General features: G+C 39.7%; 4 protein-coding genes and 1 long non-coding RNA gene across 11 annotated transcripts in view; all 5 read left to right on the top strand.

The window, feature by feature from the left end:
- Window positions 1–38,060: 38,060 nt before the first annotated feature.
- LOC128412977 (uncharacterized) lies at window positions 38,061–44,755 on the top strand. The gene is made up of 4 exons (XR_008330213.1): window positions 38,061–38,436; window positions 41,888–41,999; window positions 42,899–43,065; window positions 44,248–44,755. It is a non-coding gene; the product is annotated as an uncharacterized LOC128412977 (long non-coding RNA).
- A 5,909-nt stretch (window positions 44,756–50,664) lies between these two features.
- C4H21orf62 (chromosome 4 C21orf62 homolog) lies at window positions 50,665–60,108 on the top strand. 3 transcript variants are annotated; one of them, XR_008330212.1, is made up of 4 exons: window positions 50,665–51,042; window positions 54,494–54,605; window positions 55,505–55,671; window positions 56,854–57,361. XR_008330212.1 is itself a non-coding variant. In XM_053386607.1 (4 exons), the coding sequence occupies exon 4, from the start codon at window positions 58,354–58,356 to the stop codon at window positions 59,017–59,019; it is 666 nt and encodes a 221-aa protein (XP_053242582.1). In that variant the 5' UTR covers window positions 50,667–51,042; window positions 54,494–54,605; window positions 55,505–55,671; window positions 58,290–58,353; the 3' UTR covers window positions 59,020–60,108. The 3 variants fall into 3 exon arrangements, 2 of the variants coding, with proteins under 2 accessions (XP_053242582.1, XP_053242583.1); XM_053386607.1 differs by lacking the exon at window positions 56,854–57,361 and adding an exon at window positions 58,290–60,108 and having other exon boundaries at window positions 50,667–51,042; XM_053386608.1 differs by lacking the exons at window positions 50,665–51,042; window positions 54,494–54,605; window positions 55,505–55,671; window positions 56,854–57,361 and adding exons at window positions 57,401–57,911; window positions 58,290–60,108.
- Window positions 60,109–65,455: 5,347 nt separating this feature from the next.
- Window positions 65,456–93,049, top strand: PAXBP1 (PAX3 and PAX7 binding protein 1). 2 transcript variants are annotated; one of them, XM_053386606.1, is made up of 18 exons: window positions 65,456–66,095; window positions 69,504–69,629; window positions 71,234–71,410; window positions 72,366–72,587; window positions 73,507–73,610; window positions 74,433–74,653; window positions 75,819–76,008; window positions 80,168–80,291; window positions 81,603–81,702; window positions 82,135–82,250; window positions 84,202–84,401; window positions 85,035–85,179; window positions 85,286–85,407; window positions 86,988–87,064; window positions 87,169–87,235; window positions 89,755–89,901; window positions 91,102–91,256; window positions 92,025–93,049. In XM_053386606.1, the coding sequence occupies exons 1-18, from the start codon at window positions 65,612–65,614 to the stop codon at window positions 92,140–92,142; spliced, it is 2,895 nt and encodes a 964-aa protein (XP_053242581.1). In that variant the 5' UTR covers window positions 65,456–65,611; the 3' UTR covers window positions 92,143–93,049. The 2 variants fall into 2 exon arrangements, with proteins under 2 accessions (XP_053242581.1, XP_053242580.1); XM_053386605.1 differs by having other exon boundaries at window positions 65,457–66,095; window positions 69,501–69,629.
- A 1,528-nt stretch (window positions 93,050–94,577) lies between these two features.
- Window positions 94,578–142,094, top strand: SYNJ1 (synaptojanin 1). Its single transcript, XM_053385241.1, has 31 exons — window positions 94,578–94,690; window positions 98,811–98,956; window positions 104,314–104,400; window positions 105,207–105,474; window positions 107,213–107,438; window positions 108,466–108,549; window positions 109,552–109,613; window positions 110,068–110,164; window positions 110,539–110,708; window positions 111,627–111,708; window positions 112,183–112,335; window positions 115,068–115,233; window positions 119,913–120,104; window positions 120,205–120,289; window positions 121,208–121,348; window positions 122,209–122,401; window positions 123,131–123,289; window positions 124,041–124,197; window positions 124,769–124,886; window positions 124,987–125,202; window positions 125,933–126,011; window positions 127,243–127,408; window positions 127,628–127,840; window positions 128,747–128,884; window positions 129,492–129,530; window positions 130,304–130,348; window positions 131,071–131,106; window positions 131,196–131,248; window positions 131,602–131,737; window positions 132,760–132,980; window positions 139,215–142,094. The coding sequence occupies exons 1-31, from the start codon at window positions 94,599–94,601 to the stop codon at window positions 140,034–140,036; spliced, it is 4,842 nt and encodes a 1,613-aa protein (XP_053241216.1). The 5' UTR covers window positions 94,578–94,598; the 3' UTR covers window positions 140,037–142,094.
- A 1,632-nt stretch (window positions 142,095–143,726) lies between these two features.
- CFAP298 (cilia and flagella associated protein 298) overlaps window positions 143,727–144,179 on the top strand; it is an 8,509-nt gene continuing 8,056 nt past the window's right edge. For 2 of the 4 annotated variants that reach the window (XM_053386601.1, XM_053386599.1), the window contains exon 1: window positions 144,045–144,179. This exon is cut by the window's right edge and continues 325 nt beyond it. The gene's annotated coding sequence lies outside the window, so the exon portion shown is untranslated. Of the gene's footprint in view, window positions 143,854–144,044 lie in introns of those variants that run through there. The other 2 variants (XM_053386600.1, XM_053386598.1) reach the window with 2 other exon arrangements.

Raw genomic sequence — 144,179 nt, 5'->3', positions numbered from 1 at the left:
AGAATAGTGTTCTTGTGCTCACGTCCTGCTTGAAGGTTTCCCACAGATATCTTGGTAGCCCCTGTGAGAACAAGATGTTGAACTAGATGGGCCATTGGTCTGATCCAGCATGCTCATGTTCTTATGGAGGGCTGCTGGATATCCATGGCTGACCTAAGCCTTAGCACTGGAAACAGAACCACAACATGTTGAGTCATGGCACACATTAGACCTGAACATGTTCACCATTGAAGCTGCTACTATACTTTGCAGAGTATGGTGAATAAGAAGACTGCTAGCTATATTCCAGGTTGCTTTTGAAAGTCTACTACTGTAAATATAAAATCTATGCATTTCTGTCATTATTAGTGTCAATCTGGAGAGACTGATCTTTATGGTGACATACTGGGGCGTCAATTGCTAACAACACAGCTCTGCATCCAGTATATAAAAGTGAAGGTCATGACCCTATAATGGTCAAGCAGCCTATTAGTTTAGCAACATGAAAATCAGTATCAGTTGGATGCTTGAATTTATTACATAGGAAGTTCCTAACTTGAAAATTTACCAGCTGTCAGACATCCTCCACCCTTTTTTTTTAAAAAAAAAGGTAATCTGCACTTGAGAAATGAGCTGCTTGCTCTTTAAATGCTGGTGTGACCTCTACCAAGAGAGTAGTCTGTGCACTGTGGTAAATGGTTCATACCTGTAGGTTCAAGGGTGCCAAAGATGCAATTCAAGTCAAAATTCAGTGATGGTTCCATTAAATTATGATTTGTCAGTCCTACAAGGACACCTTTGTCAAATTTGGGGACTGTCTTAAGAGGGAATGAACTTTCTCTTGGTTTTCCCTACAACTGTTAGTTTATGATATACTGTAATAATTTCTAGTTTCTCTCTCTTTTTTTTAAATGACCCAAAATCTTGCTGTGTTTAGTCCCCTGAGAATATTGGGTCGAGGTTTTTGATCCCTGTTGCTCATTGATTTGAGGGCTGATGTAGTGCAAGGGGTCCTTATTAGTGGCGTCTGTCACTGCTGTAATGTTTTTGTTATTTTTCCTCATTTGTTCGCTCTGACATCATGTCATTACAGAATGGTGCTGTTCAGGCCCTGCCTTGGCTGTTCGTTAGCGTGTGTTTAATGAGCAGCTTAATTGAGCTGTCTAGTAGGCCACCTGTCACCCTCCGGACTTATTAACATACTAATGGCCTGACATTGTATTCTCTGACAGGCAACAGGGTTTACTGATTTGATGTCTGGACATGGGGGTTTTATACTGGAATGAGAGAGGATATTGGGAAGGAGGTTTAAAAACACAAATTAACTCTTTGGTATCTCTGTATTTATGGCTGCCCGGGGGGAAAAAGTTCAACGCCGAGCTGGGAGAAGGGAAGCAGGTCTTGTCAGCAAAGTCCCGCTTCAGCCCTGCAATTTTGACGCATTTCTTCAGAAGGAAATATGCTTAGGGTACGAAGAGCAGGCTGTGCTTCTATTACAGTATTATGGTGGGTTGCTACTTCAAAGGGGGAACCTTCTAAAGCACAGAGGAAAGTTTTGTGACTAGTCTTTTCTCTACTGTGGCTAAACAAATGAAAGGCAAGAAATTTCTAGTTAAGGGATTTAAGTGCATGACATTGTCCCACTTGTTGAATCCAGATGAGGACATTCATAGTCAGCGAGCCTGGTGCCAAATTGTAAAGGTTCAAAGGAATGGCTTAAGTGCATGCAAGTTTAATCAAAATACTTGTTTTGTTTTTTTGTTTTTGTTTTTCCCCCCCTAACAGCAAGAGGTAGACCTTCTGTCATAGGCAGATAACACCACCAGATGGAGTGGCTTAAAGTCCAAAGCTACAATAACTGCATACCATACACATTTACTTTACAAAAAGACACAGGGGCATGTGGTTTCCCGTCTTTTCTTTCCTCCCCCTCCCCTTCAAATCAGAGACTTGATGGGAGATCTTATTTTGCACAGAAGCTTTCTTAAAAGGCTGAGCCAACTTCAGCTAATGCTTAAAAAAAAAAACCTTTAAAAATCAGCATAAAGAAAACCAGTCATCAGGAGGACAAGAAACTTCGTGCAATCCCTGAGGCGCTTGCTGTGGCTGGCAGCCTAGTCAGCAAAGGGATCAGCCAACAGACTATACAAAAATAAGAGACCTATCAGCTGTAGCATTCCAGGGCTTGGTGTTTTGAGATGCACCTGCTAGGCATCTCATGTAGGTCTCTTCTCATGTTTCTCTCCAGAACTGGAATAGACAGTGATGCAGTTACAGGAACAGTATTCAAGCCCAATGCCTAAAGCGAATCCAGTGTAAGGTAGAGGTTCATTCTTTGTAATTTTGAACTGATTTAGGAGGAAGGGCAGAGATGGAAAACCTGTGGCTCTCCAGATGTTGTTGTCCTCCAGGTGACAACTAGCATGGTAAATGATCATGGATTATGGGCGTTGGAGCCCTACAACTTTTGAGGGGTGGGTTCAGAGGTTTCCCACCCTTGATGTATACCGAGTCAGACTATAACTCAGTATTTTCTACTCTGAATGCCAGTGGTTCCCCAGGGTTTTAGGCAAGAGGCACTCCCAGCCCTATCTGAAAGCACCAGGGATTGAACCTAGGACCATGTGCTCCTACAAAGCATCTATTCTACCCACAAGAACCAAACTAAATGTGACATCAATCATGTGGGTTGATCTTGAATATGTAAGTTTATTTCATCACAGCGCCCCCAATCCAGATTGGGACCTTGGAACAGAGGAGCTTTTAAGGTTACCAGATTTTTTTCAATGAATCCGGGGACACTTTTCAACTTCCTACTAAATAGATGGATTTTGTCAGGGGACTGATTTGTAAAACCAGGGACTGTCCCCGGGAAACGGGGACATCTGGTAACCTTACTTTAGCCCATTGCCACTACTGTAAATTTCAGTACCTATAGTATATTGTTGGAATTCAAGCCCTTCTTATGAGAAGCTGGCAGCAGTCCCAGGCACCCGACTTGAGTTCCCTGTTGACCTCCCTGGCTGCATTCCCCAGCAGACGCAGGCAAGGTCTCGATCGGCGATTCTTCTCAAACGTGAGAAGAACACACCCCTCTTTCCTGCCTTCCCCAGGCAGGGGAAAGAGATAGACAGAAACGTATTTACATGCTTTTATTTCTGCCTTTGCAGTGTTACAAAAAACATGACTGCTCTCTTCAAATTCCAGCAGTGTTGTGACTAAAACTTCCTGTACATCCTGTACAGCTCATATTACACTCTGAGGTAATTCCGGTGCTGTGCACTGTGAAATGACTGCCCCTCTGTTCCCACAGCAGTCCCAACATTCCCATCATGTTTACTTTTCATTTGTTGCCACTTTCGGGAGTCAAGGAAACACAATGTTATGATCTCACCAATCTTCTTGCATTACTAGGCATTATTAGGAAAAAAGGGTGGAGATGTGTCATCTTCTAACTGACGACAGTGCTGGTTCTTGATTTAACCCAACTTGGTCTGCTTTCAGGGGTGTACTGAATCAGGACTTGGGCACAAGGTTAAGCACTGTTTAAGCAATCAAAATCCATTGGGACAGTCAAATCAGTATGATTTCACGGGGAGGAGAGGCCATATGAACAGGCTTTGAATCAGCAACATAAATTAACATCTATTTGAATATGTAACTCAGATGTCCAGGTTTTCTATTGGTTAATGTATAGCAGGTAGAAGTGATCTGAGAGTGGCTTGTTTTTTTAGCTTAGATGAGATTGAAACATGGATAAGAATACAGAAACACATTTTATTGACTGGAAAATGTAGAGATTTCTGAGCACAACTCCTTCCACAGAATCCAATTTAGTTTGGTTTTGTATGACAAATGCACACTTACTGTTGCAGGGAACTTAGATACCATCAGCCAGGAAAGCAGTTTTGTTGCCAGCATATCACATTTTCCCAGCACCAAAAGTGTGATTTTTAATTGCTGGGGGAAAAGAATTTCTCTTCATCAGACTCACAGGGAGTCCACATCATATATTTAAAGCACACCCAATGCACATTTAAAGCACCTGTCTTCTCCACAAAGAATCCTGGGAACTGTAGTTTTCCCCTCACAAAGCTACAGTTCACAGCACCATAGGGGGACCTATGTACTTTAAATGCCGTCCGCCATTTAAATATGTGCTTTAAATATGTAGTGTGAATCTGTAGAATGCAGAAGCAGGTGCCTCTTGTCGGTGCTTCTCCATAGCATTGCAAGGACCAGAGATCAATAGCAGAGCATCTCCTTTGCATGAAGAAAGTCCCAGGTTGTATTCCAGGTTTCTCCAGGTAGGGCTGGAAGTTTCCCCAATCATAAATCCCATAGAGCTGCTGCTGGTCAGTGTAGACAATACTAAGCTAGATGGACCAATGGTCTGATTCAGTATGAGACAGTTTCCTATACACATGAAGGGATGAGAAAATCCCCTGTTCCATACACCTATGAAATATAGGTGGTCAATCCAGATACACCTGAGTAGAGACTTGAGAGGCTGGTGGCAAGTGGAGGAGCAGGAGACAAAGAAGAGGAGACAATAGATGTGACAAAATCACAACATGGGACACTTCATTGTTTTTGCTGCAACAGACGAACTCAACTTTCTCTTGGGGTTCTGTGTAACTATTATAAGTAAGTCTTCTTAATCTGTAATATATCTTGAGCAATAGGAATATGCCTTGTGGTACTCTGACCCTGCAGATTTATCCAAGAGGCACTGTATTCTGCTTGTTACATCCCATGCAAAGCAGAAATTCCTTCACTTTTCATGGTAATATCTGGCTTTGCTCTGTAAACAGTTTCAGGAAATATGGACTTGGGACTCTGGTGCTGAAATTACAGCGAGTACTCAGCTCAGCTCTCATTATGTCAACTTCTCCATGTTAACTTTAACATGATTAATAATAAGAACATTAAACACAAATGAAGCGATTGGAGAGCCTTGGAAAGCCATCGAGTCCGAGCTCTGCAGTAACACAAGATTCTCCACACCAAAGTATTCTTAAGTGATTAAGTGAGTAGGGATCATAGACTTCCAAGCAAATGTGTTTAGAACTGTAGTGGTCTGTTTTATTTTCACACAATATCTGCCACTTGTAAATTATTATTCTGAACAGAGGGAACAGCCTGTGGGTTCTGTAACCAATTAGGTTTCCCCACTCCACTAACTAAGGTAAAAAACACATGAGTTTCCCTCTTATCCCCTATCTCTTATTACCAATTTTCCTTCACCACTTTCCCATTTTTGCTGTACAAGGATCTGTTAAAGGTCTCCTCTGTAAGCTTAAGTCTGTGTTGCAAGTTGATGTGGCACCATACCAAGTAGGAGGTGTTGGCTCGTATGCAGGATTTCAAAGCAGTTTTTGTAGTAAGTTACAATGCTTATCAGGGAATAGTCCATGGGAACATATGGCTTCTGATTAAAATGCATAACTTGGAGGGTGGAAATGAATGCATAATGACAGTACTTACACATAGCCTTTTGCATAAGTAGCTGGGGTGCAGTAGTGTAGTTCAGCATTTTCATGAAAGTACCAAGGATTTCATACAGGAAAAGTAAAAGGAAATGCATTCATTCAGAGTATTTAATGGTATTTATTTATTTATTTATTTATTTATTTACTTACACACCCTTCACGCTAAGGTCCCAGGACAAGTTACAGCAATCAAAACACAATATTAAAAACAGTTTAAAACAATTCACAAACACAGAAAGAAGGTGGATTTCAAGTGTCGAAGGCCAGCATAAAGAGGTGTGTCTTCAGCATTTGCTGAAATATGTATAATTAAGGTGCCAGGCACACCTCTATGGGGAAGGAATTCCACAACTTAGGGGCTGCCACAGACAATGCCCTCTCCTGTGTCATCACCACCACCTCTGAGCTTCTGAGGGTGGTGGAACAACCAAGAGGGATCCCTCTGATGATCTTAGCACCTGAGAGGGTCTGCAGGTGAGGTCTTTTCAGGTATGTATGTTAGTATTTATTTGTTTGTTTGTTTGTTTCCTTTGTATAGGCCTTTCTGCCAAGGCACCCAGGGTAGTTTACAATTTTAAAATACGGAAAAAAGTACATGATGTAAAATATAGAGCAGCAAAATCCTCTCAAGTTGACTCTTTGGGGTCTCTTTAGAGTTTGATGGGATGAGCTCCCTGGCGTGGGTTTGCAGGTTTATGCCTTCCCTCAGGAGACATGGGGGAAGTGCGGCAGTGTCTGCCCCAACAGTTGTCTCTTTGATGGCTCTGTTAGGAGCTGATGACATGTGCTCCTTGGTGGGGGCATCCTAGCTTCTGCCTTCCTTCGGGGCACAGGGGTTTTAAGCAGCCCCAGGGTATGTGTGGGCAGGGCTGCCCCCAACAATTCTCTCAGGCCCCTGATCATTCTGTCAGGAGTGGATGGTGTGTGGGCTCCCTGGTCTGGGCCTCCTAAACAGGGAAAGGGCAATTGTTCTGCTGAGCTGTGCCAGCCCAAGAAACGTTGTCACCTGAGGTGAAGGACCAGGTGTCCCTCTCCTGGCAATTGGCAACTGATTCTTACTTCAGCACTGACAATGTGGCAGCTTTCACCACATCTGAGAGAAGCAGGCTTCCTAAGGGTGTGTAAAGTAGACCAGGTTTCACACACAGCTCCGTTCTCCCTGCCCGAGGCACCTGTTTCATTCTGCCTAGTGGTAGGGCTAGCTCTATTTTTGAAATAACTTTTACAAAGTTTATGTGTACGCAAACATGAATTCGGTGGGACCATGCTGAAACTATGTTTCTTGGGGGGAAATATAGGGGCATAGTAACATGGAAAAAAATGAAAATAATAAGTATAGCACAGGTCTACTGGAAGGGAGGATGGAAAAGCAATAAGGAATTGACTGAAACAAATTATTCCTGGAGTAATTTGATATCAACCATAATATAAAAAGAAGGTATGTTAGGTTATGCATAATTTTAAAAGTAGCTTACAGTGGTACCTCAGGTTAAGAACTTAATTCATTCCGGAGATCTGTTCTTAAACTGAAACTGTTATTAACCTGAGGTACCACTTTAGCTAATGGGGCCTCCCGCTGCTGCCGCACGGTTTCTGTTCTAATTCTGAAGCAAAGTTCTTAACCCGAGGTACTACTTCCGGGTTAGCGGAGACTGTAACCTGAAGTGTCTGTAACCCGAGGTACCACTGTATTAACAACATGAATGCGCAAAATTAGCTGGGAAGCGACATGCACAGCACCCATGCATGGATGTAGTTCCTGAGCCAGCAGTGGAAGTGAACATGAAAGCCTGCTCTTTGCTGGATCAAGCAAGACAGTTAGTAACCATCTTCCAAATCTTGCCAGATAAATCTGTGCATTGAAGCAGTACTTTTGGCAACCTTCTCCCTATATATGAAGGACAATATTGCTTGTCAGATATGTAGGGTCATCAGTAACCCAACAGTTTGGCACCGTCCGATGGCAATTAGCATCAGTATGTGCTAAGCAGTCTGTACAGGTGATTTGATCCAAAACAGAACAATATATGCTTGCCTAGAAAACATGAAGAACTAAGCACTGGATCAGTGCAATGTTGCCTGTGGAAAGGAGGCTAAACTCTCCCAGGGCTTTGTTGCTTCGAAAGTAAGTTCCTGCACCTCACTTTGTGTGTGCATATCTACATAAATAATAAACCAGAGTAGAATTTCTCCACAGCTGTTCACAACTCATTTCTTATTTTTATGAAGATTCTAATATCTGTCATTATTGTAAGTGCACAACACTGCACATTACCTCAATGGTTCAAGGAAGATTTCATGAGAATGCCAATTTAGGAAATCCAGAACCAGAAAAGCAAGTCTTCAAACATTGTTATTTTAATATATTTTATTTTTGAAATAATGTAGGTTTTAAGTGAATCTTTGAATAGCTGGGGGTTGAAAATGCTGGTGCTATGCTTTAATTTTCGTTTGGCGCACTAAACCCTAGTGCCTGTAAGGTTTTTCATATCATACAAATTTCTTTCTACCCAGAGATAAGTGTCATTGAGTACAATGGAGCTTATTCTTTGGTAAGTGTGTATAGAATTGAAATTTTAGTACCATTCCTTCACTTCCAAATTAACATTTGCCCATTGTGAATGCAGAATTGTAGGTCTGTCAGCAGTGCCATGGTTAATTGTCGCCAAAGCCTTATGTTTAAAGTAGGCATAAATCCTCTGCATAGTCACATGATAAATAAAACCATATGAATACATGCAAAGGTAGATTAAAAAGTCTAGCAAAAAAAAACTAAGGCTTGGGGGGAAACTCACAGAAATTAACATTATTATAGGCATCTGGCTTCCCAAAAAGAGAGAGAGAGAAATAAGATAAGGCCATAAGCTCTTAATAAGACAAGAAATTATAATCAGCAAGGAGATTAAGAAAACATCAAATTAAACATTTTACATAAATATCTCTGCTTTTATCATAAATTAGTTAAGTACTCCTGTGAAACTAGCCCTTACCTCAGTAGACTACACGTAGCACCTTACCAAACTGTTAACTCTTTGGGGATGGTAGTCAATCACGTATCAGCAAATTCAAGTTGCACAATTATAAATGACTGTGAGGTCTTGTGCAACAAACCCACTTCCTCAAAAAGATCAGAATTTTTGTGATAAGGAAAGAGATGGGAAAATGCACTGGAAATTTTGACACATGTTGAAATGCCCTCTAACCACTCCACAAACAAATCAGAATGAATGATTATTAAATAGCTAGTGTTGACTAAGGTAAAGGACCCCTGACTCTGGGGTTGCGGTGCTCATGTTGCTTTATAGGCTGAGGGAGCCGGCGTTTGTCCGCAGACAGTTTTTCCAGGTCATGTGGCCAGCATAGCTAAGCTGATTCTGGCGCAACGGAGCACCGAAACCAGAGCAGCGCACGGAAATGCCGTTTACCTTCCCACCCAAGTGGTACCTATTTATCTATTTGCACTTTTGGGTGTGCTTTTGAACTGCTAGGTTGGAAGGAGCTGGGACTAAGCAATGTCACGGAGATTCGAACTGCCGACCTTCTGATTGGCAGCCCAGGAGGTTTAGTAGTTTAGACCACAGCACCACCAGCGTCCCTTTAGTGTTGACTAATCTCCCTGCAAACAAATCAGGTAGAATGTTCAATAAACAGGTCACCTGGAAGCACCCACAGAAAATCTAGAGATCTTGATTCCACAGAACCAATTTATTACACTGTTATCCCTTGGGGTTCCTCCAGACAACCTGTTTATTTAGCATTTGTCCTGATTTGCTTGCACAAAGCTTATGCAGTGGATAGGTTGTATATGGTCTTTACTGATCATTCGTTTTTATTTTTATAAAGGGTGGTTATAAAACAATCAGCATCCATCCTAGTCTGCTTGCAGAGTGTTCATCATGGTCAGTGTGTCCTATTTTGCTGCTTGAGGTGTCAGAGGAAGTGCTGCCCTGCTACTGCAGCCAGTGCTGCAAAACCTGTTGCCACCATTAATAATTCATCTCACACTTTTCAATGCATCCACCTGTTACTTTGCACGCCACAGAAGTTCAGTGTTGTTGTTTTCTATGTGGATTTGTTGAGCTAGGCAACTGGATGCTGTAATTCACTTTAGCTGAGCAAACCTGAGGTTCTGGTGTGCATTTGAATCCCTTCTGCAAAACAGTGATGGTCTGGAGGCACCCTTGGTTCATGGAGAGCCACTTGTTTTTTGAAGCAGGTCCGCACAACTTATGAGGAAGCAGGCCAAACACATGGCAGTTCATCAGAGGCTCCTTTCTCCTCATTCTTCTGCCTGCCTGAGAGGGCAAGAAGGTAGTCAAGCAACTGCCAGGCTACCATTATTGGTGGGTTGGCTGAATTTTGCTTGGTGAGTCACAAGCTGGGCAGTCCAGATGAGGAAGCGCAATGGGGGGGGGGGGAGAACAAGAATGTAAATAAGGTAATTTAACAAAGATATTCCTCAGGCACTTAATGTCTAGTTAGCCCCTCTAAATATAGGGAAATTTTCTCAGCTAGGTAGGTAAGTTAAGAAAGACCAAACTATTTCTGATGGTGTTCCATCACAGGTTGAGGTCAATACTGAAAATAATATAAGTTTTTAATGGACACAAAAGTAATTCAGAGATGAACATTTAGAAACCCAGAGTCTATGAATAGTAGACATCTCATTATTTCCCATTATGATTAATAAGTACTGGATGAAGAAGAAGTGTATTTCATGAAGAAGGTGATTAAGTGAGCCGAGCATGCTTTTTGGAACTAATTAATCCCGCCTCTCTGATTTAGATCTTACATGGGATAATCCCTACACGTTTATGTGATTTTCTTTATGACCACAACTTTTAGGACTTGTTCCATTTTTGTATGAAAGCATGTAGATCCCATACACCACTTAGATAATATTAATTTTGGGGGCACCATTTATGACTCAAGGGCAACAATAGTAACTGACTTCTGGTATCCTTCCATTTATTTTGATTGTAGCTGATCACAAGTTGTATCAGCATGTTTGCCTTCTGCAGAGCCATGAACACTATGTCCCCTATTTTTAATGTATGAGGGTTGTTGTTGTTTTTTAAGGCCTACAGCCTGGTGGAGCGGCCTGCAGTCAGAAGGCCCGTCCTGAATATCTTTCACACGAGAGGAAGGTGCTGTCAACACCTTCTCCTGCCCAATGGTGAAAGACATGCAAGAGAAGAGGCATTCAAGGGAAAGAATGGCAACTCATGGCACCATATGGCTGGGAGCACCACTGACTTGCAGTATGTGAATCCAACCTGCATGTATTTAGAAGCTAATGATGGCTGAAATCCCAGTAGGAAAATTAGGGTTTTTGTTTTTGTGTTTTGCTTTTTGCAGCCTTGCACATATTGGCCCCAGCCTCCGTCCCTTGTTGTGTGTGCCTTTGGGGTCTAAATGTTATTAGGCTGGAACAAAAAACTTCAGGTAGCCTCTCCCTCCTTCACAATGACAGCAGTTAGAAAAGCTAGGCTCCTGCTGGGAGGGACAAGGCCCCCTGTGAAGGGAAATCGCCAAGGTCAATGGTGGGGAAGGATGCAGGCATCTGCAGACAAGCACTCCCAGCCACCCACCCCCATTCGACACTCATGGTCATTGTTGCTTTCCACTGACCAGCTGCCTACGATCCCTGGACCAAAAACAAAATGGGTAACACAGCCCCCATTCAATGGAGATTAAATGCCTGAAATGAGCCACACCTCTGAACAATTGCTTTCTGGAAAGAGGAACAGCATTCAATAGCCACCGAGCCCCATTGATCAGGGTTATAAAAGAGGTGAAGGCCTGCATGAAAAAGGTTTCACACCGCCCCTTAAACTAGCTCAGATTCTCCGCCATCTCCCTCCTTTCCCATTTTGACTGCCCATTTTGCCCACATTGTAATCAAGTATCTCTATCATCGCTGCCCAAGATTCAAGTATTGACTTCATATATATACATATAGATCTATAATCACCCAATACTGCAAAGCAACTTATTCCTCACTGATCACATTAGCACCATTATCTGTGAAACTTTACTACTTAAAAAATTAGTTACTATCATTCACACTGTGCAATCAGCTGTTAAATCCTCATTTATGTTAATTTGAATTTGAATGTACCACTCAGTGAAATGTTGGATTGCCATGTTTACAAATATACTACAGGTATTCAGGAATGTAGATGATACAAAACATGCTGTTTAATCTATTTGTGATGCAGTTTTAAATAAATTAAGCCTATTTATCTGTTACTTAGCAATTCTGGGCACATACTATTTCTTTTCTGCTTGTTACCACCCCGTCAGCCAAGATGTAAATTTGATATCTTTTATTTTTAAAGTTTTTAATAACTGGTAATCCTAAAGATAGGATTTAAATTGATGGATGCACAACACAGGTATAATTTAGATGAAATATTTTTTTCTAATCCATGGAGATTTTTCCCCGCCTAATCCGAGCAGTTGAACGGAAACAACTTCCTTAGTTTGGTAGCAACAGTTCTATTTTGGATATCTGTAATATTAACATTAAATGTATTTCTTTGCACAAAGTTATTGAAAACAGAATGACAGCTAGGCATGTTCAGACAAAACTTTCACTCCACCCGCAACTAAAATGATCTAGGGACTTCTGAAAGTCTGGATAATTTAAGAAGTTCAAATAATTTGCAAGCCAGTCATAAAACTCATTACGACACCCCATGAGAAATTAGGAAAGAAATTACTAAACACTATCCCGATCACCATGTGGCGTAATGGTGCTAATGTAATGTCACTCACAAGGGGATGCACCCATGGTTAGCTCCCCCTGGCCTCCTCCCTGTACACATTCATGTGAAATAGTCAATGCATATACACGAACCAGGTGCCCATAGGCTCCCTGTGCATGACTGGAGCCCCCTGAACAGCCAGGGTCCCTGATCAAGCGTCTTGAGCTTATTACATGCTTTTTGTGGGTATTTCAACTCACACATTTGGCCTAACACTAGTGGCGCGAGTGCTATTACACTCAGATCCTGCTTGTCAACTTCCCACAGGCATCAGATTGGCCCCTGTGAGAACAAGATGCTGGTCTAGGTAGAAATAGGCCTGTCCAATCCAGCAGAACTCTTTTTTTATTCTTATGTTTGTAGTATTTTATTATTCCAGTTAAAAGGATCTCTGGGAGAAGGTAACACAAAAGACATTTGCCAGGAATGTTACAGAGCCACTGTAAGTCGGAATAGACAGTTCTAATTCCAGGTTTAGCTCAAAAATATACACATAAGACCAGCATGTAGTGTGTGCAGGTGTCATGACTCTTGCAAGGTATGCACTAGAGGAATCTAGTTTCTATTATATGCTTTTAGTGCATTTAGAGCTAGGTTCACATTGCTTTCTCTTTGCTGTTTATTCAGGCTAGTTTTACATTGCTTTTATGCTGATTTGGATACTGTTTTATATTAGGTTTTTGAGTTTTCATGTCATTTGCATATTTAGATTGTTTTATTGATTGGATTGGATTTGCTTTTGTAAACTGCCCAGAGACCTTTGGAAAATGGATGGCCTAGAGATGGGATAAAAATAAATAAATAATCTGTAAAGAGCCTTGGGGAAAAGACTGGGCCTAATAGGTTGATGCATAGCTGCCAACATTTCCCATTTTTAAAGGAAAATTCCCTTATTCCGAATAGGATTCCTCCCAAGAAAAGGGAAAAGTTGACAGCTATGGGTTGATGTTCCCTGAATTAAAAAAAACAACAACCCAAAACAGCAGACCAATGACTGGAAGTCTCTCTCCCCTCCCTTTGGAAAGCAATACCTTTTAACTATTGGGAAGGGAAGAGAAATGACATTGCAGTTTGAAAAGAGAGACCAAGTTAGACAGAAAGCTGGGTTGTTGTTGTTTTAGCTGAAGCAGTCAGGCAGAGGAGTGGGACTGCAGGGTCACAGGGAATTTCTTTCCTTGAGAATCCAATGCAGGATTCCTAGATTTGCAGCTTGCTGTAACAGCTATAATTACTGTATTTTTTGCTCTATAAGACTCACTTTTTCCCTCCTAAAAAGTAAGGGGAAATGTGTGTGCGTCTTATGGAGCAAATGCAGGCTGCACAGCTATCCCAGAAGCCAGAAGAGCAAGCTGCTTTCACTGCACAGCGATCCCTCTTGCTGTTCTGGCTTCTGAGATTCAGAATATTTTTTTCCTTGTTTTCCTTCTCCAAAAACTAGGTGTGTCTTGTGGTCTGGTGCGTCTTATAGAGCGAAAAATACGGTACATAAAAGCTACTTCCCTTCTAACAGTAGTTATTAACTATAAAGCGAACAATATATGGGTGGAATATTACAGTATACAAAAAGAGCTAAGTGAAAGAGATAAAAAAGAACATAAGTAGAGCTTGTTGGATGAGGGCCGTGGCTCATCTAGTCTAGCTTCCTGTTCTCACAGTAGCTAACCAGATGCCTATGGGAAGCCTGGAAAGAGGACCTGAGCATTTCCCCCATTTGTGACTCCCATCAACTGACATTCTGAGGCATACTGCCTCCAACAGTGGAGGCACAACATAAATAAATTCTTAGTGGTAAAATTGCATGGGAGGGCAGTATGGTAAAATGGAAAAATGGGTGTTATAAGTAGAGGGTTGGATCCAGACAAAGAGAGCAATCCCAAATTAAGGTCTGCTGGGATAATGAGAGTTCAGAATAGGCAGGACTTTGGCTAAGCCAGAACCCAGTCCCCTATCCCAACTCAGCCAGAGATATACCAGTGTAAATCCCCCATTTGGGCTCATCTGAAACCAGCTCAGCTAGGGCAGGTCCTAAAAAAGAAGAAAAAAAGAAGCTGTTTTGTGTTTGTTTGTTTGTGTGTGTGATGGTGGTGGGGTGAAGCAGAGGGAGACTTGCCCCATTCCAAACTCCTATCAGCTTGATCACATGACCTAGTAACCCAATAGATTGACAAAAAGGGTGGTTTAAGCTGAACACTATTTTAAAGACTTGGGTTTCCCCTCTGCACTCTAGAAATGAGTTTGGCATAAATTACACCAGCACAATTTACTCTGGAATAAATTACACTGGCTTCCTATTGTTTGTTTTTCTCTGTCTGGATCCAGCACCAAACCCTATAAAATTACTGAGTGAAAATGATATATTTATTTAGCAATGTCAAGAGGATGAGCCTAAAGAGTTAAGATGGTTACCCATCTCTAGTTTGTACTGTTGCATTTTAACAGAGCTCTCAGACTTTGGAATAATGATTGTTGATCACTCATAAAATCCCTAGATGAAAAAATGTTAGTTTCTGCATAGCTATCCTTCTAGCAAGCTAACTGGTATCATACAAGATAAGTCCAAGATGACTTTACTAGGCACATTTTAGTAGCATTAATTTGATCTGGCTATTCTCAGTGACTACTTCCCATTAAGAAATCTGTTGTTAAATACAAAGGATAAATTGCACTCACCTTTTGTTTGGTAGATCATTAAAATACTTCTATTTTTATTTTTTTTGGATGCTTTTTCTTACTGTCCTGCATAATATGCCCTTTTTGTTAAACTAGTAGATAATATAAATTTATAGTTATTTAACTATACACTTTTGAAACTGCAGGCTAAAAAAAATTATCATGAACAAAATGGCTTTTTCCCTGCAGTTTTCTAAGTGCTCCAATTCTATGAAGTTGTAATCCATAGGGACTCAATCATAGCAGTTCTCAGCTAGGGGATTCTTTTCCTAGTTCACACACCTTGAGACAAAGAGTATATTTAAGATGAAGGAAGGGATGAAATGGCTTGTAGGGGTTTTTTGTGCAAGATGTGGAGCAAATTTATTCCAGAGAGTGTCTGAAATAGGCTTCAGAAACTGGATAGAGTGTCTTCTTGAAGAAAAGACCTCTAAGTAAACTCCAGCACCATTCAAAAGATTTGCTCTGACACTTAACAAGTGGTGCGGGAAGAAAGAAAAATCTGTTGTCAGGTTTGGGGTGTTTATCAGCTACCCTCAAGACACTTGACCTGATGCCGTGGACCCCCTAATCCGCTGATCTGCATGCTGCAAGTCCTGCGAGATTCAGGTCCACAACTGCTGATGAAATTGACTGGGGCACTTGTCCTAATACACTGATCCCTCAGTACATTGTGTGCCACTCACCTACTCCCGCCTCTTCCCCCCTTCCCTCCCAGACAACTCCTCCTAAATTTAATTCTGCTCACAAATTGTGAAATAAGTTGTTTGGGCTGGATTTGCAGAGTGAATTGTCCCCCTAATGAAACAGTCTGTTCATTATACAGTTGTAGAAGGAAGATTTAGCGCTCCCATACCCCACGACTCACACAGGTTAACATTTTTAGACTGACGGTTGACAAAAGAATGAATAGCCCTATGCTGTCAAATCAGGCTTACAAACAGCTTGGCATACAAACAGTTACTGCTTGTGTGCATGTGGATTTAGGGACCCCCGGTCTCTTAATGCCAAAGATTTGTAAGTACAAATGGGTTAGCCTTCAAATTGTTTACAAAGGGAATAAAATGCCAAAAAAATGAGTTTGTTTTAGGCCAATTCCTTCCACTTGTCACCAAAGAACAGCCTTAAAAATGGGGAGAGTTGTGTGGCATGGCGGCATACAACATCTTAGTCACCTGAGGAACGTACTCAATTCTTCCTTTTGTGAAATCAATCAGTCTTTGCCTTTTCCCTTCAAATGCCACAGAAACACTAATAAAAACCATTCTAAAGTCAGAGAAAACAGCCTTTAAAATTAAATTTAAAATCTGAGCGCCTGAGCTATTTTGAGCACCAACTCAAGAAAACAGTAACAATGCTGCAAATTGTATTCCCATGTCACAAGTTGCAGAGGTATGAGAACATATCACATTAATATTTTTTGAGTGTATAAACTAGAGTTAAATGTGTTTATTTTTGAATACTGTATACAATAGGCTGGATACATAAAATTATTGAATCAAGTAGAAATTAGAAGGTATTGCACTATCAGTAAAAGTCCAGAAGCCTGTATGACCCAATGGGTAAAACGTTAGACTTCATGCACTTTCAAACATGGCGCTTTTAAAGGGCATTTGAATAGGGCTGGATGCTTTGGAGGGGGTATAAATGTTTCCCTCATAAAACCTTAATTGTGAGGATGTTTACCTTTCCCTCATCCTTTTTACTACTGCTCTCTGTTATTCCCACCCGCTTTGAATAGCTGATTTCTTCTTTCTGAATTAGTTACATTATACAGTATTAACTATCTCAGCCTTGGGCCAGTCCTGCCATTAGGCAGACTAAAGCAGGTGCCTCACGTAGCAGATACTGAGATGAGGAATGGCTGCCCCTGGCTATTCTTCAGCCATTTTCATTTTGCTGAGCCAGCATCCCAGCAGCATCAAAACTTGTGCTCATAGCCAGTGTTGAGGGAAGGTTTTTGTGAGGATGTATGCTCCCATGAACCCTCTGGTGGAAATACAGGATGCAAATTTAATAATAAAGAAATAAACTACACTTGGCCCTTCTCTTAACAGCCATGAAAAACATCTAGCATGTAAGTCTAAGGGGTAGCCAGAAAGGTGACTTATACAGGGCCGTATTTACCTGGGGGTGCAAGGTTAATTCTGGGGGGTGCCAAATGTATTCAGGGCGGCACCAAATATATACCTACTGTATACTGGTCCCTCTCAATTGGCGGCAATGAAAAGCAAAAAAAAGCGAAAGTCCCTGCCCCCCCCCCGTTGCTCTGTTACTCCGTAGCGTCAAATATTCCCAACGAGTCAGGAAACAAAAGCAGTTATTTCCGCTGTGTCGTCGTTACAGGTGAGTGATTTTCCTTCCCCAAAAAAGTTCAACAACTTTGAGTTCACCCCCCCCCCTAAAAATTTTGGGCCTGGACTTATACCGCCACGAGACCCTCCTCTCCTGTTTCTCCACAGGCAAAGTAATTGCCGCTGAGACAGTACATGTTCTCTGTGTTGACCCTGATCTTGAAGCACAGGAGAGCCATCTCACATCAAACGACTCCCCAGACCCCTGCTCAGTGAAGTGTCTGAGAAAGTCTGAGAATACCTGCATTTGAAATGGAAGATGGCATAGTCAAATAACGATGTAAAGTGTATTAGTATGAGAGAATGGGAAATATGAGCTTTTATTCAGCCACAGTAGACAGTTCAGTGGTAGGTTTCGAAATTCAAACGTAAGAGCAAGCAGCACTTCATCCCCAAGTTGAAAGATAATTGAGCAATTAGTGGCTTGAGGTCAATAATGCCAGTGCTAGATGCTTTTGAGATAATCAATTCAGCCATGCATAAAAGATACAAAGGTAGAAACAGAAAATAGCATTGTGCAAGCATTTTGATATAATGAACACCAGTGAAATCATTATCTCTTTACCTACTCTAAATGTAATTGTACAAACATACACTTTGATTAACTTTAGAATTTTGCAATGAGTTCAGTCTCGTGCCTGATCTGAGTTACATTAAACTTTTGGACACCTGACCATGAATTTGTTTTTTTTGCCCTGAGGATGTACATAAGTAAATTTAAGCTAGTGAAAACTCATTAGTTAAAGTGCTCAGTACAGTTTAGTTGGTACCCATGGATGATAGAGTACAACATCAAATTCCAAACTTGGTATAATTCTGCTTTTCCTGAGTTTGACTTTTGATCATATGCTCTGCTATGGTTCAAGGGCATGTATATGTATGACAGTCCTCCAGCACTGTATGAGAACAAGCTGCCCCATAGCTAGAGAAGCAGAAGTGTGAATGAACTTAACACACTTTAAACACATAACCACATGTTCCTGTAGCTTATCACATTGCATAGCCAAACAAAGATGCAATAACTGCATCAGACCTGCTCAAGACTCCATCCCATTATATTGTGCGCATCTTTTTACTATCTGGTTGTCTGTTGTAATGTGCTGCTACTCCAAACCACACAATGGCCATGAGCACAGTACAAAGAAAGCTATAAAAAAGAGTGAATTGGCCACAAGCACAGACCTAATTCTGACCCTGTATCTGAGATATACTAATTCAAACTGCAGGTGAGAGTTCCTGAATGCTTCACCTGTTCAGTTTTCCCTTGAATAGAGCACAATGCGTTCAGGGCGTGGCATCATGCTCTTTGCTCATAAAAGATCCCCTTTACATAGTTTCCTAGACATGGGAAAATTGATGTTTGAATAAACTCATCCCAATTCTAATATATAAAAAATAAATTAAAAAATTGTCCAGTAGCAACTTAGAGACCAACTAAGTATGTTATTGGTATAAGCTTTTGTGTGCATGCACACAGGTTTACAGTTTTTTTTATTTTATATATATATATTTCGACTGCATCAGACCAACACGGCTACATACCTGAATCTAGTCCCAATCCTAAATATCCTTACTTAGATGTAAGCCTCAGTGAGTTTATGGGACTTCCTTCCAGGTAAAATATGCTTAGGATCTAGCCTATCATATGCATCCTGCAATATAATTCAAATTCAGTCATTAAAAGGAACAATTTAGTGGTGTTAGAATCAGGGCAATTCATTGTTCATCAATTATGGGACGACTTGCCAACACGATGGCACTTCATTCCCTCAAATTAAAACACTAAAGGAACATTTTAAAGAAACCATATGGCTCTACTTCAAAAGTAGTTAGCTGGCAAATTGAGCACATTGATTAGTCCTTGTTATCTATGAAACACATGAATAAGTACATCAAATGAACTTGTTTTTCTCTCCACAAATTAAGTGTAATGGATAGAGTCAGCTTTAATTGCCACCAGAAAAGAGAAATTCTTCCTGCCAGAGTCCTTGTTTGTGGCAGGGGAGAAAACGCCAGAATGGATGGCTCCTCACGTGGACCGGATGTGAGAGAAAGAGACACTCCGGGCTTCTTTTTTCCTTAACCCAGCAAAGCAAACAGGGAGTTAATTATATCACTGTGACCAAACAGAAATAGAGCTTTGTAAACAGTTGTTAAAATCCCAGCTGAAAGGCAAAAGCTTTCAACCTGGAAGGGCACGCTCCAAAGCCTGCAACAGAAAAGGCCACTGCTCAACATTACAAAGTCCCATTTGAGGGGCTGGCAGGGAGGAACATTCTCCAGAAGTATGTGGGCTTTTTACCCACCTGGATAAGTATTTAATTTGTGAAATAGAAGTATACATATTCCTTCCTCCTGCTCACTGTCACATTGGAGGAGCAATTCTGATTAACCACGTGTAAAAGTAGGGCTAGCACAAGACATCTTGCTGGTAAAGTGGAGAACATCCCAACTCGAATCCAAGTATGGAAGCTGTCCAAGCTGGCAGTTGAATCTTACTTATTTTATGTATTATATTTCCATCCCACTTTGCCTCTACGAAGCTCAAGCTGGCAAACGTCATCCTACCCCTTGCCATTTTATCATTACAACAACCCTGCAAGGTCAGCTGGGCTGAGAATTAGTAGCGGGCTCAGGTCATCCAGTGAGCTTCATGGCTGAATGGGGACTTGAAGTCACTGGTCTGAGGTCCTGGCCCAACATTCTAGCCACTGCACCAAACTAGCTCACAACACCGAATTTGAAGTTGAGAGCTTTAGCAGTGGTGACAGTACAGAATCCTTCACTACACCTGAGGGCAGCAGACTAGCTTAAGTGGTGCAGGACAAATCACATGGCGCAAACAGCTCTGCCTGGCACCCCCTGCCCTCTAGTACATGGGTAGGCAAATAAGGCCCGGGGGCTGGATCCGGCCTAATCGCCTTCTAAATCTGGCCCACAGATGGTCGGGGAATCAGCATGTTTTTACATGAGTAGAATGTGTTCTTTTATTTAAAATGCATCTCTGGGTTATTTGTGGGGCATAGGAATTTGTTCATTCCCCCCCCAAAAAAATGTAGTCTGGCCCCCCACAAGGTCTGAGGGACAGTGGACCAGCCCCCTGCTGAAAAAGTTTGCTGACTCCTGCTCTAGTATCTACCCCATGAAGCAGCTGTCTCACTCTGTCTAATGGTAGGGGTGGTCCTGTGGGATGGATAAATCATTATAAAAATAAAATAAAGATTAACGTGCATGAGTACAGAAGAGAAGTACAGGCCATAGGGTCTGTATCTGAAGAAGTGTGCATGCACACGAAAGCTCATACCAAGAACTAACTTAGTTGGTCTTTAAGGTGCTACTGGAAGGAAAAAATTTTTTTGTTTAGGCCATAGGGTCCTTAAGGATAGTTAGTCATATGGTGTAACATCTCCATTGATATAAACACAGGGTTTTAAAACAACAAGAACTTGAAACCTTATGAATGATAGGATAGGAAGTCAATACTTTTTTATTTACTATACTTGCTTGTTCTTTTTATTTTTTTGAAGTCTCAAAGTGACTTAACAGCAACATAAAATACAAACAAATAAAATCAATTAAAATCAAAAGAATGTTCAAAACAAAAATCTCCTTAAAGTCCTCATCCAACAATACGCCACACAAATAGATGAGCATGACAGTAGAGGCTAAAATCATATGCAAATATCTATGATGAAATATTTGTAACACTGCATGCAATAGTATTGTTCTTGTTCTGAAATCACAGCAAGCCTTCTTGTGTGATATTTGATCTCTCGCTGATTTCACTAAGGTTGTCTAGCACTTTGTGTGAAAGTACAGTTTTGTCTTATTTTCAGAACGTGCAAGCATCATATTTTCCATAGTGACTTCCCTGACTTGCGCAGCAATTAATTGCTTCCTCTTGAAGCTTTAAATAAGAGATAGCTTCAAATCAAGGATGGCATCTATTAAATTTAATTAAGTTCCCATGCTGCTTACATGGCAAAAGGAGCATGGCTAAAGGGCAGGTGCTAATTGAGAGCAGATTCTGTGTTGCAGATGAGTGAGTTTCTCTGCTAAATGTATTTTTTTAAAAAAACAAATACGTGGTTTGTTTCAGAACACTTCATTCCTTCCCATGACACATTTTTTTTTTATTTCAATGGATAAGAGTATGACAGTATTTTTTTACTTCCTCTCACCCAGGAAACCTGACACAGTGCAGTCCCTTCACTACTATATTGCCATAACATCTCCACCGTTGACTTGGCTACATCACCAACCAACTAATTTTAGAAGAATTTGGGAACACCACGTTTGCCATTGCTGATCATCAAGCTGGAAGATAAAATGTGAATAAAAGCTACAAAATGCATCTGTATGGAAGTTGTGTCCTGTAATTATGTTGTAATAGCCCACACTGGAATCTTTCTCTTTTAGCCTTCAGTTACCTACAGTGGGTTGTCTCCAATGAAGTTTTACTCACAGCAGACTCATTGGTATTAATGGGCATGTCTAACTTATGTCCATTGATTTCAAAGGGTCTACTCTGAGGAAAACTTGGGTCTCTGCAGCCTAGTGTATTTGCTTGAGCCAATGATGATGAAACTCAGAGAGTATAATAAACTGTGATGGCCTGCAGTGTTTGAGTACACCCAGTGCACCTTGCATGCTATTCATTGAAGGCTAGATCAGCACTGAATATGAAAATAGTCATTTATTTGCTGCAGCAACATAACCATGCTTCAGGGTTTTTAAAGTATTGGACACAATCCATTGGAAGGGCCATCTTCACATCATGGGAGTAACATCATGGGAGGGGTGTTTCTAGGACTAAGCTGAAACTATGGACTCCCTTGGTTTTTTTGCTATAAGGTGCTGCGTGTTTTTAAAGTAAATTTGTTATATTTACAATTTGAAATGTGGTTTAATATATCTGATCATATTTTTTGTTTGCTATGTTATTATGAAATTGTTTTTGTAGTGTTTTGTTTGAAATGCACCCAGCTGTTTCTTTGTTTAAAGCTGCTTTCAGCATGACTTTTGTGTGTGGAAAAGTGGCCTACCCTCTTTTAGTGCCAGCTTGAACAATGAATATACTAACAAAAGGGTGCAGTCAACAGTCACAATAAGAGATGCTTTACATATTGATAATTATTCAAAATTTATTTAGATGTTCCTTTCAGAACCTGCACAATTCATCTCTAGATGTCTAGCAATATTATTAGAATGCGTACAAATTAGGACAAAAGTATTACTATATATATTAATTTGAGAAAGTATGATAAAACTATGCAGTTTGAATACATAGACAGTTCCAGACCTTAAAATAAAATTAAAAGCTTAAGGATGTGAATAATAATATTTTGCTGATTGATTCATCAGAATGTTTGTATCAAGATGAGCCATCAAGAAAATAACTAAACTTTGTCTTGATTAGACAAAGGTCTTAACACCAAGAAGGGCTGATTAAAGGAATGGCTACTTAACAGCAACCAATGAATCAAATGTCCATTTTTCAACAGGGAAAGGTTCTTAACCACTGACTGTTATTCAATGCATGAAACCATATGAACGCAGTTTCACTTCATTAGTCTTTACCACATTTCGCTGGAAATGTGACTAATCCTCTTTAAATGACCAACATCAGAGTCTTTCATTTGACACAGGCAAGACACATACAAGAGATGCCTCTTCGCTTCTAATTACCTGCTGGCAGAAACAACAAAAAGGTGTATCCAGAACAAATGGTTCACTACTCTAGTTAATGTTGCTGTTGACACACACACACACACACACACACACACACACACACAGAGAGAGAGAGAGAGAGAGAGAGAGAGAGAGAGAGAGAGAGAGAGGGAGATATGCAGCCTATTATAAAAAACACTGCCTCCGAAGAGGTACAGTTTATTTAAAGCATTTGCCGTATATCCCATCTTTTATTAATGGTTTTGAGATTTAAAAACAAAACAACAACAATACATACATACATACAACACAGCAAGCTGATATAAGTTCTGTTAAGGGTCATAGGGTAGGATTCCACTAATAAGTCCTTAACAGCAGAATCCCAGACAAGGACTTCTGCTGATGCAATGAGACCGCACCCCTTCTGCACCGCCCCCCAACTGGATCAGAAGGTGGGACCAGGAGAACCCTTGAAACAATGCATAGAGGAAGAAGAGGGCAGATCATTTTATCAGGGAAGCAGAAATGTAGTTCAGATATAATAAATTCCTTCTTTAGGGGTAATCCTTCTTATCAGCAGTCAGGTACCATAGCTTCCTCTTTTGTGAAATGCGACAAATATAGTTTGTCACATGAAAAATTTCCAACCACATCCAAAAAGGAAAACATCTGATTGTACTATGTGGTGTCCAAGGCTGAATACACACTATACATTTAAAACACACCTGGGAACTGTAGGGTCCTAGGAATTGTAGCTCTGGAGGAAGACACATTTTCCAGGATTCTGGGGGTTGGAGGGGGGGTGGAATGTGTCTTAACTGTATGGTGTGTACACAGCCTTAGACCTCCTCACTTCAGCTTCCCACCACCAACAACCTTATGCATAAAGTTAAGAGAGCGCCAGCAACAGCCTCAAATAAGAAGCTGCATCCAGAACAGGAAATTCTGACAGCCCTGACATGTACAAAAGACTTTGGGTCCTGGCTTTTGTTCGGATTCTTCTCCCTGCCCCCCAATGTTACAGTGACAAATATAGCTGAGGAGAAGCAGTAATGGAAAACCTCAGGTGAATCCATGATTCCGTAACACAAAGTCTTAGAAACCCAAACGACTTCGTTTTGAATTCCTGATTGCATACTGTGTTTCGATCCGAGTGCCTAAGACTCTTCATGATAATCAATCATACATGTGTTTGACAACAAGATAAAGGGAACCAATGGCTAATGTGCCAAGGTTCCATAGAAAAATAACCAAACGTCAATCACAAGAGTAGCTGGCAGCAGGGAGGTTGGCCTTCCTACCATATGCCTTTTTTCTTGCATTAGATCCTCTGTGGCATTTGTGCAGTGTCAGTACTTGTTGATTCCTTCCATTACCTGGTTTTAATTAACCCTCTAAAGTCCCTTTGTGTGACTGGTGATGTCAGCTGTGGCTCTGAATAGAAGCTACCCCTGTCAATAATTTTCGGAACAAGCTCCTTCTGAATGGGCCCAATGAGCCAGGAGGCTGTTTCCTCTTTAATCCCACATTTAATAGCACGAGCTGAAGACAATAGGCAGCTTCTTCAGCCTCTTTAAGCTTGATTCCATTTGACATATCCAGCCCTCTTTTGTCAGCCTCACAAGGATATTCCACCTCAGTGTACTCCACATAAGATTCACTTCACAAGTGTCATTGAGATGAAACAGTCAGAACGCTGGGATCTGCAACTCTAGGCCTCAGCCTCCATGACCAAGGCTGACACTCCTCTCACATCCCTTTGTGGCTATATACCTTCAGTGAATAAACCCATTTTATTTTCTGGAGTACTTGTACAGCTATAGTCATCAAAGCAGCACAAACGAATACCGCTGTATAACACCCCCCCTTATATTCCTATACAGACACGTTTGCATCAAAAGAATAAAGGATTATAGATTTTGCCATGGCAACAAGCTATTATAAATTCTAATGTAGTACTGGAATGGAAAAGGCATTTATATCTCATACTTAAATTTTCAAAAGGGCAAAGCTTTGCATTTTCCCACACTTTTTTTGTAATTGCGCATTGCATGTTGTGCTGTTTCATTTTCATCTTGCATGGCTGATTCTTACAGAGCTCTTAAAAATTATATAAATGCAACTGCTGCTTGATGCAGCATTTCATCCTGACAAAATCCAGAACATTTATTCTGAAGCCCTACATATATTATTTAAAGAAATTCACATTTTTCTCAAGGTGGCAGAGGAATGGCATATGCTTTTGTTTTGGTTAGGTTGGCCTTATTGTGAAAAATCCTGAGAAAGGGAGAAGTTACCTGGGATGATTTCAACTGTTGATCTTATATATCAGGCATCTGTGGCACTTCAGACGCTGATGATCTCCAAATCTGATTAGCCCCAGTCAGCATGGGCAATGGTCAGCAATGATGGGACCTGTAGTCCAACAACATCCAGAGAGCCACAGGTTCCCCATCCCTGTTATATATATCTATGAATATCACCTTCATTCTTACATTTTTGGTTTTTTACCGGCTTGTACGATTCTCAGAATTGCAACTAAATCGCAGCAATCGATAAATGAGCAACATCTTTGTTCATGGACTCAGCAGTGTTCTGTCCAGTTCTACCAACAGAAGGTAACACTTGATAAAAATGGGAACGCACTATTTGGGCATCCTTTGCTCCTGTGCTGAACAACACAGGTGTAAACAGAAGCAGATTTAGGGCAGCGCAACCAGTTCTGCCACACTTGGGGACGCTGCAATGATGACATAATGAATGGAGTAGAACAGAAGGCGAGAGGCAGGAGGGACTGACAGATTTTGGCTATGTTTATTTGTTGTTAGCTATCCAATTTTAAATTTTATCTACAATGCTGTTTCACTATTTGGATGAATATTTCAATCTTTTTTTTTAAACCCATATAGGTAAAAAGATGTTTCAGCACAAATTACGAAGACTGATAAAAATATGTTGATTAAACAGCAGCAACAGGAAAATTAATAGTGTCACTATGCATAAGGAGATGGGTGGTGACAATATCACCCACCTGACACACTGCAGGTGTCAAAACCATACCTGTTTTTGAAAAATGAATGAGTATCACTAACATGATCTAAAACTCTGGAGATAGGGTTTTTTTTAGTCCAGTTCACAAAAACCATGGAGAAAATGCAAGAGAAGGATGATGATGCCCTGGAAAAGGTGAGCTCCTCAAACTGCTGCATGAAAATTCATTGATATCTTTGTACACACCTCTTTTAAACAACACATTTATGCAAGCAATCTCTCTTAATGCATTTTATATGTTATTTCCATTAATATATGCATTTTAAGGTGCATTTTCCCCAATATACACCTTTTTGTACACATTCATTTGGGTAGAAAACTGTGTTGCAAAATTCAGAGAACTGTGGTGTTCCCCCCCCCCAAAGTACAGCTGTCTTGGTTTGCATATTATTTTGAGAAATGTGAATTAAGTAGGATAACATTACAATGAAACTGCTCATCCCTAGTTGGAGTTTCCCTTGAAAAACTGTGCATAGGTAAATTGCAGGTGATGTCTGGGTGTTTCTCCCCCACCCATTTTCTTGATGATTAATAATAATCTGTTAACAGACAAATAAAAAGAGATCAACAAAACAAATATACATACAAAAATGTATGTCACTATATATGTATAAATATTTGAACATGCGTATCTGAGTAAAGCCATCAGTGCAAACACACCAATCAATTTATGAAATGGTTTCCAAGAGAGTGTTTGAATAACTATTGTTTTGTGTCTCCTTGTACCAATACAACAATTACTCAATTTTTCAATAAATAAGAAGGCTGTCTGCCTTCACTTAGTTAATTTTATGTTAGTTAATTTTACCATCTGAGCTATTTCCCATTTTCTAAGGTGATTCTTTCCAGTTATAAGATATGGCTATTAGTAAATGTATTGTCAGTTGTGTATCTGCTGGTAAAGTCAGATTGACACTACCAGTTGTAGGTAATTTCAAACCATTCTGGCTAACCTCAGATATGACAGTGAGAGATTCATTATCAGACTTCCAGCATTTTTTAAAAGGCAAAATGCAGCCACTGGGGACTCTGATTCAGATCAGGCCCATAGTGTGCCGAGCAAATAGTTAACCCTTTCCCTGGTCACAGTTTTTCCAATACCTATTAATAAATATAAAATAAATCGCAGCAGCTATATATAAGTGTAGAATATTACAGAAAGGGTTGCAAGGTTGCAAAGAAAATGAGGTAGTGTAATCTGATCTAGTGTTGAATTTAGAGTAGTAAAAAACTAAGGAAAAATATACCACCTGCAGATTCCATTCTTCCACCTGAATTATATTCACTCTTTACTGAGACTTTTATTTTTTTATTTTTTTATAAAATATTTATTTTAAATGGTTTTGTTTGACATGTATAAATCATTACATTTCTCAACAGAATTTGTGGGAAAGTCAGCTTGGTTCTACTCTAATCTGCATTTTAATATATTTATCCAAGAAGGGTGGTAGAATTAAGTAGTCCATTCACCACCCTCAACTGATGTGATGTATGTGGATATTGTACAGTGGTACCTCGGGTTAAGTACTTAATTCATTCTGGAGGTCCGTTCTTAACCTGAAACTGTTCTTAACCTGAAGCACCACTTTAGCTAATGGGGCCTCCTGCTGCTGCCGCGCCACTGGAGCATGATTTCTGTTCTCATCCTGAAGCAAAGTTCTTAACCTGAGGTACTATTTCTGGGTTAGCGGAGTCTGTAACCTGAAGCGTATGTAACCTGAAGCGTATGTAACCCGAGGTACTACTGTACTTGGATGTCTGCGCCCAAGTTCAAAAGATGTCGTGTACAACTCCTGCAAAACAAATTTCAAGTCAATCTTATCTTGATTCCTTCTTCCTTTCATATGTTGGTCATGACTTGTAACTTTGTTTATGTTATTATATCTGAACACACACACATTCATTTCAGTATCTAAATAATGGTGCACACCATTGAGATGCAAGCAAGCACTGATTGGACATATGCTTGGATGCATACTAGAAGTACAATTGTGTGTCAGCAGTTGGAACACTGATGAGTATTTGTATGTTAATTGATATCTGACTGTAAAAATTAGATGCACACCTTCATGAAGTTGTAACCCTATCAAAGGAGTGTTAATTGTGGATTGTATTACCCTTGGAATTATATGTTCCTCCATTTTTACTACCTAGAAGGCAAGTTGGCTACTTTTGTCACTCTCATACGCACATTTCTAAGCCACTAATGAAGAACCTGTGGCCCTACAGATGTTGCCGGACTCCATCTCCCAACAGCCCTAGCCAGCATGACCAATGCTGAGGGGTGATCAGCTGCACTCCAGCGACATCGAAAGGCCACAGCTTCTATACCTCTTGCCCAAAGCCGTTTCCAGAGGGGAAGCCATGTTGGTCTGTTACAACATAAACCTTAAAAGAGTAACAAGATTATTTTGGAATAAGCTTCCATGAAGCCTTACATTGGAATTGGTTAATCTTTATAGTTCCACACAGGGGTGCCTACTTGAATAAAACATTGGGGGGACCATTACTCCATGCAAGAGAAATGGAAGTTCTTTGAAGGTTTACAAATCATCTTTCTTTTCTTTTTCTTTTACAAATCCTCAAATGTCACTCACAACATTTTTATACTTCATTATAATTTTTTTTGGTTCTTTTCTTAAGTCAATTAATACATGTTTAAAAATGAAAATTGTGTGTGTGTGTGTGTGTATGTGTGTGTGTTATACACACAGTTTATCCCACTAGTCCACGGGTGTCAAACACAAGGCCCGCGGGCCGAATCCGGCCCGCCAGACCTCGTCATGTGGCCCGTGTAGCCATGTAGCCGTGTAGCCCCAGCCCGCTATTAGAAGCCCAGTCGCTTCCCACCCGCCCATCGAACAGGCTGCCAACGCGACGGCGCATGCGCGCGACGAATCCTCCCGCTAACTCCAATATCATAAAGGAGATCGCTTACCCTAGCGGCCTTTTTTGAACATGCGCGACGTCGGGCGTGCAACGCGCATGCGCAGTCGGGGAAGGATTGGGGGGAAAGCCCCGCCACCGCCGCCTCTGCGCTTGCGCGCTTAAGTGAGCTTCCAGGGAAAGGAGGCGGAGGTCGCGTGCGCGCCGCCTTCCCCACGCGTGCGTAATAGCTGGCAACCTGTCAGCGCCCGGCCCGTGGCGCCCGTTTGCCGTTGCTGTGGCAGCCGAGGGGCCCTGCGGGAGGCCCTGGCTGCGAGGTCTGCCGAAGGGACGGAGCCTTCCAGGAACACGAGCGGCAGCTCGGCCGCTTTCTCCTCATCGTCGCCTTCCCCCTCCCCGCCGCAGCCACTCACGCTGCTGGTGATGCAGCCCTGCGGCGGGGACGGGGAGGTGGTGGGCGCCTTGCTGCAGCCCCAGGTGGTGCGGCAGCTGCAGCCACCATCGCAGGGGGCCTCGGAGGCACCCTCAGGCTTCATGGTCTTCTACGAGCTGGGCCCGGCGGCGGGGGGCGACGCAGACGGCGATGGAGGCGACAGTGCCGGCAGCCCCGGCGGAGGCCTGGAGGATCTGGACGACGAGGAGGAGGGCGGCGCCCAGTTGGGGGAGGAGGAGGAGGCGGCGGCTGCAAGAGCTGCACCTACAAAGGCTGCAGCGAGACCACCACGCAAGTGGCCAAGCAGCACAAGCCCTGGATGTGCAAGAGGCACCGCAACAAGATGTGCAAGGACAAGTACAAGCGCAAGAAGAGCGACCAGGCCTTGGGGGGTGGTGGAAGTGGCGGAGGCGGAGCTGATGCAGAGGGAAGGCAATTTCAGGAGAGATGGGAAAGTGATAATAGAGTGGACACATAGTCCTACAGATACAACCAGCCCTTTGAGGGTGACCAAACTGCTGATGCGGCCCCCGAAGAATTTGAGTTTGACACCCCTGCACTACTCTCTAAAAGTACAGCTGGAGAAAGAGAGAGACTTCACTTTACTGAAAATGCTGATATGACTTGACCATAATGGAAAGTTTTTCTTGAAAATCTCTCATGGCTTCTAACATTATTCAACTTAGAAATAAATAATGTTAATGTGATACTCCATTTTAAGCAGGTGGATGTCAAACAGGCACCTTTTCCTATTTTAATACATTGTTATTCTTATTCTTATTCTTTCTGGACAAGACTTTAGCACAGCTCAGTTTATTCTGAGGGGAATCTTTGTTGCACCAGCAGTAACAGCACCCAGATTTTCAAGGTTGCAATCATTCAAGAAATGCAACTTTAATATTATTCAATAGGGAATTATCTATATAAAAAAAATGGGGGAAGTAGTGGGAGCTATACAGATTTATATTTAGGTGATATCATCATTATTATTGCTGTTGCTAACTTTTTCAACACAACATGTAACATGTTTCAATACATCATAAACCAAGCAGATTTAAAAACAACACACATCTTCCATAAACTACGCTAACTAAACCTTTAGTTGTAAAAGAAAGCCTGAATGCTTCATTTTCTCCTCTGTTCCTTTCCATCCAGAAGTCAAGTACTTTCAAAACCTTTTTCAACCCACTTTCCTTTGTAAGAGCACTTTCTCTAGCTCAAATTTAATTTTCTGAAATGTAGCATAACCTAACCTGCATTTTCTTCAGTATAAAGAAGCACATTAGAATTTATTTATTTGTTTTGTTCTGTTACAATTTGATGGTGGGTACCATCCTGATTCAGGCATGAAATTAACAGCGGTTGACAAAAGATTTTCCTAATATTATTTCCAAAACAGCATCTTCCCATCTTATCATATTTACTCAGTGCCTTGTTGGGTACATGAAAAATGTGTACATTCTATTTCTTGTCATTAAGTGTACGTATTTACCACTGGTTTTTAAGGGGGGGGGAATCTAAAGAATATATAGATTAACTTTCTACTTTTTTCCTGAAATTTAACAAAGGGATGCTACAGACAAATTTCTTTTAAGTTGCAATTCTAGATGGGCATACCTGGGAGTAAGCTCCCTTGAACAAAGTGGGACTTACTTCTGAGTAAATTTGCATAGCTGTCTTACTAAAGCAAGGGAAGTCAAATAGTGCCACCTGTAGATATTATGTTGTCATTACAGCCATTTTTCTAATCGTCAGACAATTAATAGTTTAACTACTCTGGCACCTCAGTGCCATAGTTATGCATGGCAGGGATCAGAGGTGCCATTCACCATAGAGCTGTTCTAATTTTCTGCCTACTCCTCCTTGGTGCACTAAATTCACCCTACAATCCCACCAACATAAACAATAGATCCTCCAATTCATACTTCAGGGAAATAGCTTGAGCACCACGTCTTCCTATTAGCCTGTGGACTTGTCTACATTTGAGCATTATTTAGGTGTTAAACCATTCCCCCCCATTCAGATTTAGCCAGAGTAGACTACACCCACACGTATTTGAATTTGTAGCAACTATGAGTAGCAACTTTGGTATTTCCAGTACATACTAGTAGGGAAAGGTGAAGGTAAAGGACCCCTGGACAGTTAAAGGTAAAGGTAAAGGGACCCCTGACCATTAGGCCCAGTCGTGGCCAACTCTGGGGTTGCGGCGCTCATCTCGCTTTACTGGCCAAGGGTGCCGGCGTATAGCTTCCGGGTCGTGTGGCCAGCATGACTAAGCTGCTTCTGGCGAACCAGAGCAGCACACAGAAACACTGTTTACCTTCCCGCCGGAGCGGTATCTATTTATCTACTTGCACTTTGATGTGCTTTCGAACTGCTAGGTTGGCAGGAGCAGGGACCGAGCAACAGGAGCTCACCCTGTCACGGGGATTCAAACCGCCGACCTTCTGATTGGCAAGTCCTAGGCTCTGTGGTTTAACCCACAGCACCACCTGCATCCCCTGAACAGTTAAGTCCAGTCAAATTTGACTAGGGGGTGTGGTGCTCATCTCCACTTTCAGGCCGAGAGAGCTGGCATTTGTCCACAGACAACTTTTCTGGGTCTTGTGGCCAGCGTGACTAAACCGCTTCTGGCACAAAAGGACACTATGACAAGTGCCAGATCCGTTTACCTTCCCGCCTCAGCGGTACCTATTTATCTACTTGTGCTGCTATGCTTTCGAACTGCTAGGTTGGCAGGAGCTGGGACAGAGCAATGGGAGCTCACCCCATTGTGCTGATACCACATACTAGTAGGTCCCGACAGGGCATGCACACAGAAAGTTGTGTGTGCACCTTGTTTATATGTGTGTGTGTGTGTGTGTGTGTGTGTGTGTGTGTGTGTATAAATCCCTGCCCAAGAAGTGTGCAAAAGTACCCAGTTGGGCAATTTTAAATTTGCTTGTGTGGTTTTCTGGCTTTGTGAAAATCTGAGAGATCAAAAGAGGGGTGTGCTCCTGTCATGCCCTTACTAGCTCACTGGAAAAATAAATGAAAGCAATTATAAATTCCTAACACACACATTTCAGATTGTTCTTCAATATACATGGGGTGGAAGTTTTTTTAAAAAGTTTTTAAAGTTTGCTTATGCAGTTTTCTGGTTTGGTGCAAAGCTGAGGGTTCAAAAGTATCCTCCATTCAGCGGTACATTTGAAATACCATATTTTTTGCACCATAACACTCACTTTTTTCCTCCTAGAAAGTAAGGGGAAATGTCTGTGCGTGTTATGGAGGGAATGCCTACGGGTGGCATGCCTACGGATTTTCCTCCTCTAAAAACTATGTGCGTGTTATGGTCGGGTGCATGTTATAGAGTGAAAAATACGGTAGTTAGAAGCATGTTGGAAAAGAAATGAAAGCTTTCAGGAAGTAGTGGGCATGGAAATGGTAGTAGCAGAAAGTGACAATTAATTCACCCATCCCCAAACACTGAAACAAACAGTCTGCAACCTCAAGTGCAGTGGTTTATGCAGTGGGCAAAGTTTATCAGATTATCTACATAATGGGTAAACCCAAATTTACAGGGGGAAGGCATTGTGATGGCTGGTGCTTGAGGGTTATGTTATGTGGACTGGGCAAATTAAATGGGAACACAAACGGTACACATAACATTCATTTAAAGGCTTATCTACATTGGAGTTTACTGTATATCTATGGTAATGCCTATATTGGCCCTCTACTTTAGGTCTAAAGTTAGTTTGCTTTAGGCATCTGGTTAAAGACACCACTGTAAAATCACACATTTGATCAGGGTCTAAGGCTGCAAGGCTACTCCTACTTACCTGAGAGTAAGCCCCATTTAATTCAATATAATTAGGCATGGCTAGGATTTGGCAGTAATTGCTGCAATTGATAGTGATTCATAGATTGGGAGTTTATGTATTATAACTTGCTGGGGGGCTAATAATATTATCAAATTTGGTTTAGCCCTATTGTCACACCATTGTGATTGCTGTCTATTATAAAAATTCAAGTTAAATACACATACCACATTTGTAAAAAGGGTATACGTAATACTGCATCGTGTTGACAATTTGTACAAACAGCACAATGTCATAGAAACTGCACTATAACCTAAACTTTGTCTTAAACGCTACTGGAGTCTCACAACTGATCAATGATATGCCTTATTCAACAAACACAAATGAATTAATTCTCCCTATTGTCTCCATCTGGTCAAATAAATCTTTGTCCCCAGGGTGTCCCTAAACCCCAGGGACCTTCTCCTGAATGACAGAGGTGGAACATATCTACAGTTGCTCAATGGCATCTGTTAGGTGCCTTTAACATCTGGTGCTACTCTTCTGTTTGAACCTGTGGCGTGACCCATCTAATATGTGCTAGGCACTGTACAAAAATAGAAAGAGCCAGTCATTGCCCAGTGATTCACAATTTATTTACTTAAAACAGTATATATCACCTTTATTTCACATATTGATTTCAAGAGGATTTGATAGGAAACACTTTCTCTTTGAATGTTCTAGCATACTTCTATTTCAAGCCAACCTGCAAAGTATATCACAAATATACTAGTAGTTGTGTCATTGATTTATTTAGCAACTTAATTGCATTCCCACGCTATAATAGAGTATCTACAGGTGACCAAAGCAACTATCTAGTCTACAAAAGTGTGACTTAACTGTATTGTTTGTTATGTTTTGTCTGGAGGATACAGTTCACATGGGCTTACTGTCAAATGTGGGTATAGGCTTCAGCCCTCAAAAGAATCTCCTTGGTATCATGGAAAACAATAACATAAGGAAATATGAAATAACATTTCCTGTGACATAGCACACAAATTTCAGTGCAATCCTATCCATCTCTACTCAGAAGTAAAAAACCCCCTCACTGAGTTTAATAGGACATAATCCCAGGTTTGTGTGCATAAGTCTGAAGCTTTAGTTACTTCTACTTTTACTGTACAACACAGCATGTCTGGTATTTCTTGTAATTTAATTATATACTCATACTAGCATACATAGTAAACTACAGTCATTGCATCACAAGGAGCTCTGAGCTACACCTTTGGAACCAATATGTGAAGGAGATTTTGAGAGAAATTCTGCCACCTTGTGGAACCCCAAGCCAGCTGGCATTAATATCTCACAAGTATCACTCACATACTCTTTCCCCTCTTTTTTCATAGGGTTCCTTCCAATTTCTGCTTTTCTCCCAAAATCTCTTTCGTGGCTTGGTTCCAAACTTGTAGCTCAGAACTCCACGTGATATAATGATTGTAACTTACTCTTCATTTATGATAGTAAGATGGTATGTTTGTCTCATTACACTACTTTGAGGTTTTCCATCCCTGCACACCTCAGAATGACTGGCCTAAGCCATTTTATATTGTGACAGTCATTTGAACTATGTAACCTACCCCACATTCTGTCCATTCCTTTATTACAATTGTTGAAAAGGTGGTGAGAGCCTGCTTGTCTGCCTGCCTTCTCCTGAACAAATCTGCTGGTGTGGCTGAGAGAGACATTATTAGAAAACTGAGAGGGGAAGGTAATGTTTTTCTAATTGAGAAATCAGTGTTGTCCATAATACATTATTATATTTGATTTGATTTTTCTAAAGTATTTTCAGTTGAAGGATACAAGTGAAGAAACCATTCCTGGATTTGAGATGGATTACGCCACTGTATGGATTAAGCAGTGATTGTATACAGTAAATGAAGATCTCTGTACCTAGAAAGGGATTAGAGAAAAATATAAATATTCCGTTTTCTTTTTCCTCTCTGCTCACTTTGCATATTTGGCAGCTTGTTCTGTAGGGCCAGTGTTAACTGGTTCTGCAGGATCATTCAATCATTTTCTTATTGTACGTGGATTCTTTCACACTAAATTGTTTTTCAAAGCATGGGAAAACTTCACAGTAAAACTACAAAAGAAACCCAACCTAGCAGTATGATGTATGCCAGGATGCCATGCCAAATGAAATCTAGAAACCATTACTTAAAGCATTTAAGTTCCGGACATTCTGTTTTTTTAAAAAGTCCTTAAGAAAAACAGACGAGCCTGTTCCTGCTCTACCCAGTAGCAAAATCTGCAGCATAATTTTAAATATGTATACTCAGAAGTAATGCCTTTTATTTCTGTGGAACACATAATAAGGGTGCATAGGATTTAACTTTTCTAGCCTGATATTTCCACCAAAATTGGTTTTGTGGGAATGGGCATTCCTCTTAGATATTGTAGCTTAATTGAGGTCTGTATAGAGCAACACCATTATCTGTGTGGTCTAAGGACATGTGGCATAACTATCTTTAGAAAAGGCTGGATGACCTACAAATCTCATGCACACTGCCTGGAATCCCATGATGAACTAAATGAGGGATATAAATGCACTAAATAAATGAAAGAATAGCAGGATTCTCCATGTTAAGATGAAAAAGAATTGACTGCTTGATGTTAAACATGAACACAAATATACCAATGTACAGTACTGGAAACCTGCTGGAATGGAGAAAAGCGGAGGTGCAATTAGTCCCAGATAGATAGGGGGAAGCATATTTATTTTACCTATTAAGAACATTTATGTCCCCAGCCTTCTTTCATGCCTATTGTGAGCATCTTCGGACCATATTCCCTTTCGGTGGGCATTTTGGAAAGTAAAATCTCCTGTTCTCCCATGAAATGAATGGGAGCAGCTGTACAAAAGTAGGGCAAGTTTCATTCATTTTAGTTGGCCTTGCCCAAAAGAATGTTCCACTGGATTGTACTGATGATCTTTTTATACCTTCTGGGCACTTCAGCCTTGATAATACCTTTTATATTATTAATTTTAAAGCTTCTGAAAGTTGAACAGCGCTTTTTCTTTATTGTTCCTGCCTATTGCTTGCTGTCTTGCATTTGTATTGTGCCATCTACTTCCTCTCCAGATATATTACGGATCTCTTCCCAATGTGTAAAATGTTTAGTTCAGTAATAACACATGCATATGAAAATGTGGTCCACGGATTGTATGTATGTATGTATGTAATTTTCTAATCTATTTCACTTAATCATAACAATACTGAGCCACTAGATGGCATATTTCCACCTATAACAAATGCAATTAATACACTTTTTCTTCTCTAACCTTCTTATCTTCTCATCTTCTTATCCCTATAATGTAGTTAATTTACTTTGGTTAGTTTGGAGGCTTCCGAGTTTCCTGAACACTTAATCTTATAGGTAACATTGAGACTAGGTGGGATGAGACTCACAACTGAAATATAGCAGATTTGGGAATCTACAGACCAGTTGGGTTGATGTTGGTAAACTTCTAAACAGGTTGGCCCAAGTAGGCAAAATTATAGAACAGATTTTTAAGTGATTTTTATCTGTGAGCATCTAGAAAAGAACGTTGTGATTTCTAGGATCCAGCATGAGTTTATCAACAATGCATCATGCTAGGCCAGCTGTATCTCTTTTTTGATAGATATTAGTGCGGTAGATCACTTTGATTTCAGAAAAAAGGCATTTGACAAGGTATCCCATGATCTGCTTGTTGACAAGATGGTAAAATGTGGTATAAAAATACTCAGGTCGGTCCACAGATGGTTGAGCAACCATACCCAACAAAGACTCATTAATTGGTTCTGTATCAAACTGGAAGGAGATCTCAAGTGCCACAGAGTTTTCCATGTGATGTTCAACACTTTAATGTTCTGCACTTTAATTTGGTTTCATGAGAAATAATACCAACTAATTCCTCAGCTCCCCCCCCCCAACCTTCAGGTACGGTAATTCCAGTTACATGAGGAGAGAGAGCAGGGGTATGCTCATTGGCGCCACCCCCTAGATGGTGGTCTTCATGGCCCTTCCCTTCAGTCCCCATTTGAGCTGAATGCCTGTATCTGACAGCCTATTCTGCTCAGACTGGCTTCTCATGCAATTTGGAACCCTAATCTCCACAGCATGAGTCCCACAAGTAAGGAAACAAACCTTGTGGGCATTATCCAACCAAGTAGTTCCTTAGCTGTGCAACAGAACTTCCCCTCCCTCTCCTTGTGCCCCTTCCCAAACTATGTTCCTAGATTTCCCTCAACCCCCAGAGCAGGTTGGGGAGGGTGTAAGGGCTGCACAGGAAGGGGAAGGAAGAGGGGGGAGAAGTTCCACTGCACAGACAGAAATCCTTCAACTAACTGAACTGTTCTGTTGGATACTATGCCATGTTCTGAAATAGCATTTATTATCCATGTGTACCTGACGACAGAAATCATGGAAAGCAAGTAGTGTACCAAGTTTCTTCCATCAAAATGTGTCCTACTGCTGGGGATTCTGAACACAATAACCAGCACATTTTCCATGCAAAAAGTTGCCTGGTCCAGGTACCAAAAAGTTGGTACTCTACACAGCAACTCAGTACCTATGGAGAGTTTACATATGCAACACAGTTAAAATCTGTTCACAAATTAAGTCTGAATATATGCCCCCTCAGTTCCACGCCAATCTCAGTGCCCCTTGATTGCTGTCACCTGTTCCAAACCTGTAACTATTAACTTAACCTGTAACCTGTAACTTAAAATAAAATATTGGGGGGCCCCAGGAAAGCCCCAACCCGTATAATTGATCATGCACAACATTTGAATGCCAATGCCCATTAACATGGGGGGAACCCAGCCCCATCAAATATTTTATTGTGGGGTCCGAAAACACCCCTCCCCCCAGCCCCTAGGAGTTGGCTCCTATGGTGTTAAGATGAAGAAGAACTCTCAGTGTCCTGTTCTTCTTTCACAGACATCTTACAGATTGTGGCTATTTTGTTTTACCACTGTACATATGCCTTCCTGTATGATTTCTGTCATTTCCGTGACAAAATCTTAAACTGCCAATCTGTGCAAGAGGGGCTAATAAAAGCAGGTATTTATTTTACTGAGTTATTAATGAAGTGGTGTAGGCCTCAAGCGTCTCTCCTGGTTGTCATGGTAGCTCAGGCTGCGAGCCTCCAGAAAACATAAAAGAACAGTAAGTGCAAGACCACACATTCCACCCTGTCTTGTTGATTAACCAGGCTGTCAAATGAAAGCAAAGCACCAGTACTGTCGCTGATAAAATCTGCAAAGTGAAGAGCAACACTGCCAAACTACTCAACAGACAAGAAGCGTAAGTACTCTTCTCTGTTGCTAAACAAATTTGTGTGCTGCTGTTATAGAAAGAGCAGAGCGTAATTCCTAATGCCCAAGAAACAAGCCGCTTTCTACCACAGCAGCATTCTCTGTCATTAAGCTTCATTCCTGAAAGTCTCTTTCTGAATCTCAAACTTCAGTACCATGTAGCTTTTCCTGTGAATAAGTTTGTAAACTCAGGACAGATACTTTTAATATCAGAACACTACGTGTGCATGTTGTTATTATTTCTGAATTAACATTCTTTATATAAGCAATGAAGCTAATAAATGAAAAACAGTTCATTTGGTCTCAAACTTTTCAAGTTTATAGAGACTAGTTTTCTGAGCTGTGTTGACTGTACAGGGATAAGAGCAAATTAGGAAATTACCCGTATGTTTCAAGGATTTGTTTTATTTGTAAGAGGCTCCTGTGCTATTTAGTCAAAGCATAAAGCTACAAACCATGCAGCCCAAGTCAGTGAGGAAAAGAGTACTGTATTCAAGATTAACTTGATACAACTACAGTAATATGTGAAAGGGAGCATGTGAAAAGTGCTGTTGTTACTCCAGTGCCAGTACCTTGTGCTGTAATTCTAATGCAGTGGTACCTCAGGTTACATACGCTTCAGGTTACAGACTCTGCTAACTCAGAAATAGTGCTTCAGGTTAAGAACTTTGCTTCAGGATGAGAACAGAAATTGTGCTCCGGCAGCGCGGCAGCAGCAAGAGGCCACATTAGCTAAAGTGGTGCTTCAGGTTAAGAACAGTTTCAGGTTAAGAACGGACCTCCGGAATGTATTAAGTACTTAACTTGAGGTACCACTGTACCTCAGATTTCAAACAGTTTTAAAGACCTGGATACACTCTCACTGTGCTCCTTCAACATGTAGGAAGTTAAAAAAAGAGTTGTCAGCTTGGCAAATTTAGTTTATCATTATTTCTTTTGGAGATAATATTTTCCCTTGCATGTTTGCTTTCATGTTTAAATTGCCTCCCGTTAAAATTTTGAATTCCTATCTTTGTCAGTCCCGCTTTAGGAAAATGCTTTCTTCCAGTATCAGTAGAAACACTTAGTGGGAGTGACAGGCTGCTATGATACCACATGCTTGGGTAAAACAAACATTGGCAATGCAATCATTCCACTGGCATTTGCAAGTTTATCTAAAAGAAAACTAATTCCAGGAGCTAAAACCTGGGAGGCTTATTAAAAAAAAATTATTTCTCTATAGCTTTTCTTGTTTTAAAGGCAATGATGTTGCTTAAAAATGTGAAACAACAATACACATAGATTTAGGGCCAAACTGCACATTATAATAAGCACGTGTTAAAAAGCATGCTTACAGCTAGACATTATTTGTTTAGAATAACCAGCTGTGGGATACCCTGATCCAGACTGGGACATGGTATGGGGAGAGGGGAGGTTTAACCCTCTCAGCTCTACTATGTTCCCCACCAGAAATCCCCCCCCCCCATGCTGTTATTTGTTCCTAAAGGTGTTATTTGCAGTCAATAGAATGTGGCTAACTAAATGATGAACTACAAGAGCTATAGTTTTATGGGGTTTGCTCAGAAAATTTCAACAGGAAGGAACCATTTACATCAACTATGTGTATACCTATGCAGGGAGATCTGGGGGAAGCATTTTTCAAAGAAGGAATTCCCCTATGTGAATTCGGCAGTGAGAGTTACAACACTTACTTTCTGGGTGCTTGTTAATATGATGTCACAGGACCGTTCCATCACAAACTGCCATGACTTTGTAAGCAACTTTCTCAATGGATTGGTTCAGAACATAAGACCCCACCATAGCCTTGGAATAAGCCTTGGGCTTGTAGGCTTCCTCATACTTAGCATCTTCCCCTCATGTCCATGCTTGTAGCAAACCATTGACCGTAATTACATCTGAGGCAAAAACAAAATAAAATTATGGCTTTGGTTTTGCCTTGCAAACCATGATTGTAAATCCAAGTTTGATCTTGGTTTGCACAGCAAGCACAAATTATTTTGCCAGGTTGGTTGCAACAACAAATGATGGTTTGCTGCAAACCAAGAAAGGACATACTGAATCACAGAGTGCACAAGAAGAGGAGGGGGTCACAAACTCATTCACATAGTACCCAACCATTGTTTGCTTAGCATCCAAACTGAACCACTGTGTAGTATATTGTCAAATGAGACCCCAAAAGGGTTTTGGATGCCAGGAATACTAAAAAACAAACATTTTCTCAGAAATAAAGCCCTTACAGATTTATGTTTTTGAACAGGATGTTCATTGGCCTGGTGGAATTAACAATGAGACAAAACATCTGCACAAACTCATCTCGAAGGCTTTTGCAGTCATGACAGCAAAACAGGTCCTAGAATTTATTTACAGAAAACTAGTGGTTGGGTTTTCCCTTCTAATTTTTTTTAAGGATCAGGGGACTACTATCTAGTACTACTGGAATATTATTTATAACAAGCTCCCAATTTAATTCCATCTTATCTAGGCAGTTTCATGCTTCACCACAGAACCAACCACAAGGCCTAAATAATGTACAGTATATTAAACTTGGGAAAGTACTGTTTTAAGACTTCTACTAAACTGCTCTTTGAAAGCAGATTACTTTTTATTTCAACTACAAGGTTTTAGTATTTTTACCCTTTTTTTAGTTTGTTTTCTTCCCCTTCCCTCTATTATTTATAAACTTATTATTGTTGCTCATTTCTGTTTGTAAAATAATATGGGTAATATTCAGTGCTAGTCATACACAGTGTTTACATAGAACTAGCTGTTGGATTGTAAACTGAAATAAATGGAGAAGTAACTAATATTTTTAATGTGTCTACTCTGAGTATGACAAATGTTGGCTATTATCTTAAATCTGGCTTTTTACAATTGTGTTGTTTACACAACACAAATTTGCCCCAATATATAAGGCCAGGTCAGGCATGCATAGAGAAGCATAGAATCATATACTTGTAGAGTTGGAAGGGACTCCGAGGATCATCTAGTCCAACCACCTGCAATGCAGCAATATGCAGCTGTCCCATAAGGGGATCGTCTGGTTCTGGGAAGCGGGTGGAGGGAAGCTAATCACAGCAGAAAGGGAAGATACCCATGACTCTTCACCAGCTTGACTCATTTCTGCCTCTTGGCCTCCTCCTCTGCTTCAGCTTCTGCCTCTGATTCTGGACTTCTCTGCCACAGACTCTCCCAGCTCACTAAGACCTGTCACCTCTTCAACTTCCAATAACTCCTCCTCCCAGATGTCTCCCTCTTTTCTCTCTGATCACTCATCATTGTGCTGCCCCCTTCCATCTCTGAGCCTTCTTCCCTTGGTGGTTCCCCAGCTGGTTCCTCCCACCATTCCTCTGCATCCAACCAGTCCAGGGGGTTGTTGAAGGAAAAATATTATCCAAACATGTAAATAGTGACAGTTTTTATACCCCCTGGTTTTCAAATAGAATCTAAACACCTGAAGCAAGAAATGGAGGTAAAAGAGATCAATATAACTGCAAATGAAGATACAGGCCAATAAAAGCCTCAATGTAGGACCAGCATGGATAGCTGGCTTGGGTGAATATCTGATGTTTCCTCCCTTTATGGTTTTGATTTATGGCCTGCTACTAAAATGAGGCTGCATTTTAAGCCGTATTTTAATTAACTGTTTGTTGCTGTTGTTTCTATTACGTTTTATTGTAATTCATATTTGGTGTTAGCCGCCCTGAGCCTGGCCCTGGCTGGGGAGGGCGTATAAATAAAATTATTTATTATTATTATTATTATTATTATTATTATTATTATGTATCCGTGAATGAATGTCAGAATAACAAGCCTTGTTATTACTAGTCAAACAAAATCCAGACCTATCTGAAATTTGGTTATGAGCGCTGATGTGAGAATATTTTGATAGTGCTTCAGATCTTTTGAATATTTACCCAAAAAAGATGCTATTGCTGTTTTTCTGGTGTTGTGGATGCTTTAACATTGTTGTATAAGAAAGGCAGTCACTTCCTGCACTTCTTCAAAGGTACATAGGTTACAGATAATGAGCAATTTCTGTTAAAAACTATTCTTCTTAAATGGCAAGTAGCTGGTTTTTATATGTCTGAGTTCCAGCAAGTATTCTCTATTCCCCATTCTAATAGCCGTTCAAAAGATGCATTAAAGAACAGAAGCCGGTGATTGATCGTAACAGACTTTGTCATTGTAGTCAAACAGATTTTCCACTCTCATCAAGAGCAGCTTGCCAACCGCTACAGGGAAACTATTTTTCAAAATGCTGAATGATGCAAGCAGTAAAGTAGTTTGAGTAGGAGTCTTGAAACACGCACGACCATGTAGGTAACCCTTGGATCAAATATCAGTGCAGTGTGGGTGGTAAAAATTATCAGAGGAAGAGTATGTGGCTCAGGGTGGTACTTGCTGAAGCACAGAGAAACTTCAGGACTCACTGACACTAGTTTGTGTTGCAGAAAGAGCCAGAAAAGGTGAGAAAACATTTCCAAAAGTAACTCTTCTTGCATCTTCAAGATATAAGAGTACTGCTTGTATGGAAGAACTCTGCTCAAGCATAGCGAGTCAAGTCAAACGTGAAGTGGTGCTGGTTTTGGAGGCATGATATGAACAAAGCAAAGGTAAGGTAAGTAAATAGATATAAGAAAGTTGTTTCTCAAATACAGTATTTTTACTGAGGTTATTATTCATAACAGCGGATTATGATACTCAAATACATGGGCTGCTTCAGGTGGTATCGCAAAGGTACCAACCCTGGATAGAATAAACCAGAAACAGTAGCCACATTCACTCCCCTTTATCTTAATACCATCCCTCACACAATGAAGGATCACCTTTACTCCAACCAGAGAGGATACACACAAACTCAGAAACAAGTGGCAGCCATAGAAGCCTCTGCAGGCACACTTTAAGAAAATCTAGGGACAAGTTGCATGCCTCCTTTTGCCTGCCCAACTGGGCTAGCCATAGCATTAGGCAGAATGAGACTGCTGCCATAGGTGGCAGATTTGGGGCATCATTCTAAAAGCCATGAATGGTCAATAAGTTAATCCATTTTATTTTCACTGTAGAGGGAGTGTCATTTGAATTTTCTGCTTCAGCAGGTTCCAAAATATATTGCCTTTTTGCCGATTGGTAGATGGAACAATTAAGTGTAGTGAGAGCTAAAACCCCACAAACTTTGTTATGGAAATATAACCCCCCCACACACTCCAATATTCCCTACAAGTGATGCCTATCTGCTCCTTCATTAAAAATTACTGTAGTGCAGTTCATTCTGTACTTGTTAAAACATTTTCTAGGACTGTTGTGTTGCAGCATGTTACTTGGCAAATAGATAAACAAGTTCAGAGCTAAACAAAGTGCGAGTGAAATATTAGTCTATATATAGCACAATAGTGGTACTGTAGATGTTTTGATTTAGTTGACTTACCCGAGCCTAGAAACCAAGATAAAAAATGAGAAAACGCTGTCAGGAAACTGTTGTAATTAGATCTGCTTGTTAATGCATGATTGGGCTCATAGACATTTGTGACCAGATTTATTATTGAGGTAACTCAATTAACCTCAAAAGTGTTGCAGGTGAGATGAATTTGACCTTTGTTTAGTATTAACTGCATTTTATTGGCATCTCTGGTATGCTGTTGAAGAGATATCCACAAAGAGTCTGAACTAAATATTGGGTTTTAAAAGGTAGAAAACACCATTCTCACTTATTCGGATGGGGGAATATATGAGAGTAGAGTGGAGACAGCTTTAGGACATCTGATCCTATTCTGTCTTTGAAAGAATATTTCCTTCTTACAAGGCAACGCAGGATAAATGGCTATGATGTCTTCTGAATATCATACCCTGATCATCATGAGGAACAGAATATTCTGTGCCGCAGAAGATTTGAAATGTATGCTGGGGTACTACCTTGAAACATAGCTGATGTTGGCTACTAGTTCCCTATACACAGAACTGCATGAATAGACTGAATAAGAAAGTAAAATTCATATATCCCCGCACCCTGATACATGTTTTGGGCTACCTTATTTCATACATCCCCATGTCTGGAAGACTGCCTGCCCTTTGAGAAGTCATGTGAATGGATGCACAGCTTCTCTGAAAGCTGAGCATGTTCTAGAAGAAGCAAAGCACAACATAAGATGCCTGGACCTCAGAATATGGATCAACAACATTGTAATTCAACCCTGGAAGTAACTGACTTCTAGCACAAAAGCTCATGGAAAATTGAGCAAAGCAGCTACAACTTTCTGCAGCCTAAAGAGGTTTACTTGTTAGATCTCTTACCTTGCCTTTACCATGAGGTCCCAGGATTATAAATTGAAAATGCAGTATTAAAAACTGCATTACACACTGCTCTATGGGAGACCACACCTGGGCAACTGCCCAAGGACTGTACTTTTTTCTGCAATGAAGGCTTGCCGAACAGTTTACACCTCCAAGCAGAAATAGAGCGAGCAGGAAAATGTCACATTGCCATCATTCTGATTCCTATGCAGAGAACATCAGTTCAACTATAACACAGAGCATACTGTGCTGTCATCTGGCTATGGATTGTAATATAGTGCAGATCCTCTGAATTATTGGATTTTATTTTGTTCTCGTATTTTAGTTTTATTATGGTGTATGATGAAGCCAATAAAATTTACTTAACTTGTTGCAAATCTGAATCAGCTGCATGTTATCCTGACTGATGCCTGTGCACAGCTATTCTAGAATAAAGGAAGTGCTCAGAAGACCAAGAGGAAAGCTCCAGTCTGTATTCTATGGAAGTTAATGAAAAACTGATTCAAGGCACATCTCATCTTTGGTTATTGCATTAAGGACTGCAAAAGAATTAAAACTGAAGTCTATGAAGTAAGGACCGGTAAAGTTCAGCATTAAAATATGATAGTTTCTTATCAAAGTTTCAATGTGCAGTGTACTTCATAATCCATCTCATTTGTCTTTGCAATGACTCTATGAATTATATCATCATTATTCTCAGTTTTACAGCTAGAGACAGCAACGTACCAAGACAACCCAAATTCCTACAGAAGCAGGAATTTCAGCCTGGGACAAATCTCTACTTGTTCTGCAAAGAGGGTTTCATGGTCTCCAAAAGTAATTACTGCCCTCAACTCTCAGTAATTTGGGCCTGCTTAGATTGATGGATTCCACCAGGCCTATATTGGCCCTCTACTTTAGGTCTAAAGTTAGTTTGCTTTAGGCATCTGGTTAAAGACACCACTGTAAAATCACACATTTGATCAGGGTCTAAGGCTGCAAGGCTACTCCTACTTACCTGAGAGTAAGCCCCATTTAATTCAATATAATTAGGCATGGCTAGGATTTGGCAGTAATTGCTGCAATTGATAGTGATTCATAGATTGGGAGTTTATGTATTATAACTTGCTGGGGGGCTAATAATATTATCAAATTTGGTTTAGCCCTATTGTCACACCATTGTGATTGCTGTCTATTATAAAAATTCAAGTTAAATACACATACCACATTTGTAAAAAGGGTATACGTAATACTGCATCGTGTTGACAATTTGTACAAACAGCACAATGTCATAGAAACTGCACTATAACCTAAACTTTGTCTTAAACGCTACTGGAGTCTCACAACTGATCAATGATATGCCTTATTCAACAAACACAAATGAATTAATTCTCCCTATTGTCTCCATCTGGTCAAATAAATCTTTGTCCCCAGGGTGTCCCTAAACCCCAGGGACCTTCTCCTGAATGACAGAGGTGGAACATATCTACAGTTGCTCAATGGCATCTGTTAGGTGCCTTTAACATCTGGTGCTACTCTTCTGTTTGAACCTGTGGCGTGACCCATCTAATATGTGCTAGGCACTGTACAAAAATAGAAAGAGCCAGTCATTGCCCAGTGATTCACAATTTATTTACTTAAAACAGTATATATCACCTTTATTTCACATATTGATTTCAAGAGGATTTGATAGGAAACACTTTCTCTTTGAATGTTCTAGCATACTTCTATTTCAAGCCAACCTGCAAAGTATATCACAAATATACTAGTAGTTGTGTCATTGATTTATTTAGCAACTTAATTGCATTCCCACGCTATAATAGAGTATCTACAGGTGACCAAAGCAACTATCTAGTCTACAAAAGTGTGACTTAACTGTATTGTTTGTTATGTTTTGTCTGGAGGATACAGTTCACATGGGCTTACTGTCAAATGTGGGTATAGGCTTCAGCCCTCAAAAGAATCTCCTTGGTATCATGGAAAACAATAACATAAGGAAATATGAAATAACATTTCCTGTGACATAGCACACAAATTTCAGTGCAATCCTATCCATCTCTACTCAGAAGTAAAAAACCCCCTCACTGAGTTTAATAGGACATAATCCCAGGTTTGTGTGCATAAGTCTGAAGCTTTAGTTACTTCTACTTTTACTGTACAACACAGCATGTCTGGTATTTCTTGTAATTTAATTATATACTCATACTAGCATACATAGTAAACTACAGTCATTGCATCACAAGGAGCTCTGAGCTACACCTTTGGAACCAATATGTGAAGGAGATTTTGAGAGAAATTCTGCCACCTTGTGGAACCCCAAGCCAGCTGGCATTAATATCTCACAAGTATCACTCACATACTCTTTCCCCTCTTTTTTCATAGGGTTCCTTCCAATTTCTGCTTTTCTCCCAAAATCTCTTTCGTGGCTTGGTTCCAAACTTGTAGCTCAGAACTCCACGTGATATAATGATTGTAACTTACTCTTCATTTATGATAGTAAGATGGTATGTTTGTCTCATTACACTACTTTGAGGTTTTCCATCCCTGCACACCTCAGAATGACTGGCCTAAGCCATTTTATATTGTGACAGTCATTTGAACTATGTAACCTACCCCACATTCTGTCCATTCCTTTATTACAATTGTTGAAAAGGTGGTGAGAGCCTGCTTGTCTGCCTGCCTTCTCCTGAACAAATCTGCTGGTGTGGCTGAGAGAGACATTATTAGAAAACTGAGAGGGGAAGGTAATGTTTTTCTAATTGAGAAATCAGTGTTGTCCATAATACATTATTATATTTGATTTGATTTTTCTAAAGTATTTTCAGTTGAAGGATACAAGTGAAGAAACCATTCCTGGATTTGAGATGGATTACGCCACTGTATGGATTAAGCAGTGATTGTATACAGTAAATGAAGATCTCTGTACCTAGAAAGGGATTAGAGAAAAATATAAATATTCCGTTTTCTTTTTCCTCTCTGCTCACTTTGCATATTTGGCAGCTTGTTCTGTAGGGCCAGTGTTAACTGGTTCTGCAGGATCATTCAATCATTTTCTTATTGTACGTGGATTCTTTCACACTAAATTGTTTTTCAAAGCATGGGAAAACTTCACAGTAAAACTACAAAAGAAACCCAACCTAGCAGTATGATGTATGCCAGGATGCCATGCCAAATGAAATCTAGAAACCATTACTTAAAGCATTTAAGTTCCGGACATTCTGTTTTTTTAAAAAGTCCTTAAGAAAAACAGACGAGCCTGTTCCTGCTCTACCCAGTAGCAAAATCTGCAGCATAATTTTAAATATGTATACTCAGAAGTAATGCCTTTTATTTCTGTGGAACACATAATAAGGGTGCATAGGATTTAACTTTTCTAGCCTGATATTTCCACCAAAATTGGTTTTGTGGGAATGGGCATTCCTCTTAGATATTGTAGCTTAATTGAGGTCTGTATAGAGCAACACCATTATCTGTGTGGTCTAAGGACATGTGGCATAACTATCTTTAGAAAAGGCTGGATGACCTACAAATCTCATGCACACTGCCTGGAATCCCATGATGAACTAAATGAGGGATATAAATGCACTAAATAAATGAAAGAATAGCAGGATTCTCCATGTTAAGATGAAAAAGAATTGACTGCTTGATGTTAAACATGAACACAAATATACCAATGTACAGTACTGGAAACCTGCTGGAATGGAGAAAAGCGGAGGTGCAATTAGTCCCAGATAGATAGGGGGAAGCATATTTATTTTACCTATTAAGAACATTTATGTCCCCAGCCTTCTTTCATGCCTATTGTGAGCATCTTCGGACCATATTCCCTTTCGGTGGGCATTTTGGAAAGTAAAATCTCCTGTTCTCCCATGAAATGAATGGGAGCAGCTGTACAAAAGTAGGGCAAGTTTCATTCATTTTAGTTGGCCTTGCCCAAAAGAATGTTCCACTGGATTGTACTGATGATCTTTTTATACCTTCTGGGCACTTCAGCCTTGATAATACCTTTTATATTATTAATTTTAAAGCTTCTGAAAGTTGAACAGCGCTTTTTCTTTATTGTTCCTGCCTATTGCTTGCTGTCTTGCATTTGTATTGTGCCATCTACTTCCTCTCCAGATATATTACGGATCTCTTCCCAATGTGTAAAATGTTTAGTTCAGTAATAACACATGCATATGAAAATGTGGTCCACGGATTGTATGTATGTATGTATGTAATTTTCTAATCTATTTCACTTAATCATAACAATACTGAGCCACTAGATGGCATATTTCCACCTATAACAAATGCAATTAATACACTTTTTCTTCTCTAACCTTCTTATCTTCTCATCTTCTTATCCCTATAATGTAGTTAATTTACTTTGGTTAGTTTGGAGGCTTCCGAGTTTCCTGAACACTTAATCTTATAGGTAACATTGAGACTAGGTGGGATGAGACTCACAACTGAAATATAGCAGATTTGGGAATCTACAGACCAGTTGGGTTGATGTTGGTAAACTTCTAAACAGGTTGGCCCAAGTAGGCAAAATTATAGAACAGATTTTTAAGTGATTTTTATCTGTGAGCATCTAGAAAAGAACGTTGTGATTTCTAGGATCCAGCATGAGTTTATCAACAATGCATCATGCTAGGCCAGCTGTATCTCTTTTTTGATAGATATTAGTGCGGTAGATCACTTTGATTTCAGAAAAAAGGCATTTGACAAGGTATCCCATGATCTGCTTGTTGACAAGATGGTAAAATGTGGTATAAAAATACTCAGGTCGGTCCACAGATGGTTGAGCAACCATACCCAACAAAGACTCATTAATTGGTTCTGTATCAAACTGGAAGGAGATCTCAAGTGCCACAGAGTTTTCCATGTGATGTTCAACACTTTAATGTTCTGCACTTTAATTTGGTTTCATGAGAAATAATACCAACTAATTCCTCAGCTCCCCCCCCCCAACCTTCAGGTACGGTAATTCCAGTTACATGAGGAGAGAGAGCAGGGGTATGCTCATTGGCGCCACCCCCTAGATGGTGGTCTTCATGGCCCTTCCCTTCAGTCCCCATTTGAGCTGAATGCCTGTATCTGACAGCCTATTCTGCTCAGACTGGCTTCTCATGCAATTTGGAACCCTAATCTCCACAGCATGAGTCCCACAAGTAAGGAAACAAACCTTGTGGGCATTATCCAACCAAGTAGTTCCTTAGCTGTGCAACAGAACTTCCCCTCCCTCTCCTTGTGCCCCTTCCCAAACTATGTTCCTAGATTTCCCTCAACCCCCAGAGCAGGTTGGGGAGGGTGTAAGGGCTGCACAGGAAGGGGAAGGAAGAGGGGGGAGAAGTTCCACTGCACAGACAGAAATCCTTCAACTAACTGAACTGTTCTGTTGGATACTATGCCATGTTCTGAAATAGCATTTATTATCCATGTGTACCTGACGACAGAAATCATGGAAAGCAAGTAGTGTACCAAGTTTCTTCCATCAAAATGTGTCCTACTGCTGGGGATTCTGAACACAATAACCAGCACATTTTCCATGCAAAAAGTTGCCTGGTCCAGGTACCAAAAAGTTGGTACTCTACACAGCAACTCAGTACCTATGGAGAGTTTACATATGCAACACAGTTAAAATCTGTTCACAAATTAAGTCTGAATATATGCCCCCTCAGTTCCACGCCAATCTCAGTGCCCCTTGATTGCTGTCACCTGTTCCAAACCTGTAACTATTAACTTAACCTGTAACCTGTAACTTAAAATAAAATATTGGGGGGCCCCAGGAAAGCCCCAACCCGTATAATTGATCATGCACAACATTTGAATGCCAATGCCCATTAACATGGGGGGAACCCAGCCCCATCAAATATTTTATTGTGGGGTCCGAAAACACCCCTCCCCCCAGCCCCTAGGAGTTGGCTCCTATGGTGTTAAGATGAAGAAGAACTCTCAGTGTCCTGTTCTTCTTTCACAGACATCTTACAGATTGTGGCTATTTTGTTTTACCACTGTACATATGCCTTCCTGTATGATTTCTGTCATTTCCGTGACAAAATCTTAAACTGCCAATCTGTGCAAGAGGGGCTAATAAAAGCAGGTATTTATTTTACTGAGTTATTAATGAAGTGGTGTAGGCCTCAAGCGTCTCTCCTGGTTGTCATGGTAGCTCAGGCTGCGAGCCTCCAGAAAACATAAAAGAACAGTAAGTGCAAGACCACACATTCCACCCTGTCTTGTTGATTAACCAGGCTGTCAAATGAAAGCAAAGCACCAGTACTGTCGCTGATAAAATCTGCAAAGTGAAGAGCAACACTGCCAAACTACTCAACAGACAAGAAGCGTAAGTACTCTTCTCTGTTGCTAAACAAATTTGTGTGCTGCTGTTATAGAAAGAGCAGAGCGTAATTCCTAATGCCCAAGAAACAAGCCGCTTTCTACCACAGCAGCATTCTCTGTCATTAAGCTTCATTCCTGAAAGTCTCTTTCTGAATCTCAAACTTCAGTACCATGTAGCTTTTCCTGTGAATAAGTTTGTAAACTCAGGACAGATACTTTTAATATCAGAACACTACGTGTGCATGTTGTTATTATTTCTGAATTAACATTCTTTATATAAGCAATGAAGCTAATAAATGAAAAACAGTTCATTTGGTCTCAAACTTTTCAAGTTTATAGAGACTAGTTTTCTGAGCTGTGTTGACTGTACAGGGATAAGAGCAAATTAGGAAATTACCCGTATGTTTCAAGGATTTGTTTTATTTGTAAGAGGCTCCTGTGCTATTTAGTCAAAGCATAAAGCTACAAACCATGCAGCCCAAGTCAGTGAGGAAAAGAGTACTGTATTCAAGATTAACTTGATACAACTACAGTAATATGTGAAAGGGAGCATGTGAAAAGTGCTGTTGTTACTCCAGTGCCAGTACCTTGTGCTGTAATTCTAATGCAGTGGTACCTCAGGTTACATACGCTTCAGGTTACAGACTCTGCTAACTCAGAAATAGTGCTTCAGGTTAAGAACTTTGCTTCAGGATGAGAACAGAAATTGTGCTCCGGCAGCGCGGCAGCAGCAAGAGGCCACATTAGCTAAAGTGGTGCTTCAGGTTAAGAACAGTTTCAGGTTAAGAACGGACCTCCGGAATGTATTAAGTACTTAACTTGAGGTACCACTGTACCTCAGATTTCAAACAGTTTTAAAGACCTGGATACACTCTCACTGTGCTCCTTCAACATGTAGGAAGTTAAAAAAAGAGTTGTCAGCTTGGCAAATTTAGTTTATCATTATTTCTTTTGGAGATAATATTTTCCCTTGCATGTTTGCTTTCATGTTTAAATTGCCTCCCGTTAAAATTTTGAATTCCTATCTTTGTCAGTCCCGCTTTAGGAAAATGCTTTCTTCCAGTATCAGTAGAAACACTTAGTGGGAGTGACAGGCTGCTATGATACCACATGCTTGGGTAAAACAAACATTGGCAATGCAATCATTCCACTGGCATTTGCAAGTTTATCTAAAAGAAAACTAATTCCAGGAGCTAAAACCTGGGAGGCTTATTAAAAAAAAATTATTTCTCTATAGCTTTTCTTGTTTTAAAGGCAATGATGTTGCTTAAAAATGTGAAACAACAATACACATAGATTTAGGGCCAAACTGCACATTATAATAAGCACGTGTTAAAAAGCATGCTTACAGCTAGACATTATTTGTTTAGAATAACCAGCTGTGGGATACCCTGATCCAGACTGGGACATGGTATGGGGAGAGGGGAGGTTTAACCCTCTCAGCTCTACTATGTTCCCCACCAGAAATCCCCCCCCCCCATGCTGTTATTTGTTCCTAAAGGTGTTATTTGCAGTCAATAGAATGTGGCTAACTAAATGATGAACTACAAGAGCTATAGTTTTATGGGGTTTGCTCAGAAAATTTCAACAGGAAGGAACCATTTACATCAACTATGTGTATACCTATGCAGGGAGATCTGGGGGAAGCATTTTTCAAAGAAGGAATTCCCCTATGTGAATTCGGCAGTGAGAGTTACAACACTTACTTTCTGGGTGCTTGTTAATATGATGTCACAGGACCGTTCCATCACAAACTGCCATGACTTTGTAAGCAACTTTCTCAATGGATTGGTTCAGAACATAAGACCCCACCATAGCCTTGGAATAAGCCTTGGGCTTGTAGGCTTCCTCATACTTAGCATCTTCCCCTCATGTCCATGCTTGTAGCAAACCATTGACCGTAATTACATCTGAGGCAAAAACAAAATAAAATTATGGCTTTGGTTTTGCCTTGCAAACCATGATTGTAAATCCAAGTTTGATCTTGGTTTGCACAGCAAGCACAAATTATTTTGCCAGGTTGGTTGCAACAACAAATGATGGTTTGCTGCAAACCAAGAAAGGACATACTGAATCACAGAGTGCACAAGAAGAGGAGGGGGTCACAAACTCATTCACATAGTACCCAACCATTGTTTGCTTAGCATCCAAACTGAACCACTGTGTAGTATATTGTCAAATGAGACCCCAAAAGGGTTTTGGATGCCAGGAATACTAAAAAACAAACATTTTCTCAGAAATAAAGCCCTTACAGATTTATGTTTTTGAACAGGATGTTCATTGGCCTGGTGGAATTAACAATGAGACAAAACATCTGCACAAACTCATCTCGAAGGCTTTTGCAGTCATGACAGCAAAACAGGTCCTAGAATTTATTTACAGAAAACTAGTGGTTGGGTTTTCCCTTCTAATTTTTTTTAAGGATCAGGGGACTACTATCTAGTACTACTGGAATATTATTTATAACAAGCTCCCAATTTAATTCCATCTTATCTAGGCAGTTTCATGCTTCACCACAGAACCAACCACAAGGCCTAAATAATGTACAGTATATTAAACTTGGGAAAGTACTGTTTTAAGACTTCTACTAAACTGCTCTTTGAAAGCAGATTACTTTTTATTTCAACTACAAGGTTTTAGTATTTTTACCCTTTTTTTAGTTTGTTTTCTTCCCCTTCCCTCTATTATTTATAAACTTATTATTGTTGCTCATTTCTGTTTGTAAAATAATATGGGTAATATTCAGTGCTAGTCATACACAGTGTTTACATAGAACTAGCTGTTGGATTGTAAACTGAAATAAATGGAGAAGTAACTAATATTTTTAATGTGTCTACTCTGAGTATGACAAATGTTGGCTATTATCTTAAATCTGGCTTTTTACAATTGTGTTGTTTACACAACACAAATTTGCCCCAATATATAAGGCCAGGTCAGGCATGCATAGAGAAGCATAGAATCATATACTTGTAGAGTTGGAAGGGACTCCGAGGATCATCTAGTCCAACCACCTGCAATGCAGCAATATGCAGCTGTCCCATAAGGGGATCGTCTGGTTCTGGGAAGCGGGTGGAGGGAAGCTAATCACAGCAGAAAGGGAAGATACCCATGACTCTTCACCAGCTTGACTCATTTCTGCCTCTTGGCCTCCTCCTCTGCTTCAGCTTCTGCCTCTGATTCTGGACTTCTCTGCCACAGACTCTCCCAGCTCACTAAGACCTGTCACCTCTTCAACTTCCAATAACTCCTCCTCCCAGATGTCTCCCTCTTTTCTCTCTGATCACTCATCATTGTGCTGCCCCCTTCCATCTCTGAGCCTTCTTCCCTTGGTGGTTCCCCAGCTGGTTCCTCCCACCATTCCTCTGCATCCAACCAGTCCAGGGGGTTGTTGAAGGAAAAATATTATCCAAACATGTAAATAGTGACAGTTTTTATACCCCCTGGTTTTCAAATAGAATCTAAACACCTGAAGCAAGAAATGGAGGTAAAAGAGATCAATATAACTGCAAATGAAGATACAGGCCAATAAAAGCCTCAATGTAGGACCAGCATGGATAGCTGGCTTGGGTGAATATCTGATGTTTCCTCCCTTTATGGTTTTGATTTATGGCCTGCTACTAAAATGAGGCTGCATTTTAAGCCGTATTTTAATTAACTGTTTGTTGCTGTTGTTTCTATTACGTTTTATTGTAATTCATATTTGGTGTTAGCCGCCCTGAGCCTGGCCCTGGCTGGGGAGGGCGTATAAATAAAATTATTTATTATTATTATTATTATTATTATTATTATTATTATGTATCCGTGAATGAATGTCAGAATAACAAGCCTTGTTATTACTAGTCAAACAAAATCCAGACCTATCTGAAATTTGGTTATGAGCGCTGATGTGAGAATATTTTGATAGTGCTTCAGATCTTTTGAATATTTACCCAAAAAAGATGCTATTGCTGTTTTTCTGGTGTTGTGGATGCTTTAACATTGTTGTATAAGAAAGGCAGTCACTTCCTGCACTTCTTCAAAGGTACATAGGTTACAGATAATGAGCAATTTCTGTTAAAAACTATTCTTCTTAAATGGCAAGTAGCTGGTTTTTATATGTCTGAGTTCCAGCAAGTATTCTCTATTCCCCATTCTAATAGCCGTTCAAAAGATGCATTAAAGAACAGAAGCCGGTGATTGATCGTAACAGACTTTGTCATTGTAGTCAAACAGATTTTCCACTCTCATCAAGAGCAGCTTGCCAACCGCTACAGGGAAACTATTTTTCAAAATGCTGAATGATGCAAGCAGTAAAGTAGTTTGAGTAGGAGTCTTGAAACACGCACGACCATGTAGGTAACCCTTGGATCAAATATCAGTGCAGTGTGGGTGGTAAAAATTATCAGAGGAAGAGTATGTGGCTCAGGGTGGTACTTGCTGAAGCACAGAGAAACTTCAGGACTCACTGACACTAGTTTGTGTTGCAGAAAGAGCCAGAAAAGGTGAGAAAACATTTCCAAAAGTAACTCTTCTTGCATCTTCAAGATATAAGAGTACTGCTTGTATGGAAGAACTCTGCTCAAGCATAGCGAGTCAAGTCAAACGTGAAGTGGTGCTGGTTTTGGAGGCATGATATGAACAAAGCAAAGGTAAGGTAAGTAAATAGATATAAGAAAGTTGTTTCTCAAATACAGTATTTTTACTGAGGTTATTATTCATAACAGCGGATTATGATACTCAAATACATGGGCTGCTTCAGGTGGTATCGCAAAGGTACCAACCCTGGATAGAATAAACCAGAAACAGTAGCCACATTCACTCCCCTTTATCTTAATACCATCCCTCACACAATGAAGGATCACCTTTACTCCAACCAGAGAGGATACACACAAACTCAGAAACAAGTGGCAGCCATAGAAGCCTCTGCAGGCACACTTTAAGAAAATCTAGGGACAAGTTGCATGCCTCCTTTTGCCTGCCCAACTGGGCTAGCCATAGCATTAGGCAGAATGAGACTGCTGCCATAGGTGGCAGATTTGGGGCATCATTCTAAAAGCCATGAATGGTCAATAAGTTAATCCATTTTATTTTCACTGTAGAGGGAGTGTCATTTGAATTTTCTGCTTCAGCAGGTTCCAAAATATATTGCCTTTTTGCCGATTGGTAGATGGAACAATTAAGTGTAGTGAGAGCTAAAACCCCACAAACTTTGTTATGGAAATATAACCCCCCCACACACTCCAATATTCCCTACAAGTGATGCCTATCTGCTCCTTCATTAAAAATTACTGTAGTGCAGTTCATTCTGTACTTGTTAAAACATTTTCTAGGACTGTTGTGTTGCAGCATGTTACTTGGCAAATAGATAAACAAGTTCAGAGCTAAACAAAGTGCGAGTGAAATATTAGTCTATATATAGCACAATAGTGGTACTGTAGATGTTTTGATTTAGTTGACTTACCCGAGCCTAGAAACCAAGATAAAAAATGAGAAAACGCTGTCAGGAAACTGTTGTAATTAGATCTGCTTGTTAATGCATGATTGGGCTCATAGACATTTGTGACCAGATTTATTATTGAGGTAACTCAATTAACCTCAAAAGTGTTGCAGGTGAGATGAATTTGACCTTTGTTTAGTATTAACTGCATTTTATTGGCATCTCTGGTATGCTGTTGAAGAGATATCCACAAAGAGTCTGAACTAAATATTGGGTTTTAAAAGGTAGAAAACACCATTCTCACTTATTCGGATGGGGGAATATATGAGAGTAGAGTGGAGACAGCTTTAGGACATCTGATCCTATTCTGTCTTTGAAAGAATATTTCCTTCTTACAAGGCAACGCAGGATAAATGGCTATGATGTCTTCTGAATATCATACCCTGATCATCATGAGGAACAGAATATTCTGTGCCGCAGAAGATTTGAAATGTATGCTGGGGTACTACCTTGAAACATAGCTGATGTTGGCTACTAGTTCCCTATACACAGAACTGCATGAATAGACTGAATAAGAAAGTAAAATTCATATATCCCCGCACCCTGATACATGTTTTGGGCTACCTTATTTCATACATCCCCATGTCTGGAAGACTGCCTGCCCTTTGAGAAGTCATGTGAATGGATGCACAGCTTCTCTGAAAGCTGAGCATGTTCTAGAAGAAGCAAAGCACAACATAAGATGCCTGGACCTCAGAATATGGATCAACAACATTGTAATTCAACCCTGGAAGTAACTGACTTCTAGCACAAAAGCTCATGGAAAATTGAGCAAAGCAGCTACAACTTTCTGCAGCCTAAAGAGGTTTACTTGTTAGATCTCTTACCTTGCCTTTACCATGAGGTCCCAGGATTATAAATTGAAAATGCAGTATTAAAAACTGCATTACACACTGCTCTATGGGAGACCACACCTGGGCAACTGCCCAAGGACTGTACTTTTTTCTGCAATGAAGGCTTGCCGAACAGTTTACACCTCCAAGCAGAAATAGAGCGAGCAGGAAAATGTCACATTGCCATCATTCTGATTCCTATGCAGAGAACATCAGTTCAACTATAACACAGAGCATACTGTGCTGTCATCTGGCTATGGATTGTAATATAGTGCAGATCCTCTGAATTATTGGATTTTATTTTGTTCTCGTATTTTAGTTTTATTATGGTGTATGATGAAGCCAATAAAATTTACTTAACTTGTTGCAAATCTGAATCAGCTGCATGTTATCCTGACTGATGCCTGTGCACAGCTATTCTAGAATAAAGGAAGTGCTCAGAAGACCAAGAGGAAAGCTCCAGTCTGTATTCTATGGAAGTTAATGAAAAACTGATTCAAGGCACATCTCATCTTTGGTTATTGCATTAAGGACTGCAAAAGAATTAAAACTGAAGTCTATGAAGTAAGGACCGGTAAAGTTCAGCATTAAAATATGATAGTTTCTTATCAAAGTTTCAATGTGCAGTGTACTTCATAATCCATCTCATTTGTCTTTGCAATGACTCTATGAATTATATCATCATTATTCTCAGTTTTACAGCTAGAGACAGCAACGTACCAAGACAACCCAAATTCCTACAGAAGCAGGAATTTCAGCCTGGGACAAATCTCTACTTGTTCTGCAAAGAGGGTTTCATGGTCTCCAAAAGTAATTACTGCCCTCAACTCTCAGTAATTTGGGCCTGCTTAGATTGATGGAAACCAGCCATAAATAGACAAGGTAGGAAAATTGTGGGTGTGTGCTGTATGGTAATAATCATCTTAATTTTATTCTCTGTAGGTTGCAGTCATCAGATCTGCTGATTTAATGAAGTGAAGTTCTTGTGGCTAAGAACACTGTAATAATGATGGCAGTATTAGCCCATGGACACCATCTCTTTTTGGTTGGCTTCTTAGGCTTCTGTCTGGATAGTTTTGTACAAGGCCAAAAGAATAATACTCTTATTTTCACCAAGGAAAGCACGATTCGTAACTGCACATGTCCTGATGATATTAGTGACAATGACTGCGATTACAGTCTGGCAAATCTGATCTGCAACTGCAAGACTGTTTTGCCCTATACAATAGACAAAAGCTACTACAATAATCTGACAATTTGGTTCACGGAAACATCCATGTTGAGAATGCTGTTGAACTTTACAGCTGTGTATGACCTGAAGCTCTCACTATGTGGCACGATTCCGCTGTCAGCAAAATATCTGACCATTTGGGGACTGCGAAGACTACAGATAAAAAGTGAGATCAATGGCCAGATACGAGAACAAAGCTTAACTATCTACAGCAGCCACGACAATGAAGCACAAGGCAAATTAAAGATGCCATGCAGAGACAGAAACATGATCACATACATTGCTGTTTTAGACACCTCTCTCTTCAATGGCTACTCTCCACTAAAATCATACAGTGTGGAAAACATCTCCAACATTACAGACCACTTTCCACATCTGCCATATTTGGACACGTTCTTCACCACAAATAACAAAAGCTGTATTATAACATTCATATACTGACACAGTATGCTTGGCCGTTTCTATAGAGCAGCCATAGGCCGTTGCCAGAAATACAATCTTGTAGAAACAGAGCTCCTGGCATTCCTTTAGAAGATGGAATCCCCAAGGGATGCACTCACTTTGGGGCAACCATGCCAATGATGGGAGGGGCCATGCCAGCCATGCAAAAACAATCAGGGTATGAAGTACGGCCAGTGAAGGGCATGGCCTGAGAAGAGCTTTGAGGGCTAGAAATTGGCTCTCCATTCCCCACCTTTGCTTCAAACCACACACACAAATACAAATGTAGAATGAAACCGAATAAGCACTGGCTCTATATTTTCTATTTGAGTAAACAATGGGGGAGTTGATTTTCATTCAGAGCTCCTCTGTTAGCTGTCTGCAACCTGCTATGTTCAAAACATAGGCTACCTGACTACTTGACTCTTTGGTCCTATCTCAAACAACAAAATTGTTTGCAGAGCTCAATAGATTCAACACTAACTCCCAATCATTATTCACCATGAAGTATGCCCTTAAAATATGCTGTGCTTAAAGTGCCCAAGCGTTACTCTGAACTGGGTCCATAGGATCAGGTATCCTAGGATATTGCTTGGCAAATATGGATTGATTTTACCAACATTTTAAGTTGGAAAATAATGCCATAACATATAATTAAAAGCAGCTACATTAAAACAAGCACCTAACCAACTTGTAGATGTTCAGTGACAGAGGGGAAAATATGTCAAGTTATAAGGGGAGTTGGAATAATTCAGGAAGTTGTGATGAGTTTGCTTGACTAATCTTCTTTCAGTTGAAAGAAATAACTGGTACAAATCCTGAAAACAGGAGGCTTCAAAATATAACTCATGCAGTAGTTGGACTATTCATACGTCCTGAAATGCATAATTCCACTATGATAAAAATATAATAAACCAGCTTCCTGGATGGAAAAAAAATTGATGGGACAAATTAGCTCTCTACTTCATGCTACAGACCCATCAAATATGAGCTAGAGATCTAACCATGTATAGGACTCAGCTCTTAAGTTGAACACTAATTCAGATTGAGGAAAATCTTTTAAATGTCCAAAACGCATGAAGCAGTGCCAAAAAAGTTCTGACAGCCTTAAATATGGATAAGTACCAGCTCTTTACGGTGCTTGTTCTTCTGTGAAGTTCCATCCCATGATGCTCTACTATATTAGTAAACATTTATAAGAGTGCCTAAAATGTACTGTGCACTGTTCAAATGTTAAAAAGCAAGACTGTAATCCTGCAACCAAGAACGGTCTAACACAAAAGGGGAAGGGATCAGGAAGGAAGCCGAAAACATGCAAACTCAGGTCCTAATTTTTAAACTTAACATACTTGTTCTTAAGAGTGACCAGCTGGAATGGCAAGTGTTCAGGCAGAAAAGGAAGCAGCCAAATAACAGCTGTTTGAATGCTTAAACATGGAAGATCAGGAAAAAGAAATACTTCTTATGCCAGCCATGATCTCACTGGCAGCTGATGCCACTGGCATGGGAAATAACCATGCAATTGGGCCTTCCATCATGAAGTTATGCAAGTGTTCTTAGGGCGTCCAGTTGGAATGACAACTGTTCAGGGGAGGGAAGAACCAAATGGTAGTTGTAGTAGTGTTTAGACATTGGCCCAGGAAATGACCATGTTATTGACACCTTCCCTCATTCAAATATTACTGAAGCAGTAGGCAATGGAGCCATGAAGGAGTAGGAATCATACGCATCTGTAAGGTTAAGAACTGCCTTAGAGAATGATTTAGGTACTTCATGAATTGATCTCCAGGAATTAAGTTTTATTCTGTAATTTTATTAGTACAAAATCTAAGTATGTGTAAATGAAAATAAGCAAATTAATGGCTTCATTCCAGGTAATTACATTACCCCTCAGTGTACTTCTCAGCACTACACAAGTGGTTAGCACAAAGCTCTCCAGATAATTGGCTCCTCTACTTCCTATAGTGTTTCTGCAGTGCTGGATTCTTATGCTTTAAAGCTTCTTTATATATATTACATATTTAATATACACATTTAAATGTTTTATATGCACACATTAAAATGCAGTGCTTGTGGACATCAACTGTATACTCAGTGTTGCGTGCCTCATACAGGTAAATGCACCTGTAGCTGGGGTTTTCAACTGTATGAGCAGATTAAAACATGTTTTGTTACTGTATGTGTGATCCTCAGAGAAAATAAATCAATAGAACAACATTCTGAACTTATTACTATGTCTTGTTGACCAGATAAAAAACAATGTAGATAAACACAATGTCAAATCAGCAACTTTTGGAAATAATATACGTAACTTTAATGTCAAAGGACTTTCTTATACAATATTCATGATCATATTATTTAACTGTGATGTGGATTTCTCCTTGTAACACCATAGCTCTTGGCTCTATGACTACCTGATAATAATTACTTATGAGTTATGTTGTTTGAGATGCAGTTTGTATTTGGAATACTAAGCTCAGTAAACAGTGTGAACAATAATGTATCCAGTTTTACCAGATGAAAATGTTATCATGTACATCAAGTTTTAACTAAGCACAGCTATTTTCTTTGCAGTTTTTACTAATGCCAACTAGCAAGTGATTTTGCTTGAGCTACGTGATTACGCTGAATAAAAGATGGTTTTGAAGTATTTTATATTATTTTCTAGTACGCTCTATTTCGAAGCTTCTGTGCAGCTTGCAAATGTGTGTGCAATAAAATATTAAAACATATGCCTTTGAGGGACTTTCAATGCAACTAACTGACTTCTTGCACGAGTCCTAATTCAGTGTACATTCCTCCTTTAGCCACTTCAGCAACAACTGTGGGTGGCAGAGGTACTGTTTCTTCTTACATGTAGCCCCCTTATGTTGTTAATGCCTCCTATAGGCTGGGTTCTCTCTCTCTCTCTCTCTCTCTCTCTCTCTCTCTCTCTCTCTCTCTCACACACACACACACACACACACAATACACCATACTCTATATTGCTCAGTAAACTAACACATTATGGGGACAATTGTAACTCCCTCCCACTCTGCCATAATGGCTTTGTGGAGCAGCGGAAACACTGTTGTAGCTACAGCAAGGCTGTTTTGGCCAACATTGGCATGTGACAGCCATAAGACTGGCTCAGGATCCAATGGCTCATGGGCCAGCTCAGCCTTGTCCCTTCCCTTGCAAAGTCACATTTTAAGATTTTCCTCTCAGATAAGCCAGGAGAGCTGGTTGGAGGGGCAACTCCACCTAATCCAAACCCACCCACCTCAACACAGTGTAAGAGGGGTTTGGATTGTTCTGCTAGTGAAGACACCAACTCCTGTGTAAAAAGTACTGGCATTTAATTCATATCAAAATGTGAGAAAAATGTAGAGACATGTTCACAGAAGCACTAAGCAGTTACAGTCTACATTAGATTCTGACTGAATTTCATTAAATATTATTTCTCAGTGAGACAAAAGATATTTCCAAGAACAAATTGTGCACATCTGTAGCCTTGAAGGAATGATTTGTAACAATTCCAAAATCTGATATAAAACTTAATATATTGATATTGTTACTATGTACAGTAGATGAAGCCCTAGTATAATCAGATGAAAGTAGTGAATATCTTAAGAGTCTGCTGCCCCCTAGTAACAAAAATATATATTCAACTAACAAAAAAAGTATTGAACTACAATTGTGAGCAAGACAGTAGCAATGACAAAATTGTACTGTATTATGAATCCAGAAACTGGGATCAGCTTTGTTATAGCTAGTTCTGTACAGCTGTATCCTCCAACAAAGCTGATCCTAGTTTCCATATTTCTTTACCATGGATGGGCTTAAGGACAAAGTTACCAATGACCACATTTTAAATCATGAACCTCATAATTGCAATGCAGTAACATTTCAGCTGAAATATGAAAGGACAGGAAGTTCACACTAAATAATCTGGAGAAAAGAAGCCATAGCAGATAACTGAGATATTTGACAAGATAAACAATACCGCAACATACCTGTGAACAGCACACTCTGGCCAACAACACACTCTGGCCAACTTAAAAAACAATGCATTTGGGCAAAACCTTTTCTGAAAATGGCTCATCTCAGAAACTACACATTCAATATTTTAATGTAGCTGGGATTGGGCACTACTGTGTTCAACCCAACCCCTCAACACAGCCAAATGAGCACTGATTGGTCAGTGGGCAGGAATGCTGACTGACTGTTGAGGAGATGGAAGGAAAACCCAAGCGTGTGAGGAATGGAGTGACTGCAACCATGAACAGAAACACTGCAATACGGAGCCCTGTTCGCATCCCGAACAGAACATAAGACACGACAGCACGTCTGTGTGTGTGCAGGTCGTGTTTCACCGCTTCCGCGCATGTGCGTGACGTTATTTTGACTGTCTGCGCATGTATGAGCGGCAAAACCCGAAAGCGCTCAACCTGAAGCGTATTTATCCCAAGGTATGACTGTATATTGTTATAGGGCCCCACTTGCATTTTCTATTTCTAACCTGGAGAGTGCAGTGCTTATGTAGCCAAATCAGTGCCAATGGACAAGAGACAGATTCATGCAAGTACAAAATATGACCATGTTAAAAGAGGGGGACTGCATGGGTGGATATAATCACATGGGAGAGGAGTGAGGTTCAGAACAAGAGATGTGAGAGGTGGGTGATGAAGAGAGATTTGAACTTTTTTCAGCTAGAGGGCTACATTCCCTTCTAGAGGCCTTCTGAGAGCCACATGCCAGTACTAATGCAAAATCAGGGTGAACAACAAATAAAAATGTTACCTTCATATAGTAGGCTAGCTTCTACACACACCCTTCTCTATCTCCAGACAGACAAGGCAAAAATATTTGGAAGCAGAGAAAGTGAGGGGTGTGGCCAGGGCAGTGTTCCAAGGGTCAGATAGAGAAGCCTGGAGGGCAACATTTGGCCCTCAGACCTGAGGCTGTCCACCCCTGTGCTAAGAGATCAAGGGAGGGATGAGGGGAACTTGAAGTGCTTCTGTGGCTGCCTGGCAGGTCCTTTCCTACTTGCCCCTTTCCTTCAAAAAGGCAGCCTTAAATAATGAGATGCACCTCTCCCCTCAGCTGGAGGCAGAGAAAGTCCCTTCAGTAGAGTCCAAGGTATGAGTACTTGCAAAACAGGGATGTAGCTCAAACGGTAGAGCATGCAAAAGGTCTGAGGTTCAATCCTTGGGTGTCTCCAAGAAATTTACCTGCATGAAACCCTGATGTCATAAAAGTTGTGGGTGTCTGAGGCAACCAGCCTGACACCTTGCCCACTCTCCTGGTAGCTGGAGGGCATCAGAGTCACCCTAAATATGAGCCTCACAAATATGGCAGCAGAGAGGATGCTGAGAAGCAGGTGGCTGGCCTGCTCAAAGGAAAAATCCAGAGGTGCCCTGGAGGAGTTTGCTGTGAGGTGCCTGGCTCTGCTGCCTGCCCACCTTCACTTACTCCAGATCACTACCTAAAGGAGACCTTTGAAGGTGCCAACAGGGCCAGTTAAGAGCCCAATAATCCACATCTTCAACAGCTAGTATCTGTACCTCCTCGGATGAGAAGACTCCCCAGTGCTGGGTTGCTTCCCGTTTCAGAAACCATGGACCGATTTGGCTTGTTTACCCAGCCGACTTCACCCTCCTCTTGCCTTCAACTCACCCTCCTCCTGCCTGAGAATTCAGAATTTTGAAGGCTCTCATCCCCTCCACCCGGAGGCCCAACTTGTCGCCTGCTAATTATTAATACAAATCCAAGTCTCTGTTAAAATATAGGCGCAGGAACCTGTTTTGAAGTCAACCTGCCCTTGTAATTGTTCGGTCCGCCACTTGCACGTACAAGTCCTGACTCGATGCAGCCGTCAAGTGCCGGAACACGCACCTGTCAATCAGCCCTGAAGCAAGGGAAGGGAAGCCGTGCCCGCCCCGCCCGCCTTTGTTGGACTTTGTTGCCCAATGGTCACAGCTGACGAGAGTTGGGAGTCCTGCAGCGTCTGGCGGACCACAGATCTTTTATCCCTACTTGAAAGCATAATAATCCTTCTGTGCTATGAAACACATTTAGGAGATGAAGCAAAAGGCGCCCAGCAGTCATGGCATAGCACTAGTCAAATGACAGAGGAGCATTTTTAATGCCCCTCCCCCCACAATAATACCGCCGTTCCCAGCAGAAAGAATCCCATACAGTAATATCCTTTCCTTTATCCCCACCCGCACCGCTTCTGAAGGCTCAAGATGGCGGGTTTCTACAGCCACCACCCTGGCGGCCGCTCTTGCCGCCGCGTCTATGGTGGACGAAGGGAAGCGTTCGGTTGCCGCAGCAAGCCGTCCACTTCCCCGCCTCCTCCCCATGACGGGAGGAGGGAGGGGTCAAGCCGGCGGCGAACAGCAGAGGGCGCTGTGACCAACTCCCGGGTTTATGGCTTCGATGATGCAGTTGCGGAGAGCGAGTTGAGGAGCGAGCGGCGGTGTGTGCGCGCGCGCGCTCTCTCTCCGGGCTGCTGCTGCTGCTGCGGTGGTTGCGCCTCTGCGTCCGTCGCTCCTTTTTCCTGTGCAGGTCCTTTCCCGCGCGCCGGTGTCGGTTGGGCCTAAGCGGAATGTTCCGCAAGGCGCGGCGCGTGAACGTGCGGAAGCGGAACGAGTCTGAGGAGGACGACGAAGAGCGAGACGAGTCGCCGCCTCAGCAGCAGCAGCCGCCGGCACCGCCGCCAGGAGGGGATGGGCCTTCTGGAGAGGCCGACCTGCTGCCGGGTCCGAAGCCGCCGCTTCTGCCGCTCCCGACGGGCTGCGTCCCCCTAGCCTGTCCCGGTGGCGGTGGCGGCGGCGGCTTCGGTTTCGGCGGCCCTGAAGCGGTCGGCCGAGGCGGCGGTGCCGGCTTGCCGGCCCCGCAGCTCCAGCCGCCGCCGCCTGTTCTTATCCCTCCCCCGCCGCCCCCTTCGCAACAGACGCCCCCGGGGAACAACGGGCTGGTGCCGGCGGCTTCTAAGCTGAAGGAGCGGAAGAACAAGAACAAGGAGGAGCCGCCGCCGCCTCCGCCACGCGGAAGCCTCAGCCTCCTCAGCTTCCAAGACGAAGAAGAAGGTGAGCGAGCCTAGCGGGCGCCCTGGTCTCCACTCCCTCTGCCGAGGCCTAGCTGCTCTCGCTGACCGACCAGCGTTGAACTCGCTGCCGTTCGCCTTCTCCACCCCGCTTTCCCTCCCCAGTAATTTGAAACTCGGTTGCTTCAGGCGGGGAGGCTTTCCCGTCCCCCGCCTTCCTCCGGCCTTTGCTAGCTTACAACCTACCTGCCATATGGCAAAGCGCTTCCGCTTAGGCTGCACGTTACTGCCTACACCGCGTGTATCTTTCTGCGTTACGCTATATATGTGGAATTCGTCGCAGCTCAGAACTATGGGGATTATTCCGTAGCGGAGTAGAAAATAGGTGCGCTTCCGATCGGGTACAGATGTCACATGTTGGCTTGAAAATGAAATATTGGGGAGAAATCGGTAAAATGGCCGCGGGAGATATTGAGAATGGCCTCCGTTTCTCTCTCTCTCCCCCCCCCCCCCCGTTCACACACACGACAAACATATATGCATATGTCATATTACATTCATGTGCTTCATTGTAAACATACATTAAGCATGCATACGTTCTACTGAGTTATTGTAGGAAAGCCCCAAAGATATATCTCAGAGAGGTTTTGAAATGAGGTATTTTGTACCATGGTGTGATGAAAGTAAGTGCATAGTATGAAAGAGTTACATGTTTCAGTTGCAGCTCTTAATTTTAAACATGTACGGAAGTGGGTGGGGATCTAATTCTTCACTGATCCATGCATTGTTAGAGGGAAAAGCCACATGCAGAGATAGTCTTGCATGAAAACCGGGTCATAAATTTCAGTCATCACTGGCAGTTCTATTTCTGACCAAAATAAATTTGCAGCCAACAAGTCCTGTTCCCAGAACAACACTGTCAGTCTGTACTAAATTAATTGCATGAATAATTTTGTCTGCCAACTTGGTGCTGCTGCCGCCTTATTAATGTTAGAGGAGCACTGAGAGACTGCAAAGATAGCAAGGTATATTGAGTTTAAATCAGCAAAAGGAGTCAATTTATATCATTGAATGTAAATCAATTTTCCTATTGATATCATTTAATATATTTCATTGACAGTGGTGCAAATCCAACCACTGTACCTTGTTAATTTACAAACAGATATTGTTTTGTTTGTACAACCAAACTTTGCATTTCTGTAAATATACATATTACATACGTTCCTATTTTTTTACCTAGAGAGGGAATGTTTTTAAAATATTCCCATATAGGGGTCTGTCTTACACCAGTACTCATGACAGTTTGTGAACAGTGTGATTCTATACAAGCCTAGTCAGTAATAAGTCTGGCTGTTTGGGGGTAGGGGGCTAACACTCAAGCAGCAATCCTACAACCACTTACCTCTAAGAAAGCCTCATTTAATTCAATGGGATTTACTATTGAGTTGACACATAGGGTTGTGCTGTTGGCATGGGAATATAGCAGGGATTGGAAACCTGAGGCCCTCCAGATGTTACTGGACTACAGCTTCCATCATCCATGACCATTGGCTGTAGTGACTGAGCTTGATGTTATTTAACATTTAGAGGGTCACAGGTTTCCCATCCTTGGAGTATAAGAATATGCACACTGTCTTGTCTTTGAAGTGTTGCTCATTTCTGCTTGATATTCTGTCTTGGCCCAACCCCATCCTCACAAAAACAAAGTAGCCAACAATTAAATGTCTATGAAAAGAGGATGTGGAATTCCTGTAGTGGAATTTCATCTGGCCACCCTGTGAAATGTTGAAGCAAGTTTTGATAGTTGCCGGGGCAAACTAGAGCAGTTTGTATTCCTCTAATAAAAATGAAACATCTTTGTTTGATAGCTTTATAGCTCAAGAATAGCTTTATAGTAGGAAGCTGCCTATATAACCCAATACAGTATATGACATCTTTTTCTTTGAGTTTCCTCCCCTCTGGAAGTTAGGCAGGTGGAGAGTGTACTTTATATTTTTCAATGGCTTATATCCAATGTTTTTGTCACAAAAAAACATTCAGAGTCTCTCACAACATAAAGAAAATCGGTTGGATAAATAAAAAAAGTAAAACACCAGAAGCAGCAGCTAAAATATCAGAATTTCAGGAAATGCAGGTTATAACAGATTTCAAAAACTAAAAGCTGTTAGAACAGAAAGTTCTTAGTCTTCCTTTGATATAACATTTTGGAGGTAACCAGTCAAATCTTTCATACTGTTGGGAACAAATGTATTCATCAGGGCCCCAAAATAAACAGTGTTATTGTAGGTAGGACACTGAACTGAAACAAACTTGTGTGATAACTTATGTAGTACTCAAGTTACCATGCTAAAAGCCAGACATGAACTTTGGACAATTTGACATTGATTTGGTTTATCTACATAGAAGTTTTCAAATGTGTGTTTTGCTGGACCTCCTTAAGGACTTTTTTTTGAAAATGATGTTTTACACTTGGGAATTAATCTTTAAGAACACATCAATTATGAAGGATGCAGTCAAGTGTATATTTCCTTCTAATAAAAGATATACAAATATGGTTCTCAGTTACAACTTAAATATATTTTAAAGGATAGCTTTCTATTTATATACATCCTTCATAAGTGACATTGCATGCATTGGTTTTGTATGCATGTTTCTGTACCTGACTGAAAGACTATTGTAAAGAGCACTCCTATGGAAACAAGCACAGCCCTTGTCTAGAGGCCTGTGGGTAAATAGAATTAAGAAATGGTAATGTGTGGGTTAGGAAAGCAAAAATATTCATTTGCTAAAGTATGTGTTGACTTAATGATTGCCTTGACGGGGCGGGGGGGGGGGAGCCCTGTAAATTTAATTTCAAAGAAGAACGTTTAATTTCAAAGAAGAACGTTGCTCTAGGGCATGTCAATACACCCTTTCCTTACATGTAGTGAACAAAACAGCTTATTAATCTGCAGGTGTCCAATTTTGGAACTTAAGTTAAAATTATATTTACCTATTTTGTATTCTGTTGTGCTGTTTTCTATGATTTGGTTTAAGATTCTTTATGAAGAATTGTAAAGTAACATAATTTAGTTATTAAAAGTGCCTTTTAATTATGAGCATGTAGCCTTTAAGAAGAGCATCCAACAAACAGTTTTAAACAAAGAGTTTAAAAGAATTACATTAAAAGTGTATATATATATTGCACCTCAGGTGCTATGGGTATTGTTTTGCTATTGGACCTATTGGAATTCATTCTTGCAACAAATTAGGACTTGTGGTATTGGGATAGCACAGGAGCTGTGGGTTGGGTTCTCCCATTGTAAGGATTAGCTGTTGTGAAAAACAAACTGGGTTTGTTGATTTAGTCAAGTTAAAATGATGGATTTAATATATTTTAATGCACTATATAACACCTTTTTTGCCGATTTATAATTTCTCACATTTATGCTTATTTTTTCTCCTAAAGAAGCAGAAGAAGTTTTTAAAGTGAAGAAATCAAGTTACAGCAAGAAGATAGTAAAGCTTCTTAAGAAAGAATACAAAGAAGACCTTGAAAAATCGAAGACAAAACCAGAAACCAATTCTTTAGCAGATGGTAATCTTTATCTTGAAATTATAGCTGAAAAGGAAATGTTATGCTTAAATATTTATATGCCAACTTTCAACCAGTTGAGTGTGGTTTACAAAGTGAAAATATACAGATATAGTAAACTACATAGTAAAAACAACTGATGGATAAAACCAGAGTAGTTGAACAATATTGTCTAATGCCTAAAATACTTTAAAAGCTAGGGAAAATAAAACAGTTATTTCTTGGCACTGAAAAGAAATCAGTGTTGGTGCTAAGCAAAGTTTCCTGGGAAGGGATTTCAACAGAGAACTAACTTTGAAAATGAATAAAAAGTACAGGGGTAGTTGATAATGGTAAGAACTAAATTTAAGTTTCAAATAATACAGGACCAATAAGCAGTGCTTTTTTCAGGGGGGACACGGGTACGCATACCCCTAAACATTTTGTGAGGGGCCTCATTGGGGGCAGTATTTCAATATGAGTAGGAAAATGAGAATACCCCTAAACATTTTTTAAGAAAAAAAGCACTGCCAATAAGCAACCAGAGTACCAAGTACCAATTAAATATGTAGATATTCAAATAAAGTAGGGTTCAGATTAATCAAAATTTCATCAGCTCTAAGGTGCAGAGTTCTTAACCCGATTTAAGGTATGTTTGAAGCTCAACATCAAAAAAACGAAGATCATGGCCACTGGTCCCATCACCTCCTGGCAAATAGAAGGGGAAGAAATGGAGGCAGTGAGAGATTTTACTTTCTTGGGCTCCATGATCACTGCAGATGGTGACAGTAGCCACGAAATTAAAAGACGCCTGCTTTTTGGGAGAAGGGCAATGACAGGCCTAGACAGCATCTTGAGAAGTAGAGACATCACCTTGCCAACAAAGGTCCGTATAGTTAAAGCCATGGTTTTCCCAGTAGTGATGTATGGAAGTGAGAGCTGGACCATAAAGAAGGCTGATCGCCGAAGAATTGATGCTTTTGAATTATGGTGCTGGAGAAGACTCTTGAGAGTCCCATGGACTGCAAGAAGATCAAATGCATCCATTCTTAATGAAATCAGCCCTGAGTGCTCACTGGAAGGACAGATCGTGAAGCTGAGGCTCCAGTACTTTGGCCACCTCATGAGAAGAGAAGACTCCCTGGAGAAGACACTGATGCTGGGAAAGATGGAGGGCACAAGGAGAAGGGGGCGACAGAGGATGAGATGGTTGGATAGTGTTTTCGAGGTTACCAGCATGAGTTTGACCAAACTGCGGGAGGTAGTGGAGGACAGAGGTGCCTGGCGTGCTCTGGTCCATGGGGTCACGAAGAGTCGGACACGACTAAACGACTAAACAACAACAACAATAACCTAAATAACATTTCTTATTAAGCTTCACGTTTTAGTTCAGCCTTTCCTACATGTGCTTTCCCCAACCTTGTAAGGAGCAGTTGAAATCAAATTAATATTTCATATTTGTCAATTATTTCACTGCACTTTCTAGTTCCAAAATTCATTAGTTTTGGCCACATCTGTGGACTGCACAGGGCTATTATCTCAGGTGCATATAATGTGAGTTTCTAAAAAATAGTTAATTTCCCCCCTCAAAAAAACACGATACTTCAATAGCACACTTTTTTTTGCAGCCGAACAGTCTGCTGATAAGACAGGACAGATTAAAGATGCAATTCAAGAAGATGGGGCTGCAAACAGTGAACAAGGAGAAGAGGAGATGGAAGTTGAAAGTGAGAAAGAAGAAGAAAAGCCAAAAGCTGTAGGAGCATTTTCAAGTACTTTGTCTTCTCTGAATGTTCTGCGTCCAGGTTAGTGTATTTTTTCTCAGGAGAAGGCTATCCTGAGATGAATTCTTTGCCTTTCTCATTCCATAGGCAGGGCTGTGTCAATCAGTGTAGTTGGATGACGCCCCATCGCAGTTCCAGTTCCGTTATCTTCACTGCATGGGGGTCTTTTAGGAGCTGTTGCTCCTTCTTTCTACCTCAGAGATCAGGTATTTTTAGCTGGCCTTTTAAGTTGAAATTAGGGGAAAGGGAAACCAAATCATTATCTTAATTAGATCACTTTTTATTAATACCTTAACAGAATATTTAGATTTGATTTAGTTTATGTAATTGATCGGCTTCCATCTTTGAATATCTATTTAAAAGTCATAGTCCATCTTAATCTTCTTTGACAAATTGATTTTGTATATCTGTCATTTTTCTTGTCGACTTCTGTTTCATGAATTATTTAGAACTATTAGATCTAATTCTGGCTTAGTAAATTTGATTCTGTTGGTCTTATTTACTACTTCAGATTCTACTTAATTGCATTTTCTTCCGATCACAGGAACATAGCAGCCTGTGGTGGATGTGATGTGCCTTTTATTGGAGATCTTGTTCTGCCTAAGCATGTTGAAAGCTTTACATTTTCTTTTTCTTATTTTGTCTTTATCTGATAAAGCACTAATCTCAGCACTGTGGCTACTCATACAATATTCAGATATTGTTTGACTTTTACATAACCACGGAGTTGAAAGTACTGCCGCAGCAAGCCTTGCTGTATCAACTCTCTCTTCAATAAAGCCAGGTGGGATGGCTGCAGGGAAGAAATATTTGGAGGAGACCTGGATAGCAGATTATCCCAGCCTGGTTGAGGGAGTAGGTCATGATGTCTTGCCTGTGCCTCTGTTGCAGCCAGTTGGAATTAGAACTGTAGCATGTGAACACACGATTGAATGTAACTGATGGCTTTTAAAAAGCACATTCATTTTTTTTCTAGGAGAAATTCCAGATGCTGCCTTTATTCATGCTGCTAGGAAAAAGCGCCAAATGGCTCGTGAGCTTGGGGACTTTTTGCCACTTGACAGTGATCCAGGGAAAGGGCGCCTTGTTAGAGAAGATGAAAATGATGCCAGTGACGATGAAGATGATGATGAGAAGCGAAGAATAGTCTTTTCTGTGAAAGAGAAGTCCCAAAGGCAAAAAATTGCAGAGGAAATAGGTAAAATGATGAAAAGTTGCAATAAGTTCCAAATGCTCTGCTGTTGCTATTAAAAGTGTTTGGCATAAATTGTTTTCAAAAACTGTATTTTCAGTGGCTTGATAGTATAATGTAATAGTGAGGTTGCATGTTATAAATTCATTGGTAGTTATAGTAAACACTTTGGCTTGGATCTAAAGCTTGAATGAAAATCCAGTTGCACAGTTAGGCTTTCCCTCTGCCTCCTTGTTGAAAGCTCCTTGCAACCTCCAAAACACTGCTGAGGCTCAGGTATTGTCTAGCATATGGCATGGGAATCCATCAGGAGTGGAGATGGATTTGGGGAAATCATCATGCACAAATGGAAGTGCCTTTCCAGTTATACAATGTACTTTTGGTCATTATAGCTGCATATCAGAGTATGAATGAGGAGGAGGAGCCTGTGGTCAAACACGGTACAACTAAAAATGACAAAATATCTGTTTCTGATATATGTCACTGTTGCAAGTGTTTATCCACAATTTTGTGCTGCTTCTGCATTAATCTGTGATTTTAAGAAATACAAAAATATGTATTTCCATTCATATTTTGATAAGTTTAAGCTACTGTGAACTCTGTCACAACTTTAAGAGAAGTGCAAAATTTGGCTGATAGTTGAGTTCCAGTCTTCACATTAGTGCACAGGGTGCAGAGCCGGTTATTTTGTGCAGGAATTTGCAAAAATCTTCTTTCCTGAAACATACTTAGGTACACCCCAGTTCACTCAACAGAATATGAGGTAGGGGCACATGCCCCCATATTGAGATTCCCTCAGAAACAGGGCTACGTGCTTGCCTTTTTCATTAAAGGCATGGAAGCTTTAGAAAACTCGAAGACAGTATTCAATATGTCATTATTTAGTGTGTGCTCTTCCTACTGATTGTTATGTTTTTGTGCTCAGGTATCGAAGGAAGTGATGATGAAGCCCTGATTGCTGGGGAACAGGATGAAGAACTCAGTCGATGGGAGCAAGAACAGATACGTAAAGGCATTAATATACCTCAGGCATGTATTAAAGGAATTCTAAAATTATAGTAGCAAATGATGACCCTTTGGCTAAATAAAGCTCCTGATTTGTCATCTTGCCCCCAATTGCCAGTGCTAGAGGGGAGAAAAGAGGTGTAGATACCTGTGACATAGAGATTTGACAGCTAAGTTCTGGGGCTGACCTTGTCCTGACCTATTATTATTCTCTTCTTGAACAGGCCTACTGATACATGACCAGGGTTTGATAAAACATGGGTTAGATCTATTACTGGAGTGTGTTATACACGGCACTGCCTCAGAAGAAGGTTTGGAGACTTCAGATGGTGCAGAATTTTGCAGCCAGGTTGCTCACCTGGGCAAAATGGTTTGTCCATATAATACCAATCCTAATCTGGATGCAAATTAGTTTCCAGGTCCAATTCAGAGTGCTAGTTTTGACCTATAAAGCCTTAAACAGGTCAGGACCACAACTGAGAGGCGAGAGGTAAATAGAGGATCTGACAGTTGTGGCAATAGGACTGGTTGGCAGTGCACTTTAAAGAATAGAAGAGGGGACCTCCATTCTCCTCCTCCTATCATAAAAGTGCCCCTTCAGTAAAACAATTTGCATACCAGAAATGTAAGCATAGGACAAATTATCCAAGCAAATCTTCCCTGTTTTATCATTGAGTGATGAACGTTTTGAGGTGCTTCTTTCCTTGATAAGCACTCGTGTGCAAATGAAACATATACATGGGCAGGTAGAATTTAAGATATAATTTCTAAAAATTGCCTGTTGGACTGAATTAGCTTTGTGACCTTGTTTTTGTAATAAGGTTTACACATATTTTGTTCCTATAGGTTCAAGCAAGTCAACCTGCTGAAGTGAATAACCTGTACTACCAGAATACTTACCATACAATGCCTTATGGTTCATCTTATGGCATTCCTTACACATATGCTGCTTATGGATCATCGGAGACAAAATCTCACAAAACAGATAATACAATACCTTTCAAAACTCCCAGTAATGAGATGACTCCTGTTACTATTGATTTGGTAAAGAAACAGCTTAAAGACAGGTAGGGCACACCAACTTCTTAAAATTTAAGACCTGTCCTCTTGGTTCAGTCTGGGGGGCAGATGCAGAATTTCATCAATGGAAGCCCATACATCCTCATTAAAAAAGGAAGAAAGCAAACTGTTCAAAAAGCTGCTTGGATTACTTCCCTGGAAATGACCATTTGATCATGTTGAAGATTGGTACATGAAAAGAATGGACACTGAAAACTAATTTTGTAGCCAAGGGATTGAAAGAACAGTAATACTTAGCTTACCACATTATATTTTTATGAGAAGTATAAACCATTCTTTTCTGAATAGGTAAACATTTTAGACAAAGGCTTAACATTACATTTTAAGTAGTTTTAAATGCTGTAACATTTACTGAAAATTGGAAATAACATGGATTAACTGAGCAGTTGCATGTGCTTCTTACTATAAGCATGTATCGTGATGGCTTGAAGGTGAGTCAGATTAATAGATAAATAATGACACCTTTAATCTAAGGTTAAGTATTTGAGTTAGCAAGTTCTTAATGTTAAGGTCAGAGAAATAGTTGTGTGCTTCCCATTTCTGTTGAGAGCAACTGGAATTTAGGATACTGAGTATTCAAAGGGAAATGTGGTTAGATAATAAATACCCTGTATATAGCATAAAGAGCCATATAAATCGGGGTGCTTTATGTGCATAATATGTACATAGGATTCAAACACAATTCAGAAATGAGGTAAAATTGACTAAAGAAACAGCCACTTTTGTGTGTGGTTGGTAGAGGGTACACCAAGGATCCCTGGGTATACTATGCATCAGCTGGAAGAAGAAATAAAAGTAGCATATGCAGTGAGTGTGCAGGGTTCTTTTGGAGTAGAGAAAGATATGATGCACTCCCCTACTAGGTGGAAAGCTTTGGGTTTATGAATGTTGGGGAGGGTTGGAAAAGCACAGATGGGGTAGTGTGAGGATGGAGAAACTGACCTCCTTGGACCACCAGCCTGTGTGTGGTCAGTAGTCAGTAGAGATGACCAATAACACCTAGAAGGCCACAGTTTCCTCATCTCTTTAAAGCTGTCAATACAGCTTTAAATGTTGTTTCTTGTAGTTTTCTTTACTATAAGAAAAATAGTGCATGTATACTGTAGGTTATAGTATGCTTTGGGATGTAAATGTGCATCCATTGACATTTAGGTTGGACTCAATGAGAGAATTTCACAAAGCAAATCAGCAGCAACATGAGAAGCATCTGCAAAGACGTGAAGAGTCTACCAAGGCAATCGAAAGATTGGAAGGGTCTTCTGGGGGTGTTGGTGAACGGTATAAATTTCTGCAAGAAATGCGAGGGTATGTCCAAGACTTGCTTGAGTGTTTCAATGAAAAGGTAAGAATGCAAAATATATTCATCTTTTTCAGTAACGAAGTTTAGTATGTGCTCAGTTCTCTTGTACGTGCCAATGAAACACTCGGCACATGTTTGAAGGTTTGGTTTTAAATGTGGTGAAAACAATGTAAGTCATTGTTGGAATACAACAGTGTTGGCATTCAGGTTGTGATGCCACCTTTCTCATTCTTAGAAGCATTTTATTTCTGAAAACCATTGTAGTTCTCAATGATGACTCAGATTCTGGTTGTTTAATTTGCATTTCCCGCTTCCCAGCATAAAAACCCAACAACACTTGAGACCCACATAAGGATTCTACAGACCAGTTTCTTTGCAGGTTAAGGAAGGACACTTAAAGCCCAGGTTACCCCATGGCATATTGGAAATCCAGGCCAGTTTCATAGGAAGAATACTGTTTTTAAAGCAAGGTTTGAAAAAAGCAGTTTATCTTCCTGATAAGTGTCAAGTGCCAGGTACACTTTTGTTACAAAGTGTTGTGCTTTTAAATTGGATTTCAGGCAGTTCTTTACTAATCTGTACTGCAACTTGCCTTTCCTAGAACTGGAAGGATGTATTTAAAAAATACATTTTAAAAAATTGTTGGGGTTGAGCTTCAATCCCGTGCACATTCAACCTGGAGTAAGCCTCCTGGAATTCCATAGGACTGATTAACTTGGCATCAGTTTGCACCAAGTTTAGGATGAATTTCCTGTTTCTACTGTTTCATTTTAAAAAAAACTAAACATAAATGAATTAGAATTCTTTTAAACTTTCCTGTGGAGATAATTTGCTATTGGTTATGTCATATTGTAAGCTATCTAGTAAGGGACGAGACCACTTGTGCACTGTAACGTGCCATGCACATTGGTGGCACCATATAAAAAAAATAAGTTCAATATCTGTGTTAATCTGTAAATAATAAACCTCCTGGTGCAAATAATTTGGAAACTCAGTAATCTGAAGGTAAAGTACCAGAAGAAAATCCAAGGCTTGGAAAATATTGTACAGTTACAACATAAGCAAGTTCATTATAATCAGGAAAACAGATGGCCATCCAACCTCTGCTTAAAAACCTCCAACCAGGGAGAGTCCACTACCTTGAAAGGGAGTTGGTTCCATAGTCAAACAGCTCTTACTTTTATTAATATATTGATGTTCAGTCATAATCTGCTGTCTTGTAACTTGAATAGGGTCCTAGCCCCCAGAGCAGGAGAAAACAGTCCATTTAAATAAACAAGTATCAAAGTCTCAGAATGTTTTGTTTTGTTTTTAGATTTTGGTAGAAATGTAAGCTGCAATGGTTTTGGAGTTGGTGGTGGAAGTGTAAACTTCAGATAACTTATTTTAATGCTTATTAGAAGTTTTATTTCCATTTTCATTCTGTATTCCTGTAACAGATTGGTCCCACTAATTGAGCCAATAAACCTTCAGTTAAATCATGAAGCACTAGGTTTGGACACCAAGAGGGAGGCAAATCGGATATTTGTTATGCAGTATACAACAATCAGCCAGTCTTTCCCTTGCCCTTGCATTTCCCTGTATCTCCCTGGAAAGTTTTTTTTTAATGTAGTTAGCTGCTTTGGTTTGGATCTAAAGGTATAGTTGTGCAAATCAAAGGCTCATGCCCCTGGTCAGCCCCTGGTTTTTCAGGATTTCTATCCTCCCTACTTCAACTCTCAGCATCATAAGCCATACTGTCCCAGAGGTTCCCCCAGTCTTATAAGGAGACTTTCATGGAATGTAGAAGGAAATGGAAGGTCGGAATATCCTATCCTGTGAATAGAAAGTAGGATTCAATCCTGTATTTTTGAAGAAACGTTAACATTAATATTGGTATAGAAAACTAGTAGTTCTATTCAAGTGCAGATCTATAACAATTAAAATATAAATTAAGCCTGCAATGGTAAACGTGGGCACTAGGTAGTAAATCTCATTGAATACAATGGCACTTATGTCTGAGGAAACTTGCTTGGGATTCTGTTGCAAATGAGCAAAATGTAGATTTCAAAGAAAGCACCAGTAGGTCTTGATCAGGTTGCTCCATTTCTCCACTATGGTGATCTGAATCCAGATTTCTGCTAGTAAAATTATGAGCATAGACTCTATGATTATGGGTTTGGAACGACTCTTCTGTATGGATGAAAAAACCTTTGTCTAAAACTTAGATTCTTTCCACTAAATAGGAAGGCAGACAAGGAAAGACTAGTGAAGCAGAAAATTGTGTCGCAGTAACCTAGTTTTCAGATCTTAGTAGGGTGGGTAGGAAACTCGTTAAACGTAGCTGAAAATTGCACTAGAAACTTGTTGTAGCTAGCAGTACACTCTGAATGTTTGTGGGCTTTGCTTCATTTTAGTAATGAATTATTAACTAATGCAAGAAGAGTCCTATTCACTTTACACTAGTGTAGTTGTGTATAATGGATTGTGATGAGCATGTGAGGCAGAGCAAGATAGCTTTGCCCTGCTTGTTCACATAGGATGCTCCTGCTTGTGAAACAACAGCAGAAAATACAACTGTCTTCTTTGGCTATGCCCTTTTCTCATGTTCGCTTCTGCCTCTTTCCTTCTTCCCTTGAGTTGGCAAAGTTGAATTGAATATTTTGGTAAAGAATATCAAAGCTTGAATAGACTTGAATTTTTGAGGAGGATTCTGCTTTACTCATGGAGAAATTGTGATGTTGATGGCAGGATGCATTGTGTAGATGTGGTAGTGCTTGCAGGCACTCAGCCTCAGTTGCTGATGGAAAAATGTCAAGAGTAGAATAACTAAAATAGGTTAAAAAACAACAACCTTGTGTCTAGCGTGAACGCTCATGTTTGTAACTGCTTTTGGACTTTTGTGAATGTAAGTAAATCTTTCCAGTTCCTTAATAAACTTTATTGAAAATACATTCAGTCATTGGGTTACAAGACTGATTTTTTAAAATTGCCCTTTATTTTTTAAGAAAATGTTGACTAAAAAGAAGAAGTTGTGCTTTCTGTCCAATATTTAATATTTTTTTCATTATATCACCTCCAAGAGAGATATTTCCTGTATGCAAATTCACTTTTTCCTTGAAATGTTCTGTCTTTTCTTTCTCAATTTGTAAAGAAACTTTTTATTGTGCATTAATTATTTCATCAAGTGATCTCATGAAATACTGAGGTCATTGCAAAGTCCCTGCTAGAACAGTTTTTATTAAGTAACAGTTAAAACAAATTTGGAATTACTTGGACTACTAGTAGAGGAAATAATTAATTAAGGATAAATTCAGATGAACAAGCAGGTGGGCCATAGCAGCTTGAAATCCAACTCCACAGTGATTGCTTACTTCAAATGGGGAGCTATGTGTAGTGTCTTTCTGAATGCACGTTTTAGCCTGTGCAGTATTACTGCAAATCCAGGTGACTAGGAGTTATGCTGAAGGGGAAGGTGGGGAATGCCTTAAAATCAGGTGAAGGCACCTTCTTTTTTATATAATTATTAATCCAATCTTATTTAGTGACTGTATATTACTGTGGACTGCCTACAACAATTTAAAATCAAAATAATTAGTAAAACAGTAGAAAATACTTTTAAAATACAAAAGAAGTTGCTTCTGTCAGGTTTTGGGGGGTTTCCCTAGTTTCTGCACTATAGCCCACCCCATTCAGCAGAGTTGCCCAACACTATGTGGAGCATTTTGGGGTGCTTAAGGGCTGACATGGGGAGGAGGGAGTGGGAAGTTATCTTGGTAATTCTTGTGCTTAACTCTTGATTCAACACTATATATTGGTTCTTTGGCTTATAAGTAAACACATGTCTAATAGTCTATGGCAAGTCCAAATTGCCCTCAAGTGATCAAGTAAAGAAGCTTTGAGTTTCCCTTTTTTCTTTTGGCCTACTCCCAAGTGAAATAATTTTCTATTGAATATATATTGTAGGGTAACCTTGTAAATGTTCTTATAGACTAGTAACTTTTGTGGACTTCTTTGCAGGCTTGTTCTTATGCTTTCCGTGAGGTAGCTTGTTGTCATTCTTTTCTATGCACTTTTCTTGAGTTAAATAGCAGTCAGTTGTTAAAACAGTAAAAAGAAAGCGATGCAGCTGAATGTGTAGCTGTATTTCTTGGAATAGGGTGGCATCCCATACAGTTAAAACTTGAAGACTTTTTTATTACGGAGTATTATATTTTTACAGGTGCTCCTGATTAACGAACTTGAATCAGCAATGCATCAGCTGTACAAACAGCGAGCTTCCCGCCTTGTCCAAAGACGACAAGATGATATTAAAGATGAATCTTCGGAGTTTTCAAGCCATTCAAGTCAGTCCATCTTGAAGGTTTTTATTATTCATTAAACAACCTTGTTTACATAGTGCAGTTTTAATTTAAAGTGAAACCAGAAAGCATGTCTGGTTTAAATCTGGTAGAAAAAAAATCAGATTAAAGAATCTTAGCTCACACTCTATACAGTGCCTTTCTCTATACAGTGCCTTTCCTGTTCTCTGTCTCAGTGATTGAAAGCCATAGCATCTTGCTTCAATCCCTTTTTACACGTTAGATGTGTGTGTAACTGTATGTTGTCTTTTCCTCACATCCTGAAAGTATTTTTTAGAATGTTCTCTAAACCTAAAAAAAACATGTAGGTGATTCTGATCGAAGTTTAGCTTTTGAATAATATTTATTTCTGCAGCTTACAAAAAGCCCCCCACCCACCCAACACAATCTAGGTACAGTTTGCCGTGCATGCCTTCATTACTTCAAACATAAGACCAAATAATACTTGTGCTAACATTCCTGTCTTATATGTATTAGACAATTTTGCTAGGACAAATTTGTAAAATAAATTATGCAAAAGTGAGTACTTATGGTGAAATCTTATTCCCTCTTTGATACCAAGCTGGTAGATAATAGGAAAATTCATCCAAAAATTCTCTAGTTTTTGTTTTCAAATGTTCAGTATATGACAACAATCAGATATCAGATTGTAGCCTACTACAGTACTAATTGTCTTAATACCAACTGAAAATCTGTCAGTTCCTGATACTGTTTGACCTGTTTTAGATGTACTAAAGGACTACTTTTCTTTATTTTTTGTATGGAGAGGGGAAGGGCTGTAGCTCAGTGGCAGATCATCTGATTTGCATGCCGAAGTCCTAGGTTCAATCTTTGGCTTCTCTAGGTAGAATTAAAAATGTCCCCTGCTTGAATCCCTGGATACCTGCTGCCAGTCACTACATACACTATTGAGTTAGATAGAACAATGGTCTGACTCCATATAAATGTTGAACACTAACTTTTTTTAAACAATACAAACAGTTTTTTATGTTGTAATTTTTTTAAGTGTTTACTGTTACTGAAGAATTCTGAGTGATAAGTTGATTGTGACTTTTTTTTGCACATAATGATGAAGGCACTCAAATATTTTACCCAATTGGTAATTGCTTCAGAAGATAATTCAGCCGCCGCCACTTTATCTGTGCGGTGTGTGGGGGTTATAATTGTCAAACATATAGATGTATAGCAGATTTATAGGGACCCGCTGAGAAAAATCCCCGCTAAAAACACTGTCTTTATTATGCTTCCTGTAACTGGAGGGTGGGTGTTCTAATTTCAGTGTTTGTACTCTCACAGGTAAAGCCCTGATGGCACCAAACCTTGATTCTTTTGGACGAGACAGAACACTGTACCAAGAACATGTTAAAAGGCGGACTGCAGAAAGAGAAGCAAGAAGGTACAACAGTATTTAGGTTACATCTATATTTATTGGAATGCATGTTCTGTATGATTGCTGTCTCTATGTAGTATACAGCCTGCATATTCAAGTGCTTGCAGATAAATGATGGGCCACTCGCCTTGTAGGTAGAACATTGCTTGAGTCTTACATTGTGTGGCACAGTGGAGGTGGGGACTGGCTGCTAGATATATGACAAATCCCAAACTAAGGCGAAGGGGAAAGTAGCAAAATGTTCAGGGCTGAGGTACTAGTCATCAAATAACACATGTCCTGTAACATGTCAGATGACTTCAACTCTGCTTCATTTCCTCTTGAAATAAGGGAGAGCAGGAAAGATGCATCCCTCCTTAAAATAACAAGTACCCTTTGTTTGGGAAAAGCTTGGTTTTCTAACTTCAATGCAACATTGTGTTCTATTCATTTTAATAGGGCTCGTCGTAGACTTGCCAGAGAGCAATCTGGGAAGATGGCTGATCACCTTGAAGGCCTTTCTAGTGACGACGAAGAAACTTCAACAGATACTACAAACTTCAATATGGAACGAGGTCAGATTATTCATCTTAATGTCAGAAGTCTTAGTAATATCTAGATCCCAGTATTCTGTAGAGAAACTTTCATTTGATTAGATTGTATGACACTTTAAACCATGCTCTAAAAGCAGCTTTAAATGTGGAATTATTACCTCATCTGTAGAATGACAGAGGCCAATGCTGCTCTCTGCCATCATAAGCCATTCATTTCAGGCAGCTGGAGAAGGAATTCCAGCCCTAGTCTAACCCTTATCTTACTAGCAAGGAGAACCTCCTGCTGTAAAACACACACACTCTCTGCAAAAGTCAGGCTTCTTGGCTCATACCATGTTCCTCTTTATTCTCTTTTGACTGCTGCTTTTCTCTGAATAGTTAGGATCAGGAATTTCATTATATGGGATCTTGTAAGCCTCCTTCAGGATTTGTTACAGAGAAAAGACAGGGTGTAAGTTTCATAATTACATGTATTTCCTTTGAAGTGGAACTATTCACAGGGGTTTTTTTGCCACACGGAACTACTTCCATGATGCTGTGCTTTCAAGTGATTATCACCACAGGCACACTCTCAAATTAAGTCATGTACTTTCATACATTGAGGTAAACACTGTACAGTGGTGCCTCGCAAGACAAAATTAATTCGTTCCGTGAATTTTTTCGTCTAGCGAATTTTTCGTCTTGTGAAGCACGAAATCCCATAGGAATGCATTGAAAATCAATTAATGCGTTGCTATGGTCAAAAAAAGTCCAAACAAAGCCAAATTTGGTACAAGAGTTTATTAAGTGCTCTTTAAAGTCACACATACTGTAAAGAGCATTTCAAAATTCAAACCCAGAATTTTTTTAAAAAAACAGCAGAGTGGCCCAATGGTCACAGAAAATCATAAAAATGCAGAAAAAAAACCACAAGCTTCCAGATTCTTGCAAATCCCTCCCCAACTGTTCCCCCAGCCACCCAGCACACAGAAATTCAAATCGAGAATTTTTTTTAAAAAAACAGCAGAGTGGCCCAATGGTCACAGAAAATCATAAAAATGCAGAAAAAAAACACACAAGCTTCCAGATTCTTGCAAACCCCTCCCCAACACCAAGTCCTTGAATTCCAAACACCCCAACCCAAAATCCAAAACCCCCCAAAAAAGTTTTAAAAGCTTAACTTACCAAATGGCTGCAAAAGAAGTTTTGGAAAAGCTTCAAAAATCACCAAAGTCTTTAAAAACCTCAAAAAAGGCTACTATGTACACTGCGTTCTATGAGTTGCTCCTCGAAGTCAAGTCGCAACTGTATTAACGGTGTTAAGAAAAAGGAAACAAACTTGCAAGACGTTTTCGTCTTGCGAAGCAAGCCCATAGGGAAATTCGTCTTGCGAAGCAGCTCAAAAAACGGAAAACCCTTTCGTCTAGCGAGTTTTCCGTCTTGCGAGGCATTCGTCTTGCGGGGCACCACTGTAGTTGTAAAACCAACTTCTTAATAAAGTTTATTGCTTTATTGCTATAAAAAGGCAGAATATAAACAATAGAATGGGCTAGATTCAGAGTGAACTGTGTCACAGGGATGGCAGAAGCTGACTTTGTCCCGTCCTTCCCTGGTAGTCCCCTGCTCCAGCACCCTCTGCTGAGGGTCTAGATCCTGTTGAAATAGGGGGAAAGGGAGCAATCCATAGAAATTAGGAAAAGGCCATCTCCCCGTTTCCACTCAGCCACCACCATAATGCACCACCATTTAGCAGGGTCCCAAGCCCCTCAGTGAGAGTATTTGCAGAGGACATAGGAGACTGCTATGAGGAAGAAAGGGTAGGAAAGTTGGCTTCTACAAGCCTCTTTGTGCACATTCTGCTCTGTAGCTGACCAAAGCAGTATAGATATTAACAATTTCTTTATAGTATATTTGCTTGAAAGTTTGCCTGAAACTGCATTGCAGATATAAAGCAGGAGATTAATTCATGCTGTTTAAAATACTGTTATCCTAGATCGCATTTTGAAGGAGTCCAGCAAAGTTTTTGAAGATGTGGTAGAAAACTTTTCATCCATTGACGCCATTAAGTCGCAGTTTGAAGCATGGCGTTTCAAGTATTCGTCTTCTTACAATGATGCTTATATTGGCCTTTGTTTACCTAAGCTATTAAATCCTTTAATAAGACTACAGTTACTTACCTGGAACCCTTTGGAGGTGAGAGAATGTTGAAACATGCTCATTGTGTTCTGTTTGTTAAACAAGGCAAAATGGTTACATAGAAGTGATTAGAAGCCCGGGGTCTGAGGGCCTTACTGCGAGGAGATACAGGGAGCCAGACAGAGGGTCTTCTTGGCAGTGGGGCCATCACTGTGGAACGACCTCCTATTAGATATCAAGAAGATAAATTACTATACAACTTTTAGAAAACATCTGAAGGCAGCCCTGTATCAGCATTTTTTAAAGTTTAATGTTTTATTATGTTTTTATATGTGTTGGAAGCCACCTTGGGTCATAAATGTCCAAATGGTAGGCCTGAACTACAGAAACTAGCTGCTTTGTCAGTCTGCTGCGACAGTATATTGATGGTATTGCGGTGCAGAACAGTGGCTTCTACAACTTGATCAGCCTTGACGCAGTAGTTTGCAAATAGGTGACTGAAAAAAACATGCTGACATCAGTGCCAGCGCAGCTTCAGAAAATATGATGTGCTCCTGGCACTACAAGGACATTCTGAAAAGGAGGCACCTAGCCTAAATGCTTGCACTAACATATTGATAGAGTGTTCACACTTGATTAGTATTTTGTTTTAAAAACCATATTTATAGTGGCAATATTTTATTTTAATAGGATAAGTGCCAAGACTTTGAGAGTATGCTGTGGTTTGAATCTTTGCTATTTTATGGATGTGAAGAATATGACCAAGAGAAAGATGATGCAGATGTTTCACTATTGCCTACTATTGTGGAAAGAGTGGTTCTGCCTAAATTAACAGGTACTTTATAAACATACAGTCATTTTAAAAGCACAAGTTTCTAATTTTTAGCAGCAGCATCTTAACACTTAGTTTTGAGAAGTAATAATTCTTTTTTTGTTGTTAGTACTTGCTGAAAATGTATGGGACCCTTTTTCTACAACACAGACATCTAGGATGGTAGCCATTACCCAGAAACTAGTAAATGGTTATCCATCAGTGGTACATGCAGAAAACAAAAACACACAGGTAAAAAATATTCTTATATCTTTTAGTAGGACTGGTTGCTACTGTTACTCATGTTTTGCACTTAATCCTAAATTATTTTTAAAATAGAAGCAATTGTAGTTCCCTTGTGTTATGTAACTGGTAACTATTTAGGGATTGGTGTGTCACAGTAATATGTGTTGCTGGAATGATGAAAATCTGTAAACAAACAATAAATGTCCATAAAAATGGCAAAAGTAGTTTCTGTCCATTGTCCTCTTTTTATGTTCCTCCTGATGGAAACATGCAGATGGGGACAGATACACCCCTGCTTTAATTCGTTTACATACTGTCTTCTCTTGTATACAGTGGTACCTCTGGTTGTGGACAGGATCTGTTCTGGAGCTCCGGTCAGATCCCGAGGTTTCCGCAACCGGAGGGACCGCTTCTGTGCATGCGCACGTGGTGGCAGACCACTTCTGTGCATGTGTAGAAATGGAAGACTGCTTCTGTACATGCGCGCAGCGCAGTAGACAGCTTCTACACATGTGTACTCTGTGAAACACTTCCGTGTTTGCCACTTTGACAACCTGAGGTTTATGTTACCCGAGGTGCTACTGTATCATTTACTACAAAGCTCGATGACTACGCTCTTTAGTGTTGAAATGCTGGATTACCAGAACAACGTCCAAGCACTGAACCACTGGCATTTTAAAAGTGAACTCTTTATTTACTGCATTTGCAATTGTTTAAGATAAAACCTATTTTGGAAATAAACTACTTTTGCCATTTTCATGGACGTTTATTGTTTGTTTACAGATAGTTCACTTGGTAATATTATCATGTGTTTATTGCAGTAGTCATTGTATCACTACTCTGTTCATTGCTTTATTGGAATGATGAAAATGGCAGACTGCAAATGAGAGTTGCAGAATTCATAAGAGAGTTTACAAAGGTCCCTGATGGAATGTTTTCATATAACACCAGGAGAGGTTATATTTCTATCACTAATATGCCCATGGCTTAATGCTACCCACTAAGTTAAACTCTCTGAATTGTGATCATTTCCAAAATATCTGCTGCTCCTTCTTCAGAAACACCTAATCAAACGTAGCTTAGAAATTGCCAGTCATATTCCAGATGTGAATAGATCAGTCTGCTTTTAAAGAAAACTAAAAACTTATTTATCCCCTCTTTTAACTGAAAATCTGTTGTCTCCAGGAGGCTGCAGCAAGAGGCAGAGAAGCACAATTAGATGAACGAAATCCCCTCTCAGTCAATTGCATCCAGACCACTGTTTTTAGGGACTTTTATGGAACTTGTTTCTAGGACATGCTGAAAACAAATCCTGTCCTTGTAGAAAAGATCTTTAGGGACCACCTGAAGACCCTGTTTTGCATACACAAATTCAGTGCCTCCCATTTTTTTCATAATTTAGTGTCTCCCATTTCTGCTAACTTGCATAATTCAAATTAATGGAAAATATAAAGTTGGTAAAAATAACCTGGTATCATGACAGACTTCTCTAGCACTAGTATCTACTGGGATATTTTGTTAGATTTGTGCTAAAAATAAATTTAAAAAATATTTCACAATCTTATGTTAAATTTTAACTCTTTCAGACATTACTAAAAGGCCTCTTGCTTAGAATGAGGAGAACATTAGATGATGATGTATTCATGCCACTTTATCCCAAAAGGTAAGATTATTGGTTTGCAGAATCTTTTAGTATTATGACAAAATCACATCAACAGTTCACATCATCTATACTACTGAAGTTTAAATAAAACTTTTATTTTTCAGTGTCTTAGAAAACAAGAACTCTGGTCCTTACTTGTTTTTCCAGCGGCAGTTTTGGTCTTCAGTGAAGGTGAGCTAGCAAACAGATGAAGTTTCAGACTTAGGAGTGCTACTGAAGTTTACTTTTGATAACTGGTAACTGACTCTGAGTGTGAAGTGAATTTGCTTGTGGAAGAAAGTGGGCATGCTGACTCCAAACCCAGCATTGCTGCATTTGTGACCTTAGCTCAGGGTCACCAACCTTTTTTGGCCCCCAAGCACATTTGCAAACCAGCAAAATTGTGGGCAGTGCACACACCTGCAACCCTGTATACACCACAACCTGTTCTGCGTATAGTAGAATTATTTTAAATCTAACTTTGGGGAGGGCATATGTGTGCTCATGGGTCCTGTTTTGGCAACACTTGTCTTAGATTATCGTGGTGCATGGCTGTCTCGTTGCATACGTTGGATTCCAAAGGCTGTGTGTGTGGAAGACCACATACGCACTATTCTCTCAACCCTGTGCTCTCAAAACTCCTTAGACCACACAGCCTCCCACAGGCCACATCCGCAGGTGCCTTTGCCTGTCTAGTATGTGTCCTTGAACTGTCATGATGCCTCTTGCTTGTCTGGAAGGAAGATGGTGTGGGGTGTGTGTGTGTAAGTTTTGACATTTGTGTGGGTGGATTGTGACCTACTGTATAAAGGTAAGAGTCTCACCCATTGTGCTGCTCACTTTTGTATCCTTCCCCACCCACTACTGACTGATAAACAGCACCTGCAAGGTTACCTGTAACAGAATGCAGCCCTTTGGCATGAAAGATGTCATCATCCCCCCCCCCGCCCCATGCTTATTGCAGCTTCCATCATCCCTGATCATTGACCATGCTGACTTGGACTTATGGGAGTTGAAGTCCAGCATCTGGAGGGCCACACATACTCCATCCCTATTGTATATTTAAAGTTACTGTATATACATGGTATTAAGAGGACAAGTGCATTTTTGAAAGTGCTAATGTTACATGTAGTTTTTAACTATGAATTCTTTATACAGTTAAAGGAAATAATTTTTTGAGTGTTCTCAATCTGAAGCATCAATAACCGTTTATAATAAGAAATTTGAAATTCACGAGGCATAGAAGTCCAGGGAAATGTTTGTTACTAAATTTCCTAGATCCATTTTTGTCAGGGTTGAGGCGCAGTTTTGGCACAGAAACTGCTTTGTCCTGTATGATTACCTATGTTAGGAGAGAAACAGGAGAAATGTGTCCTTGTTAATTCTCCTTGACCTCTCAGTGGCTTTTGATACCATTGACCCTGGTATCCTGAAGTGGCTGGCTGAGTTGAGGGTAGGTGGCACCGCTTTGCGGTGGTTTCAGTCCTACTTGGATGATGGTTTCCAGAGAGTGATGCTTGGGGAGTGCTTTTCAGCCCCATGAGCCTTCAATGTTGGGTTCCTCAGGGTTCAGTTTTATCCCCCATGCTGTTTAACATCTACATGAAACAACTGAGTGGGGACATCTAGAGTTTTGGAGTGCATTGTCAGCAATACCACAGACAGCTCTATTCCTTTAAAACTGCAAGTGTGGGAGTGGACGTGCTGGATTGTTGTCTTGCCTCGATAATGGACTGGATGAAAGCCAATCAAATGAAGCTCAATCCAGCTAAGACTGAGGAACTGTTAGTGGGTGATTCCTAAGACCGGATGAATGGGAGGTTCCGTGAAAGAGCAGGTACTTGGGCTTGGGAGTACTTCTGGGTCTTACTTTTTTTTAGCTTTACTTCTGGCTCTATTGCTGTCATTTGAGGCTCAGGTGGCCTTCGTGGTGTAGAATGCCTTCCATCAACTTCAGTTGGTGGCCCAGCTGTGCCCCTATCTGGCAGGGATAGCCTAACTTCTGTCGTCTCTGCTCTGATAACCTCTATGTTAGATTACTGCAATGCTATACATGGGGCTGCCTCTGAAGATGGTTCAGAAACTTCAGCTGGTGTAGAATTCAGTGGCCAGGTTGCTTACTGGGGCAAGATGGGTTGAGCATATAATACCAATCCTGACCCGACTCCAGGTGGCTGCCAGTTAGTTTCCAGGCCTAATTCAAAGTCCTGAAGTACTTATAGCGTGTATTCTCACTCTGGAATCAAATTTATTTCTGTAGCAGGTCAGTCATTGTAGCTGCCACATAGAGAATTTTGGCCACTTTTCTGATGGCACTTTTCTGATGGCAGCAGTACTTAATATTTCATGTTTTGTGGTTTAAAAGTACATATTGCTTGAGAAAAGAAGAATGCGTAACTTTTTCTAATGGAAATCAGTAGTATCCAGGCTTAATTTTGACTGATTTGTACTACAGAAATGTTAGGTTTGGTTATTTGTCCCTTCACGCTAGAACAAATTCCTGCTCCAGCAAGAGAGCTAGCTGTCCTCTTTAATAACACACAATACCCCTTTGCAGAAAATATGGATACTTATGGCTCATATAATTCAGATTTAAATTCTGTATTTAAAATGGAAATGTTTTCATTCATTGATAATTATCTGCAGATGTAAAAGATGTATATTTTAATAGTTCTGCTTTTTATATTCAACTTTTTATTATCTATGTTCAGTTATTAGGAAACTTTCTGCAGTGGCATGGAATCCTTTCCAACAAAACCTTACAAGAGTTATCAATAGATGGATTGCTAAATAGATACATTCTTATGGCTTTCCAGAATTCTGAGTATGGAGATGATAGCATTAAGAAAGCTCAAAGTGTAAGTAAAAGTGTAACTTTTAATCATTCATTTATATTGCTAAGCATCCTTTATAAGTGACCTGATTTGCATGTTCACATGAAATCATGATTTAAAGTAAACTGTGACTTAACATGAAGGATCAGCATCCTAGTACACACTGCTCAAAAGTTCATGCAGTCTTGCTGCTGCTGTGTCACAAACAAAAGAAGCCGGAATCCGTTCTGTCATGTCACCTGAAGCCAGACTCATCGTTTGTTTTTCTCCATATAAAGCATAAACATTACCCATGGTTTGTTCTTGGCTGACCACCTGTGGTTTGTTTTTCCCAGTTGCCTGAGTCATAGTTCAGAGAACACAACAAACCAGCTGTGATATGGCAGAAGCAGGGAGGAGCTTTCCTGGAGCTTTACAGCAATGTGCACTAGAACAGTATTTGATCGCATTAAACCATAGTTTGTTTACATATGATGTGTGAACCAGGCCAGTATACTGCAAATGTATTAAGATGCTGTGCAGTGTAATGGCTAGAAAGTTGGGTATAAAAGTGAACAACAGTCCACACTGAAATCTCCATTCAGCCCTGAAGCCTGCTTGAGTGACCTAAGCCAAGTCACTATCTTTTCTGAAATATTTACATAGCACTGTTTTGTAAAAAAATAATAATAGACAACTCCACATATCCTGCTTTCTTGACTTAGTGAAAGGATGAGATTAAAATGATAGCACAGCAAAAAAGCTTACCACACCAGCCAGCCACAGAAACTGCCAGGATTTATTACTAAAATTTTTATGTTAATGCTTTCTTACATTATCACTTACACAGAGATCACTTGACAATCATAAGAGTTTGGGTTTGTCCATGTTTTGGGTAAAATAAATAAATTGATATCAAAGGATAGCAAAGTTTTTTATTGACAGTTGCTGAAAGGTAATATGAAATATTTTAATTAAATCGTGAATCTGGCCAAGGACTTGTTGTTAATATTTTTGTACAGTATGAATGCATATTAGGTGCTTTTATGAATAATAATAAACAATGATGTTCATATATATATTGCCTTTCAGAGTAAGCTCTTTAAAGGCAGATTCCTATAGCACAGATGGAATTCAGCAAACCAGCAACTAAAACACAAAAACAGCAAAGTCAAAAACAACAGACTCAGAAATTGCTGCTTCAACCTTATACTCTAAAGCACTCTTTTCTTCTCAATTCTATAGGTAATCAGTTGTTTCCCTAAACAGTGGTTCACTAATCTTAAAGGAAGTAAGACAATATCACATCTAGAAAACCTCTGTAGATATCTTGTTCATCTTGCTGATACAGTATACAGAAATAGCATTGGAAGCTCTGATGTAGAAAAAAGAAATGCAAGGTAACCTATCTTTAACACTGTTTCAGTTTAAAAAGTAGTGATTGTTTTTATTGTGTTATTTTAGGTATTTATTTACCATTTGTTAATTTTATCACAAATTTCAAGATGGCTTTATAAAATATAAACAGGATTCAAAAAGCCATAAACTAGGCTTTGCAGGAGTCTTTCCCCATACATCCATAAACTGTTGTTAAGTTGAGGGGGGTGGTTTAGGATGACTGCAGGGGTGGGGGGAATCTGAAGAATCCTTTTAAGTATGATAATATTTTAGATTTGTACATAAGACCTTTTGGATCTTAACCAATATTATTGTAATGAAAATTAGCCATGTGTATAGTATATTTAATTTAAAAATCACAAACAGCTTGATGCAAAAAATGTCTTCCTACTGTTTGTGTGTGCCAGTACAGTGTCCTGGTTTATTCAGTACCTCATCTTTGCACATCAGACAGTTGAGTTTTACTGCAGATTATTTATTAATCTCCTTTTACATGTTTTAAGACGATTTACAAATAAACTATAAAACAGGTAAACAGTACCAAAATATGTCCTAAAGGTACGTTTAAAACAATACATAATGAACACCTAAGGCAGAGACCTTTTCATAAACTGCTTAGAGGTTTTATTTACAGTTGGGTGCTATAATATTTTCAAAAAATAAAAATCCAGGTGGAAGAGTTTGTCAAAACAGTATCTTCAATTATTTCTGAAAAGTACAGATGGTAAGTTGCAAAAAGCACTAACTAAAGTTCTTCCCTCTCTTCCTAGGGAGAATATAAAACAGATAATAAAACTTCTATCAAGTATTCGAGCACTGGACCATGCTGCAACAGTTGCAAATGATCATAATGTGAAAGAGTTAAAAAATTTAAGTGAAGGGAAATAAAACTTTGTCTTTTAATTCTGGGCTTTAAAAATCATTCCTGAAGTGTAATATTGTACATATGTAAAGTTTTCTTATATTGTAAACGATTGTTTTTAATACAAAGTGCATTCTTATATACAGCATCTGTAAGAGTATTGATGTCTTCAAAGTGAAAAAGAAGCCAGGAAAACTGCATCTTGTTTACAAAAATTTTATACTACATGGTGGCCATCTAGTCACTAAACTGCCCATTAGTTAATAGGAAATTCTACACTGTAAAATTCATTTAACTGATCTGCAAATATTTATATTCCCATAGTTATATGTTTGAAATAATGGTTTATTTCAAAGTAAGATATTCAGTAATTTGGTAATAAAATTGGTCATAAATATGTGAATATAGTATGACCTGGGTAAGAGTAAAGAAGTGTCCAAAATTGTAACAGTGTTGTTTGAAGTGTATGTACTGGTGACAAAAATAGCTGAAAGTTCACAGCTGCATTTAGGTAATGGTATGGTCACAATTAAAACTCAAGACACTTCATTGTATAATTTTTTTATCCCTTTAACTCTTACTGGCAATATATTTTCTCACAATTTAATAATTCAGATTATTAACCCTCCCCCATGTCCACATATTGGTTTATATCCTATGGTCACAATATTGACTATTCCAAAATGTTGCATTGTTTAATATTTAAAGAATAAATCCTTTTATTTATGAGTCATGGCTTGCTACTACTGAGATTAGTTTGAATTCTGAAGAATATTGTCACTGTTGTAGATAGTCTGCTTATCTTCAAGTGTACTATATTATACTTGAGAAAAGTAGAAATTGAAATATTAAATAACTTTGGATCATTGTACTTGATGATGCTCCTGTCATGTGATGTAAAGAAAATATTAAATGTACAGTCTGCTTTTTGAACACTGAATCATTTTATGAATTTATTACATTGATTATTTTCAGTTATAAGGCCAACCAACATCAAATTCTCAGACAGTAGTATTAATACTACAGCCTTATTAAACTGCAGTTACAGTAAACTATGGTTTAATGGTACACCTTCCACCACCCTGCTAACAACAAACAAGTCGTGATCTGGTGTAGCAGTGCACTAAATCTAGGATCATGTCGTCCCCCCCCAAAGAAAACCCCAAAGTAGTTGATTACTAGTCTTGGTTTATTTGGATGTAATATTAACCCAGACCATGGTTCCCCACCGATACCCAGCAGCATAGCAACAGTGGGGGAAGATGTAAAGTGCTTCAAATTTCAGCAGTGTATATGCTTGCTGCATATTTATTTATTAAATTTGCTGCAAGCGTATGCACACTGCTGAAAACATAATCAACAGTCTAGCTTAACTGGGAACTGCATACAGACAGCTGGGAAAATCTAATTCTGGCACTGTATCTAACCTTCACAGTGTTAAGTAACTTGTGTCATCCAAAAATAGAGCAAGACTGTCCTAAAGCCTTTCGCAATAAGAAGGTTGAAGGCAAGGGGAGGCAGGGGGGAAAAAGCTAGACTGCAATGATAGACAGTTATTTGCAACATTTGTAGCCTGCCTTTCAAAAAAAATAGGATGGATTTTACCTTGAAATATTTTTTAACCCCTATGCACGTCTGCTGTGAAGAAAGAGTTCAGTGGGGCCCACTCCTAGGCAAGTGACTAAAGGACTGTAGTCTGTAACTATTAACGAGTAATAAACTCAAATAGTTACCGTATTCAGGGGTCACAGCAAAAAATTAATTTTGGCTGAGCAGTCCAGTGTCGCTTTAAAACACTGCAATAGAAAAGGCTTAGCATTTAGGATTATAGTAGTAATATAGCCTTGACAGCCACATCAAACATTCCCAGGAGGTAAATATTTCAACAACAAAAAACATTGCAAAGGGTAGTCTGAAATGCCATGTTTACACGTCTAGTACCATTCAGGAAGGTCCCTTGGGAAACGAGGCAATTGCCCCTTGTATTTGATCGAGTGTGTCTGAAAACCGACCGTGGGTGTGATTCATCAGCAGCCAACCTAACTAAAGAGTAAGAACCTGCTTCCAGCAAAGGCACCGGGGAGGAGGAGTGCTTTTATTATGATGATGGTTAGTCATTTTAACGTTCGTCGTGCCTTCTGTCAGTCAACAGGACAACAAGGCTCGGCACAAGCGCCGCAGCCTGTCATACGACAGGTAGCAGAAAGATACGAGGGTGGAAACCCGCTGCTTCGGGGCCTGCCAAGATGAATGAGGGGCGTTTCTACTCGGAGGTAAGCCCTGAGTTCAGTGGAGCTTACTCTCAAGCCAGCGTCCCGTAAGCCGCGGCCTCGGGGGCGCTTATGTAAGGCGCCAAAGACGCGCCGCCGCCTTGGCGAACGGCTGGCACGAAACCCGCCTGCCCTTTCGGCGCTCGCGCTGCCCTCCGCTCCCCCCCTACCTCCGCACTACTTCCGGTGTGGGAATAGGGGGGGGCGGTGCAATGCGGAAGCGGTGGCCCTGCCAGAGAGGAAGTGAGGCAGCCGCCTCAGGCAGCGGCACGAAGAAGCGCCCCTGGAGGTGGCGGAGGAGCCGGTAAGGGAAGCTGAGCTGAGCAGGAGAGCAGGCGAGACGTCAGTATATATTTCTCTCTCTCTCTCCTCTCCCCCTCCCCCCAAATCCTCACACCACTTCCCGCTTTCTCCTGCCTCCGTGTAGACAAGCCTAAGTCCCCGCGGTGCGTAGGAAGCCGGAGCCACCTTGGCGTGGCTGGCGAGAGGAGAAGGGAAGCGGCTCCCTCGGCACAAGATGGACGCTTCTTGAGCCGCGCCGACACCCACACGGCTCTTCCTCGGTCTGTCACGGGGAGGGCGACGCGGGTTCGGATCCTATTATTATCATTATCATTATTATTCTCCCTTCGCGGGTGCCCGCTTTCCCACCCACCTACTGCAGCAGAGTGCCTGTCGAGGGAGCCGAGCCGTCTGTCTCGCTCCCTCATAACTGTCTGCAGACCGCGAACCTTTTCCGGTTGCTTCGCTTTCCCCTTTTTGCCCCCGCCCCGCCCCGCTTTTTCTTTCCCCCCCGGAAGCGGGGGAAAGAACCCCTCTAGCCTTGTAGAAACGGCGGCCGGGCATGTTGTGGTGGCAGCAGGCGCTCTTCCTCCGGGGCAAAGCGGGGGTCGAGCTTCGCTGGACTGCCACTCCCCCTCCCCGGTCCTGGGGAAGCGAGAGGGTCGCTTTTCCTCTCAAGCGGGTGCGGGGCCAAGGTGGGAGGTGGGGAGGAAGGAACTGCCAAGGCAGGTGGCTGCGGGAAGCGTCTCTGCACTACTTCGTATTTTTTTATGTATCATCCCCGAAGTGCTGTTTTCACTGCTCGAGACAATCGCTTAAAAAAATAATTTTTAAAAATTACACTGCTTCCCACCCACCCCTTTACTGCTATGATTACTAATCATTTTTTCTCTCGGTTGTGTTCTGTTGAGCAACCGATTACCGTACTCGGTGATGCGGTGTTTCCGTGATAACAGATGACACGGGAATAAACATTGAAATGCTAGAAGCAAAATCACTGCTTGGCGCTCTTCTTATAACAAAGATGTTTTGGATACAATTAAAAAGAAATCATTAGGGATTTATGAATATGTATGCATAAGCAGCAACGGAGAGGGAGCGGTTGAGGCTGCTTGCTGGTATACTTTCTTGTACAGAATAAATAAAATACACATGGGATGTAATTCATAAAAGGAAATAGGGTGTTAAATTGGTTGCTTTTAGTTTCATAGCTGAATATTGACATCAAGTGCCAAATTACGTGTTATGTGCTCCTGGTGTGCTGCTGATAGAGGCCAGGAAGTCTGATCTGTCTGGGTATGGATGTAGAATAGGTGTTTGTTAACTATCCTGTAGCAGAACATACTGAAGCAAATATAGTATCATTTTCTAGAACTGAGCGCTGATGATCCTTAGCTTAGGTTAAGCCCTGACTGAGCAGTTTGATTATATGTGGAATGCACAATTGTAATGAAATATTAACCCCTTAATTTGTGTTTTTAAGCTTGCTACACTTAAAAACAAACCTAATCTGACTCTTAAGGTATTGTTATTGTTACTCTTATTGTTTTTTAACATCATTGATTAATTAATTGCCTTCTAAACAACCATCAAGGCAATATACACTGAAAATAATTTATAACAGTTAAGGACAGAAAACCAACAAATGCATTTAAAATAAGGCAGAAAACATACAATGTTGACATTTATCCAAGCCATAAAGTCTATCAGAACAAAATGCCTTCAATTGTTTCTGGAAAGTGCAAAATAAAATAAGTTTTGCCTATTTATACCTCATGACCTTATTTGTCTCATTGGTTCATAGACCATCATAACCTTTGGGTTTTATTTCTGTTTATTTTTTTCTGCTTGTACTTCACTGCTGTGAGCTTTCTTCTGGGAAATGGTCTTTTGGCGTTTGCAGCTCATATGATCCAAGAAGAGGCACAGGAAAACTTGTTAGATGTCTAGCCTGCACTTGATATGGTTTGAGATGCCTTCTTGCAAGTAGATATCCTTGGGAGGAGGCAAGGCAGCATGCTGATTACAGTGACAGGTTGTAGCACTTGTGAATTGTGCTTGAAAATTGATAAGATAGTGGCAAATTGGAGTGTGTGCCATTAGTGGATCACCTCATGAGTAAGCATTTTTAAAGAAATGTAGCAAGCTTGTCAAGAATAATGTTTCTTTAATGCCTGTTTATCCATTGTAAAATTATGGAGACATTAGTATGTGTTTTGCATGGTGCTGATCCTCCTACAAAATATGATAAAGGTAAAGGTAAAGGTACCCCTGCCCGTACGGGCCAGTCTTGACAGACTCTGGGGTTGTGCGCCCATCTCACTCAAGAGGCCGGGGGCCAGCGCTGTCCGGAGACACTTCCGGGTCACGTGGCCAGCGTGACAAAGCTGCATCTGGCGAGCCAGCGCAGCACACGGAAACGCCGTTTACCTTCCCACCAGTAAGCGGTCCCTATTTATCTACTTGCACCCGGGGGTGCTTTCGAACTGCTAGGTTGGCAGGCGCTGGGACCGAGCAGCGGGAGCACACCCCGCCGCGGGGATTCGAACCGCCGACCTTTCGATCGGCAAGCCCTAGGCGCTGAGGCTTTTACCCACAGCGCCACCCGCGTCCCATACAAAATATGATATGCAACCGTAATTAGGAATGTCATAAGATATGGACTACACTCACTTTTCTTGAGTCTCTTGGGATATATTCTCAGAAAGCAGCTGATGCAGATGCACATTTAGGTTGCACTGTGGCAATTAAGAATCTGATGAATATTTAGATACCGGTATATTAATCCATTCCAAGAACTTGCTTGTATGAGAACTGTATTTTTCTCATGAAGCAGTAACATTCTATCAAGATGACAAATAATGTTGTAAAATATTAGATTAATTCAATTTATGTACTGCTTCTCACACAAGAAATCCCAAAGTGAAGCTATTTATGTGAACAGCATGCAGTACGCAATAAAATCCATTAAAACAAAACAAATATACTAAAAGTATTCTTCCTCAAAAATCACCCCCCAAAAAAACAACAACACCCCAGTCACTTATTATGGATGAGTATTAAAAATAAATAACCCAGACAATATGCACTGTCCAGATGCATGAATTGAAATAATTACAAAATTAGACTAAACAATAAAAATAAGCCAGTTTGAGAACAGTACCCAGTGAAGCAGTTTTTTAAAAAAAGCAACAACCGAAAGAGACATTAAAGGGGGCATGTTGTTGTTGCTCATTAAAAGATGGCTAATGATGGGACCAAACATACTTTCTTTGGTAGGGTATTCCATTGGTGACTTCCTCCTCATGCCCCCCAATGTACCATGGTAGCACATAATGGAGCAGGGTGGTAGACTGTTCAAAGGTTTGGCATATTGCTGTGATGGGTGAAGGAGATTCTTAAAATGCATTGGTTCAAACATGCTAAGGTTTAAAAGGTTATAACTACACTTTGAATTGAGCCCAGAAACAATTGGTAATCAATGCAGGTAATATACAATCAGAAAAGGGCTGTAGCTCACTAGCAGATCATTTGCTTCACATTCAGAAAGTTCCCGGTTCAATACCCAGCATCTCTAGGTAGTACTTGTAAGGTCATCTATCTAAAACCATAGAGAGTTGCTACCAGTCTGAGTGAAAAATACTGAGCTAGATCAACCAATGGTCTGATTCCATGTAAGGTAGCCATTTATGTTCCAAGAGCGACATGGATCCGTCATGTTACAGTCAGTAGCCAGGCAGTTGCATTCTAGTCAAATCAGAAAAGCCCTTAATTGTCTTTGAAAGCAGCTCACTATGAGGCAGCCTGGAAGTGAATAGGGCACGAGTGACTGTAGCCAGTTGCATTACATAACTTTTTATATTTCATGCAAACATTTATCACAATTTACCTGTAGTATATATCTGTTATTCAACTGAAGTTGATTCTGTTAACTAATCCTGATGTAGTTCTTGCATCATGGGAAGGATGCTAGAAGGTAGGCATATTAAAAACACATTCCAGCAGAGTTCTTGGGTTCCCACTAATAGAAATTAATGCAGCTGTGCCAGTTGGATAGGTTAGTTTCACACTGCTTTAGAAATGATGTCTCTGAATGTTGAGAAACTTTCACCAACACTTTTTTTTTTAACTTTGTTACACAGTTCTGCCTCTGATAAAGGAAAAATGGCATTCAGTAAAGGTTATCGCATCTATCATAAGCTAGATCCACCGCCATTCAGTGTGATAGTAGAAGCCAGAAACAAGGAAGAATGTCTCATGTTCGAGTCTGGTGCTGTGGCTGTTCTCTGTAAGTAGCAAAACTCTGCAAATACAAGCAGATGGCTAACTTAATTAAAAAACTCCTAATGCTAAAAAATGAAAACAGATGAAGAAATGTTGAGTCACCATATCTGTTGTGTCAGTGATCTAAATGTCCTTTGAATATTTCCTGGTCTTTTTTGCTTAAAGGTGTTTTGCTCTACTATATTTTTCAGAGTAATACATTTTTGAATTTATTGCTATTTCTTGAAACTTGCCTTAAAAGTCTACTTATCCTATTTGTAACATAAGCAGACGTAAAGGTAAACTGTGGCTGTTTAGCATTTTTGAGTATGAGCCTTGGGCTCATCTTTCCTCTGATACCCTCCAGTGTGCCTGCAGGAACATCAGAACTTTTCACATCTGTTTTTAGCTAGGCAGTTCAGCATTGTGTTCAAACCTGTAACCTAGAAGCTCAATTCAGCTGGAAAGCTACACATGCCCCTGAACGGTGTCTCTTTTGGCATTCCTCTCTGCAGTTAGTGTGGTGCCGTTGCAATATAAGAGAAGACAACATTGGTTTAAATAGTATATTCTCCCGTAATAGCAACCATGCATAGAAACAAACTTTTGCAATTACTGCAATGTAAGTGCAAGCCTAATTAGTATCCAGAATCGTTGCTATATCTAATGGGGGCTTCCTCTAACAAGCAATTTCCACCAGTAATTGGTTTAAGCCTAAACTTGCATTTCTTAGGAAAATATTACTGCCTTTTCCCATGAGAGAATTCAAATGGCACACCTGGGTTTAAGTTATGACTGGCCAGAGGCTCTTCATGACCCCTGTGCCACTCTGCCGTGAGGAAATTTGTGTTGATGTCTGGTAACCTACTTGATGCTTGAGTTAATTAGCATTCAGTTACCTTTTCCATCCAGCATCCTCATTAAGATAATAACTCTTTGCTCTAGAGCTAATTCTTGTTGGGAAGCTTCTTTCCTGCAACTGGACATCTTGCAGCTGCCTTAACTATAGTTTTTAACTCAGGAGGCTATTCAACGGTGCTTATTTTGCCTTGGAGACTGCTCCCCACCCTGTTCTGACACTGTGGAGCAAAACATCTCTACCTTTCTCTTTTCTGCAACCTCACTATCTCTTAGTCCGTGTAATTGTTCAAAACGCCACTTTCCTGGCTCCTTAGCACCCACATTTGTTCCATGTAAGATGAGCTCTGCTCCCTCCATCTGTCTGTGTAACTGGAACTGTTTGAGCTTATGGTCCGGAACTTGGGTAGCCTGTGTAACTTTTAACAACTAACCAATTTACTATTCTGCATGTCTTTCTTGACACTTTAAGCTCCAAAACCATTTTATTCATTTCCCACAATTCTGTGTAAAATAACATTTTATTTAAATTTATAGCAACATATGTTGTTTCTTAATTCCTCCAAGAAAGCAAGATATTATTATGATTATTTGGGTATAACATAGTGCACTAACCTCAGTGCCACACAATTCTCTCTATATTAAAGATCCCCAAAGTTGTTATTCTATGCATAAGCATGTAAGGTACAGTTTCATGTGTTAATGAGCTGGATAGATAACTTTTTCTTTGCTGAACAACATATCCAGTAAAGATGGAGATAAAGATTTAGTCCTACTTATTTAGAGGGAAGTGGCATAGGGCTTAATAGCATTGCTTGGCTTGTATTGGAAAGGATGCAGATGTTCTAAGATGTTGTAGCATGAACTATAGCATGAACTTCTGCTTTTGCCACAGCTGCACAAACAGTTGGCAGCTCTTAATAGGAACTTAGATTTAAAATGTATATTGAGCACTTCTGTTAACACACACCATCTAATCTACCATCAGGGGATTTAAATTATGGATGTAGCTAAGTGAAAGAATAAAATCTTTAGGGATGGAAGTGTTCAAGTGCCTGCATGCATTAACACAGCAAAAGAGGGTATATTTACATGCATTTAGGGTAGGTATTTAATATCTCAATCTTTGTAGTGCACTGTCATGTATGTTTACTCAGAACTGAGCAGCACTTAGTTCAGTGGGGCTTATTCTCAAGTAATTATGCAAGGATTGCAGCTTTAGAACATTTTAATAGAATGAGAATATAGATAGATAGGGAGCAGTTGTTAGACTTTAGTAGCTCCTACTCTTTGGGTGGGGGGCAAACTTATCAGATTCTGTCTTAATGTATAAAGACAAAATTGACCTTGCCTTATTAGGAAGGCAAGCATAGATCACTTGTCATTTAAAGGACTTCCAATTTTCCACTTTTATAACTACTGATCAGGCCTCTGTTTTTCTTCATCCTTTAAGATTAGATATTCTGATACCAAGATACTGTGTATTGGGTTTTACAGAATGTCCAGTTGAGTCATGTTTAGATAGCTGGGCAGTACTCTACAGATGCATGTTGTTTTGCTCACAAATTTCTGGTATACACCTGAGCTTTGATTTATTATTGATACCATGGTAGATCTATTTCCTGCAAGTGTATTGATACATGTTTGCTTAAAGAACACAATCATATTTAAAGTTGATCAGTCACTCCGCTATAAGCAGAATCTGGGAAGGGGAGGCAATTGAGTAGAAGGAATGGGAGATTCATGTCTTATGTCAATTACATTGTGTGAATAAATATAAAAGGGGGAAAACCTGACTTGCAGAGTTGGAAGGGTCCTTGCAGATTAGTTTGGCAAGCCCCCCACAATGTAGGATGCAGTTACAGCATCTCTAATAGATGGCCATCCAGACTTTGCTTAAGCACCTCTAGTGGATGAGTGCCCACCCCTCCTGAGACAATCTTTCCCTCTGTTGAACTGCTTTTACTGTTAGAAGGTTTCTGTTCAGCTGAAATCTGCTTCAATCCTATTTCTACCCATTGGTTCTAGTCCTTCCCTCTGGAACAACAAAGATCAGGCCTGTATGACAGCCCATCAGATGTTTGAAGACCCCTATCTTGTTATGCCCCATTTTCTCCAGGCTAACCATGTCTAGCTCTTCCAGCTGTTCCTCATAGGACTTTTTCAGAGCCTTCACCACCCTCATTGCCTTTCCTTGGACACACACAAGCAGTTTTAGCACGGCCTCTCTTAAAATGTGGCATCAAGTACCGGACACAGTATTTCTGATGCATTCTCATCAGTACTAGATAGAATGCAATGTTTACTACCTGTGATCTGAACACTATACAGGTACTATGTTAATGCAGCCTGAGTCTGCATTAGCTTTTAATAGCATATTCTGCCTTTGATTTTCTTTTTCTTTTTTGCACTTACATGCTGGATTTTACATTTATCTCTGTTGAATTTCACCTGTTGTTGCAGCCTAGTGTTGCAGAATTTTAGGATATCTTTTTCTTTTGGCTCTTGATACTGTCTTCTGTGTATTCCTCCCAACTTTCTCATTTGGAAATCTTACAAGCTTTTCCCTCATTCAAGTCTTTAAGAAAATACTGAACAACACAGTGTGTGGGACTGAGCCCTATGATATTCTGCTCAAGACTTTCCTCCAGTTTGATACAGAGCTATTAATGAGCACTCACTGGGTAAAAGTGCTCAACCAGCTGTGGCTGCCTCTTAGCTATAGTATTGCCCAGTTCACTTACCATTTTGTCATCAAGGCAACCATGGGAGACCCTGTCAAATGCTTTGCTGAAATCAAGATATACTGTATATGTGACACTCCCATGATTACATACTAGGCTAGTAGCTCTTAGCAAAAAGAACACAAGGTTGATCTGACATTCCTTATTTTTGCAACCCATGCTGGCTCATAGAAATTGATGCAATGTTTTTAGATGCTTATAGACCAAATGCTTAATAACCTTTCTTTGTTCTGTGTTGGGGTGCCTGGCCTGTAGTTTTCCAGATTCCCTGTGTCCCCATCTCAAATGTGCCTATCTCCAGTGTTTTGAGACTTGACTCATTCTCCAAGAGCTCTCATAAGATTAGTCAGTGGTTTTGAGAAAATACCTGCAAACTCATTTAGCACCATGGAGTGTAATTCATTTGGCCTTGGAGACTTGAACATGTTTACAGTTGCTAAGGATTCTCTCTCTCTTGGGGTTCAAGCCTCTCCTTATATCATTTGTCATTCTCTTCTCAGGTAGAACACAGTATGTTTTGTGGTAGAAGATTGAGGCAAAATATGAGTTTGAGTAGTTCTTCTTTCACTGTTTCACTTGTTTATACTTACTGTCTTGTCTAAGCAGCAGACCTGCCATTTCCTTGCAGCTCATTCTTGTCTTATCCTTCCTGTTCATACAGTTTGAGGTGCACTGTTGTAAACATCCCTGGTTACATATACCTTTTTCAGTCTCCTATATATGCCCTTTTATGTCTCATTTCATCAAAGTGCTCTGTATGGAGCTTAACTGGCATCTTTCCCTTCTTCTTAAGACTGCCTAATCATGACCAGCATCTGCAACTCTGGAAGCTGTAGTTCAGCAGCGTATGGAGATCCACCCCTGATTTAGAGGAACAAGAATTACCATTAAAAATGCTTTAAATTTGGTTTGAAATTTCAATCCCAGAGAGAGACACCCCTCATTAATTTGTGTGATTATGATGTCACAGGTCTACTTCTTCATTGTGTACAAGTGAGTCTACTGCTACTGAAGTGGATTTTCACTGTTGCTATCAGTTTATCATGGCTGCAAAATCTTGGCTTAGCACAGCAGTAATAAGGATTAGAAGAATGTTATATTTGAGTAGAAGGTCGTGGGCAAGGATAAATTCTTTTTCTTCCCCACATCCCTTGGAACCTTAAGAGTTAGTGATTACTAAAATTTGTATCTGTATTTGTTCTTCAGAAATATGAGTTTTGTCAATTTGTAATCTGTAGTTGGATTCTAATCTCAGCTGGAGAAAAGTAAGTCCTTTCCCCCTGTCTCTTATCCATATGTACACCTACAAACTGAGCTTCAGTTTTATGACATTTCTAGAATCTTTGTACTATACATATAAGCCGCTGATACAGGCAGCAGGAGAATAACTGCAGGCTGTTTTTGCAGTACTTTAGTTCTTTGAATTTCACTGAAGTGGAATTTTCCGAATAACTTGTTTAATACAATCCTTTGTAATGGCCAGAAATTGTGTAAAGACCTGTTAAAGCAGGAGCTAAAACAGGATGCTGCAGTACTCTTAATGGCTTCCTGTCCATAGGCAGATGGATGAAAATACAAAAAGCTTCCAAGTCAGACAGAAAGTTACTCAAAATGGTATTCTGTCCAACTCAGTATTTCTGGGGAAAAGCTGAACCTCAGATCTCACCATGACAATGGAAGTACCATGTGGGATATGCATGATATAAAATATGAAGTGGAAGAGTCTTTCATAAGTATAGTTCTTTTGCCATAATTTGAATCCTTCACATTTTATAAACAGCATCTGCAGAGAAAGAGGCAATCAAGAACATGTACTCCAAGGTGATGGATGCATATGGACTGCTAGGTGTTTTGAGATTAAATCTTGGTGAGTAAATCTCATTTTGGGAGTGCCCTTTCTTTTCATATGAAAACAGTAACAGTTAAAAGATTGCTCATGCCATCTTGCTGCCGGTACAATTGCTGGTATGTGATCACCACACACCAGATAAATTGATGATTAGTTTTGTATGTGCAGCGGGAATCCCTCCCCCCTTTTTCCCCCTTGGTGATGCTTGCTGAGTTTTCTAAATACCCTCTCCTGTTCTCCAACACCAAACAGCAAATCATTTTCAAAACTTTGGTGTCTCAGAGTCAATTAGATGTGTATGACATGGCATATGTAACATGACGAGAGGATTGGATTGCCTTGGGGATCAGAAGCTGAAAGTTCTGATGGCATATATGAGACTCTGGCCATTAAATAATTGTTGGGCTTGTAGTAAATTACATTGTCTCTTCAGTGGTGTTCCTTTCAAGCATATGAGGCATGGTGGTATATTTTTCCTTAAGATATGAAGTTCATTTTTTTTTCTGTGAAATTTAAAATATGCCATTGGAAGCGAGGTTTCTAACATTTCAGTTTACACATACCCTATCAGTAATTATAAAACAAAACAATAAGCATACTCATTCTAAAAGTTGACATGGTTGCAGCCCAGCACTTATTTAAAAACTGCTGTTTTACTGTTCATGCAAAATCAATTTTTGGAAAGTCTTATGTGCAAAAGTAAACTTTAGAATTATGCAGTTACCGCTCTTTAAAAGTTTGATACTTAAAACAGGGAAATGCAAAAGTGTGCCTTGCAAAAGTTTAAAATACATTGATTGTTCATTTACGTTTGTTTCTTACAGGAGACACATTGTTACATTATCTAGTTCTTGTCACAGGATGTATGTCTGTAGGAAAAATCCAGGAATCTGAAGTTTTTCGTGTTACTTCCACTGATTTAATATCATTACGAATTGACCCATCTGATGAAGAACGCATCTCTGAAGTCCGCAAAGTTTTGAATTCAGGAAACTTTTATTTTGCATGGTCTTCTTCTGGGGTCAGTTTAGATCTTAGTCTTAATGCCCACCGTAGCATGCAAGAACAAAGCACTGATAACAGGTTCTTCTGGTGAGTTTATAAGTTTTAGGAAGTCTGATACCGTGTGCCTTCGTATTTTGAGTTGTTGAATTTCTTGTCTTTGCACGTGTTAAAATACTGCTTGCAGTTCTACCTTTTTGAAATAGTACTTCTTCATATAAAATGGTTTTTAATGTTTTTATGAGTATTAATATGGGCAAATCACACACAAATACAGTATATACACAGAATGATCCATTTTGCAAACTCATGCTTAGCTGTTCTGGGAAATACTTTACAAGTGTTAAAAGGAGAAGTGAAAACCCAGTATTCGCATTAAGTTCAAATGATTACAGTCACAGATACTAGTAACTTAAAAATATTTGTTTTGTGCTTGTTCAGCTATACACAGAGAATTCTGTCTCTTTTTATAGAATGTTCATTGTTGTTATAATAGTGTAAACTATTAGATGCCTTGTCTGATATTCAAGGTTGTGTACATTTAGTGAATTCTGTACAAGTTTAGCAGGACAGAATTTGAAATTTAGGGAAATTAATTATACAGGATAAGAATTTCAGTACTTTTAGAAAGCAAGTTCCTAAGGAAAAGATAAAGAAAGCAAAGGAATGGATGCAATGATAACGCCTCCAATTTTTAAACCCAAGTAACATTCTAGTCCTACATGACTCCATTATTCTTCCTGTGATTAGAAGAAGCAGAATACAAAGTAAGTAGCCTTTGTAGCTAAAACATTTTCAATATTCAACGTTCTGCACAGAATACAAATTTCTTGTACTTGCATGATACATTCATGAAACATGCAGAGCCCCAAGAAGCTGTTCACTTACCTCAATGAATCATCTCTTAACTGTCCAAGCTGCTTCTAATATACTAATGACACTAGATCTATCTAAGCTGGCAAAAATAGTGGAGATTGTGCTTAAAAGTGGGGTTCGCTGACCCCACCAAAAAACCCCTGCTTTTATTTGAACTGCGATCACCTGATAGTTTGAGTATCAGGATTGCTTCTATAGAGAAACATCAGTGGGCCCTTCGTCTACTTTTGGAGTCCCAGACACTTTTAAAAGGATCCCCTCCCCAAAAGACACATTCTGAACTGGAGTTTAGTACTGCTTTGGGAATGCTGTGGTCTCTTGGTAACCTATCCAACATCAGGAACTCGGTTCAATATCTGGATCAGCATATTTATCTGAGATGGGTGTGGATTGCTGCCCAGGGCTGTGACATTTAGTTTCTGTACCATCCACACATGAAACTGTCAGACACAGGCATTGAGGGGGAAATCCTTTTTCAACTGGAGGTGGTTTTACACATGTGAAATGTACCTGATTGTTTTAGTTTTACGTGATTTACACTAACCCCACCCCCCCAAAAAACTCTGTAGTTCAATAACCAGTATCTTCTCTGAAACTGGAAGCTTGCACTGTGAGAAATTCTAATTTATGCTGTCTCTTTGTGCTGCCACTTTGCTACTAGAATGTGCAGGTTAGCCAGCCTAGTGAAACTGGACTTTCTGAAATGTAATTTGCTGAATGTTTGTTTTTACCTTTTCCCTTAATCTTTCCTGAACTATGTTTATTGCTTTGAAAGTCATTACAAAAGACTTGCATAATTTAGAATAGTTTAAAATGGCTCTGTTCCCCACTTAAGCATACTTGCTTATATATGCATGCCATTATGTTTACAATGATATTTTAGTCTTCAGTGCTTCATACGTTATATTGAAATTCCTCCAGCTAATGTTAATCTGAATCACTTCTTCAATAGGAATCAATCACTGCACCTTCATCTTAAACACTATGGAGTCAACTGTGATGAATGGCTGTTGCGTCTCATGTGTGGCGGAGTGGAGATCAGAACAATTTATGCAGCTCACAAGCAAGCAAAGGCTTGCATCATTTCACGGTTAAGCTGTGAACGAGCTGGGACCAGATTTAATGTTAGAGGAACAAATGATGATGGTCATGTGGCAAATTTTGTTGAAACTGAACAGGTATGACCTGTGCACTGTATTGCTGCTTTGTATTATTCTCACTAAAATATACAAATAGGGGTTATGCTTTGCTTGGTACAGGGCGTGACATCTAGTTTACATATTTAGCACATAAGGCTATCCCAACTTGATTTCTACCTGCTGCCAACTGCAGCTATTTTGTATATAATAGTCTTGAACACATTGGCTACCAAACCTACATTTGTAGTAGACAGGTTGCACTTCTGGTATCATAACCACGTTATGAATGGTAATGCTCAGTTGGTGAAAATGAGGACTGTTTCCACAATTCAGATCTACCCCTTTGTTAAAATTAAAAAACCATTGTTGAGACAGATGTGCGTATCTCATCCTTCCAATCTTAATAGTAGACATCAGCACATTTTCCATGACATGTTAAGCCAAACCATGGTTTAGCATGGATGCCTGACTGTACAGGTTCTCAGGGACATGGTGGTGGCTGCTTTGCTCTTCCCCAGTTTTTTTTTCTGCTGCATTCACTAAGCCATGGTTTAGAAAATATACATTATTTATTTATTTATTTATTTATACATACGTATTGTTATTTGTATGCCACCTTTCTATAGATAAAAACCATGCTCAAGGTGGCTTCAGCATGAAAAAATACACAATTACAAACATAACAAAAGTAGTCATAAGCAATATAACATCCAAAAGGATGCAAGCAAATCATACAATTGTTGTATTATTGTTGTTATTATTATTAAATCATAATAAAGTATAAAATAAAGATAAACAAAAAAAATCAAAATATACAAAAATCAGCTACAACACTCCCTGTGCCAACAAAAAACCCCTAAATAACACCCCAACCCAAAAGTTTGTTCAGCAGCCTCAGCTTTTATATATTTACAAAATGTATTAATTGTTTAACATTTAAACATGTTGGGTCAGAATAAGTTTTAATGTGTGGGCAAATGGCATGGAATAATTTGAACAAAGTTTTCTGCATAAGGTAACTAATTGCTTAAGACAACTAATACAATAAGTTTTATTTTTCCAACAGGTGATATTTCTAGATGAATGTGTGTCGTCCTTTATACAAATTCGTGGATCTGTTCCATTATTTTGGGAGCAACCTGGCTTACAAGTATGAGGACTATATCTTTTTGCAAATTGCATTTCCCCATATTAGTTGAAGTCTTCTGCCACCTTTTTCAAGAATCAAAGCCCAGCAATTTAAGGAGAACATGTTATATATGCAATGCAGTGTCATGTAGGACATAATAGAAAAACATTGTTTAAATTGCAACTGTTTGGTCAGGCAGGAATGAAAGTGGCTTCAAGCCTATTCCATTTTGCCTCAAGTGACCTTAAACTATGTCGGCTCTTAGATTTATATGATTTTCTTTATTTTGATTGATCAGAAATGTTCCTGACAGAGCAATCCCAAACCCTGCCTGGGAGCAGTTGATCCACCACTGCACCTGAAACCCTGGGAGGGGCAGGGTGTGTTGGGAGGATAGTTTCTTGGAGTGGGGGGGTGCTGCACAGCTGAGGGACCCAAAGATCCATGGCACTTTGGGTCGTGGTCTCTGCACTAAAAAGATTGGGCATCTTTAGTCACAGGGCCCACTGTTGAAGGCCAGCAGGGAGACAGATGCTCACCATCCTAACTCCCCCAGCTATCAACGTTTGGAGCGGTGTGTGTGATAGGATTGGATTGTAAGTACAGTGGTACCTCAGTTTTTGAACATAATCCGTTCCGGAAGACCATTCGAGTTCTGAAACGTTCGAAAATCAAAAACTCAAAATGGAAATCTCAATATGGAAAACTCAGTACGGAAGCCACGTTTCCGGTTCAACTTCCGAGGCGCGTTCGAAAACCGAAGCATTTACTTCTGGGTTTATGTCGTTCAAGTTCTGAAACATTTGTCAGCGGAGACGTTCAAAAACTGAGGTACCACTGTGTTATAACAGAAGTGAGGAAGGAAAAAAAAATCAGAAGCACTATGCTCTTGTGTCTTTTAAAATTACTGCACAGTGTAATAATTTGAGTGCTTTATTAATAAAATTTGATTACATGCAAAAGGTTTGTGGAACAATAATGCATGCAATTTTTTTAAAAAACTTGAACATTCTTTCGTCTCAGGTTGGATCTCATCGTGTCAGAATGTCAAGAGGATTTGAAGCAAATGCACCAGCGTTTGACAGGTAAAAGTCCTTTCTTCCTTCCAGCAGGAGCTATTCATTTTGAGTACTCTAGTAGGCAATATTTCCACGAAGTTCTTAAATGCATGAGTGACCCACTGGGAACGGGATGAAATAATACCAGTAACTAAAGGTTAGCATGTACATTGTTAAACTAAAGTAACAAATGAAAGGTTTAAAATGAGATTCTTATGAACTTAAAAGCCATATTTCCATTTTCTGTTGAGTGGGATTCATCTGTGTTAGGAGTGAATTCTACATTGTATGTAAGTTGTCACAATTCTTATACCAGTTTTGGGTTTTCTCATGTGACTGATTTCATAATTTCATTCATCCTTTTAACTGCTCTTTTGCCTTTTCAATATAAGTGGTTAAATATGATGTGTGTATTCCATTCATTGATTTAAAGATGCTATTTACTAGATCCAATAATAATAGATTTCCCCCCACCTTGTAGGCACTTTCATACCCTTAAAAATCTATATGGCAAGCAAATAATTGTGAATCTTCTTGGCTCAAAAGAAGGGGAGCATATGCTCAGCAAAGCATTTCAGGTGAAATATGATCTAGACCTATTTTGTAAAGGAAAATCTTGTCTCATAAATGGCAAATCATTATCTCAGTTTCAGTATATAAGTAATTTCATTAATGTTGTGTTATTTGACTTTTAATAAAAAGAATGTGATTTTGTAAATCAAAAGCTGATTAAGGACCACTTCAAATGTAATTTTCTTCAAGCATAGCTCTGTCTAGAAATTAATATATTACAAATATTGCAATAACAGAATAGATGTTAAAACCAGAATAGCTGTTAAAACCAATTGGCAGTATCACATTTTTTGCTACTACCAAAATCTTGTTCCATGACATCTATATCCCATTTGTTGCTAATATATTTGTTTCTCCTTTCTTCCACCAACTTCCTCAGAGCCATTTGAAAGCTTCTGAACATGCTGATGACATCAAAATGGTGAACTTTGACTATCATCAAATGGTCAAGGGTGGAAAGGCAGAAAAACTACATAGCGTTCTTAAACCACAGATCCAGAAATTCTTAGAGTGTGGATTTTTTTACTTCGATGGAAACGAAGTTCAAAGGTTTGGATACTTGTCTTCTGTTACCAGATACAGCTGGTTTAGCACTTTTGGAAATGAAAGAAGAGTCAGAAAAAGGGAACTACTTTTTTTAATAAAAAAAGTTGAGACTACTTATTTATGAGGAAAATGACTGAACATGCTGCAGCTGTAACACATATCCACAATGAAAATTCTGTCTTCCCTTCACTTGTTTGCTTTAATCAGTTTGGTGTGGCACCTGCACCAAATTTAACCAGGGTTTGAAGAAAGTTCTGATTAATACGTGGTTAATCTTAGTGCAGTAATGTTAAACCGGTGTTAAAACCAAGTAAAGGAGCTATTCATATGGGGGGGTGTGCATGTGATCACCCTAGCCTTAAAACCAAAGTGCTGAGCTTTAGGAATGGTCTGATACATTTTCATAAAGCCATAGCTTAAAGCAAAAAGCAAAAGCTACATTTTTTACTACCAAGCCAGAATTATTTTGTATTTATTTTGAATTTCCATAGAGCCAGTTAAAAGGGGGTAGTGGAAATTAGAGTCTTTTGGCACTGTACTGTTTCTAAAATGCATTGATTGCAGTGGGGGACGTGGAGTGAAATCTGACAGTGTGTTTTTTGGCCTTTAAGTTGAGTTCTTATGAAGTCATTTAATCATTGTTGTTTTTTTCAAAATACCATTCCTTTTAAAAAAAGTAGAACATTATTCAAAATTATTCATTTATTAAAATAAACGAATACATCTGAATGTGCTATGGCATGGCTTTTTTATTTTTTTAACTCCAAAAACCTAGTGGGTAAAATAGTGGGTAAAGCTTGTGTTGATAGGTATTTGGCTAATGATCATACTTCTGTTTAGTACCTTGGTTAAAGTTTTGTTTAAAGTTTTGTGTGTTGTGTGCAATTTTAAAATTGTGTGTTTGTTGTATACTTGGCACAGAACTCAAAGTGGTACTATAAGAACAAACTGCTTGGATTGTCTGGATAGAACAAATTCTGTGCAGGCATTTGTTGGCTTAGAGGTAAGAATATAAAGGTATTATATTTTAGAAGTGTTTTAATGTTGACATTTGAAAAGTTCACATACTGTTGAGGTGTTGCTTGACCTGTGTTACTCTCACACTATGGGACTTCTTCTTCCTCTTCTCTTCCTGCATGTCCTCAAAATCTGCTTCAGAAGGTCCCACAACCCTCTGCAACAGGTTTTGAGAGTACACAAGGGGCTGCTGGCAAGAGTAGGGGAATTTTTTATTGCACAAGAGGAAGTTGGTTGCACAAGCAGAACAGCAGTGTTGGATACAATCATAATTATTTCTTATATTATTCTGTAAAGTGCCTTGTCCACTGATAGCTTTATATCAATTTAAACTGTATAATCTATAGTTTCTTAACCAGAAAACCAAAGGGAAAACCAAATCAATTGAAAGCTTTCAAAAATATAATGTTTTAATACAGATTTGTATTTACCTTTGGTTTTGCCTTCCACATTTTTGCAGATGCTGTCAAAACAACTAGAAGTTTTAGGTTTAGCTGAAAAACCTCAATTGGTTACTCGATTCCAGGAAGTTTTTCGTTCCATGTGGTCTGTTAATGGTGACTCAGTCAGTAAAATATATGCTGGAACTGGAGCTCTTGAAGGAAAAGCGAAGGTAAGTAATGTTTTTAGTAGTAAAATTTGAATATAGTAATTCTCAAGGGCAAAATAGTGTTCTTGTATACAACTGTTATTTTCCAATCTTTTAAGTGTCTGGGTATGAGTTTTCCATTATTTCTCACTGTTTTCTACTGAATGTTGAAGCGGGCTCTGTTTTTATCTACTAGTCTTGAATCTGCATGTTTCAACTAAAAACTTCACTCACTTCATTCCCTGCAGTACATTATTTAACTTTACTCATTTATCCAAAGTTCATCTAAAATGTCTGAGCCAAAAATCAAGGTTTATTCCTAGGTTTTGTAGATGAAGCTATTACCTTGCACCCCACAGTAACTTATTAGTCCTGATATTATTTTTTTAGAGTTATTTCATTCAAGTTCAAATGCCAAAAAATCTTCTGCTGATACAAAAAGCAATAGTGATGCTGACACAGGCACCAGTAGCTGGTAGTTGCCAATACTCAAACCTAGAGTTCCATGCAAGTTGCCTTTAGTTGGGTAGCATGTGTATTAGGGCTGGGTGATATATCAATATATCATCCAAAACCGGTTTGAAGTCTGTATTGTGATATCAGTTCCATAATTTTTTACCTGGCAATACATTGTGAATCATGATGTGTGTGTGCACGTGTGCTATGCTAAAATCACGATGTGGGGAAAACCGTGAAGCCAGCCAATTCTTCTTTCAATTCCTTCAGCCCCTGTTAACTCAGCCAGCTCGGCTCTCCCCTGCCTCATTCAGGAGGCAGCAAATCACAAGAGCAGGCACTGGCGAATATCGCAATGCAGGAAAACCCTTGAAGCCAGCCAATGCCTCTACAGAGCTCCATTCTTATTTCAGACATTGTGATATATTGCTATATCACCATGTTTAGCTGGTGATATATCACAAGATTGAAAACTAGTATCACCAAGCCCTACTGTTCGCTTCTACATAGTTCCATCCTTATATCAATATATTGTGATATTTAGCTGGTGACATATCACAGTGTTGAAAACTAGATATCACTCAGCCCTAGGTTGTGTGTTATATCACACAACAGAATTTGATACAGTATTCTTAGCTACGGTTTTCTATGTATTTTGCTTGTGGCCTTGAAGAATTGTATCTTTCCCGGGCACAAGTGTTAAACAGCAGGTTTTACAATATTTTCATTGCCGGTTTTTGTCTGTTAGTACTTTGCATGTGGGAATGGTGGTTTCTTATGGGTTGTATCCAACTAACTCATTGTGTCCATAGACTGAATCTGCAAGTGCAGCAGAGCTTCCCTTCCCTCTCCTCTCCATGCACTTCCCAGAACTGTTTTGGTTCCCGCCCCCCCAACTATCCGGAGCAGATTTGGGAGCGGTGCAAGAGTAAGAGTGGGAAAGGAAGTTCCACTGCACACACAGAACTTGTTACGTGCATGCAGTGATTCAACTGGGTGAAACCTCTGCAGTTTAATCTTAATTGTATTCACCTTTTCAAACTACAACTAACTTGAAATGTGTGTTTAACAGTGATTATTTCAAATTTTAAGTGCTATGTTACTATTTAACATCTTAACTAACTTTTCTTTTGCTTTCCTTTTGGTTCATTTCAATTATTTACCTGATATGTAATTGGTGAGTGTAATTCCCGAATACTGCTAAATGTTGAACATTGTAAGTGTTTAAATATGTATCGCGACCCAAATTATTGAAGGTACAAAATGCTAAAGATTTGGTTTTAATGACTAGATTCTCCTATACTGAACCTAATGACATTTTAAAATAGGGTTAATTGGTTATTATATGTGTGGGTTTTCTTTTAAAAATGCTGCCTGTGAACTAAAGAACTAGTTCAAGCAGGATTAAGGGCTTGTCATGCTCAGTAGAGTATTTGACATTGAACATATCCCCATGCCATATCACAAACTGGTTTTGAATTTTCCTTTCAGTGGCAAAAGTCCTTTGGCATGACGGACTGTTTGAAAAACCCAAGCCCAAATCCCCTTCATTGCAGGCAGCAGTCCTCATGTGCTGGAAATCTTCAGTTTCAAAATATACATGCAGCACTTGTAACATATAAATCAGCAGCAAAATAGACAGCAGCCAAAAGTAGATTTTTGAGCATACAGCATAGCTAGCCTGATTTCTAAAACGTAATGATTGGGTAGATAGAAATGCAATTTCAATTTATTCAGCTGGTATATTTTTATTTTGTGCATATGGATATGTACCAGTACACATGCATATAATATACATATTATCATAGCATATTGATTTGTGTATAGTATTTCCATACACATTCATGTGTCAATAAAGCTCTGTATATTGCCACTCAATATGTGCTTTGATTGTTACTCATTCCATAGCAGAAGTGACAATTCCTGTAAAAATATAGCATTTAAAAGGACTGGATATTTTTAAAGCACATTTATAAAATATATTTGCATGCAATATATGCATACCTTGTGTGTGTCCAATGCTTGTACACACCTCACTATTTTGGGTAAAGGCAAAGTATTGCATGGCTGCTCTGTGTGACTTCTGTCCGCCTCCCATTCTCTGCAAAATTCCTTGGGTTGTGTTTATATTCTCATCCTGCAAAAAAAAAAAAAAAGAAAAAATATACTGCAGCATAAACAGAAATGAAATTGGTTTAATACCAGCTTGTTATTAGTAGATTACAGCCTAAAACTGTATGCTATTTGCCAGTGTTCTGTAAGTAACTTGATAAAATATTTATACATATTCTCCCTAACAGGCTGGAAAGCTGAAGGATGGTGCACGTTCAGTGACCAGAACAATTCAAAATAATTTTTTTGATAGCTCAAAGCAGGAAGCTATTGACGTTTTGTTGTTGGGAAATACCCTAAATAGTGATTTAGCAGACAAAGCACGGGCTCTCTTAACCACCGGCAGTTTACGTGGTATGTGTTTCTAGGTTCTTAATTTATATGGCAACAATTAGTACTAACAAAGCTGTGGTTGGATCCAAAGCTGCCCTTCTGCACTTGCAGAGTTGTTTTACACTTTGTGCTGCTGTATTGTGTAAGAAAACTGCACCTAAATGCAGACTTTCTTCCCTTTGTGCAGGCTCTTGCAGAAGGGTGAGAACTGCTTTAGAGCCTCCTTGTTCCATCACTGCACAATTTATTCTGCTAGCACTTGTGGGCCATCACTAGCATCCATTTTCTTTCTTCTTGCAGTTTTTGGATCCATCCTGATACATTCTGTGTTCAAGTAAAACTATTATTAATGTCATCTTAATAGCAATCTGTTTATAAATAGTCTGCTCTTTTTAAACTAACAATTTTGGATTACTACTATTGAAGAATCTAGTAGGATAAAGGAATGAATACTTTCCTAATCAGATTTATTAGATAATATGCATTACTTTATGCATTCATTGTTAAATATCTTAAGAACATGTATAACAATAAATGCTTATACTTTAAGGTTTGAGCATCTAGATAATCTGTTTTGGGAGTCTCAATGGTACTTGCAAAGGTCGGTAAACAAAATTTTGCAGTTCTTTTCAGGGGCATGTGGCATTACAAAGTCATTGTGAAGTAATGGAATAATACGTGAGAAGCTAAAGTTAGGAACTGCTTCATAGTGTCTAGATGTTTAAGAGTGAGTGGTGTAATTCCGCAGCAACATGATCTAACTGTTCAAAGTTGACACATAAAAGGGTGCCTAAAGTGTCCTGGAAACTTAAAACTGTTGCTTGGTTAACATATAACACCTCAACTAATTTCTTTTCTTTTCTCCTAATGCATCCATAGTTTCAGAGCAATCATTGCAGTCAGGTATAGTATAGCACCCATTTGGGATGAAATGTTATCATGTTAATTTTCTCCCCCCCCCCCTCATTCTGAAATACATGCATGCAGGAGAATCTCTTTTATGTATTTGGTTGGCAGCAAGATGCACTACAAGCCACTTCAAATGAAAAGTGGCAGGCCACTTCTTCATCTTATGCACTCATAGAATGGTTTTCTGGCAGGTCAGACCTCTCTGCAAGCCTTGAGGAGGAAGAAAGAGAATAGGGTCCTCCTTCTGTTTTCATATGGTCCTGCACAGTGCTTTTTTTTCTGGGGGGGACGCAGGGGTATGGCTACCCCCTAAACATGGGTGCAGATTCCACCTGAGTTAAATCATTGGGTGGTATTCTCTTTACTGATTGGCAGTGGCATCTTAGGTATTTGGACAGAAGTATTTCCCAGCTCTACATGCAGATGCTGAGGCTTGAACTGGGGACCTTTCGCAACTCAGAAAATAGCTTTGAAATATTGGGTTGCAAGACATTGAGAAATGGTTGCTTGCAAGTGGAGACAAGTCCCTTGCATGTTCCTTTGTATGTTGCTTTCCAACACAGATCCAAAGATTCTGATTGGAGGGCGTGGGAGGTGGGTGAAGGACACACTTGACCAGGTGTGGTTTGTCGGCACAGGCATGAACAGTAGAAATGTTGGCCTGGGATGGGAACTGTATGAGTGACAGGTCCTACTCCTTTAAAAATAGAGTGGAAGTGGCATTGGGATGTCTTTGCTTTCTGCCTAGCCATGTATTCTAGTTTCTGCCAAGGTGCCTTTTTAGCTTTGTAACCTACCTCCCATACTGATGCAGAAGTTGTGTTCAGAATTCTTTTGAAAAAAACTTTTGGGGTTTCCTGAGCTGAAAGTTCATCTGAGGGTGTGAGCCAGGACACCATTCCTAACTGGAGATGCTGGGGATTGAACCAGGGACCTTTTGCATGCAAAGCATATGCCTATCATAAAACTATGGTCCTTCCCCATACATCTTCCCTGCCAGCATGTCTGAAATCAATAAAGATGAGAGGCATGCTCTGCAGATGTCTTGGGCACATTATTCCCTGCACCCCCTTGAGAGTAGTGAAGGGAGCACAGATGGATGTCTAGAAGTTTGCTTCTTTACATTACAGTATTTTTAGACCACCAGGCACCATGATCTAATGTAATGGAAGGGGGTGGGGGCTAACCTGTGGTGTTCTAGATATTGTTGGACTAAAAGTCCCATCAGCCCTAACCACTGGCAATTCCAGCTTGATCTGATGGGAGTTGGAGTCTCAACATCATCTGGAGTGCCACATCACCTGCAGGTTAGACCATAATCGGTTATGGATTGAAAAAACTTACTCTCAGTATTACACAGATACTTAACAAATCATAGGCTGGCTTTGAATATCTGTTTTGAGTAACTGGTTTTAAATTTCCATTGATAATTTTATTGCTTTATTCATTTTGTAAACCGCTTTGAGTTTTTTTCTTGCAATCAGTGGTATATAGATTTGATGAAATAAAGCCACTCCCGACATCAAGGGGGGGGGTTGCAGGCTCACGCCCACTAACATCCGCACAGGGTTGGCCACAGCCCCGCACGATCTGGGGAATCCTCGGGCCGCGTCACACCCGGGCCAGCCAATCGGCTGGCTGCAGGGGTGGAGCTAGCGGGGTCATTTAAGGACGGTGAGGCCCGAGAACGCCCCTTTTCTCTTCATTTCAGCTGCAGTTTTGCTCGTCCTAGTTTTTCGGGCTTGTTGTTTTTTAGCCGTGTGGTTTCCTTTTCAGCAGCTTTCCTTTTTCAATACATTATTGTGGGTATGAATTTTTGAAAAGTAACTTCTGTGGTGTGTTTTTAACCCATGAAAAAATGGAGTTGCCAGTATTCAAAAGATTCCTTGAGCTATTGCACTCAGGCATATGGTTGGTCTTTCTAGCTTTCTCATAGGGCCACAAGATCACTAGTAAATCTTAAAATTGAACACGTTGGCATAATATTTGAAATGCCATATTTTCCCATTACAACTTGAGTGCTGTTGACCAAGGCAGCATTTTAAAGAAAAAATTGTAGGGGTGGAATTTCCCTTGGGCAAATGTATTTCAAATAGAATAAACTATGCCCAATTGACTGAAATACACTTATGCATATCCATCCTACTAATAGAATAACTATATTGTACAGCCAAAGGGCATGAACAACAGAAAGTTGTGTGCTGTTTTTTAAAGAAACATAATTGCAAAATTTTCAAATGCCTTAAAAGGGATCTGGTTATTGCATATTCTGTTAACTTATGTTTAGTAAAATACACCATGGTAGTTTTACATGCTATATTAAAAATACTGCCTTATCCCTAAAACATTGTCAAATTTTAATAGCTGAAGTCTCTCTGAGAAGCAGTTCAGTGTAAGAACTTATTCACAATATCCTCTTTGCCTATATGCTAGCTTTATTTCTATGAACATTCTTGTTGATATTAAAGCACTGAAATGACTTGATGTGCTTTTCTGTATTAGAGAAGGGATAAACTTACAGACATAGTAGAAAACCCAAAGATCCTGCTTACTGCATTCAGAGTTAACTACCTAGCTGGTTTCATGCTTCTTCTATTGGTATTTTTTCCTGATTTGCTTTGGCTTCTTGATTTATGAAGTCTGGCTTTATTCTGGTTTATGGGCTGCAGATGGAGAAAACATTTGGGGTTTGATCCAGAGAAAAGCCTGCGCAAGGGACTAGGAAGCTGTCACTCCTAGAGGGAGTCTGCTGAATGGTGTGGGTTGCGGTGAAGGGGAATGAGGGGAAAGGGGCAGAATATCTGAATATCAGGCAGAGGCACCATCCACGCATGAAAACTCCTTCCCATTTAGCAAGCACTCTTGGGAGCACCTTCGCAGGGGGTTGGAAAGACTATTGGGATGAGGAGGGGAAAGGAAAGGCATATTTTACCAGCCTAGCTATGCATGCATTCCTTTGGATTCAACCAATAGTAGTTTCTACCAATGTAGAATGGTAGACTTGAACGTAATGGTAGACTTGAATGTAACTTGAACGGATTAATCTAGAGAGACTAGCTGTTTGATCGTTTTTAAGCTAAAAGAGCCCTACTGCCACCTGTTTCCTCATCAGTGTTCTACAGTTTGTTAGAAGACTTGGTTCATACAATATATACTTGAAGTAAACCCTTAAGAGTTCAAAAACAAGTTAAGGCACAATTTGCACCTCAAGAAAGTGGGAGAACTGTCCCAATAACATTGCTTTGATAAATGATGAAGCGCATGTTTGAAGCACAGTACATGTGCAAGCAATTTTAACCTAAAATAATTACAGTTGGATTAATAGGCTGTTTAATTACATACAATGGATAACTTAATTTGAAAACTTACTGTTAAAATAAATTTACTCCATTTGATCCCATCTATTCAAAGAATAATTCAGACATGGAGCAAAGCATGTTGGGAATTGATTATTGTTATACAGAACTAACTGAAATATAAAAAGGATTCCAATTTTAAATGTTTTGGAGAACATATTATTTATTAAATTTAGATACTGCCCTTCATCTGAAGATCGCAGAACAATTTACAGCAAAAAATTACAATATATATATATACACAAAATACACAAAACTTAATATTGGATAATCAGGAGAACTATCATTTAAAAACAAATGGAACTATATCAACTGAGCAGTGCATGTCTTTTCAATAAATTGTTATCTTGACTTTTTAAAATGTAAAGCTTACAATTTTATCTGTCACTTGCTGACTTCTGTGTAAGCAAATCAGTCTTAATATTCTTTTTGTAGCATCAGCAAAAATACTGAAGAGTATGTGTGAGAATTTTTATAAGTATTCAAAGCCCAAAAAAATTCGCATTTGTGTTGGAACATGGAACGTCAATGGCGGAAAGCAGTTTCGAAGCATTGCCTTTAGAAACCAGACTCTCACTGACTGGCTTTTAGATGCACCAAAGGTAGCTGGCATCAGTGAATTCCAAGGTGAGAGTCCTTACCTTGTTAATCAATTTGGGTTGGATTTTTAGCTATCCTGATTTTTGTCCTTCTGAAGTAATTACCTAAACCTCATATGTTAATTCAGATCGACGGAGTAAGCCGATTGACATCTTTGCTATAGGATTTGAGGAAATGGTAGAGCTAAATGCAGGAAACATTGTGAGTGCCAGGTAAGTGTCACTGCTATGGAAACCACAGAAGCGAATTAATCAGATTTTGTCAAACTTTCAAAATTTGTGTGAAAGCTTACTGCAATACTAAACACTTCAAAACCTAATCATCAAAGCTTGAACACTGGCAGCCCATACGCAACATACCACAAGCTAGTTTTTAAACTGCCAATAGCATCACAGAACATTTTGCAGTATACCAAGTGGGGATGGGGCCTGGGGAGGGGGAGAGACACAAAACTATTAAGAAAAGCAATGTTGAACGTAGCATTATGAATGCTTTCTTATGAATTGCAGCCCTACATTGGTTTGTGCTGGCTCCAAAGTAGTAAGTCAAATGGGAAGAGGTTATTTTGTGAACCAGACTTCAACTATGCAGCCCTCCTTTTTTAAAGTATTTTTAAAAGGCAGCTATATATTTATTCCTACTGTACTATAAGGCTGCAGAGGCATGAGTGAGCATTTTCCAGTGTAAAGCTTGTACTCTGATAGATTTAGAATCATAGAGTCCCGTCCCCCTGCAATGTAGTGTGGGGTTTGAACCCACAACCCTGCTCTACCAACTGAATCTCATGCGCTACCAACTGAATTAGTGTTACAATTTGATTCTAGCTTGAGTGTGGGAGGTTTCCATGTGTGTTCCTGTTCCTTCTATTGCTCAGCAGGAAATGAGAACAGCATTAAAAAAAAAAAAAACTCTTTAAGTCTTCCCCTCTGCTGAATCTCAGTTTCATTTCCAATTTGGATAAAATCTTCTTGCAAGTTGCCCTTGCTATATAGTTTTTATTTTTTGTTTTTGTTTTAACATTATCTGGTATTCATTGTAGTACACACACAAGAGCAGTCTCTTTGTTCTCTTTGGCAAAGTTTGTGAGCACTTGCATGCTGTAAAAACTTTTCTTTTTCCCACACTGGCAGTACAACAAATCAAAAATTATGGGCTGCTGAATTGCAAAAGACCATCTCCAGGGATTGCAAATATGTTCTGCTGGCTTCAGAACAGTTGGTGGGTGTTTGCCTTTTTGTATTCATCAGACCTCAACATGCACCATTTATCAGGTCAGTAAATTGACATGCTGAAACATAGTTCAGGTCATTTAAAGTGAATCAAGTGATGTTAACCTAAAACCTTGTAGAACTGCTGCCAGTCACTGCAGACAGTACTAGGCTAGATAGACCAACCATCTGACTTAGGCACATAAGAAACTATATTTTCTTTAAAATATAAAGCAGTATAGACATTAATAGTAGTAGTAGTAGTAGTAGTAGTAGTAGTAGTAGTAGTAGTAATTAATAATAGTCAAAAGCAAATGTTTCTTTGAGAATGGATTTGTTCATGTTTAATATCTGCTTTTAAAATAACAGAAGTCATTTGCTAGTGGCAGGAGAAGCACTGTCTTGTTTGACTATAATCTGAAAACCCTAATAAATAATGGTTGGTGTTACAGATAGAGACATGCCCTTTGCTATTCTGGTTCCATTGCAAAAGATCCTGGTAGGAATTAATTGAAGCATATGGGTTTGAAGCTGAAGTAGGAACCTGGTTAATCTTTGCAGTTGCAGAAGTCTAAACTTGCCAGATTGCCATGGTAAATTGGCAGAAGGCTTCAGTGCCAGTATCCCTTGATAGTACATTGCACAACTGTTGAATTATGCTCATTTGTTTCCATGCCAGTTCACCAACTTCCTGTCTGAAAAATAAGAATTATGCATAAGTGATTTGGCAGGAGAACTTCTGAAAAATGGGTAATAATTTGCTTTCTTCCAGCTGCCACAAATAACAAACATAGGCACGTGCAGGCAAAGCAGCATAATTTAATCTTCAAAAATTAAATGGTTTTAAATATAATTGAAGCTGGTAGAAGCTCTTGCCAAGATTTTGAAAACTCAAATGGACTTATTTTACATTTCATTCTTAGGGATGTTGCCGTTGATACTGTAAAGACTGGCATGGGAGGAGCTACTGGTAATAAGGGTGCAGTAGCAATTCGAATGCTGTTTCATACTTCCAGCCTTTGCTTTGTATGCAGTCACTTTGCTGCAGGACAGTCACAAGTCAAAGAGAGAAATGAGGATTTCATGGAAATATGTCGAAAACTGAGCTTCCCAATGGTAAGGAATAATTCAGTCTCTCATTTTAGATAGAATTGTAGAGTTGGAAGGGAGCCTATACCTAAAAACATACTTACTCCCAATATGTACATCTATCCACTTCTTTTCCATAGTTGTATTTAATTTATTTCCATTATGTTTTACCTCTATGTTGTTACCTCTGTGAGATCAACAGTTAAGATTCATCATGTTTATGACGTTAGCACAATATGCTTCATCTTTATGGAGACAGCATTATGATAGAGATAACATTTTAAATTTCCAGATGCAAGTCTATAGTATAAACTCTTCACATGCATTTGATAAATTTCTAACTCATTTTAGTGTGTAGTGTGTTTGCAGCCCATGATTGCACTCATCCTTACAACTTGATCTGGCAGTCTGAGTCATCACATAATAACTTTACTAAAATTTAAAGAATGAACACTCTTATTAATGCTCGCCTTCATAAAAGGCACTGTGTAACAGGACTATACTGCATGTCAGTCTCTTTGAGCCTGCTTGTCTCAAAGGTTTACACTGAGGAGAAATGATGGGATTATGATGAGCTCTTAGGGGGTATTAAAACATAAATAACAATAGCAACTATGGCTTTTTAGGTAAAGACTGACAAAATATGGATTTTATTCATTTTTACAAAGCTGTAAATACAGATGTCATTTAATAAACTAGGGGTAGCACTTGGGTTCATAATTATATTTAGTTGGAGTTCTTTTTTTCCTTTTTCAGGGAAGAATGCTGTTTTCCCATGACTATGTATTCTGGTGTGGTGATTTCAATTACCGTATAGATCTTCCTAATGAGGAAGTAAAGGAACTAATTCGGCAACAAAATTGGGATGCTCTCATTGCAGGCGATCAACTTGTTAATCAGAAAAATGCTGGACAGGTAACATCTCAGGTTTCCTTTAGTGAGGTGTTTGTTCTGATGTAGAACCTTATGTAGAACTTGACAACCTTCATTTTGGTATGCTTCCTGGCTGGAGGCAGGTTGAGCTTCCATTACCTAATTGAAATGCATCCATGCACTCAAACATCACTACCACCACTCTGCTCCGTATGTAGAGTGGCACATCTGACTGGCCTGCCATGTCTAGTTTCGTTCATAATCCTCTCACCAAGTAATCTGATGTGCATAGAACACATAGCAGATCACTGAAAAGGCTAGGTCACAACTCTTCTCTCTGACATGCTCGTTCTTTGGAGGGTTTTTTTTCTGTAGGGAAAAACATTGTCTTGTAAGTCCCAAGCAAGTACAGCCCAGACAGTTCATTCAGAGCTAGGGCTGTGTATCCCAGAGAAGATGAGGTTTGTAGGAACTGCTTTAATTCATAGGTTGCAGTCTCCCTAGTTGCACAACATTTTGTAGCACTGTTTTGCTTCTGGATTAGTCACAATATTGGGGGTCCATGTTGTAAAAGTGGACTAGAGTGTCTTTCACCAGGAAAGCTGAGATCAATTGTAGTGGATCTATATAGCCATCATATTGGTCTGCTGTAATGTGTTCTATGTGTGTGGTCTTTTGACTAACTTGTTAGAAGCTTTAGCTGTTGGGGCCATATTATAAAGTTGCTGCAGACTTACCATATGTGTTCCTTACAAGCTGTATATCAGCTAAAGTTTTATTCAATTTCCTACAGATATTTAGAGGCTTTCTAGAGGGAAAAATAGCCTTTGCTCCTACATACAAATATGACTTATTTTCGGATGACTATGATACCAGTGAAAAATGCCGTACACCAGCCTGGACAGATCGTGTACTGTGGAGGAGAAGAAAATGGCCTTTTGACCGATCAGGTCAGATAATAATATTGAATATTAACCAGTGCAAAGTGATAAAACAACTTTTGATAGGACAGTAGTATGATTTTTAAACATTCAAGTTTTTTATTTAATACTGAAATTATTAATTTGTTCATTTATTAGGATATGTGCTATAGTAGCTAGCCATGCACAAAATACTGATTTTCTGCAGAATTCATGGCCATTTCCCCTTTTTGTACATGGATATGCTTGCCCAAATTAATGAAAGGTATATAAAGTACTTTGAATACTTGAAACGAGCTATATAAATGCCAAGTCTGAAGTACAAATTATTCACTTTTCACATATTCACTCTTCACACTTGCTGCAGCCCATGTGTAGACTTGTGCGGTCTTTCTTAAAGAAGCAAAAGCAAAGGCCCAATATTCTCCTAGCAAGCAGTTAAGGGAAACATACAGATTTTCTCTCATTTGAAGAGGTGACCTTTATTTGAGTATAAAATGAAATATAAATCTCCCCTTCCCACAGGCTTCTTCTCCCCTTTGTTTGTTTATATTCTGACTATTATAGCATATTCATATAATTTCTTATATGACTTTTGTAGCAGAAGACATGGATCTTCTTAACTCCAGTTTTCACGATGAAAGTAAACATATTTACACATGGAGTCCTGGAACTTTGTTGTATTATGGAAGGGCAGAGCTGAAAACATCTGATCATAGGTTTGAAGTTGGCCTTTTGTAATACCTTCTAATATTTTAAAAATCTATTTTTTGATGCTCCTCAGCCATTGATGTGCATCCTTTATTTATGTTTTTGCAGGCCTGTTGTTGGGTTGATTGATATAGATATCTTTGAAGTTGATGCAGAGGAACGACACAAAATTTACAAGGAAGTGATTGCAGTGCAGGGACCACCTGATGGTACTATAATGGTCTCTATCAAAGGGTCTTCAACAGAAGAGAACTATTTTGATGATGGCTTGATTGATGAACTTCTTCAAAAGTTTGCAACTTATGGTGAAGTTATACTCATAAGGTTAGAGCAACTTCATTTCAAGGACATTTTTGTAGAGGACAGCTTGGGCATGCCCCATCTTCGTTGTCTCCTTCACAACAAACAGGGAAGAGAATGTTGGTCACTTGCAATGCAAGTTCCTTCTGGTGTTTGTAGGAGGCATTCAGTCCTCACCTAATCTAGTGACTGATACTCATTTTGGCCATAGCCCAACTGTGCTCCAACATGCGCTAGCAGATACCACTTTCCCTTTTTGCCTTCTCATAAGGTCAGACTCTTAGGTGTACTCTGTTGTTCAAGTGAATAATGTTCCATTCAGACATCCCAAGAACAGTTGTAGTCTTAGAGGGGGGGGGATAGAAACAGCATGGTTAATGTAAGGAGGATTTGTAAGTGAACCAAAGGGGAGGCAATGGTGACTTTTTGAATAAAGGGTTACTTGACTCTGGATGGGGTTTTTTGGTGCTAGTTGGAGGGTCAGGACCTTCAAGAACAGCAAAATGTTGCCCTGATTGTATCAGGATACATGAACTTCTTAGCCCAAGACACATAGGCTCATGATGCAGTTTTGTGCATGTCAGTAGGGTATGGTGAGCAGTCTGCAAATACACCCTGTACTAGATAATCAGCTCTTACCAATCTTTGTCTTTGAGACCACAATAGAAACTTGGAGGCAAGGTGGATGCTCAGTGACAGGAGTATAAATGTTTGCTTTATGATTTGTCATTTTAACATTGGCTATATTTCACAGATTTGTAGAAGACAAAATGTGGGTGACATTCTTGGAAGGGAGCTCTGCTTTAAATGTTCTTAACATGAATGGCATTGAGGTAATAAGCATTTTTATGTGTCGCCTGCTAAGTTGCAGTGTTTTATGCATATTGGGATCTTTTACTTATTTCCCCCCCCTCTCTCTACATATATATATATATATTTATAAAAGGAATTCTGTATCACCGTATCATAAAATATTATGGTGGTGTACAATGCTGAAACATAAAATATCATTAAAACAATACAAATAATCAGTAAACTGGCTAATATATATTTTCAAATAATAATAATCAGGCAACCTGAAGCAAGAGCATTTGTAGTGCTTTGTGGGGCTAGCAGAGGACAATCATTTTCTTTCCCACCCTGCTGTGTTACATAGTGCTAGAAGCCTCAAGATCAGGACTTTCAGCTTTGAAACCCAGTGCTTTCTTTCTATATAGCTGAAGTGGGAAAATATAGTTTGCATGGAGAAGAATGTTTGTACCTTCGTGACTCCCCTCCCTCCTAATGCTCACCTCCAACAGGTCAGCCAGGCTAATTCCCTCCCAACTTTCTCCAGTTTCCTTTTGTGTGTGTGTTTCCAACTGATACCTGTTTTTAATGGACACACCATGGTTCAACTGCTGTCAGCCATAGATTAAATTACTTGACTCATTGTCTGACCAACTTCCTGATCCTTTAGACCAGGCATCCCCAACCTTTGGCCTTCCAGATGTTTTGGACTACAGTTCCCATCATCCCTGACCACTGGTCCTGTTAGCTAGGGATCATGGGAATTGTAGGCCAAAACATCTGGAAGGCCAAAGGTTGGGGATGCCTGCTTTAGACCATAGATTTTTTCCCCCTCATCCTGGATTGAAGTGAGAGCTGTCAACAGAGGATTGAATAACATGTTTTCTTTACATAGGTATGCTAGAGCAGCAACATGTTATGTGTCCTCCATTAAAAAGTTGTTGTCAAGCAAGTTACATCTTTGGCAGTCAATGCAAAACTTTTCAGAAACAAGATGAGTTTATAATCTATTTTCTTAACTCTATGCCTTTTAACATTCAACACATTCTCACAGGGCTGTTCTGTTGTTAATTATTTAATGCACAAACTTAACCTGTGGATGAGTTTCAGGCTGAGCAAATTCAGCCTCCCATTATATCATGAGGAAGAATCTTACTTCTGTTTTCACTGTTAGAATTAGAATTATGACTTATATTTGTAGTTTTTTTTTTAAGTAGTTGCACAAACCATAATCAATAATTATATTAATTATTCTCTGATTTGTTTGAAATTCAGCTGCTTGGGAGGACAATCAATATTAATTTGAAAAACCCAGATTGGATTAAGAGCTTGGAGGAAGAGATGAGTCTGGAGAGAGTGAATATTGCCTTGCCTTCATCAACCAGTTCCACTTTGCTTTGTGAAGATGTGGAGGTTTCAGCAGACTATGACGATATGGAAGGTTTGTCGAACTCAAACTTAAATCTATACTCTAATTAGGTTTCATCCATTATGCATAATCTTACATTATAAAAGTTTGATTATTGGTATTTTGTAGGAAAGTGGTAGCAGCTCTAGTAGCTTTTTTAAAAAAGCTCTACAGTATTTGCTGTATTAATTGCGGTACAACTTGACAGATTTGTAGTTCTGTTTACTTAATAATATTTTACTTTGTTTCAAGGTGATGTTGATGATTATAGTGCTGAAGTAGAAGAAATTCTTCCACAGCATCTACAGCTAGCAGGAGGTTCTGGTCTTGGAGCCTCACCTGCCTCTTCACCTCGTTCAAGCCCTTGTCAGTCGCCTACATTATCAGATGGGCCACCTCCAGCTCTTCCATCAAGGCCAAGCAGAGCACCTAACAAGACTCCTGGACCACCTACATCTTCTCAAGGTATTGCCACATCTTACCAATATCCTCTCCATATGTGCATGTACTTATTTGTACATTCCATTAGATGCATATATATGGATATTCAAATACAAAGTACCCAAGATTGTTGAAACAAAGGTCTTCAAGAATTTTGTGAGCCTGAGGGCAATAACCACCTTATTGCTATGGTAACCTGCTCTGGGAGATTATTTTTGGCTGAAATAAACAACACTAATATAATGATTTAATATTCCATATTACAGTCATACAGAGTGAGCAAACATCAATGAAATGCTTTTTAGCAATTTATATTAAATACTACAGGTATTAGCAGTACTACTGAAAACAAGTTTTACATACAAGGAAGTGTGAGCTTTATACAGTACTTGCCTGAGGAGATGGTACTTGCTTTCCTGAAAGAAATAACAGGATTTGTGCGATGAGCTTCTTTGAATAATATAATTTGAAAAAATTGTTGTTATATAAGGGACGCGGGTGGCACTGTGGGTAAAACCTCAGTGCCTGGGACTTGCCGATCATATGGTCGGCGGTTCGAATCCCCGCGGCGGGGTGAGCTCCCGTCGTTCGGTCCCAGCTCCTGCCCACCTAGCAGTTCGAAAGCACCCCTAAGTGCAAGTAGATAAATAGGTACCGCTTTATAGCGGGAAGGTAACGGCGTTTCCGTGCGCTGCGCTGGTGCTGGCTCGCCAGAGCAGCTTTGTCACGCTGGCCACGTGACCCGGAAGTGTCTGCGGACAGTGCTGGCTCCCGGCCTCTTAAGCGAGATGAGCACGCAACCCCAGAGTCGGACACGACTGGCCCATACAGGCAGGGGTACCTTTACCTTTACTTTTTAGTTGTTATATAACTAGGCATAAGAATGCTTTATTTTTTTTAATGCCTCTGTATATAAATTACTATTGCCAGGTTCTCCAATAGATTTTCAACCAATTGCCCAACAAAAAGAGTCTACCCAAAGTTTGGAACCCAAACGCCTGCCTCCACCTCGCCCCGGAGCACCTCCTGCTCGCCCTGCTCCACCACAGAGACCACCTCCACCAGCAGGTAAGCTGGTAAAATGTGAAAATAATACCTGAAGAAAGTTCTTCTATTGTTGGTGGTAAATTAGCTTAAATTAAGAATACCTTTGTTGTGTAGAGGGTTTTGGGAGCTTTGTCTTCTGTTTGTACATAACCACAGCTTGCTGTGCCTTCTGAACTGACAAAACCATGGTTAATGGTAACTATGGTTTGTTTGAAATAACTTTATAACCCATGGTTTCAAACAAACCAGTTACCATTAACATAGCTTTGCCAGTTTGGATGACACAATAGCCTGCACTTAAGGAAAAACAGAAGCAAAAACTTCCAAACTGTTTCTTTCCTTGTCACCGCGCTGGAGGAAGGGAGTGGGGAGTGCATGACCCCAAGGCTCATCTACATTTGTTCTTATCATGTTAAACTATGCTTTAGCCTGCTGAATACAGCCACTACTACCCTATCTATTGATGCTTTTCTAGCTCTCTGTCTATAACTTTGAGTATGAAGGTCTCGAAGACTATATAATTACAAACAGTTCATTTATTGTTCCTGATTCTTGATTTCCTTTGTCTCATGCTTCTCTTTCAATTCATACTTTTTATTTATTGCTGCATCTGCTTCTTACCCTTAAGGAGGTAAAAGTCCTGCCCCTGTTAGAAAAGAATTTGGAGGTAATGTTTGTGTTCAAATATGACTTAAGTAGTGGGTAAAATATTTTGTATTAATCTAGATTTCTTTGTTAACACTTTTGTTGATATCCAGTCTTAGTCATTCATATTCACAGAAGCTCCATTTAAATCATTGGACTTGAAACGGGGCTACTCTGAGTAAGAGTGAGTTGGATATCATTCTTTGTTTTTAACAAAGGCTTTATGACACAGTTTTAGTTTTAGAATGCTTTTATTTTCCTAAAAGTAGTAAAGTTACCTATGGCTTTGAAATGTTAAAGATGGTGCTAAAATCGTAGTAATATGCCTGATTAAATATGAATTGCAAATGTGAACAAACCTGTAACTGAGATTATGTGTGGAGGACAGGAGGAGGTACATTGGTTTGTTCCAAAAGCCTGGATGAAAAAAATAGTTTTTGCCTGGTGCCTAGTAACATATGGTGCCAGGTTCACATCCCTGTGGAAAGTAGGGAAAGGCATACTGAAATTTAGTTCACAGTTAGGGTCCTGACAAAGAAACACAAGTTCTTAAACCTGTTTTTTTATCTTGTTTATGATTTAAATATGATCCTATCAATGAAAAATAAAATGAAAGCTCTTTAATCTTTCTAAATGTGAACTTCATGCTTGCTTATTTCCCCCTCAAATCGCAGCAATATACTGTTTGAGTTGATCACTTTATTCAGAACAAAAGCCTTGCAATTCTGTTTTTTCTTACATTTCCTTGCCCTGCTGCATGGCCAATATACTGCTTTTCTGCTTTTCTCTGATAAGGTCTTGGTGCTCCTCCCAGTCCTGGTGTAGCCAGGAGAGAAGAAGGTAATGAATTTTCCTCCTGTCAACTGTATATGCAAATATTCATGCACAGCTGTCCTGACTTTCTTGCCTGAGGGTTCCTATTTGTACTTTATAATTTTCGGTGTTAACTTATTGAGATAATAATTCAGTCATGACAAATGACGTCAAATTTGTGTGTTGTTTTAAAAGAAAGCACTAAATTGCAAGTGCTAAATTGTATGAGATCAAAACTTCTATTGAGTCAATAGTCAGGCAAATGTGAATATGCTTTAGGCATGTTTCTTCTGAAAATTTACTAGTTTTTGTTGAGAAAGTGAAAACCACATAACTATGGTTTAGATTAAGCATTGAACTGTCAGATTAGTCTCCTCGTAAGCACTGGAGATATTCAGCCTAATTTGGAGTCAATTTGCTTTTTACTGGAACCATTGATAAACAATTCTGCAAATCAGTTATCATATTCACAGTGCATCTAAGGTGATCATTCATAGAGGATTCCTAACAATTAGGAGCATTTCATTCTTCTAGCATCACGCTATGCTGAGGGAATAAAGCATGCAATCGTTATGCCATTAAAAACTATCAAAACATAATGTTAAAAATACAGATAGGTACAGTAATGTAAACATTTGAATTAGGATGTCTGCAACTTTCTCATCTAAATATAAAATCACGTATTTGTAAACCTAAATATTCACTAGTATAAACTGATTTATTTGTTTATTTTTGTTCTTATTACAAAGCTCAAAAAAGCCCTGGGCCACAAAGAAGAGACATAGGTACTATATATTGAGGTTAAATACTTAATTACAGAGAATCTGGATTTTGAAATATATTCTAAATTAGTGACTTCTTTCTGTTTCTGCAGCTCAGAGTCATTCACCATCTCCAGCTGGACCTACAAGCATAGGAACTAGACCGGTAGGCAATCAGAGCTTGTGATGTGGTTGTGATATTGTGATCCTGTCTTTGGGTTTATTAACTTCAAAGTTTGTAGAAGAGAATGTGATGAAACTTTATCGTGCAATCTTTTGAAATAATGGTTCGTATTTAGTGATACTAGCCAAGGAATCCTCATTTTCCCTATAAGACTTCTAGGATCTGTGTTATTTAATTTGAATCCCAGCACTAAGATTTCAGGATTTAGCGTTTCCCATTTCCCTAAATATTAAGCTATTAAAATATTTGACCTTGATTGCACAGTCATTGCAATCTGAAGTGAACTGAACTTCCATTCACAGGCAATTGTTAGGGTTTCCAAATTGTAACCATATTGCATCTCTGCACCTAATGCATTTCAGACTATTCCTCCCCGAGCTGGAGTCATTAGTGCACCACTAAGCCACGCCCGTCCCCCTGTGGGGAGACAAACACCTGAAGTCCAACCCAAGCCAGCAGAATCACCAAGAGGTAAATTGTTTGTTTTTGCTTTAATGTAGTTATCGTGCAGTTTAGTGGCGAGACCTATATAATACAGCCTACTCTTCCCACTTTCCCAGAATTGGTTCTGTGACAGTGTCCTGTTCACATCTCTTTCAGAATTAATGTGAGTTTCTTACCAGCACATAACATAGGTGGTTCAAGGTTGCTAATGGAATAAAGTCTCAGTCATGCACTTAAACGAATTTTGTAAACTATAGGTCTGCTATGCAGAGAAGATTTTAGAATTTTTGTAGCCACTTCTGGGCAGTACTTCTGTTTTTAAAATACTGCAAGAGAATCTGCTTATCCATATGAATGGAAATAATTACAGATCCTTTACCCATGGGTACACAAGTATTTCAGAGGTATAGAATGAAATAAAGAGAATGAACTAGATTAATGAGCAACCTCAGGAAAATTTGTTGCTAACTACTTTGGAGATGTTTATTACAGCTAAAGATAGTAGTTCTCACCCCTACTGTGGCATGGCTACATAGTGTGTGATCAAAGACATGAATGGTTCTTAACCTCATGGGAAATACCAGATATATATGCTGTATTCAAATGTATGCACCTCCTACTTCCTTAATGTGTGAAGACTTTATCTCTGCTCAGAACCTAAATAGCTGTGACATGAGTTCTGTGAGCCCAATGAGACTTTAGATCTGATGTTCTCAAAGAGCAGTTCCCTTCATGACAAACTGCTTTTGAAACTGATGTGAATTTCGAAAGCAGATTGTGATATCAGAGGGCCTGGCTGTTCAAAGGGGGCAAAGATCCAAATTAGTGTAAGTTCTTGAATGAGCAGCTCTTTTAATCCAGGCCCCTGGCAGTTTTCCTGAACTGGGGTTACTCTTACATGTTTTGGTATGTGCAGTTCCATATATACAGATAATCATTTTTCCTATGGGATGCCATCCAAGGGTTGAGACGCTGACCACTGTCAAGAGAACTTTGTGTTAACTGAGAAAATCTAATTCCATTAAAAAACACTTTCTGTGTATTTGCAGGATCCCCTCTGCTTCCTGAACCACTTAAGCCACAGGCTGCCATTCCTGTTCATTCCACCACTCAGCAGCCCCCTGTCCTAAAGATGCAGGAACCTCTTGTACCTATGACAGTAACATCTCAGACAGCTTCTCCACAAAACCTGGAAGCACCACCGCAGCCTCCCCCTCGTAGCAAATCATCCCAAAGCTTGCCTTCTGAACCCGTCCCTTCACAGAAACAAGTATGTATGCAATTCTTTTTAATACTTTATTTTTAGTGCACAAGTACACTTACTTTAACAGGCTTACTCAACAGCAGCATTCACATGCTGATAACTTTTACATTTAAATATATAGCGCAGTCGACTCACAACTTAAACACGTTTTACATGTGCTGTCCAGTTGAAATCACATAAATTAAACACACAAAAGATGGAGAGCTTAAAAGCTCCTTTTGTTTTCTTGGCACAGAAAGAGCTTTTAAGCTCTCAGACTTGCTCACCAGGTTCTGGAAGGCTCTTGCAAGATCTCATAGTGTCCTCCGAGTTCCCATGAAATCTCATGAGAGTCTCCCTGAGCTTGGTACACAAATCCCTGAGCCCAGTAAGCAAAATATTGCAAGAGTCTCCCTAAGCTTGGTAAGCTCTCTGTCTTGCTTGTGGGGCAAGACCTGTTTGGTGTGCCGGCTCTGGAATGTAAAATTGTTCATGTGGAAGCAGTTCGACTATACACGAGTTCAGATTTATGCGCCATCCCCAGAACATAATCCCCGTGTTAGATGCAAGTCAACTTTATAGAGCTATTAGAAACTATGGAGAAGAAAACACAAATGAAACATATTAAACCAACTATTAAAAAATAGTGCTGTGAATTTTAGCTTTCCTCTTTGTGGTTGTTAAAATTCATACAGATGTTTGAAATTTGAAGGTGGGGGTCTAGTTAGCATGATACGCTTTTACTTTGAGGCACTTGCAGATCTGTTTATATTGGTGCAGCAATAAAACTGCTAGCACATTTGCAAAGCTAAGCAGGGTCTAGTATGGGGATGGGGAACTGTGTGTTGAGATTCCTGCATTGCAGGGGGGTTGGACTAGATGACCCTGGGAGATACCTTCCAATTCAACGATTTTATGATATTTTTGAAATTAAGTCCTACTGAATTTATTGGGACTTACATGCAAGTTAGTATGTTAAGGAATCTCAGCCAGCACAGTTCTATACATACTCAGTAACAAATCCTACTGTACAGTGAGGCTTACTCCTAAGCATGTCTGCATAGGATTTAGAAACTTAGTTTCATAAAAAACACAATTAAATAGGAATGGATTCATCATATAGAGAGACTGGTTTAAATCATGTTTCCCATTTTTTATTTACGTTTTTTATGAACAAACTATTTGGTTCCTGTAACAAAACATGTTGATTAGCAGCTAAAGAAGGCTTTTATGTTCCTTAGGAGAATAATTGAAAGGCTTGTTGCCATGCAGTCCACATGTCTGTTGCACTACACAATTATATATCTGGTTAGAATTGAAATGGGAGGAGACAAGTGCAAAATGAAAGTGTTTTTCTTTGCATCTGTACCCATGCAAGGTCTTCCTTGATGACTAGGACATACTTGGGAGCATAGGCTACTGAACTTAAAGGTTCTTACTTTCTAATGTCAGCATGTAAACGACTATAAGTATCCAGAACTTCCCAGAACAAAGGACCAATAGTTATTGGGCACAGTCGTGTGTGTGTGTGTGTGTGTTTCATGACATAGGAAGTAAATTTGTATAGCTTTTGGTTGATGAGTCATAAATACTCATAATCTAAGAAATGAACAAATTGCAGAGCTCAAACAATTAGAAGGCATAGACAGTACAAGTTCACTTAGGTCCTGGGACCATTGGGGAGAACAGAGCAATCTTGGAGCCAGCAGATTCTAGACCAGCTCAAACCTGCCCTTGGAACATCCCTAATCATAGGCCCATAGAGTTTCTAGGTGCCACTAGCCCAAAATTACCCCCACCTCTGCTGGCAAAGAGGCACTTCCACCCCATCCTAACACACTCCAGTTAGCAGAGCTGTGGTTGGGGATTGTCTAAAAGACATTAAAGTAGGTGCCAGGCAAACCTCTGGGAGGCCACTCCATAAGTGATAAGGCATGGCTGAGATGGATATTATTCTTGTAGGCAGCTGCTATATCGCAGCCTAGGTGGTAAACAGATGTCTTAAGACATGGGTAGAGTTTAACATGTATTATGGCCAAGTTTCAACTGGACTAGCTTACTAACAATATATTAATATGGTCACACTTATATTCAAACTGACTTAACTATCCTTTCCACTGTTGGTAAGTTGGTAACTATCCTTTCCACTGTTGCTGCTTCTAAGTCTTATAAATTGGGTCAAAAAACCCTGCAAAATATTAGAAAAGATGTCTAATACTGAGCATCCATTTTCTTGGTGAAGTTAGAAAGCAGTTAAACACAGTCCTCTATACACTTTCCCCAAATAACCTGGTATGAATATATAAGAGGTATTTAGAGCAGTGCTAGAACAGTATTACTAGTTTATCCACTGGCAATCAGACATAGAAAAGTTTAACAGAATGTGTCAAAATACAATCTATTAGTAATGATTTGCTTCAGAAAGAGAGCTTTTGAGTCTTTGAAGCCAGTACAGCCTAATGTCCTCAACCTGCTTTTAAATCTGTAAAATCAAAAACCAATCCATGCAGTCCTTTGAACATGCTAGTCACTTACATGATTATCTCGCTCTCACATAGCAGCATGACTAAATGTCATCTGGAGCGGGTTTAAAATGCAGCTGCCCCAGTCATATGAATAGTCACTTGATCACTAAGGGTTGTATTCAATATAGCACTAAGTAGTTCCTTCAGTACAAGGAAATCCTTGCGCAGCTGAACTTCCCACCTCCTCACCCTGTGAACCACCCAAATCTGTTCTAGGGGTTCCCCAACCGTCTAGAGCAGATTAGGAGAGGGCATGGCAATGCACACACAGGAGAGGGCGTAGTTCTGTTGCACTAGAAGTAATCCTTGTGCTGACGGGATGAGTTACTAGAATACTGCCCAAAGGCAATATATTTTAAATATGCAAAATGCTTGTTGGGTATCATTGACTCAAACATAGCTTGCCAGTTGAGGCAGCTTTCTTTGTAAAATCAAAGCCAAAGTGAAGGACTATTGATATCAGCGGTGGCTACCCTGCAGGTTTTTTGTACCCACAAGACCTCCAGATTTGCATCCCTCAAGGTCAACAGTTTTTACTTTTTTTAAAAAAAGAAAAGTTTTTATTGACTGCTCTCATATGTCCCCCACTATGATGATGTGCTTTGCCTCCCATAAGGTGTCCATTTTATAAAAAACAATTTAATAATCTATTATTAATTTATGCAAATTATTAAAATTAATGCAAAATAGCAGACGGGAAAGCATTTTACACTTTGGCTGCCCCCAGTTTGACAAGCAGCCCCCAGAGAGTTGACTGTGGGTCAACGCGGCCCTCAGCCTGAACAAAATTAGTGTCCCTCCTTTTATATCATAGCAAATCCAATTAGAACAGTAGAGTGTTTCTGCATGTATGTGTTATCAAAGTAACATCTAACACTCAAATAATTGGACAGACATAGTGCTGGGTCACTTTTGAAGCATTTTACCATGGATTTCTTCCTAATATTTTCCCTTTGATGTCTGTCTCTTTCTCACAAGCAGGATCAACCATCAGGGTAAAAGGTACCTGACTCTTTACTAGTCTTTTGTTATTTCCATCCATTATTTGTTCTCCATGAGTTGTAGCAAAAAAGATGTATGAACAATTTTGCTTCATACATCTGCACTTGCATTGAAATCACCTGCCTGCATATATAGGCAGACATGCCATAGTTTCATTCTTGCTTTCTGTAGCATATTATTGAAATAAAGCACCTTATTTAGCTTGGTATGCTATGGCCTTGTAGAGTAAGGGTTCTCAAACTGTGCCAAGTAAGCCTCTCCTTAAATGAAGAAAACAGCATAAAGAAATTTTTAAAATAAATGTCTGATTGTTGCCAGCTTTCAAAAATCAGAGGGGAGGGTCCTAATACAGGACACTAAAATAGCTAAAAATCCACAAAAAATGCCTTATGATGAAGTTGGAAACCTCACTTGCACCTCACCAAGAGGTCTGCCTCACACTTTGAGAACCACTGCTATAGGAAGTACTTAATTTGGTCCCATTTTCTGAAACTTTTAAACACTACTCAACCCTGATAACAAGACTACTTTATGAAACAAAATGAATGTTGCGGCAAAAAGTGTAACATTGGTTTCAGCTCTCTCACACTCAAAAGTTCATGAAAAAAGCTGCCCTTTTAGAATAAAATATATCTATTTCTAGTTTTAATATGAAGCAAGTTTTTAATCGGTTTGCTTCTGAGATCAATGCAACTTACAAAGCACATTCAATTAAATCCTACAAAGCAGTGGTGCTGCTCTTTTGGGTCTTAGTATTTTTAAATTACACCATAAACATAGCATGCCATGTGCCATATGCAAAATTGCATTTGATTTACATTTATTCTGTAGTTAAACATGGTTATACTTGGACATTGACAAAATTGATTTCTTGATTATTATTTTAAGCAGGCTGTTTAGGTAAGTATAAAATGGATCTTCAGATTTAAAACTTTGTGTTTAGAATTGTTGAATATATAACGATACAGGATTGGCGTATGTCTAATATATGTAAAAACATGGAAATTTACTCTTACACTAGAATAGGCATAGTCACTCAGAAGTCAGTTCATTGGAGCTTACTCTTAGGTGTGTTTTGGACTATGGTCTTAATTACTGGAAGAAATGAAAAATGTAGAATGTGTCTTAAATATGAGGAGAATTTTGATTCTATGTATAAGGATACCCCCTGCAGTTGCGAAGCCTTCTTTTCATCCCCATGCTGGGTGAGGGAGCCAGGTTGGTGGAAATTGATTCAACACGGCAGCATTCTGGGTTGGGTACTGAACTTGCCAAACCCCTCAGGTGGATGTCATGTTGTGATACTTACTTGGGTGTGTGTGAGAGAGGACATCCTCAAGTCTCTCTATTAGTACTGAGGCCTGTTCTTTTGTCTCCATTCTTGATAAATTCTATTTCAGTTTAAAATGGTGAGAAATACTTTTGATTAGATTTATTAAATTTATGTATCATTTCCCACAAATAACTGGATTAGTCTTAGGAATTTCTGGTGAAGAGTCAACTGGAAGACATTGAGTGCATATTAGCTAAAATACTGAGATTCTTCCCAGAGGAGAAAAAGACCCATCCATCCTAACAACAATAAATTTATTATGTGTACCCTGCCCATCTGAGAGGCAGGGCAGAACTGGAAGGTGGGGTGGCTTCTCTCCCTGTCAGAGGAGGAAAAAGGCTTGAAAGGCCCTGCCCATCCAGTTGAGTGGGAGAAGTCAATTTATTCACTGAATGTCCTTCAGTCCACTCTGGCAAATGAGTTTTGAATCAATTTACATGGACAATATGCAATAAAAATTCATTAAAGCAAAACAAACATACTAAGTGTTCATCTCTAAAAATTACCTGATTACATAAAATAACCACAACACCCACATAAGAAAGAACCGCCAAAAATAAATGACCAAATGCTAGGCCATTAGCACTGTCCAAATGCCTAGGATAATAAAAACACCTCTGTCTTGTGCAGGAATATTTCCAAGTGCTTAAAATTTATCTGGAAGTTCAATGAAGGGCAGGATTCAGCTAATGAGACTTCCCAGCAGAAACCCTGTGCATGGACTTTCTTGTGTAATGGGGCTTTCCTCCTGCCATGCTCCCCTTTTGACTTGGGGAGGGTATTGAGAGAATCCCCAGAATAGCACACAGGGGAAGGAGAAGGGGGATCATTGAGTCTGCCAAGGCAAAATACTTGCCCTGACAGAATGATTGCCTTAGCGCAATGTTGAATTTCTCCCAAAATCTTTCTATTTTGGCCCAGTAAAAAAAACAAAAAACAATTTATAGTATTTAAAGACACTAGTGCCATTTTAAAACATAGAATGTTACTAACATTTTCATTGTGATAAAACTTCATAATAACATCATCCATTTCTGCATGTGAAAGTGACTACATTTAATTATGTATATACTATTTTATTTCTTCAGCATAATAGTTTTTTCCAGTAGAGATGTACTGTTCTTTTGTGTTCAGAAATCTGAAACATTACAATTGTATCAGTTAATAGGGGGATAAATAAAATGCTTTGTAGGTCTACATGTGTCTATTTTGCCAATGAAAACGCAGTGGGGGTTTTAAAAAATATTTTGATCATAAAATAAATCAAACAGGACTTTTAAAATAAGAAAGCAAGCATAAAGTAAATTAGGAAATGCAAGATCCACTGTTTATGCCATGGACAATGAAGAAATGCTGTTTCACAGCCAAGTGACATGTTTGAGCACTTTATTTACTTTTCAGATTAGAGCAAATGGAGTTCATGCCATTCAGCTTGAAACACAGCTAAACAATGATCCTTTTGAAGATCTGTCCTTTCAGCTGCTTTCTGCATCCAAGATTCAGTCATCAGTCCGAATGTCACCGGTTGTACCTTTAAACCAAAAGAAGCTGACAAAGTTGCCTTCTGCAACAGACAATTTTAATACTTCAAGTAACATAAATTGCATGCCAGCAATGCCACTTATTCCAACATATAGTAAACATGAAGAACGTATGTGCAATTCTCCAAATCCATTTGCTCCCAGACTAAACAGCACAAATCCATTCACCGAAGAAACTATTACTGCTGGAAATCCATTTAGAACAGAAACCCAAGAATCTGGAGCTACTTCACATTGTTCAACAGAAGGACCTGCTGCTTATCCTTTCCCACCTCTTCATAAAAGCAAGGCCTCGTTTTATGTTAATGCATTTGAAGACAATTTCAGTTTGCAAAACACATCTTCTATAGTGAACAATGTAAAGCCAAGAGGATGGGTAACATTTGATGAAGAGGGTTGTGTGATGAAGTTAAAGTCACCGGACAATCACACTGAGTTAAAAAGAGCAAGTTCCATGAAAGCAACTTCTTTTCCAAGTTCACTGGGCACTGAACAAAATATATTTGGCTCAGGTTCTGCCATTTACAATGACTGGAACAGAAGCTCTGATTCTTTCTGTCCTTTGCCAGCAAGACCCCCACCTGCACCTCCTGTACCGCCCAGGTCCAATAGCACTAAATCAACTGCAGGCCCTTCCCAGGTACCTAAGGTTTTATCAACACAAGATTTTACTGAAAGATAAATTCTTTAAACTTGTTTGCTAAGAGTATTATCTCCTAGAATTGGGCATTGATGTAATTCTGTGTGCAATAGTTTTGTCAGATGCACTGAACTTTAAATATGTCACTATGTACAAAATTTAAAGGTGTGTGTGTATATATGGTATTTCACAAAGCTAATTCCACATGTGATTTTATTATGCCACTACTAATAGGGCACAATGCAGGGAAGTTTATGCATATTTAAATCCCATTTTAACCCACAGGACTCAAGTTCAAAATTAGAAGTTCCCATCAATTAATTTAAATACAACACATGAGCACCGTTTTATCCTTTTAGTGCACATAAATTTATTTATTACAAAATATTTTAAATACTATTTTAAATACCCTCCTGACTGGTAGAACTTAGAGTCACTTCCAGTAGCCGAAAACTGGTATATTTATAAGTATTTACCAAAGAACTGCCAAAGTTTAATTAATGACTGTTTTCAAGGGTAATGTTGGGGAAATGTTATATACCAGAGGTTTATGAAGATTTGTAATGGTGAATTCCACAAAGAGTCGAAAGATTTTTTAAAAAGTACACAGCATATAGTAATATATTTTACCTGCAACTGCATATGTACTATTGTTTTGCACACATGGGAAATATTGTGGTCACTTATAATCCAGTTATTCAACTTTTGCTTTGGATACTACTATTAAGGAACTTTCATTTCAGAAAAATATGAATCTTTGTTATTAACTTGAAGAGCAGAATTTCATGACTCGATACAATGTAGTCAGTTTTGATACAAAAATCTGAAGTAATCTGCTATGTGGTCCATGCATTTCAGTTTTGTTTGCATCCTCCCTTACTATGTATAGAAGTGCTTGTGTCTTAAATTGGGCTTCAACAGATAGTTTTTGTACTGTTCTGTAAAGCTTTTTAGATGCATCACTGTTCTCGCCACAGACAGAAGCTGTTAATGCCACATGTGATGTTTATGAAGGCTAAATCTGTTACTGTTTGCACAATGCTTTGTAAACTTGCAAATGGTCCTGTCCCCCATGGTTTTTGCAACAAATGTCATTTGTAGTATTTTGGTGTCATGAAGGAAACACTAGTGTTTTCAATCATACGTCATTAGGCAAGCTATAGATTCTCTTATACATATTGTCACAGCTATTTATATTGATTGCTTTTTTAAAAGCTTGTGGAAAATCTTTTTTGAGAAGGGCCTCGCCAAACCTGTCTGTTCTTCTGTTGACTCTGTTAGCAAAGTCTCCGCCTTTTGGTAGCATCTAAGTGAAGCACAGCTTTCCATGGAGCAGCAAAAATAAAATTACATTTCTAAATTATTTACTACTATCCCAGCATATTTCTATAAATCATCCCAGCTAGCAGTGCATAACCATTATCTACAGTTGGATAGATAAGTAAATACAGTGACTTCTGTATTGTGCTTTTACAGTGAAGTTCATTTAAAAGTACTCGTACATCTTCAACATCAGTGGTACTATAACCTTTGTGCTTCAGTATGTGATTTAACTCGTTAAAACTCTGATTATTAACATCTGTGTGATAGTGCTTTGGAATAATCTTATGTTAGCAAAGCAACTGTGTTCTGGAAAGTTAGTGCAAATTACAGTTCAGTGATATGTAGACCTTGTTTAGATTTTTATTTTCAATTATTACAGTTTTTCTATAACATATTTAATATACAAGCCCCCATACACCTTCAATAGATTACAGAATCTGGCAGCAAAGTACCACCAAAATTGCAACAAAGTATCTACAAGTATAGGATAAATAGTTAACAATCATAATATATTGCTAAAAGTAATTTACTAGTGGCGTCAAATTTACAAACTATGTAAAAAAAAAAGCTATATCTTTCATGGAGTGTGTTCCTGTGGCAAGTTGCTTTGTTAATGTGTAACAAATTATTGCTTGTGGTACACAATATTTGACTATATCCAATGCAAAATGACAGTATTATCTCAGTGGTCTACAATATTCCATACATATCCTGTGAAATGTGGTGTTGCATTAATTAAATAAATATATCAATCTTTCAGAATATAATATCAATTCATTGACTGTGTCAAGATTTGGTTTTCTCTTGTGGCCTGACATTCTCAAATGTGCAGCCAACTTGCCCCTTTAGGAAAGGACATAGATTTCTCCTGCAAAGAAAAGCTTAGTTGGTTGGGTTTTTTAAAAAAATCAGATGCTCACATCTAGGGTCACTGCACCATGCTCAGTTGCAGAGCAAATAACAGAGGTGCCGGGGAGAGAGGGCAAGCTTTTATTGTCATGAGTTATTCTTACTCATTTCACACATGTTTGGACTGGTGGACAGAGGCCTAGGTATGGCAGCTGGCAGCCCAACAGCTACCTGGGTCAGTCTTAAGCTGTATATGGATTAAGACCAGCCCTGTGAATGGAGCATGGAAACTCACTGAGAGCCACTGTGGTTGTTTCAATACAGGCAAGGGTAAGATCTCTTCCATGGTTCCTGTTGGCAAGTAAAACAACTGAACTGCAGTGTTCTGCAGCAGCTGCATTTCCTGAACTGTCTTCAAGGGAAGCCCCATGCAACAAAGTGCACTGTCAACCTCAAAAGACACCAGAGTGTAGATAATATTGGCTAGGCTACCTCAGGCCAGGAAGGGGTGGACATCAACACAAACATGCCTCCTAGGCTTCCTGAGAGAAAAGTGAATAGCTCTCCCAGGCAGCGCACCTTGTCCCTTAAGCCGGAACGCACAACCCTTTCCAGAGTTGTTTGATCATCTATCTACTTTTTCTTCCTTGGCGATCACTCGTAGCCGAGTAAGATTGTCTTCATAAACACAGTTTTAACAGTGTTTATGTGGAGGCCAATTCTGGATCCACATATCCTTCCACAGTGGGGACATTGGTTTCCGGGCAGGAGTTGATCACGGTGAGGGTTTGCCAAGCGTGCCTTCCTCTTACCACGTTTCTCCCTTGTGTCCTGAGTTTGAGTGTTTCCAAAGCCCATGACACCTTTGGTAAAGGCTGTTCTCCAATTGGAGCACTCGCAGGCCAGTGTGACCCAGTTGTTGGTGTTCATCACCACCACCCTGCGCACATGAAATGCCCATGGATCCTTTTCTCTCCGCCTCCCCCAACCCAGCCGTGCTGTCGTTCATTTTCACACACCTACCTGCTTCTCCCCATTTTGGCAAATGAGCATCTGGATATCTTTGCCTTTCTAGAAAAGATTCAGGTAGGTAGCCATGTTGGTCTGACGCAGTCGAAATATATATAAAAAATTGTCCAGTAGGACCTTAAGAGACCAACTAAGCTTGCTCTTGGTAGAAGCTTTTGTGTGCATGCACACTTCTTCAGATCTGAAGAAGTGTGCATGCACACGAAAGCTTCTACCAAGAACAAACTTAGTTGGTCTCCAAGCTGCTACTGGACAATATATATATATATATATATTTCTAGAAAAGGACCGCCTGCGGCAGGAGGCCCGCACAGGTGCGCTCATCGTCCTCGCTCCGCGGCCACGCTTCCCCCGAGCCAAGTGCTGCTCAGCGCTCCAGCCAAACCTCGACGTCCTCCCGCTAGCAAAGCGCGCCTTAAGGAGGACGCGGGCCCTTTAAAAACGGCCGCGTTCTCGACGCCCCCTCCCTGGGGGCGGGCGGGGCTAGTGCTGAGTGACAGCGAAGCCGCGAGCCTTCGCCTTGCGCGATTGGTCGAGTGAGGAACACTTCCTGGGTCGCCGAAGTTGCTAGTATAGAGCACCGAGTTGAGCTCTGGCGGCGGCGGCGAACGAAGAGCGGGAAGTTGGCTTGAGGGGCTTTTCCTACGCGGCGACTCAGGTGAGCGGGGTTTGGGAGTTTGGGGGGCCGCTGCGGAAGACGGAAAGCCGAAGGAGCCGGTCGCGCGCGCTGCTATGCGTGCGTCGGTTGGTTTCCATAGAAACGAAAGGAACCGTTGAAGGGGCGGAGCCGCTGAGTGGACGAGCCGCCTCCTCCCCCCCTTCCATCTTTCTACCGGCAGTTGTTTCAGAAATAGCTTTTTTCAACCCCGGCCGCTTATTTCCAAAGCTTGAAGTTGGTTCCCGGTTCCTAGATTTCCCGGTTTCCCACCTCCCTTGTGCACTCTCGGTTTTCCTGCTTCTCTTTTCTTAAGAAACTGTTTCAAA

This window comes from Podarcis raffonei, chromosome 4 (genome assembly GCF_027172205.1).
Source record: "Podarcis raffonei isolate rPodRaf1 chromosome 4, rPodRaf1.pri, whole genome shotgun sequence".
NCBI classification, from domain to species: Eukaryota; Metazoa; Chordata; class Lepidosauria; order Squamata; family Lacertidae; genus Podarcis; species Podarcis raffonei.
Note: the sequence above shows the minus strand (reverse complement) of the source record. Positions and strands in the feature narration are given on the sequence as shown.

Coding starts and splice junctions, on each gene's coding strand:
- PAXBP1 (XM_053386605.1), top strand. CDS start 65,612: ATGTTCCGCAAGGCGCGGCGCGTGAACGTGCGGAAGCGGAACGAGTCT. Junction 80,292..81,602: donor GGAGTTTTCAAGCCATTCAA/GTCAGTCCATCT, acceptor GTACTCTCACAG/GTAAAGCCCTGATGGCACCA. Junction 84,402..85,034: donor TTACCTGGAACCCTTTGGAG/GTGAGAGAATGT, acceptor TTATTTTAATAG/GATAAGTGCCAAGACTTTGA.
- C4H21orf62 (XM_053386607.1), top strand. CDS start 58,354: ATGATGGCAGTATTAGCCCATGGACACCATCTCTTTTTGGTTGGCTTC.
- SYNJ1 (XM_053385241.1), top strand. CDS start 94,599: ATGCGGAAGCGGTGGCCCTGCCAGAGAGGAAGTGAGGCAGCCGCCTCA. Junction 123,290..124,040: donor ATCAGAAAAATGCTGGACAG/GTAACATCTCAG, acceptor AATTTCCTACAG/ATATTTAGAGGCTTTCTAGA. Junction 127,841..128,746: donor ACCACCTACATCTTCTCAAG/GTATTGCCACAT, acceptor TACTATTGCCAG/GTTCTCCAATAGATTTTCAA.